At 44.0% G+C, this 144,179-nt stretch overlaps 2 protein-coding genes across 2 annotated transcripts in view; both read left to right on the plus strand.

Moving 5' to 3' along the window:
* Positions 1-50,645: 50,645 nt before the first annotated feature.
* Positions 50,646-108,561, plus strand: LOC120931428 (Golgi membrane protein 1-like). The gene is made up of 7 exons (XM_040342855.1): positions 50,646-50,749; positions 55,723-55,861; positions 75,643-75,822; positions 79,342-79,396; positions 90,144-90,246; positions 105,019-105,263; positions 107,769-108,561. The coding sequence occupies exons 2-7, from the start codon at positions 55,745-55,747 to the stop codon at positions 108,470-108,472; spliced, it is 1,404 nt and encodes a 467-aa protein (XP_040198789.1). The 5' UTR covers positions 50,646-50,749; positions 55,723-55,744; the 3' UTR covers positions 108,473-108,561.
* Positions 108,562-129,216: 20,655 nt separating this feature from the next.
* The window catches only part of MRPL18 (mitochondrial ribosomal protein L18), a 17,986-nt gene continuing 3,023 nt past the window's right edge, over positions 129,217-144,179 (plus strand). Inside the window, exons 1-3 of the mRNA XM_040342856.1 lie at positions 129,217-129,426; positions 132,207-132,393; positions 135,574-135,805. Coding sequence (XP_040198790.1) covers positions 129,390-129,426; positions 132,207-132,393; positions 135,574-135,805 — 456 coding nt within the window. The 5' untranslated portion in view covers positions 129,217-129,389. The remainder of the gene's footprint in view (positions 129,427-132,206; positions 132,394-135,573; positions 135,806-144,179) is intronic.

The following is a 144,179-nucleotide window of genomic DNA, read 5'->3' on the forward strand; positions in this document are numbered from 1 at the left end:
TATTTAGAAATAAAATCCAGTGATGAAAAAGGTGCAATATTACAAATTCTTGTGCAGTGCAATTACACTCCTATATGCACAATCCACCAGTGTGCACTCTAGCAGCTCACCTAAAAAAAAACCCATAAAGGTCTGACAGCGTTTGATGGTAACTTAATCCTCCACAGGAAATCGCTCAGAAGTAAGAACTCCTCTCCTTCGATCAACATTGACCATATGTAATGAGAAGAGTCACCATAGTTAAGTATTTCCACACAAAATGTTATTAAAACATAGTAACTTACATTAAAATTAGCAATGTTCCACATATAAAATCTCCGGAGAGAGCAAAACAACAGGGCTTCTGGTCTCGGCCACAACCGGAAGTGACGTCACCAGGCTCCTCCCCACGCGTTGTGTCACAATAACGTGACTTCCTCAGGGCACCCTGTGTTGCAAAAGCTATCAAAGAGTACTGCACTCACCTGTACTGAAAACCTGTTGTCAGTCTTTTTTTGTTTATAGAGCAAAAAATAAAAACCGCAGAGGTGATCAAATACCACCAAAAGAAAACTCCATTTGTGGAAAAAAAGGACACCAATTTTGTTTGGGTACATCGTCGCCCAACCATGCAATTGTCAGTTAAAGCGACGCAGTACCGCATCGCAAAAAATTGCCTGGTCATTGATGGGGTAAAACATTCCGGGGCTGAAGTGGTTAATGTTATGAAAAATTATTTTTTGCTATTTAAACAAAAAATGAAACCTAAAAATTGTCCCTTACAAAATCCCAACTTCTAAAAACCGAACCCATTAAAATTTGACAACAATGTCGCCTTATCGCAAACCTCTGTTTTTCTATGCAGGGCAATAAAACGGGTTCTATAAAAAACAAAGGGACGGGAAGGAGTATGCACCTAGTGCATTACCAAGTGAGGTTTTTATTCAATGTAAAAGCAGATCAAAATGGTAACTCACAAAGTTGCAATAGGCCACACAATGTCATGCAGTGTGAACAACAAATGTAAGCATCAAAAGGGGTGTACAGCTGATGCATTTCAATTTAATCCCCTCCCTCCTCATCCCCAGTAGCACATTTCTTTTTCTTCACTCCCTTGCTGTTCTCTAACCATTTACATTTTCCTGTAATGGCAAAGCATCCAATAGATATTATTATTGTGTGTGAAAAGTGCTCATGCGATTGCGCATGGGTGGTTTGGCTCGTACATGGCATTTTTGGGTGCAAGAGGTACAAGTGCAGTGCTCAATCCATGGCCAGCAGCCTGTCAAAATCAATAACAGGCTGAAATATGTGGAACTAAGCCTCTATGCAGATTGAAACTGAATTGGCTTTGTTTCTCCACTACCCACACAAGTAAAATGTGCAAACTGACATATCTGACAGTGTCCAAAGCTTGAATATAACCATATTTATATATCCATTCATACAGAACTGAAATATCAAGTTCTGTATGAATGGCTTGAGCTTGAGCCTGGTGAATTGAGAAGTAAGATGAGCTTGCCAAGGGGAAGAGCCGGGGCGGCTCACGGCCAAACAGGAAGTGGGTCCTGAGACCAGATTGGCCAGGAGTCCTAAGAGGCAGGGAGGAGAATCAGAAAGACAATAGTGAATATTAATTTGCTATTGTCACACAACTGGGTGGGCTCAGGGCGCAGTGCTCTGCGCCCTGAGCCCACCCTTTTTTTTAAGCCAATTAGACCCTCCCTCTGGGGGACAGACTGACCTGGGGGGATTACCCCGGGAGACAAACTGACCTGGGAAGGATTATACTGGGAGACAGACTGACCTGGGGGAATTATAGTGGGGGGCTGAAACTGGGAAACTGGGTGGAAGGGAGCCCCTTCTAATCACCCCCATGTGCCTCTAAAAAAATACTCAGCTCTCAGAATATTGCCCCTGGGCATAAGTCAGAGTCCTCCCTGCCCCTTTCACACCAACCTCTGTTAGCATTATCTGACTTGGGGGGGGATGTACCGGGGACAGACTGACCTGGGAAAGATTATACTGGGAGACACACTGACCTGGGGGGGGATTATACTGGGCACAGACTGACCGGGGGGGGGGGGGATTACACTGGGAGACAGACTGACCTGGGGGGGATTATACTGGACACAGACTGACCTGGGGTGGGATTACACTGGGAGACAGACTGACCTGGGGGGGATTATACTGGACACAGACTGACCTGGGGTGGGATTACACTGGGAGACAGACTGACCTGGGAAGGATTATATTGGGGCTCTTCTTGGGGCACCCAAAAGGTGTCCCAAGTCTATAGGGTAAACTGCAAAAAAAAAAAATTGCTGTGCTCCACTAAAGTGTTCAGGTTTGGCCTAATGAAAAGGTGGCAACCCTAGGAGAGGTATACACAGGGGTTATGAAAATGTTTATCTAATGCAGTTTTCATAACGTGTTACTGTGCACCGTCATGATGCCAGAGGTCATTTACAGTATTTTGTGCTGTCAGATCTATGTCATGTTTGAATAAGTGAAAGACTAAAAATGTTGGGGCAGATCCACAGAGATCTGCACCCGCACAGCCGTAACTTACCCGGCTTTGGTTCGAATCCATAAAGATTTTGCGCCGTAAGTTACGACGGCGTAGTCTATCTCTCACAGCGTAATGGCACGTAATTCAAATCGGCGAGTAGGGGGCGCGTTTTATTTAAATGAAACGCGTCCCCACGCCGAACGAACGGCGCATGCGCCGTCCCTAAATTTCCCGCCATGCATTGCGCTAAATGACGTCGCAAGGACGTAATTTTTTTTTGACATGCATATTAATTACGTCCACCCCGATTCACGTACGACTTACGCAAACGAAAAAAAAAATTCAAATTATAAGCGGGAACGACAGCCATACTTAACATTGCCACCAAATAACAGGTTTAACTATACGCCGAAAAAAGACAACTAGAGACGATGTAAAAAAATGTGACAGCCGCTCGGAAATAGCTAATTTGCATACTAGACACTAAAATTGACTTACACCGTCGGATCTTAGGATGCAATACCTCGGCCGCCGCTGGGTGGAGTTCGCGTCGTTTTCCAGCGTCGGGTATGCAAATTAGCTTTTACGGCAAACCACGAAGATACACGCGTTCGTTACGTCGTCGCTACACGTTTTTTCCCGTCGCAAAGTTAAGTCAGCTTTTTCATGGCTTAACTTTACACCAGCCATGTTAAAGTATGGGCGTCGTTCCCGCGTCGAATTACATTTTTTTTTTTTTCGGCGTAAGTACGTTACGCACGTCGCCGTAATTTCGTGCAGAGCATGGCGGGAAAATTGCGAACGGAGCATGCGCAGAACATCCAGCACGGGAGCGCGCCTAATTTAAATGGTACACGCCCCATCTGAATTGGGCTGGCTTGCGCCGGACGGGTTTACGTTACACCGCCGTTAGTTTACACGCAAGTGCTTGGTGAATCACGGCTGGGATTTTTTTTATACCCCGAAATTTGTATTTAGATTCCTTTTATTGTAACATGGAGCATTTGTAGATCCGGGTAAGTGGTACTTCACAGAACATAATAACTGAACACTGTGGCCCAGATTCAAGTAGAATCGCGCAATATTTGCGTGGGCAAAGAGCAAATTTTTTTCTCTGCGCCCACGCAAATATTGCGCTTTGCCCGCGATTCACGGAGCAGTTGCTCCGTAAATTGCGCGGGCAATATGCTAAGCAGCCGGGCGCAAGGCTGCCTAATGTAAATGATCCCGCCGGGGGCGGGAATCATTTAAATTAGGCGCGCTCCCGCGCCGAGCGAACAGCGCATGCTCCGTCGGGAAACTTTCCCGACGTGCATTGCGGCAAATGACGTCGCAAGGACGTCATTTGCTTGTAAGTGAACGTGAATGGCGTCCAGCGCCATTCACGGTTCACTTACGTAAACGACGTGAAATTTGAACGTCGCGAGCGGGAGGCGCAGCTATACTTTAGCATTGGCTGCGCCTGCTATTAGCAGGAGCAGCCTTATGCTAAAGGCGCCGTACGGAAACTCCGTACCTTGCGTGAGAAGGGCCCGCGCAACTTTTGTGAATCGGTGGTAGTATGCAATTTGCATACTATACGCCGATCACAATGGCCGCGCCCCCTAGCGGCCAACGCAAGAATGCAGCCTGGGATGTGAAGGCATAAGGAGGCTTATGTCTGTCACATCCTAGGCTGCAGTCGGTGTAACGAGGTTCCTGAATCAGGAGCACTCGTTACACCGGAGCAAGTAAGCCCTTGCGCCGCGCAACCAAGTGCTTCTTGAATCTGGGCCTGTGTCTGGAGATGTGTTTAAATTTATGAGATGGAAACAAACCCTAATCTGTAGGTTTAACCAGGGCTGAGGTATCATGTGAGGTGTGGGGCACCACAAGAAGAAAGGAGGCGTATATTTTGCATTGGGAGAGGGTGTGGCAGGGGTAAGAATTGGGAGTATGTTTGTGTTTTTATTGTTTTTATTTGGGGGGGGGCACTTGAGATATTCGCCCTGGGCTCTAGGTAACCTTGTCCTGGAACTGGGTTTAACATGTGTGGAACCAGTCATGCTTTTTTTAAATGTACTTCAGAACAAATGATTTCTGCACCTTATGAATACGGCAAACTGAATGTGCAAATAATGTTCATATATGTCACATTTCAAGCTAGAAAAAAGGGCAAAGGTAGCAGTAGAACAACCATTTAATTAGACCCTTGGATTTTCAGAAATAAGCAAAGCAGTTCTGCAGTTAAATTCTCAGTAGATCTTCTGAGCTAAGAAATAATGTATAGGAGCTGGTAATTAGTGCAATGAAGGAAGCATGCCCAAAGGTATATAATCATGTAAGCGTAATTTAAGTCAGGGGGCCGTATAATCACCAAAAACTGTTGAATAATTCATTTTCTTTGTTGCTTATTCACAAATGATGCATTTATCTCAAATGGAACATGTAGATGTTAATATACAGATTGCTAAAACTGTTAATCCTAATTATTAGGAGCAGGGATTTAATGAGTTTTTAAGCAGCTGCCTCCTGAGTTAAACATTTGGTTTTAATTACAGCAAACACCAATAAAGCAAATTATTCAATGCAAATGGAAAGCAAATTAGCATTTGTAGTTCAACAGGTAGCATCTTCATACTGACTCACACGCATACTACGCAACACCCTTATATGTTTCTAGTAAGCTTTTGCATAAAAACATGGATTTTATTCATTCAACATTTTCAACACCTCTATAGAAAATGGCTGCATGACCTAGTAGTGTCATAGAACATTGAATTTTGTATAATGCAGAAAGAGCGGTGCTCCATTCACTTTACCTGTTACGCTCGGTTCACATATATGCAAATTTAACTGCATCCGATTCACATGACGTTTGAATGAAACCAGCTTTCTATGAAGCGTGTTCACATACTGTATGTCTGGTACATCGGCAGTGCAAATTTAAAAAGAGTCCTGTGCGTTTTTTAAGCACTGCGGTGCAGGTTCACATGCAAATTCCAGGCTATTGCCTTCTATGGGAACGCATCTGAATCACACATTGGATCAGTTCTGAACACAAATTTAATTTGGGGGGGGGGAAGCAGTGTGCCCCCCCCCAGTCCTTACTAGGCCCTTTTTAGTCTGGTACGGATTTTAAGGAAACCCCACACCAAAATATCTCAAGATCCATACCAGACCCTTATCCGAGCATGCAGTCTGGCAGACCAGAAAAGGGCGGTAGCAGCAAATTGGGGGGGTTTTCCCTTGCGGGGCATGCTGGGGGAGAGTCTATCTGTGGCAGACGCCATATTTGTTGGTCCTTCGTGGGTTCCAGGTGCGGCACCCACCTTTAGGGTGTGCGCATCCAATGGACCCCGGCACTATGGCCTACAAGGCCAGGGTCGCATGCTACGCGGAGCTCCACATTGTGGTTAAGGGGCCCCAGTGATTTACTGGGTCCCCGCTTACTGAGAAGATCCCAGGCTGTATGCCGTTCGGTGGGGGATAGGCTTGAGGAGAACCCGGAGACAGGTTGTCCAAGAGGGCTTCAACTAACCATCGGGGATCTGGTGATCGGTATACTGACAGGTGCACTTTGACTGTCACCCGGTGACCCTAACTTAATCTACTGGGAGGATTTGCTCAATCCAATTTAGCTCATCCAAAAGTACTACGCCTGTGGCAGAGGCCCTAGAGCCAGGCCTGTGGCAGAGGCCTGTTCCTCCCAGCAACCTAAAGTAACATTTCGACCGCCAGGCTCGTGGCAGGAGCCTGTCCGGGGGCACTTCACCCACTCTGGCTAGAGTGGCGACGAACTGTATCTACTACTACTACTGTACTACGGAAAGCAGAATTGCTCTTTCTCATATCCCAGCCTGAGTTCTCTCTTGCTTCATCAACCTTTTCTCCCTATTTGATGTTGATGTTGGTCATGTTGGGCTGAGAATAAAGCATTCAGATGCAGCGCCCCCTTACTTTCAGTATGGGCACTACGCTAAAGTTAGTGGGGAATGGGAAAGTTATTTTGCTCCCATTCGCAATTTGTTAAATTTGGGCTGCTGTCATTCCTGAACTGTCCTGTAGGTCAGTCTGTGCTCCAGGGGTGTTGTTTCCACCCCTGGGCGACAGCTGGTGTTAGAGGGGTTCTGGCAGAGCCGATTTTCCCCAGCAGCCAATTAGAGGAGTTTTCCCTTGCGGAGCATGCTGGGGAGGAGTATATCTGTGGCAGATGCCATTTTTCTTGGTTCCTTTGCGGGTTCCAGGTTCCAGGTGCGGCACCCACCTTCAGGGTGTGCGCATCCAATGGACCCCGGTGATGGCCTACCAGGCCGGGGTCGCATTCTACGCGGAGTTCCATGTTCCTGATAGGGGCCCCAGTGACTTACTTGGTTCCCAATTCTGTTGAGGAGATCCCAGGCTGGGTATCGCTCGATTGGGGGGTCGGCTTGAGGAGAATCCGGAGGCAGGTTGTCCAACAGGGCTTGAACGAACCATCAGGGATCTGGTGACCGGAATGTTGACAGGTAAACTATTGCTGTCATCCGGTGACCTATGCTTAATCTACTGGGAGGATTCGCTCAATCTCAATCTGTTCATCTAGCTCATTTAAGTAATTGGCCTGTGGTAGAGGCCCAGAGTCAGGTCTGTGGTAGAGGCCTGTTCCTCCTAGAAAACCTAAAGTGACACTTCTGCTGCCAGGCTTATGACAGGAGTCTGTCTGGGGGCACTTCACCCACTCTGGCTAGAGTGGCGACGTATTGCAATTGATACTACTGAGAGCAGGATTGCTCGGTTCATATCCAGGCCTGATACTGCAACGTTCTCTCTCTTGCTTCATCAACCTTTTCTCCCTATTTGATGTTGATGTTGGCCATGTTGGGCCTGGAAATAAAGCTTTAAAAACCTTTATTCAATGACTGGACATTCGCTCACTACTCTTCTCATCAAATACACCCCTAGACAACACTGAGGTAACTTAATACGTCGATCCCAACAACCAGCGGCTCCTTCGGGGGTAGCGCTACACAGAAAACCTTTATTTGATGACTGGACATTTGCTTACTCATCAACTTCACCCCTAGACAAAGGTGAGAGGTAACTTAATACGCTGATCCCAAAACAACCAGCGGCTCCTGCGGGGGTAGGGCTACAGTAAAATTAGATACCATTGATTGGTTACTACGGTGTCTGCACTTGAAGCTTTACTTACTAATGCACTGTTTTTTTTCCAGTAATACTAAGAAAGTTTCCATAAGAACAATCTGATTTACATGCTGCTGGGACACAGATTGTCACGTACCTGGTTGGAGGCCGAAATGCTGAGAGGGCTCCCCTTGCGGCTGAGTGCAGTACACCTCTGAGGTTGGGTACAGAGGGTGTAGTGCCCAGAGAAGCACAGGTTGCCAGATGGATCTAGGAGAGAAGAGCTGGTGAGTGCCTGAAGAATACTGGAGAATACAGGAAACACCGCTGGGCTGCATTCTGTAGGAGTCCTCGGTAACACTTGGCAAGGTGTGCACAAGGAGCAACAGTGGAAGCCAGCTAGGGATCAAACACAAGCCAAAGGTCTGGTATTGGAAAACAGGCAGGAACAGAAAACTGAAGCAAAGTCTGTGAAACAAGCCAGGATCAGGTGCTGGAGAAGGTAACAAGTCAGTAAAGTAAGCCAGGGGATCAAACCAGGAGAGCGGCTCAGACAGGTCAGAAACAAGCCGGGTCATAACAGGAAATCCAAACAGCAGTAGTACAGAGGCTGAGGACAATCCAGCAATTTGGATCAGACAGTGGCAGCCTTTTATAGGCCAGAAGGAGGATCTACCTGTCACATGATGTGCCTATGGCTCCCATTTCTTCTACTGGCAAGATTACCAGTACTTCTTCTATGGCAATTTCCCTGACAATAGGCCAGCAGGAGGATCCACCTGTCACATGATGTGCCTATGGCGCCCATTTTTTCTACTGGCAAGATTGCCAGTACTTCTTCTACGGCCATTTCCCTGACATCGATTTACTGCCCCCCCTGCCATCCACTGGAATTCTAACAATACAACCTGACAGAGCTGTACATACATGCAGTTTGACAGGTGACAGAACCCTTCAAACTCAACCATGAAGATCAATGTAAAATTATAAAGTAAAAAAATTAAATTGTAAAAGTAAAAATAATAAAAAAAAAAACACAAGCTTCCGGAGGAGTGGCAGTGAACACCTGCCAACTGCTAGTTTAGCGAACAAATGCAAATCTGGGGACAGTTATTTAGTCTATACCAATATATGAGTAATGTGGCTCTATCTGATGGTCAAAAAGATTTAGATCCTTCTGGAAGTTTGACGTGAAAACACTTTATATCCAATTGCTTTAAATCCTCCTAAAATCATTATTTTAAATATTACAAGTTTTAGGATTGAATTGAATTAGTTAGCCCTGTTTGCTGTGTGGCAAATAGTGAATAGTTATAAACTATTATTCACCCCAATGGTGAGAATTTATATTTTAAAGCACTTTAAAACACACAACACATACAAGTGTGTATGCTGAATCCATGCGGCAACTGCAACGGTAAAACAATACGAAATTATTTGAACGATTATAAAAATGGGCACCAACAGATGGAGCTATAAATACATTGCTCTCTGGGTTTGTTTACATGGGCGTTTATAAATAGCATTTGAAGCACAATTTCTTTTGTGCTGAAAAACACACTATTGCTAATATAAATTGAATCTTAAAATGTACATTAGTGTTCAGGTTGCATTTGAATTTGCCTGACTTATTCAAGTATATTCTGTATTTGTTTGCAATAACATTGTTGGTAAAGTGGACCTGTGCTTTTTAACCTTCACTTAATTACCCCTCACACTCCACTGCTTATACTTACCTTTTACTCCCCTGTCACTTTATTCACCTATTCACCCGTTTTCATCGGACGAACCGATCGTGTGTGGGCCCCATAGTTTTTTTTTCAATCCGTGAAAAAACTTAGAACCTGTTTTAAAATGATCTGATGGTTAAAAAAACGATAGAAAAAAAAATTGTCGTCTGTGGGGAAATCCATCGGTCAAAAATCCATGCATGCTCAGAATCAAGTCGACGCATGCTCAGGAGCATTGAACTTAATTTTTCTCTGCACGTCGTTGTGTTTTACATCAACGCGTTGGACACGATCAGATTTTTAACTGATGGTGTGTAGGCAAGACTGATGAAAGTCAGCTTCATCGGATATCTGATGAAAAAATCCATCGGTCCGTTTTCATCGGATGAACCGATCGTGTGTACAGGGCATTAATGTCCAAACAAGAGAAATGTTTAGTGCAAACATTATTGCAAATGAATCTTGTGCCACACCTCATGTCCGTAAAAAAATAGTATGATTCCTGGGTGACCCCAACATCTACCCGCACTCACCAGATACTTTTCACCACTTGTGAAATTAAGTAGGTCAAAATTCAATTTGTAACACTCCTTAGATAAATACTCCAGGCACCACAGTTGGTCTCTCCAACTCCTATCTCCCTGAATACTCAATCATGAGGGGAGAAGTGCCTAAAACACAGAAAAAAAAAGAGAGCCTCCATAGTGTAATACTGTTTATTTAAAAGCATAAAATACAAACCAACTGTGACATCTTGGGTATCCATCTAAGGAGAGTTACAAAGCCAATGTTGACCGACTTACTTGTATAGAAGGTCAAACGGATCTGGTGAGTGTAGGTGGATGTGGGGGTCACCAAGACTCACGGACGTGAGGTGTGGCACAAGATTGATTTGCAGTGAAGTTTGCACAAAAGATTTCTATTGTTTGTACTTTCACAAAGCACTTTTCAAGCACTGTTGGATGTGGACTTGTAGGCAGGTGAAGTCTATTGTCTCCACTGCAGGTGGTGCTTGTCTGTAGTAGCACTGCAGATGGGAATGGTGGCCGAGAGGAACTTAGTTCCTCTATGGTTTTCTCAGTTACAGGGAGGTACATGACTTTGGTGGCCATCTTGGGTTGGGAAGAGTCTATTAAAGACCCTGGCCTCTGGGTTTGGTGCACATTTTGCGAGCGGTCAGAGGAGAGACAGGTCACTCATCTGTCAGGGACAGTGTTTAGCATCAGGGAAAGATTTCTGGAGGAGTATGGAAAATGCAGGGACACACCACCTTTCCTGGAAGCCTACCCATGTGGGTACAGACCAGCCAGGACGCATTCTGCTCCTCAATACAGATGCTGTTGCCATCTCTGAATAACCAGTCTGCTGTCACATTGCCATTACAACTTGTGAGTGCTTTCAGTCAGGTTGCCTCCCAGGTGGATCTGCGTGTATTGCTGGACACCTGTTTCAATATATTCCTTTTACTGTACTTGGACTCTGTGGCCCGGATTCAGAAAGAAGTTAGGCTGGCGTATCTATTGATACGACTCGTAACTTCTAGGATGCTCCGCCGTATCTTTTTTCTGTATTCAGAAAACAAGGTACGCCGGGATTTTGCTAAGATCCGACTGGCGTAAATCTCTTACGCCGTCGTATCTTAGTTGCATATTTACGCTGGCCGCTAGGTGGCGCTTCCGTCGATTTACAAAAGGAATATGCAAATTAGGTAGATACGCCGATTCAGAAACGTACGTCCGCCCGGCACATTTTTTTACGTCGTTAAAGTTACCCCTGGGTCTATGAGGCGTACGCAATGTTAAGTATGGACGTTGGGCCAGCGTCAAATTTTCCGTCGATTACGTCGTTTGCGTAAGGCCGGGTACACACGGACAAACATGTATGGTGAAAGCGGTCCGTCGGACCGTTTCCACCATACATGTCTGCCAGAGGGCTTCTGTACGATGGTTGTACACACCATCGTACAGAAGTCCGCGCGTAAACAATACGCGGGGCGTGTCCGCGGTGTCGCCGCGACAATGACGCGGCGACGTGGGCGGCCCGCCTTTAAAATGCTTCCACGCATGCGTCGAAGTCATTCGACGCATGCGAGGGACGGCGGGCGCCTGGACATGTACGGTAGGTCTGTACTGACGACCGTACATGTCCGAGCGGGCTGAATTCCAGCGGACTGTTTTAAAACAAGTCCAGGAATATTTGTCTGCTGGGAAAAGGCCCGGCGGGCAAATGTTTGCTGGAATTCGGCCCGCTCGCGCCCACACACGACCAAACATGTCTGCTGAAACTGGCCTGCGGGCCAGTTTCAGCAGACATGTTTGCTCGTGAGTATGGGGCCTTAGTCGTTCGCGAATAGGGCTGTACATAAGTTACGTTCACGTCGAAAGCATTGACAGTTTGCGGCGTAATTTGGAGCATGCGCACTTGGAAATGTTTGTAAAAAACGTCAAATACGTGGGGTCACAATTAATTTAAATAAAACACGCCCACATCATCCACAACTTAGATCGATCACTTGGTTTATTGATTTTACACTTGAGGTTCATAGACACAAGTTGAAATTTGACGAAAATAAAATAAAATGTATAGCTGATGGGTTTATTATAACTTTATTATAACTCAGGCCCCGTACACACGGTCGGACAAAACCGATGAGAATGGACCGAGGTTCAGTTTCATCGGTCCAAACCGACCGTGTGTATAGCCAATCGGTCTGTTTTCCTTCGGTCCAAAATTTTAAAACATGCTTCAAAACCGAACCGATGGACCGCTGCCCGATCGGTCCAAACCGATGGTTAGTACAGAAAAGCATCGGTTCAAAACCCGCGCATGCTCAGAATCAAGTCAACGCATGCTTGGAAGCATTGAACTTCGTTTTATTTAGCACGTCGTGTGTTTGATGTCACCGCGTTCTGACTCGATCGGTTTTTGGAACAATGATGCGCTCCAGGGGTGCCGATTCCACCCCTGGGCGACAGTTGGCGCTAGAGGGGTTCTGGCAGAGCCACTTTTCCCCAGCAGCCAATTAGAGGAGTTTTCCCTCGCGGGGCATGCTGGGGGAGAGTATATCTGTGGCGGACGCCATTTTCTTTGGTGCTTCGCGGGTTCCAGGTTCCAGGTGCGGCACCCACCTTTGGTGTATGCGCATCCAACGGACCCCCGGCAATATGCCCTACCAGGCCGGGGTTGCATGCTACGCGGAGCTCCATGTTGCTGAAAGGGGGGCCCAGTGACTTACTGGGTCCCCAGCTTTATTGAAGAGATCCCAAGCTATGTGCTGTGCGGTGGGGGATCGGCTCAAGGAAAAACCCAAAGGAAGGTTATCTGAGGGGCCTGAACGAACCATTGGGGATCTGGTGACCAGGACATTGACAGGTACATTTCAACTGTCACCCGGTGACCCCAACTTAACCTACTGGGAGGATTCGCTCAATCCATTTAGCTCATTCAAGTACTAGGCCTGTGGCAGAGGTCCCTAGAGCCAGGTCTGTGGCAGAGACCTCTTCCCAGCAACCATAAAGTGGCGCTCTGGCTGCCAGGTTCGTGGCAGGAGTCTGTCCGGAGGCACTTCACCCACTCTGGCTAGAGTGGCGACGAACTGTGTCTACTACTACTAAGAGCAGGATTGCTCTTTTCATATCCAGGCCTGATACTGCAAAGTTCTCTCTCGCTTCATCAACCTTTTCTCTCTACCTCATGTTGATGTTGGTCGTGTTGCGCCGAGAAATAAAGCATTCGGAAAATCTCATTCGCTGAGTGGACATTCGTTTACTACTCTACTCACTACAATCACCCTAGACAACGATAAGAGGTAACTTTATACGCCAATCCCAAAACAACCAGCGGCTCCTGAGGGGGTAGCGCTACATAGTTATTAGTTAGTAGGGGGTGGCTGTGTCCTCCATTTCATTCCGAGACATTGGATTGTCCCAGAATGAAGGTGCCCGGGACATAGGACAGACATGTCAATTGCAGGACAGTCCCAGCCAATCCGGAAAAACGTGGGCACCCTACACCATACGGCTTGATCAGACAACCTGGCTGGGTATTAGCCACAAGTATCTAAACTTGTCGAGCTGGTAAGCGTGCACTCTGTATGGTGGTGGATTCACTTGATTCGTTCCTTGCAAGTCACATCATTGTCACTGTACTGTTGGGATCTGTTTCACTCCCATTGGAGGAATTTAATATCTTCTAAAGACTCTTTATAAGTTTTATGTTTTAGGATTTGGAACTTATTTCAAAGTGACATCTTTTTCACTTATTCATTTTTTACGTTATTTATTTGGTCGATATGTCACTTTAAAAGCGCAGCTTACCATCTTTCTATGTAAGATTGCATGTATACCTCACTTAAGTTGCAGCTGACGTTTTTTAAACTTTCATCAAGCACAGTTTTTTCTTTTTTTGTACTAAAGTTGAAATTTGTTTAATATGACCTTTGCACATTTATTTTAATAGCAGTAGCGCTGCAATGTTAATTTCACTAAAAATTTTTATGTGCTTAGGCGTTAAACCAGATCCCAGTATTTGGAGTAATGTATGTGTCCTGCGCCAAGGGGTTGACTAATAGCATCTTCTGTGTCCTACTCCTGAAGAAGCATTAAGTGGAATGCATTGAGATTTGGCCTTATCCATAATTATTATACATACAAACTGTATTTCTAGTCACTAGGTGTGGTCTATGTTACTTTGCTCTTCGAAATGCAATCATGGATTAGCCATTAGGGATGAGCTGAACACCCCCAACCCCCCCTTTTGGTTCGCAGCAGAACAGGCAAAAAACTTGTGCGAACATTCGAATATCGTTAAAGTCTATGGGACGCGAATTTGAAAAACCAAAAGTGCACATTTTAAAGGCTTATGTGCAAGTTATTGCCATAAAAAGTTATTGGGGACCCGGGTCTTGCCTCAGGGGACATTCATTATTAATGCAAAAAAAAGTTTTAAAAACTGAAGTTTTTTGGGGAGCAGTGATTTAAATAATAAAAATAAAATATTCCTTTAAATATCGTGCCTGGGTGTCCTCTTAGTCTGCCTGTAAAGTTGTGCATTTTTCCCATTTTTATAACAGTACCACAGCAAAATTACATTTCCAAAGGAAAAAATTTAACCACTTGCCTATCTTGGCACTTCTCTCCTTCATGTAAAAACTACAATTTTTTGCTAGAAAATTAATCAGAACCCCCAAACATTATATATGTTTTTCTCGCATGGTATTTGCGCAGTAAGTTTTCAAATGCCTTCATGAATTAAAAAATAACAAAACAGTACAGTTAACCCATTTTTTTTGTATAATGTGAAAAGATGATGTTACGCCGAGTAAATAGATACCTAACATGTCACGCTTTAAAATTGCGCACACTCATGGAATGGCGCCAAACTTCTGTGCTTAAAAATCTCCACAGGCGACGCTTTCATTTTTTTTAAAGGTTACTATTTTCAAGTTACAGAGGAAGTCTAGTGCTAGAATTGTTGCATGCGACGATACCTCACATGTAGGGTTTGAACGGCGTTTACATATGTGGGCGGGACTTACATGCATGTTAACTTTTGAGCGCGAGCTACCGGGGACAGGGGCGTTTTAAAAAATGTTTTTATTTTATTTTACTTCATTTTTGATCACTTTTATTCCTATTAAAAGGAATGTAAACATCCCTTGTAATAGGAATCACTGTGACAGGTCCTCTTTATGGAGAGATGTGGGGTCATCTCTCCTCCAGGCTTACAAGCATGAGATAGTGAAAAACAATTCACTGATCTCATGCCGACAGCCGCGATTGCAGCTTTGTTTACTTCCGGGTACCCGGGCGTGACGTCATAACGGGCCTCCGACGGTCATAGAGATGACTGGTGACCATCTGGTCACCAGTCATCTCTATGCTGCCCAGCCAGAGCCGGCCGATTCATTCTCCGGGGCCCCGATGGCACGGGAGAAACCGGAGAAGCACCGGATGTCGGTGGGAGGGTGGGGGATGTCCCCTCCCACTGCCTATAAGAATGACCAAGTGGTGGAACTGCCGCTTTGATCATTCTCATCGCGCAGAGAATCGCCGGCTGAAGACGGTGATATCTGAATGATGCCTGTAGCTGCAGGCATCATTCAGATATCACCGCACAAAGTCGAGGATGTCATAAGACGTCCTCGGTTGTTAAGTGGTTAATTTAAAACTGCTCGTGGCTGTAATGTATTGTCGGATCTCGGCAATATAGATAAAAATCATTTTAAAAACGCACCACAAATACCCCAAAAAATGGTGTAGGGATCCCCCAGGCACTATACCGTATACTTTAAACAGCAGTATATATACTAAACGGCCTGCCCTATATACTCTGCAGAAAAATAGGCCTTAGGGGGTGGTGGTGCCAGAACACTGTAACCCCTCACAGTTATTCTTATTGGGAGCAGGAATGTGCCCTGCTGTGAAATATTATATCACAAATTGTAATTACAGGGGCAGAAAAATTGGGCCTTGGGTGGCGGTGGTGGTGCCCTAAACCAAAAATATTGTTAGAAGCTAGATCCCAGAGCCATAGCAAATTCAATAATTTACATCAGCATCAGGTGCTTGATAGCTGCTGATCCAAGATTAATTATTTTTTATGAATGTGAGGTAGCGGAGTCTGTGGACAGGTGCACTCTTTGATCCATTACAAACCCTCCAGCAAGCACTGAATGTGCGTTTAGAAAGCATGCTGGATGCAGGACAGGCCAGTAACTCAATTGCATATTGATCAAGTTCTGGCCAGTAGTCCATCCTCAAGACCCAGTAACCCAGGGAAAGCTCTGTTGGAAAGGTCTCCAAGTCTGCTCTTACCCCTAGATATTCCTGCACCATGTAATGCAGACGCTGGCGATGGTTGCTTGAACTGATCAGACCTTGGTGCTGAGGACTGAAAAATTGTTTAAAGGCATCGGTCAGCTGGCCACCTTCCCCACCGCTCTTCCTCTGACTGAACGAAGTCTCAGCAACATGTTGTCCTGCACCATCCCAGGGTCTGGAAATGCGTTACCCAACCCTTTATTCGAGACCTCCTGAAGATGTTTCATCCTCTGCTCCCTCTGCAAAGGCAGGATGAGTTCTGCAACCTTATCCTTGTAACATGGATCAAGAAGGGTTTCCAGCCAGTAATGATACCTCTCCTTGATACCAATGAATCCTAGAGTCGTTTTGTAGGCTTTGCAGAATCAGGGAGGCCATGCAGCGCAAGTTTGCAGAGGTATTCGATTCTGAGTCCTCTAAGGATCACTTTATCAGGAAGGCATTTTTTCCCCTGCTGTAGCAAATTGTATCATGCTCTGCTGTTTTTTTGCCTTCTTCTGGATCAACTGTGGGTATAGAATTGGGTATATTGGATTTTTTTTTTTTTATGGTTGAACTGGATGTACTTTCTTGCCTTTTTTCAACCTGTGTGACTAACTATGTAACTAACTATGTAACTATGTAATTATCCGTAACTACCTCCTCCCCGCCACGTACAACTTCTTGGGACTTCTGGGGACTGAAAACCATCCCTTGAAGACTGCTACTGAGTGTTATCCTCTACATCCATGCTGAAGCAATCCTTCTCCTCTTCTTCCTGTGTGTTTCATGGGGCCCCAGAAATGCTATCTGGATAAAGGGGGCCTTGAGAGGAAAGGAAGTCCTCCTCTTCCTCCCGCTGTTCTGCCTTAAAGCGGAGCTCCGGCATTATAAAAAATATTCAAAGCCAGCAGCTACAAATACTGCAGCTGCTGACTTTTAATATATGGACACTTACCTGTCCTGGAGTCCAGCGACGTCTGCAGCAGAAGACGAGCAATCACTCGTCTATCTGCTGCCCCCACCGCCATCCTTAATGAGGGAATCAGGAAGTGAAGCATTCCGGCTTCACTGCCCGATTCCCTATGGCGCATTTGCATGAGTCGCACAGTGCCGTCCTCACTGGTCCCTGCTGTGTTCTGGGAGCCGAGTGTTTCCCAGAACATAACAGGCGGGAAGTGATGAACTCCATTAGGACCGTATATGTCTGAACTGCGAGACTGGGAGTGACTACCTAATACATGCTGTTTATGATCCCCTGTCATAAGGGATCGTGGAAATCTGGTAAGGAGCCAATCCAAAGTCTGGTGGAGGATACATCACTGTTTTCTTTTGGACACACTTTTCAACTAATCTGAAATGTGGCACAAATACACGGGTGTTTTACATCTCATCTGTTAAATATTTATGGACTTTTATTGTCACAATTTTCAACTTTTAATTATTTTTATTTTTTATAATTATATTTTATTTTCAGTTATTGTATATATATATATATATATGTTTCTTAATCGAAATGTAATATGTTTTTTTCTTTTTGTATAAGTCACCATTATATCACTTTTTCATTATTACTGAGGAGTTTTGAGATTGTATAGTACACCCTAGTGGCCATCAAACTCCAATGTTTTTGATATAGCAGTGAGCTCCATATATATCACCATATATCACCCATTTGTAAATTCATAATTTTGTGTTTTCAATAAGTGCTTTCTGCTTTAGAGGTAGCGCGATTTATATTTTTCTCACATCTTTTTCTTGTATCTATTGTTTACATGGTAATCGCAGCTCTCTGAGTAAATAGACTGTGACTAAGTTGCAGGTCTTTTTCTCTATTCTTTTTCTGATATTTTAGCGCAGTTTCTTTCCATTTTTCCATATTTCGTAAATCACTGATGGCAATTTTCCCTGGAAGTAAAAGCGGGTACCTGTCAAAAGCAGGAACCCGCTCCCCCCTCCCCCTCAAAAAGCACCAACTGTGACAGTGGAGGGGTGCAAATAAGTGGAGCGTCCCCTTTTGGGTGGAGCTCTGCTTTAATTTAGCCTAGTGGTACAATTTACACTTAACCATTTAATTCAAACATAACAAGTAGGACTAATCGGGGGAAGGGGGAACCAAAATGGCACCCCATCACAATTATATACGTTTTCCACAATTTTCATTTTTGTTTTGGACATAACTATGTAATAACAATGTATTCTTATTTTACATATTGCAATATTAGTACACACAAATAATACATATAATATATTATATTCCCAAGAATAAAGGTAAATGAAGAACAAAGAGATTCAAAACATAAATAATCAGGCTGTGTGTGTGTTTTTTTTTTACAAAGCTACAGTAATTGCTATAATGAATACATTGAGATGCTTTCTGATTTACATCAATTAGCATTATACAAACTCTGTTTGACACACACACACTAAACCCTTTTGGCTATCCCCCCAAGGACAACACTGCTGCTGGCAAAGAGATATACTAATTTGTCACCAAGAGATTTATTAAATTATATGTCCTTTGAGTGAATCAAGATACACTGTAGAGCAATAACATCGCTGAAAACAACATGTCACAGACTAGATGTAACAAGGGTATTTTTACCAGCAAAGCTAATTTGATGATCGTTGACAAGAAACAGGATTTGCTAAATTACAGGTGGGGGAAGAATCCTTCATGAAGTATTCTGTTAAAAAGAAAATGGATAGTTTGCCAAACAAAGGCATATCATTTACAATTTGTCTGCTGTCATAAACAGCCGGAATTCTAGGTAATACTGTGCAATTACCTGTAGTCTGAAGCATAGTAACATTTTATGGTTCATCTGGACGTTGGTTCTTCTGAGAAAAGTTATAAAATATTCAGATCAGGTGCCACCAATGGGGGTGCAGCATATAAGGTGTCACATTATTTCTAATACCTTGGTCAATGTTCTCCAGCACCAGGTCAAAGATATGAACCTCTATAGTGAAGAGTAATGCCTCGTACACACGGCCGGGATTACCGGCCAAAACCTTTCCTCGCAGTTTTCCCGTCAGGAAACCCAACCGTGTGTACGAGGCATAATTTGCTCATGAGCATTAGAGGTTTAAGGGTGGACACAAAGCCTTATGGACTCCAGATCTATATTTTGGATTTGCAAACAATTGCATTTTATAAATATTATATATATATATATATATATACACACACACACATACACACACACAGTTGTGCTCATATGTTAACCACTTGCTGCCCACCAATGACAGATTGACGGCGGCAAAGTGGTTGTCTAATCCTGACTGGACGTCATATGACGTCCTCAGGATATTGAGCCGCTGCGCGCCCCCGGGGGCGCGCATCGCAGCGATCGTTGTTGCGGGGTGTCAGTCTGACACCCCGCAACACCGATCTAGGTAAAGTGTCTCTCACGGAGACACTTTACCACGTGATCAGCCGTGTCCAATCACGGCTGATCACGATGTAAACAGGAAGAGCCGTTGATGGCTCTTCCTCACTCGCGTCTGACAGACGCGAGTAGAAGAGATTCGATCGGCGGCTCTCCTGACAGGGGGGGTTCGCGCTGATTGTTTATCAGCGCAGCCCCCCCTCGGATCGCCCACTGGACCACCAGGGAATAAAAATAAAAATAAAATGGGCAAAAAAAAAGAAAATTGTAAAAAAAATAGAAATAAAGAAAAGACAGAAAAAAAAAGATGCCAATCAGTGCCCACAAATGGGCACTGATTGGCAACATGGATCCATCAGTGCCACCCCTCAGTGTCCATCAGTGCCACCCCACAGTGTCCATCAGTGCCACCCCACAGTGCCAATCCATGCCCAGCACCCACCTATCAGTGCCCATCTGTGCCACCCATAAGTACCCATCAGTGCCACCCATAAGTACCCATCAGTGCCACCCTTATGTGCCGCCCATGAGTGCCCTTCAGTGCCGCCTATGAGTGCCCATCAGTGCCGCCCATGAGTGCCCAGTGCCGCCTATGAGTGCCCATCAGTGCCGCCTATGAGTGCCCATCAGTGCCGCATACCAGCACCCATCAGTGCCGTATACCAGCACCCATCAGTGCCGCATACCAGCGCCGCCTATCAGTGCCACCTCATCGGTGCCCATCAGTACTACCTTATCGGAGCCCATCAGTGCTACCTCATCGGTGCCCATCAGTGCCGCCATATCAGTGCCCATAATTGAAAGAGAAAACTTACTTATTTACAAAAAAATTAACAGAAAAAAATAAAAACTTAATTTTTTAAAAAAAAAATCAGTCTTTTTTTAGTTGTTGCGCAAAAAAAAAAAAATCGCAGATGTGATCAAATACCACCAAAAGAAAGCTCTATTTGTGGGGGAAAAGGACGCCAATTTTGTTTGGGTACAGTGTAGCATGACCGTGCAATTGTCATTCAAAGTGCGACATGGCTGAAAGCTGAAAATTGGCTTGGGCGGGAAGGTGCGTAAGTGCCCTGTATGGAAGTGGTTAACATACCATGGCAGAATTTATGATTTCTTGCCCATTTTTTTGAGAATATGAATGATATTACAAAAACTTTTCTTTCACTCATGCTTAGTGTTTGGCTGAACCCATTTATTATCAATCAACTGTGTTTACTCATTTTAAATCAGGACAGCAGAAACTACCCAAATGACCCTGATCAAAAGTTTACATACCCTGGTGATTGTGGCCTGATAACATGCACACAATTTGACACAAAGAGGTTTGAATGGCTATTAAAGGTAACCATCCTCACCTGTGATCGGTTTGCTTGCAGTGTGTGTATATAAAAGATCAATGAGTTTCTGGACTTCTGACAGACCCTTGCATCTTTCATCTAGTGCTGCACTGACGTTTCTGGATTCTGAATCATGGGGAAAGCGAAAGAATTGTCAAAGGATCTGCAGGGAAAAGGTAGTTGAACTGTATAAAACTGTAGACCAAAACTGTTGAACTGTAGACCAACAAAAATTTCAGCCACAACTGCCATGAAAATTGTTTGAGATGCAAAGAAAAAAACTCACAAATAACTTCAGGTAAAATCCAGGACTCTCTGAAAACATGTGGTGTAGCGGTTTCAAGATGCACAATAAGGAGGCACTTGAAGAAAGATGGGCTCAATGGTCGAGTCACCAGAAGAAAGCCATTACTACGCAAATGCCACAAAGTATCCAGCTTACAATATGCCAAACAGCACAGAGACAAGCCTCAAACCTTCTGGCACAAAGTCATTTGGAGTGATGAGACGAAAATTTAGTTTTTTGGCCACAACTATAACTGCTACATTTGGAGAGTCAACAAGACCTATGATGACACCATTCCTACTGTGAAACATGGAGATGGATTGCTGATGTTTTGGAATGTGTGAGCTACAAAGGCACAGGAAATTTGGTCAAAATTGATGGCAAGATGAATGCCGTATGTTATCAAAAAATACTGGAGGAACATTTGCATTCATAAGCCAGGAAGCTGCGCATGAGACGTACTTGGACATTCCAACATGACAATGATCCAAAAACACAAGGCCAAGTCGACCCGTCATTGGCTACAGCAGAATAAAGTGAAAATTCTGGAGTGGCCATCTCAGTCTCTTGACCTCAATATCATTGAGCCATTCTGGGGAGATCTCAAACATGCAGTTCATGCAAAACAGCCCAAGAATTTACAGGAACTGGAGGCTTTTTTGCCAAGAGGAATGGGCAGCTTTACGATCTGAGAAGATAAAGAGCCTCATCCACAAATACCACAAAAGACTTCAAGCTGTCATTGATGTTAGAGGGGGCAATACACAGTATTAAGAACTGGGGTATGTAAACTTTTGATCAGGGTAATTTTGGTAGTTTCTGTTGTCATTGTGATTTAAAAAGAGTAAACACAGTTGATTAATAATAAATGGCTTCAGCCAAACACTAACCATGAGTGAAAGAAAGGTTTTTGTGTGATCATTCATATTCTCTGAAAAATGGCCAAGAAATCATAAATTCTGAAAGGGTATGTAAACTTATGTGCACAACTATAACATTATATATATATATATACAGTGATGAAAATAAGTATTTGAACACCCTGCTATTTTGCAAGTTCTCCCACTTGGAAATCATGGAGGGGTCTGAAATTGTTATCGTAGGTGCATGTCCACTGTGAGAGACATAATCAAAAAAAAAAAATCCAGAAATCACAATGTATGATTTTTTTAACTATTTATTTGTATGATACAGCTGCAAATAAGTATTTGAACACCTGAGAAAATCAATGTTAATATTTGGTACAGTAGCCTTTGTTTGCAATTACAGAGGTCAAACGTTTCTTGTAGTTTTTCACCAGGTTTGCACACACTGGAGGAGGGATTTTGGCCCACTCCTCCACACAGATCTTCTCTAGATCAGTCAGGTTTCTGGGCTGTCGCTGAGAAACACGGAGTTTGAGCTCCCTCCAAAGATTCTCTATTGGGTTTAGGTCTGGAGACTGGCTAGGCCACGCCAGAACCTTGATATGCTTCTTACAGAGCCACTCCTTGGTTATCCTGGCTGTGTGCTTCGGGTCATTGTCATGTTGGAAGACCCAGCCTCGACCCATCTTCAAAGCTCTAACTGAGGGAAGGAGGTTGTTGCCCAAAATCTCGCAATACATGGCCCCGGTCATCCTCTCCTTAATACAGTGCAGTCGCCTTGTCCCATGTGCAGAAAAACACCCCCAAAGCATGATGCTACCACCCCCATGCTTCACAGTAGGGATGGTGTTCTTGGGATGGTACTCATCATTCTTCTTCCTCCAAACACGGTTAGTGGAATTATGACCAAAAAGTTTGATTTTGGTCTCATCTGACCACATGAATTTCTCCCATGACTCCTCTGGATCATCCAAATGGTCATTGGAAAACTTAAGATGGGCCTTGACATGTGCTGGTTTAAGCAGGGGAACCTTCCGTGCCATGCATGATTTCAAACCATGTGTAACGCTATTAGCGTTAATTTGTGTACAAGGAGCGCAGCTTTACCTACTATGACAGCTGCGCTCCATTCACGAAGACATCCGCGTCACTTCCGGTACGCGGACGTCTGTGCTCCACGCTGGAACGCGGAAGTGCGTTCCAGTGTGTGGCGCTCGGCGTGCATGGGAGACCGGGCTATTTAAACCTCCAGCACTGGCGGCAGGTTGTTGGAATATTCCTGTTGGACCCTGCCGCCACCTGGAGACCCTCCACCAACCCACAGCAACCTTGAAGTTCACTTGTGAGACACTTGGATCCAGATCTCATTGCTATACTGATAGAAGGACCACCAGCTCTGCACCTGTGCTAACTTTCCCAGTCTGGACTACCTCCTAACCGCAAGTATATTCTGATCATATTACTGCATATTGGGATTACCATCTACTCCTGTGCAAACAGACTTGGTCCACACTACCTCTTAAGACTGCATAAGTATATAGAGCAAATTACTGCATATTTGGAAACACCATCTACTCCTGTGCAAACAGACCTGGTCCACACTACCTCTTAAACTGCATAAAGTATATAGAGCATATTACTGCATATTTGGAAACACCATCTACTCCTGTGCAAACAGACCTGGTCCACACTACCTCTTAAACTGCATAAGTATATAGAGTATATTACTGCATAATTGGAAATACCATCTACTCCTGTGCAAACAGACCTGGTCCACACTACCTCTTAAACTACTTGTGTTTAAAGACTATTTTGCCACACAGATAGTGTTGCTACCCATACTCTGGACTATCTCCTTCTCTGTCTCTCAGAAATGCATATTAACTGTTGAGATACTTGCTCTAATTATATTGGGGCCTCTTTCTATATGTTATTTCAAGAGTGCTAATTTTCTACATGACTCAAGTTCACTACCTATATATATTCAGAAAGCACCTACTAAAGACTTATCCTTGTTATTTTTCTAGATAAGGTTACAACATAGTTTAACAAGTATTAAACTATTACTACATGTTTTGCTCCAATCAGAGGATATGATGATATAGACCCCATACTCTTATAGTTCAGTGAGAGTGAGCTGGTGGTTAATTCTGATAGGCCTCTAAAGCTGGAGTCTAAACTTGAGACAGAGTGTTCTCAGAATCAGGGTCGTAACATAATATTCCAACCTATTTAAAAAAAAAAAAAAAAAAACATTCAAGATGGATCCAGCTGAACTTGCAAATCATTTAGTTACACTCTCTCAAAGAGTGGATAACCTGACTGCTAACATGAATGAATTGCGTGTTCAGAATGATACCTTACGCAATCTCAATCATGCACAAGCTAGAGACAGACCTGAAGCTAAGGTCTGCCCACCAGAACTTTTTTCTGGTGAAAGGAAGAATTATAGACAATTCATTAGTTCATGCCGTTTGATGTACGAATTACGTCCGCGCACTTATTACTCTGATAGAATAAAGATCCTCACTTTAATTACCTATCTCAGAGGTGAACCCAGAGTGTGGGCTGATACATACATAGAAGAACACGGAGATCTTTTGGGAGCTTTTGATACTTTCATTAATGAGATGTCTCTCTTATATGAAGATCCTAACAAACAGCTAACAGCTGAAAATTCAATCAGAACCCTCAAACAGGGAAAGAGGCCTGTGGAGGACTTTATTTCAGAATTTAAATGCTGGAGCAGGGAGACCCAATGGTCAGAGATTGCTCTTAGAAATCAATTTCGTTTGGGATTATCAGAGGCTATGAAGGATGAGCTTGCTCGCGTTGTGCTCCCTGAAACTCTAGAAGACCTCATGCACCTATCAGTGACTATCGATCGCCGCCTGCGTGAGAGAAAGGCGGAACGTGCAAACACATACCCAGTCACTTCCTTCAGGAGATTCAGATCGCCTTCAAAAGAGTCTCCAATGGAACTTGGAACTATAAGAGGACCTTTGACTCCAGCAGAAAAGCAACGTCGTAGAGCCAATAATCTATGTCTTTATTGTTCAGCTCCAGACCACATTGTCTCTACCTGTCCTCTACTTAAGAAAAACTCTGAAGGTAAATTTTCCCACATTAATAAATTAGACTCATCCCTTTCCACATCTAATCGATATATCTTTATCCTTCTTACTCTACAGTGGGATCAAGAAGAGATTTCCATTGAAGCAATGGTCGACAGCGGAGCCTGCGGCAACTTTATAGATTCAAGTATTGTAGAATCAAATAAAATTCCCTGTGTGTTTAAGCAAAATCCAGTGTCACTCACTTTTATTGATGGGTCCAGTTCAACTCATGGTCCTGTTATATCTCAGACATCTCCCCTAAAGGTTACATGTGCCACTGGTCATTCTGAGACCCTCAAATTTGATATTATTTCATCACCTGTCTTTCCCATTGTTCTAGGCCTTCCATGGTTGCTTCTCCATCAGCCTATTTTTTTATGGTCCACCAAATCAATTTCTTTGCAGTCTGATTATTGTAAAGAGTTCTGTTATTCCCCATGCATCATCTCTTTCTCTGACGCCATTCCACATGACCTACCTGAATATTTACATGACTTCCTTGATGTATTCAGTAAGACTAATGCAGATAAACTTCCTCCACATAGAATTTACGACTGTCCCATAGACCTCATCCCCGACAGTCCTATTCCTACTGCTCGAATCTACCCCCTCTCTCAACCAGAGCTTGTACATTTAAAAGAGTACCTCGATGAGAATCTCAAAAAGGGGTTTATTAGGAACTCCACCTCTTCAGCAAGTGCAGCTCTCTTTTTTGTAAAAAATAAAGATGGTTCACTCCGACCAATCATTGATTATCGTTCTCTCAATAATATCACTGTAAAAAATAGATACCCATTACCACTCATTCCAGAACTCATTGAGCGTCTACAGAACGCTAAGATCTATACAAAACTGGACCTCAGAGGTGCATATAATCTGATCAGAATCCGTTCGGGTGACGAATGGAAAACTGCCTTCAAAACCCGATATGGACTTTTTGAGTATTGTGTAATGCCTTTCGGTTTATGTAACGCTCCAGCAACTTTTCAGTGGTTCATTAATGATATTTTTCATGATCTACTTGATATTTGCGTTGTAATTTATTTGGACGACATCTTAATTTATTTTGAGAATCAGGATGAACATCACAAACATGTGCGCTGGGTTCTGGCTAGGCTTAGGACACACTCTTTGTATGCAAAACTTGAAAAGTGTGTATTCAATCAAACCACTATTTCCTTCCTGGGGTACCAGATTACTCCTAGTGGAGTTCAGATGGATCGATCTAAGGTAGATTGCATTCTGTCCTGGCCTTCACCACAAACTAGGAAAGCTCTTCAGAGATTTCTCGGCTTTTCAAATTACTACAGAAAGTTCATAAAAAACTTTTCAGCTATTGTGAGACCATTAACCAGCTTAACCAGTTCAAAGATACCTTTTGTTTGGAATGATGATGCACAGAAATCCTTTGACACACTCAAGAATAGTTACACTTCAGCTCCTATTCTTCAATTGCCAAATCCATCATACCATTTCACATTAGAAGTAAATGCTTCGCATTTTGCTCTCGGCGCTGTACTCTCCCAACAACCAACATTATCAGACCCACTACATCCAGTTGCCTTTTTTTCCAGGACACTCTCCTCAGCGGAAAAAAATTATCCTATTGGTGAGAAAGAATTACTAGCAATAAGAGATGCTCTCTCTAACTGGAGACATTTGCTGGAGGGTTCAACACATACTATCACCATCCTCACTGATCATCGAAATTTACAACACTTAAAATCTTGCAAAACTCTCTCTGCCCGTCAAGTCAGATGGAGTCTATTTTTCGATAGATTCAATTTTGTTATTTCCTACCTTCCTGGCACTCAAAATACTAAAGCAGACTCTTTGTCTCGTATGTATGAAGAACAAACATTGGAGATTCCACCACTTTCAATTATTCCATCCAATAGGATTCTGGGTACTACTATGACCTTTAATAAGTTGCTTATTCAAACCCTTACTAAAGAGAGATCTCATTCACCTATGGGTTTACAACAAGAGTCTAACGGACTATTAACTTTTAACAACAAGATATATGTTCCACCAAAATTGCAACTTATGTTACTAAAACAACTTCATGATGCTCCACTTGCAGGACATCCTGGAATTACTAAGACCCTTCATTTAGTCAAGAGAAATTACTGGTGGCCAAATCTCACAAAGACAGTTCAGGACTATGTTAATTCTTGTCAGACCTGTGCCACCAACAAACATTCTAGAAAACCTCCCTATGGTCTATTAACTTCTATCCCAGTACCAAATAGACCTTGGGACGTTATTTCTATGGATTTCATAGTTGACCTCCCAAGGTCAAATGGAACAAACACCATCATGGTCACAGTTGATGTTCTAACAAAGATGGCCCATTTTGTACCTTTGAAGAGGTTACCAACCTCTCAAGAGACTGCAAAGGCTTTCATATCCAATATTCTTAAACTTCATGGCTTACCATCTCAGATCATTTCAGATAGAGGCTCACAATTTATTTCTAGATTCTGGAAAGCTCTCTGTCAAACTCTACAAATAGATCATCGCATGTCTACCGCCTATCACCCCCAAACTAATGGGCAAACAGAACGGGTAAATCAAACACTGGAACAATATCTGCGCTGTTACTGCACTCATCTCCAAGACGACTGGTTTCATTTACTTCCACATGCAGAATTTGCTTACAACAACGCTTCCAGTTCATCCTCCCAGTTTTCACCTTTTTACGCAAATTATGGTTTTCATCCTAATAATTTACCGTCTACTTTTCCTTCAACTAATGTCCCTGCTGTTCAGAATCTTTTATCAACCATAAAGGATACTCTAGATACTCTCCGTTCTAATCTTGAAGATGCACAGATTAGACAAAAGAAGTACTATGATTCTCATAGAACAAAACCCCCATCATATAAGATTGGAGATTTGGTATGGTTATCTACTAGGAATTTACGACTCAAGATTCCTTCAAAGAAACTTGGCCGTCAGTACACGGGACCTTTTCCAATTTCCCACATCATCAATAATAATGCTGTCAGATTAATTTTACCCTCCGATTGGAAGATTCATCCATCCTTCCATGTTTCATTAATTAAACCTTACAAACCAAACCCTTTTCCAAACAGAGATCCACAACCTCCTCCACCAGTTCAAGTTTTTGGTGAGACTGAATATCAAGTAGAGAAGATTTTGGATTCTAGGAGGAGAGGTTCTTCCATTCAATACTTGATTCGTTGGAAAGGCTATTCTCCCACAGATGATTCCTGGGAATGCTCATCAGATATTCATGCCCCTAGACTTATTAAGCAGTTCCATCACAAATATCCTGATAAACCATCTCCTATTAGGCGCCCCGGATGGGCCCCCTTGAGGAGGGGAGTATGTAACGCTATTAGCGTTAATTTGTGTACAAGGAGCGCAGCTTTACCTACTATGACAGCTGCGCTCCATTCACGAAGACATCCGCGTCACTTCCGGTACGCGGACGTCTGCGCTCCACGCTGGAACGCGGAAGTGCGTTCCAGTGTGTGGCGCTCGGCGTGCATGGGAGACCGGGCTATTTAAACCTCCAGCACTGGCGGCAGGTTGTTGGAATATTCCTGTTGGACCCTGCCGCCACCTGGAGACCCTCCACCAACCCACAGCAACCTTGAAGTTCACTTGTGAGACACTTGGATCCAGATCTCATTGCTATACTGATAGAAGGACCACCAGCTCTGCACCTGTGCTAACTTTCCCAGTCTGGACTACCTCCTAACCACAAGTATATTCTGATCATATTACTGCATATTGGGATTACCATCTACTCCTGTGCAAACAGACTTGGTCCACACTACCTCTTAAGACTGCATAAGTATATAGAGCAAATTACTGCATATTTGGAAACACCATCTACTCCTGTGCAAACAGACCTGGTCCACACTACCTCTTAAACTGCATAAAGTATATAGAGCATATTACTGCATATTTGGAAACACCATCTACTCCTGTGCAAACAGACCTGGTCCACACTACCTCTTAAACTGCATAAGTATATAGAGTATATTACTGCATAATTGGAAATACCATCTACTCCTGTGCAAACAGACCTGGTCCACACTACCTCTTAAACTACTTGTGTTTAAAGACTATTTTGCCACACAGATAGTGTTGCTACCCATACTCTGGACTATCTCCTTCTCTGTCTCTCAGAAATGCATATTAACTGTTGAGATACTTGCTCTAATTATATTGGGGCCTCTTTCTATATGTTATTTCAAGAGTGCTAATTTTCTACATGACTCAAGTTCACTACCTATATATATTCAGAAAGCACCTACTAAAGACTTATCCTTGTTATTTTTCTAGATAAGGTTACAACATAGTTTAACAAGTATTAAACTATTACTACATGTTTTGCTCCAATCAGAGGATATGATGATATAGACCCCATACTCTTATAGTTCAGTGAGAGTGAGCTGGTGGTTAATTCTGATAGGCCTCTAAAGCTGGAGTCTAAACTTGAGACAGAGTGTTCTCAGAATCAGGGTCGTAACACCATGACGTCTTAGTGTATTACCTACAATAACCTTGGAAACTGTGGTCCCAGCTCTTTTCAGGTCATTGACCAGCTCCTCCCGTGTAGTCCTGGGCTGATTTCTCACCTTTCGTAGGATCATTGAGACCCCACGAGGTGAGATTTTGCATGGAGCCCAAGTCCGAGGGAGATTGACAGTCATGTTTGGCTTCTTCCATTTTCTAATGATTGCTCCAACAGTGGACCTTTTTTCACCAAGCTGCTTGGCAATTTCCCCATAGCCCTTTCCAGCCTTGTGGAGGTGTACAATTTTGTCTCTAGTGTCTTTGGACAGCTCTTTGGTCTTGGCCATGTTAGTAGTTGGATTCTTACTGATTGTATGGGGTGGACAGGTGTCTTTATGCAGCTAATGACCTCAAACAGGTGCATCTAATTTAGGATAATAAATGGAGTGGAGGTGGACATTTTAAAGGCAGACTAACAGGTCTTTGAGGGTCAGAATTCTAGCTGATAGACAGGTGTTCAAATACTTATTTGCAGCTGTATCATACAAATAAATAGTTAAAAAATCATAAATTGTGATTTCTGGAATTTTTTTTTGATTATGTCTCTCACAGTGGACATGCACCTACGATGACAATTTCAGACCCCTCCATGATTTCCAAGTGGGAGAACGTGCAAAATAGCAGGGTGTTCAAATACTTATTTTCATCACTGTATATATACACACACACACAATATTGTCAAAAGTATTGTAACACCTGCCCTTACACTCACATGAACTTTAATGCCATCCCAGACTTCATCCATAGGGTTCAATATTGAGTCGGCCCACCCTTTGCAGCTATAACAGCTTCAACTGTTCTGGGAAAGGCTGTCCACAACGTTTAGGAGTGTGTCTAAGGGAATGTTTCACCATTCTTCCAGAATCGCATTTATGAGGTCAGGCATGGATGTTGAACAAGAAGGCCCTGCTCGCAGTTTATGCTCTAATTCATCCAAAAGGTGTTCTGTCATGTTGAGGCCAGGACTCTGTGCAGGCCAGTCAAGTTCCTCCACCCCAAATTTGCTCATCTATGTCTTTATGGACCTTGCATTGTGCATGGGTCCTAATCATTTGGTGGAGGGGGGATTATGGTGTATAAACAAAAGACAATTTTGAAAAAAACACAATGGCCCGGATTCACATACATCAGGGCATATTTATGCCGGCGTATCTAATATACGCTACGCCGGCGCAGCGCACAGAGGCGAACACTTGATTCACAAAGCACTCGCTCCCACTCGCTGTTAAAGATACGTTGGGCTTCCTCGGCGTAAGCCAGCGTAGGTGGAAGTGGGCGTGAGCCATGCTAATGAAGTGTGACCCCATGTAAATGATGGACTGAGCATCATAAAGATACGAATAACGTACGGCGCATGCGCCGTCCTGTGGCCGCATCCAAGTGCGCATGCTCAGAATCACGTCGAAACAACTGCCTAAGATACGTCGAATCACTGCCTATGACGTGAACGTAACCTACGCCTAGTCATATTCACGTACAACGTAAACAACAAAAGATACGACGGCTTGTGTTCCCTGGTCCATACCTTTGCATGAGTTGCGCTTCCTATATGGGGGGAATAACTTTACGCGAGACGTACTACTTACGTAAACAGCATATATTATGCGCCGAGCGCAACTACGTTCGTGAATCGGCGTATCTAGCTCATTTGCATAGAAAATCAATGGGAGCGGCAAATGCGCCAGCGTAAATATGCGCCTACAATACGCTGGCGTAGGCGTATCTAGTTTTGTGAGCATGGCGCACAGATACGACGGCGCATATTAACACTTACGTGGCGTATCTCGAGATACGTCGGCATAAGTGCTTTGTGAATCCGGGCCAATATCTTTTACTTTTTGATTTAATAAATATCATAATTTAAAGAAATAAAAATACATTTTTCCTCAGTTTAGGCCGATACATATTCTTCTACATATTTTTGGCAAAAAAAAAAATTGCAATAAGCGTCTTTGATCGGTTTGCGCAAAAGTTCTAGCATCTACAAAATAGGGAATAGAATTATGGCATTTTTATTTTTTTACTAGTAATGGCAGCGATCTGTGATTTTTTTTATTGTGACCGTGACATTGTGGCGGACACATTAGACACGTTTTTGGGACCATTCACATTTACACAGCGATTAGTGCTATAAAACTGCACTGATTACTGTGTAAATGTGACTGGCAGGGAAGGGGTTAACACTAGGGGGGCGCTGAAGGGGTTAAATATGTTCCCTAAAGAGTGTTCTAACTGTAGGGGGATGGGACTCACAAGGGGAGGAGATCGATGTGTGTTCCTCTGTACTGGGAACACACATCGGTCTCCTCACCGCTGACAGGACATGGATCTGTGTGTACACACAGATCCATGGTCCTGCCGTGATTGCGGGCAATCGCGGGTGCCCGGCGGATCCCGAGCAATGCGCGCGCCCCCTAGCCGCCCGAGAAGGCTAGGACATCATATGATGTCCAGTCTGAGGGACGGAGGGTTCCCGCCGACGTCATTTTACTATGACTCAGTAGGGAACGGGTTAATGTATTAAGGCAGGGGTCTCAAAACTTTTCAAACAAAGGGCCACTTTATTGTTGTTCAGACTTTAGGAGAGCCGAATTGTACCCAGCAGGGGCAAAAAATGTCACGAGCCCAGCATCAGTGAGAATAAATGTGGCATCAGGGTTGGTGGTCAATAGGAGGAGGAGTATTCCCCCTATTAGAAGGAGGAATAGTATCCCATCATTGGTATTGGTGGAAGATAAAGTGCCCCATTGTTGGTGTCAGTGGGAGAAATAGTGCCTCATATCAGTGGGAGGAATTGTGCCCCAAGGGCCGGATAAAGGCTAGCAATGGGCCACATCTGGCCATCGGGCCGCAGTTTGGAGACCCCTGTATTAAAGGGTCACTAAAGGAAAACATTTTTTTAGCTGAAATTACTGTTTACAGGGTAAAGAGACATAATAGTTAACTGATTCCTTCAATCTTATAATGTACCTCCTAGTTTCAGTTTCGTTTTTGAATCTAGCTTAATTTTTGCATGTTATTTGATGCCTCTGTGCTGGACAGACCCATAGAGCAGTATTGGTTTGGAAAACGAAACTAGAATCTCCCAGTACTGTGGTGATCAGGAAACAGACAACCAGGAAGTGTCCAGAACAGAGAGGAATTACAGCAACATCAGAGCAAAAACGAACAATAAGGACATTAAACCAGGACTGCAGTAAGGTAAAGGAAGCTATTTAGCTAAAAAAAAATCCTTTAGTGACCCTTTAAGGGAAGGGTGTCTTTTAGATAAATAAAAGCTTTACAGTTTTACACTATGAGGCTTCCTTTTCCCTTTCTTTGCCCGAGTATAATGAAAAACGCTCAGCTGATTGGATCCTGGTAAATCAGAGGACACAAGTGTCTGTTTTCCTGCTGACTGATCATTTTCTGAGGGTTGGACGGATGTTCATTTGGCAGTGATCCCAGTCACCTCACACATATACAGAAGCTTTCATCATTGATCTGGAATCTGGTGAGTGCAATTAATCACTAGATGTGATAACGATCAAACATTCAACACAGCTTATGAATCACTCATGAACTGCTACATGCAAAGTTTTGTTTTGAACTTCGGTCCCATTTGGATTTACAGATCACTACTTTTTTTATGCAACAATTTTAAGCTTATAGCGCTGCTGAAGTTTGAAGGACAATTTTAATTTTAGTTTTGATTGCGTCCCCTTTTTGAAATGTCTTTTTAGACCGATTCTGAAAAGGATTGACTAATTCATTATGATCACCTGGTGCACTTTAAGTGCTTTAATGAGAAAAGGGGCAGGGTTTGCATTGCTTTAGAGGTAATTAGCCCTTGGGGGGTATCCCACCAATACTGCAGTTCCTGTTGCAAGGGGTGCCTAAAATCTGACTTGCATCTTAGTTCAAACCAGGGGCTGCCTTTCCATTGTGGGCGCATGGGTGCCGCCTCCCCTATCCACCGCCACCCTCCTTACCACCGCCACCACCCTCCTTATCCATGCGCCCCGGCCCCTTTTTAGTATGCAGGGGTGGCTCCTGGGGGGGGGGGGGGGTTTGAAGCACCTGATTAGAGCAAGAGGCTCTAATACACTTCAAAATATGGTGGGCTCGAGGCCCAGAGCATTGCTTCTGGAGCCCACCCAGTTGTGTTGCAACAACGAATGAATGTTCATTGTTGCAACACTGATCCTCCTCCTGGCCAATCGGGAAGCGTGTCTGATACCCATCACTCGATTGTCTGAAAGGACAGGCAATCCTATTGGATGCCTAGAAGGAGGGGAGATGACGCATGTCTTACTTCATGAGGTGAGAAGCTTGGGGAAATAGTGTGGCACATGCTGAATAGTGGAAACTACACCTGGAATTTGGCACCTGCACTTTAGCACTTGATGACTATTATTTGCACAAGTTTTGGATCCTTCATTCATCTGCATCTCTTTTGGCAAATTTTTGTCACATGTACTTTGGACTTTATATTATTGCACATTTTTTTTGCACTTCATTGCACAAATCTTATTGTCTTTTTGATATTTATAAAAAAAAAAATTATTTATTGTTGATAATTTTCACGGTCTTTGGATTCATCAGCTATCTGGATTTTTTTGAACATTCATAATATATTAATATTCTGTAAAAGACATCCAGGATTATCATCTCCTTGGCACTGTTTGGATTGTGGTTTTGCACATTCACATTGCAATATTACTGTTGTATGCAAATCATATATTTATATGGCATTGGTTTGATAATCAATTGCCATATAATTTCCTGATGAGAGAACAAATTGTTACCGGAATGCTTTAATTATCTGGATCTGTCCGTTTGTAATTTCCATGTAATTACTTCATTAGCGGCAATTTTTTGGATCAATTACCTTGTATTTCAAAGCGCCACAATACTTTTTTAAGAATATTAGTAATTTTATGTTATTTTTAATATTCTTCAATAAGCGCCACATCACGTTTAACAATATATATATTTCTGCTTTTAATAAGTCAGAATGGTATTATATAATATACATCAATACAGTGGTGTACCAACTGGGGGGGCGGTCCACTCCAGGTTCCACACACTGCAGAGGGTGTCAGGCCAGCACCCCCCGTGAGTGAAGCGGTGACAGTGGGGCGGGCTCAGGCAGTGCAGCGGTGTGGTGACAGAGCAGCCAGGGAGAGCCAGGAAAGCAGAGCTGTAACAGGGTGCGGGGGGGCCTGGGCCGCGCGTGGAACATACCACTACCTGGAGTGACATCCAGAGCCTCCAGAGCCGGCCAAGCAGTGCAGGAGAAAGAAGAAACTCTCGCTCCTCCTATACCGCAGGAGGAGAGAGAGAGGCAGTGAGCAGAGCAGCGCTGAATAGAGGAACTGCTCGAGTTAACTTTTTAAGTTAACCAGCAGGGGATTGGTTGATAGTTGGTCCTGGAAACCAATCATTAGCTTGTTAATATTAAAAATAACTCCGGCAGTTCCTCTGTTCTGTGTCTCTCCCTCTGGCTGCATGATTAAGGTAGAGGGGGCTGTCTATGTAACATGCAGGGGTCCAGAGGTGTGTGTGTGGGGGGGGTGTAACATGCAGAGGGAAAGAGGTGCAGGGTGCTGTGTGAAGGGGTCCAGAGGTACAGGGTGCTGTGTAAAGGGGTCCAGAGGTGCTGTGTAAAGGGGTCCAGAGGTGCAGGGTGCTGTGTGAAAGGGTCCAGAGGTGTGTGTGTGTGTGTGGGGGGGTGTAATATGCAGGGGGGCAGGGTGCTGTGTGAAGGGGTCCAGAGTGCTGTGTGAAGGGGTCCAGAGGTGTGTGGGGGGGCTGTGTAATATGCAGGGGTCCAAAGGTGCTGTGCAGAAAGGGCCCAGTGGTGCAGGGGTCCAGAGGCTGTGTAATGTAAAGGGGTCCAGAGGTGCAGGGCGCTGTGTAATGTAAAGGGGTCCAGAGATGCAGGATGCTGTGTAATGTGAAGGGGTCCAGAGGTGCAGGATGCTGTGTAATGTAAAGTGTGTTGGAGACTGAACATTGTTTCATGCTATGTTATACATTGCTTGGTTTATTTCCCTGTGTATTTGGAGTATGACCACTAGATGTCACTATACACAAATACTCTATCATAATGTTCCATGTGTTGACTATCTGTTACTGCAGTTTCCTGTTATCTGTTGTTGTTGGTTTTTTCTACATCTCGTGTGCTAACATGAGCACCATGCTCTCTGCTGTATGTTTTTCCAATACAAATGATTCCAAGTAAACTACAGCCATCCACATATGTCTGATTATTCCTTGCATCATCCGCACCAGCCAACAAAGGTTATGGGCCCAGACAACGTGAATCATCAGACAGACGGAACAGAGGCCTAGTCTTCATCTGCACACCATCTTTGATCAAGCTGCGGAGGAAATCTGCTCTGAGGTATCCAGGTGTTTGGAATACGAGCAAGGTACATTAATCATGGCTAGCAGCGGGGATCTTAAACTGGGGATCACTAAGCTAAATAGTGACAACTACCAGATGTGGAAGTTCAAGATGGAGATGTTGCTGAGCAAAGATGACACATGGGATGTTCTCACCACAGACAGGCCGGATGCAGACAACCAGGAGTGGGATAAGAAAAACAGACAGGCAAGAGCCACAATAGCCCTACTGGTAGAAGATGAACAGCTTATCCACATAAAAGGGGAAGATACTGCCAAAGGTATGTGGAATGCACTCCGTAGACTACATGAGAGCTCTAGCTTAAATAACAAGCTATATCTACTAAGGAAGCTGTATCAGTCAAAACTGACTCCAGAAGGGGATATGCAAGAACATATAAGAAGCGTGCTGGAGATTGTTGCACAACTCAGGGACCTCGGAGAGGAGATCAAAGATAACCATGTGACAGCAATACAACCCTCTGATTAATGCATTAGAGACAAGATCTGAAGCAGAACTCACATTACAGTTAGTGAAATCTCGACTCTCAGATGAATACAAGCGCAGAAAGGAGCAGACTTCTCACAGGCAAGAGAGCGATACAGGAGCAGCATTTAAAGCAACAGACACTAAGATGCCAAACTGGAAGGCCAAACTATGTTTCCGGTGTAACAGGGCTGGGCATTTCAAGCGCGACTGTCCATTGTGGAGGAATGAGCAGAGGGAAAAAGATCCCAATCAGGCACTCATAACCATGATGAAAAACAATGACCAAGCGGCGTGGCACGGAACTTTTAAAGTGACAGATGCTGTCACTAACCATAAATGGTATATAGATTCTGGAGCAACAAGTCACATGACTAACGATAGAGAATTCTTTGTAGAGCTCAATCCTGACAAGAAAGAAACCATATATCTTGCAGATGGGAGTTGCACAACTGCTGAAGGAACAGGACATGGAATAGTCACTTGCAAAAATGAGGATGGACAAGTGTTAAAAATACCAATGACAGATGTATTGTATGTTCCCGGACTCAATGGCGGCCTTATATCAGTCAGGCGACTGGCAAGCAAAGGACTAACCACAAAGTTTAAAGGTGACCAATGCACTATCCAAGATGGGGAAAGAGCGATAGCAACAGCTAAAGTGGGTAAGCACCTTTATGAACTCGATGTTGTTGAGCAAGAAACAAAGCTCTGCACACATAAACACAAGAACTGTATTCATTTATGGCACAGACGTCTGGGCCACAGGCACCCTGACAGCATACAGGAGCTGGCCAGATGGGATTTAACGAAAGGCTTCAAGTTAACAGGCTGCCCAAACACGCTAAGGTGTGAATGCTGCATCAAGGCCAAAGCCACCAGAGTAACCCCACCAAAGGCAAGTGAAAGCAGAGCAACAAGACCGATCGACCTAATACACACAGATGTATGCGGGCCTATGAGAACAACCACCCCAGGAGGAAATAAATACATATTAACTTTTATAGACGACTACTCAAGGTTCACAGTGACATACCTAATGAAGAATAAGTCAGAAGTATTCGACAAGCTGAAGGACTATGTTACCAAAGTAAGCAATAAATTTCACAGAAAACCATTAGTACTCAGAAGTGATAATGGTGGGGAGTACACCGGGTTTCAAGTAGAGAATACACTCAGGGAACTAGGAATAGAACATCAAAAGACTGTCCCATATACTCCAGAGCAGAACGGGGTAGCAGAGAGGAAAAACAGATCGCTGACTGAAATGATCAGATGCATGTTGACTGATTCTGGACTCCCTGAAAAATATTGGGGAGAAGCAGCACAAACGGCCACCTACTTACAAAACAGACTACACTCCAAGGCAACAACCAAAACTCCATACGAGCTATGGCACAGTCGAAAACCAAGCATAGGACACCTCAAGATATTTGGAAGCAAAGCTTTTGCTTACATTCCGGGAGAAAAGCGCAGCAAGCTCCAGAATCGAGCAATTGAAGGTGTCTTTGTTGGTTATGCCGACAACACCAAAGGATACAGAATTATAGACCCAAAGACTGATAAAGTGACAATCAGCAGCAGCGTAACATTTATCGAGGACCCGAGAAATGAAGTAACGGAGCCAGCCATGCCAAGAGCAGAAGAACCAAATAACGCTGAGCAGGTTTTTTTTTCTATGCTACAAACCCCCGAAAGTGATACTGTGTCACAGAAGAGACTGGAACAAACTGAACCAGCTAATGACGCTGAACCAAGACGCTCAATAAGGGAAAACAAAGGAAAACCCCCCAACAGACTCTCGTACAAAGTAGAAACATCCTGCGTAAGAGAACCCACTCGTTGGAAAGACATAACACAACTCCCGGAGAGGGAAGCCAAGAGATGGATAAAGGCAGCTGAGGAAGAAATCATCTCACTACAGGACACGCAGGCTTGGGTGCTAACGCAACTGCCGGCCAAAAAGAGGGCAATTGGGTGTAAATGGACTTTCAAGGTCAAGTACAACACTGATGGTACAGTTGAGAGATATAAAGCGAGACTCGTAGCCAAAGGATACTCTCAAAAATATGGAGAAGACTACGATGAGACATTTGCCCCAGTCGTCAAACATACCACAATCAGAGCTCTACTCACAGTTGCAACTACAAAACAAATACTAGTAAAGCACTTTGATGTAAAAACCGCTTTCCTACACAGTGACTTAACAGAAGACATCTACATGGAGCAACCAGAGGGCTTTGTAGACCCACAAAAGCCAGAACAGGTGTGTAAACTTAAGAAGGGGATCTACGGGCTCAAGCAAGCAGCCAGAGCATGGAACATGAAGATTAATGAGGCGCTTTTGAGAGAATCCTTTCAGAGGAGCAAGGCCGATCCCTGCCTATACACCAAGAAACTAAATGGTAGGTGGATCTTTGTACTCATTTATGTAGATGATCTGTTAGTATGTTATGAGCAAGAAGGGGATTGTTCCAGACTGCTGGAGGTCTTAAACATGGACTTTGAAACAAAAGATCTAGGTGATGTCAAACACTTCCTAGGCATGCAGATAGAAAGAGAAGAAGATGGTAGTTTTCTTATTAACCAGAGTCACAAAATACAGGAAGTAATTGAAACTTTTGGGCTCAATGATGCCAAACCAATCAACTCGCCTATGGAGACAAATTATCTTAAAGAATTAAACAACTCAATTAACCCCTTGCAAAATGACTCACAATTCAGAAGGGCAATGGGGAAGTTACTATACATTGCTACAGTGGCAAGGCCTGACATAGCTACAGCAGTGGGATTCTTATGCAGAAAAGTATCCCAGCCAACCCAGATGGACTGGAACGCAGCAAAAAGGATCATACGCTATTTGAAGGGAACAATAGACTTTAAACTGAAACTTTCATCAACAGGGAAGAGTGGTCTGACTGGATATGTGGATGCAGACTGGGCAGGTGACCCCAGTGATCGGAAATCCACCAGTGGACATCTGTTTCTATTTAAAGACGGCCTGATCAGCTGGACCACCAGAAAACAGTCCACAGTGACACTGTCATCCACCGAAGCAGAATATGTGGCCGCATCACAAGCAGGGCAAGAGGTAATCTGGTTGAGACAATTGCTGGAAGATCTAGATCAAAACCAGAAAGAGTCCACGCCCATCTATGAGGACAATCAAGGATGTATAGCACTCGCACAGACAGAGCGGATAAACCCGAGAACCAAACACATAGACGTGAGATATCACTTCTTAAGAGACTTGCAAGAGCAAGGACAGATGGATCTACGATACTGTCCCACTGAGGAAATGTTAGCAGACATCCTTACTAAGCCTTTGCCTGCAAAGAGACATATGGATCTAGCAAGAAGAATCGGTTTGTCTAATTAAGCACTTCACAGTGAGAAGGGGTGTTGGAGACTGAACATTGTTTCATGCTATGTTATACATTGCTTGGTTTATTTCCCTGTGTATTTGGAGTATGACCACTAGATGTCACTATACACAAATACTCTATCATAATGTTCCATGTGTTGACTATCTGTTACTGCAGTTTCCTGTTATCTGTTGTTGTTGGTTTTTTCTACATCTCGTGTGCTAACATGAGCACCATGCTCTCTGCTGTATGTTTTTCCAATACAAATGATTCCAAGTAAACTACAGCCATCCACATATGTCTGATTATTCCTTGCATCATCCGCACCAGCCAACAAAGTGGTCCAGAGGTGAAGGGTGCTGTGTAATGTAAAGGGGTCCAGAGGTGAAGGGTGCTGTGTAAAGGGGTCTAGAGGTGAAGGGTGCTGTGTACAGGGGTCAAAAGGTGCAGGGTGCTGTGTGACAGGGTCCAGAGGTGTGTGTGTGGGGGGCGGGGGTGTAATATGCAGGGGTCTAGAGGTGCAGGGTGCTGTGTGAAGGGGTCCAGAGGTGCAGAGTGCTGTATGAAGGGGTGCAGGGTGCTGTGTGAAGGGGTCCAGAGGTGCAGAGTGCTGAGTGAAGAGGCCTAGGGGTGCAGGGTGCTGTGTAATGTAAAAGAGTCCAGAGGTGCAGGGTGCTGTGTAATGTAAAGGGGTCCAGAGGTGAAGAGTACTGTGCGATGTAAAGGGGTCCAGAGGTGCAGGATGCTGTGTAATGTAAAGGGGTCCAGAGGTACAGGATGCTGTGTAATGTAAAGGGGTCCAGAGGTACAGGATGCTGTGTAATGTAAAGGGGTCCAGAGGTGAAGAGTACTGTGAAATGTAAAGGGGTCCAGAGGTGCAGGATGCTGTGTAATGTAAAGGGATCCAGAGGTGCAGTTGTGGAGAGGGGGTACACAATAGTGACAAAGAGATATTGGGGGATGCAGAGGTATGCAGGGGACACAGTGGGGTGTTTTTACATTTTAATGTGGGGGAGGGGTTGCCAGATAGAGGATTGGCCCCGGGTACCAAATGCTCTAGGTACGCCCCTGCATCAATATACAAATATTCACTGTCTGTGCTGACAGATATTACATCATCAGTGTCAGATTGCTGTTTTCATGTTTACAAGCCCGTCTGTATTTTTGGCATCACTGTTCCCTAATTAAGATATATCTAGGTCACTCCACCTGAAACAATTACAGAGCCGTCTCATCTTCAAAATATGTATCACCTATGCAACTTGTGTTTCCCTTACAGTTCCTCCTTACTTAAAGCTAATTGCATCTAAGTGTGTCAATATTTCAGTTATGTTGCAATCATGCTGAATCCTATATAAAGCCTACTAACTGAATATCCCTACCCACATTCCAAGTACTACAAAGCCTAAAATCTGTTTCTTCTGTATGATAGGGGAGAGGAAGATTAAAGTATAACTGAAGGCAAAACCTATTTATTTTTTTAGTTTTGTATAGAATGTAGAGGGATTAAAATGCTTGTATTTTTTTATTTATTTTTTTGCAGTCTGTGCCCCCATTAGGGAGATTCACCCTCTCCATTTGTTTTGTTTACCATTATCAGTGAAAGTAAAGAAAATCAAAAAATGTTGTATTGGCCCCAGAAAAGTAATAGAGGGGAAATGTTCGAATGTAATAATATCACTGCTCCCCAAAAAGTGTCATTTGGGGATAGAAATGTCCGCCACAATGTTGCAGCCCCCCCCCCCCCCCCCCCACAAAAAAAACGCAGATCGTCGCCATTACCAGTAAAAACAATAAAAAAATAAATAAGTCCCTAAAGCTATCCCATAGTTTGATAGTTTGTAGACGCGAAACTTTTGCGTAGACCAATCAATATACACTTATTGCGATTTTTTTTATCCAAAAATATGTAAAAGGCCTAAACTAATGAATTTGTTTTTTTACATATTTTTTGGGATATGTATTAAATAAATTGTTGGAAATTTTTGTTTATAGCGCAAAAAATAAAAACTGCAGAGGTGATCAAATACCACCAAAAGAAAGCTCTATTTGTGGGTAAAAAAAGGACGTAAAATTTTGGTACAGCGTCGCATGACTGCGCAATTGTCAGTAAAGCGACACAGTGCCGTATCGCAAAAAATGGCCGGGTCATTAAGGGGGAAAATTCTTCCAGGGCTGAAGTTGTTAAGGGACTTTCAATGTACCAAAGAAAAGTCAGAACATTAATCTAATTTATGATGTCTATAAAACCCATATGATTTTCTATTGTTTATTTTTTTCTTTTGCTTATTTTATGAAGGTTGTTTGGGTTTCTGATTGTGTTGTATTGGTATGATTACATTATAAATGAATAAAATAAATGTATGCGCCTACAGCTACATCACCCTGAACACAATCTCGTTTGATCTTGGAGGCTAACAGGGTCAGCCTGGTTAGTACTTAAGGGCCAGATCCACAAAGAACCGGTGTAACGTAAAAATTCCCATTTAAGTTACACTGCCTTAAAATTTCTACCTAAGTGCCCGATCCACAAAGCACTTACCTAGACATTTTCGGCTGTGTAACTTAAATTCCGCCGGCGCAAGGCGTTCCTCTTCAAATGGGGGCGATTCCCATTTAAATTAGGCGCGCTCCCGCGCCGGCCGTCCTGCGCATGCTCGTGACATCATTTTCCCGACGTGCATAGCGCGAAATTACGTTACGCCGAGCTTTGTGGATCGCGACGGGTCAATAAAGTTGCGTCGGAAAAAAAAAAGATACGGCAAAAAAAAAAAATTTAAAACAAAAAAAAAAACGCGTCGCTGGAAAGAAGGGTCTGCTTTTACAAGGTGTAAACAGTTTACACTTTGTAAAAGCAGCCCTAATTTTACGATTGCAAACTAAAACTTACGGAGAAAAAACGAAGCTGAAAAGCTTCGTGGATCTCCGTAAGTGCTAATTTGCATACCCGAGGCGGCATTTCGACGCAAAATGCCCCCAGCGGCGGATGCGGTACTGCATCCTAAGATCCGGCAGTGTAAGTCCCTTACACATGCCGGATCTTCTGTCTATCTATTGGAAATTGATTCTGTGGATCAGTTCCAAAGATAGAAACAGGGATACGACGGCGTATCAGTAGATACGCCGTCGTATCTCTTTTGAGGATATGGCCCAAAATGCCTGTAAGCTAAAAATACAAAATAAAACAAAAAAAAAAAAAAATAATCATAAAGCACATAGCTGCTGGTATTCTCCATTGCGCTGTATTATTGCTGGGATTTGTAGTTCCTCTATAACTGGTCAGTGGTAATCTGCATTGCGCAGTATAATCATTATACAGCGCAATGCAGAATACCAGCAGCTATAGAGGACTACAGATCCCAGCAATAGTACATTTATGGAACAACTGTTGATAAAATGCACTTTACAAAACCACAAATAGTTTGTTTGCTATCTTTCTCTGTAAAAGATAAATAAGTTAAACAAATCACTTTAAGCATCATAACCATTAAAGCTTAATGGAGCACAGATATAATGTATGGTGTGTGTGTGTGTGCGCGCGTGTGCGTGCATGCCGGGGGCGGCAAAATGCACCTTCGTCTGAGTTGGCAAAAATCCCTGAACAGAACATCTGATTTTCGAAAAAAATAAATAGAAAAATACAAACACACAGGATCGGAACCAAGAAACGACCCAGAAGAATTCGGTCAGGTAACATAGCAATTGTATTCAAGAACCTTCGTCTTGCAGGAAATGAAATTTTGAAATACAGTGCACATTATCATCTTGTTTAATGTAATAATAATAAAGCTGCTTCTGGCGTTGCTGATGTCTTTTTAAAAACGTACTTAAAAAGGCATGTGTTCTGTTGTGATGTGAATGATTTGGCCATTATGCATGTTGCATGATTGTTATTTGGAGTTACCACAACACCATTATCCGTGATTTAGATTTATTAACCACTTCATTATTGGGCACTTAAACCCCCTTCGTGCCCAGACCAATTTTTAGCTTTCAGCGCTGACGCATTTTGAATGACAATTGCGCGGTCATACAACACTGTACCCAAATTATATTTTTATCATTTTTTCCCCACAAATAGAGCTTTCTTTTGGTGGTATTTGATCACCTCTGTGGTTTTTATTTTTTGCGCTATAAACAAAAAGACAGAACATTTTGAAAAAAAAACAATATTTTTTTACTTTTTGCTATAATAATATCCCAATTTTTTATTTTTTTTATTATTTTTTTCCTCAGTTTAGGCCGATATGTATTCTTCTACATATTTTTGGTAAAAAATTAAAATAAAATCAATAAGCGTTTATTGATTGGTTTGTGCAAAATTTAGCGCCTACAAAATAGGGGATAGATTTATGTTTTGTTTTTTTTTCGTTTTTTTTAATAGTAATGGCCGCGATCTGCGATTTTTGTCAGGCCTTCGATATTGCGGCGGACCCATCGGACACTTTTGACACTATATGGGAACCATTCACTTAGCGAACAGAGCTATAGTAATGCACTGATTACTGTATAAATGTGACTGGCAGGGAAGGGGGCAAAAAGGGGTTAAATGTATTCCCTGTGAGTGATTCTTACTGTGGGGGGAGGGGACTGACTGGGGGAGGTGACCGATCTGTGTCCCTATGCTCTGTCACTGCCGATCGCGGGTACCTGGCGGACATCGCGGCCGCCAAGCGTGCTCATCGTCATCTCAGCGATGCGCCGGGCACAGTTTTTTCCCTGCTGCGCGCCCCCAGCGGAGCGTGCAGGGGAATGCAAATAAAAGGACGTCCAGGGACGTCCACTTGGCAGTTGAGAGCCGCGCTGTGGACTTCTTTTGTCTACAGCGTGGGTCTCAAGTGGTTAATAGAAAAAAGAAAACTATTTTGGTGTCCCTTCTTTTGTTTTTGTTTTCTTTTTCTCATACACTTATAACATCTATGTAGCTGCCTACTCCAAATATGCCATTTATAAAAAAAATACATAGGCAAGTATTTTGGTTAAAAATAAAAAGGAAAATAAATCAACTTATGCCGCCTACACACGATCGAAAATTCCGACAAGAAAACCGTGTTTTTTTTTTTTTCAGATTGAATTCTGGCTCAAACTTGTCTTGCATACACATGGTCACACCAAATTCCGGCCGTCAAGAACACGGTGACGTACAACACTACGACAAGCTGAGAAAATTGAAGTTAAATGCTTCCGAGCATGCGTCGACTTGATTCCGAGCATGCGTAGGATTTTTCTCTGTTGGAATTGCATACAGACGATCGGAATTTCCGACAAGAACTTTTCCCATCGGAAAATTTGAGAACCAGCTCTCAAAATTTTCTTAGTGGGAATTCCGACAGAAAAAGTCTGATGGAGCCTACACACTGTCGGAATTTCCGACCGAAAGCTGACATCGAACTTTTCTTGTCGAAAATTCTGACCGTGTGTGCATCAGGAATTTTGGGGCCCCTTACACAGCTTCAGGCATGGGCCCCCTGGAGCAGAGAACCGGGGGCCAGGGGGGGTGCTGCAGCCTGAAATTGAGAAGCGGGGGGCTGTCGCAAATTGAGAATCTGGGGGGGCCTTTACAAAAAATAAGAAATAAAGAAAAATATATAAAATTAATTATAAAAAAGGGGGGGTAGTCATCCGGGCCCTGGGGACCTCTTGGCCCTTTAATAAAAATCAAAAAGAAACCTCTGGGCCCTTTAATATAAAACAATTATAAAAAAATATATATAAAAAAAATAAACATTTATAAAAAATACATAAAAACAAGGGGACCGGGGGACCTCTGGGCCGTTTAATAAAAAAATTAAAATAAACATTTATAAAAAATAAATAAAAAAGGGGGGGTTGCCACATGGGGCCCTCTGAGCCCTTTAATAAAAAAAAAGAAAAAAAAAAAATATATATATATATATATATAAAACTCAACGTGTCTGTGTATGTATGTATGTATGTTCCAGCATCACGTCCAAACGGCTAAAGATATTAACATGAAACTTGGCACACATGTTACTTATATGTCAGCAACAAACATAGGATAGGTGGTTTAACCCTTACCCACCCCCATTTGCCATGGTCGGGGGTTTTTCTTTAAAGTCCCATTCAACTCTATGGGAAATGCATGTTACTTCATAACTTCCAAACGGCTGTACATATTTCGATAACACTTGGTCACATGTTACTTATATATCCACTTAAACTATAGGATAGTTCATTTATCCCTTAACTACCCCCATTTGTGAGGGTCCGGGTTTTTGTTTAAAGTCCCATGCAAATCAATGGGAAATGTATGTTCCCACATAACTTCTGTACGCCTGGAGATATTTCAATAATACCTGGTACACATATTACTTATATGCCAAATAAAAATATATGACAGTTACATTAACCCTTACCTACACCCTTATATAAAAGATGGGTATATTTATATTACTATGATTTTCCTCCCCAAAAGGTTAAGATAGGAAGACCGGGCAACGCCGGGTATTCAGCTAGTATATATATATATATATATATATATATATATATATATATATATATAAAAAACAAAGGGGCCCTGGGGACCTCCGTACCCCAAAAATAAATAAATAATAATAATAATTTTTTTTTTAAGTGGGTTGCCATCTGGGCCCCTGGGGACCTCCGGGCCCCTTACGGTGTACTGCCTGTACCCCCCTGATGGCGGCCCTGGTGCACGGCATTAGGCCCCTTTTTAGACTGGGGCGGGAGCCGCGGTGGCGGTAAAACGCCGCTAAAAATAGCGGCGCTATACCGCCGAGATTACCGTGGGAATCAGCCGCTAGCGGTGCGGTATTAACCCCCGCTAGCGGCCGATAAAGGGTTAATACCACCCGCAATGCGCCTCTATAGAGGCGCATTGCGGGCGGTATTGACGCGGCTTCCCATTGTTTTCAATGGGAAGGAGCGGTATACACGCCGCTCCTCTCACCGCTCCAAAGATGCTGCTGACAGGAGATTTTTTTGTCTCCCGCCAGCGCATCGCCTCAGTGTGAAAGCCCTCGGGCTTTCACATTGAGTCTGCAGTGAAGGAGTTTTTCAGGCGGGATAGCAGCGCTATTTTTATCGCTGTACCGCCTGAAAAACTCCTCAATGTGAAAGGGGTCTTAGAGTTCCACTATGTCAGCTGTCAAAACATATCTTGCTATAACAAAGAGTGCATTCCATGCTCAAATTTACAAACCAAAACATAATAAATTTAAAACGTAAAAAGAACACATCACAAAATAATATAATTTTAAAGAAAGGCATAGTGATAGTCTTGAGAGTTGAGACCATGCTGCTGTGGAGGTGGAGGCTGGTAGTCCGACAGGTGGATTTCCCCTTTGACCCCTTGTTTAGCACCGGTAGTAGGATGACCTCGGCCATGTGACGTTGGTCCTCTGACATCTGGTGCAATTTGTAGGCTGTTAGAATTGGTGTTAACAACGGTAAGCATGTCAATACTACAAAAACGTTTGTAATTTAAAAAAATAAGAGCCAGAGTTGGGCAGTGGGACAATGCAGACGTACTTTCCATCTATAGAACCCCCCACAGTTGAGAAAATCCCATTGTTGCAGAAACTGGCCAGCTACTTCCTGCCACTGCTCTGGGTTTGATGGGAACTGTGGGGGGAAAAAAATAAATTACAAATTAGTATTTGTGCACATAACATTGCAAACATACTTGTCGCACAAATACTTTTGCAACATAAGAAGACGCTAAAGTGGATCTCCACACAAAAGTGGAAGCTCCACTTATCTGCTCCACCCCCCCCCCCCCCACACACACACACACTGGTGTCGCATTTGGCACCTTTCAGGGGGGGAGGGGGGGTAACGGGTACCTGTTTTGGACAGGCACCAATCCCCACTTGCATGAGCTCTCGCAGGGGCAAGATTCCTCTGTAGTTTTGCCCCCCTCCTCCTTCCTAGTTCGCCAGGCCAGTGGACAGGTAAGTGTTAAAAATACTGTAGCTGCTGGCTTTTAATATTATATCTACTGATTTTTCATTTTTTTGGCCCTGAAACGGAGCCAAAGACGCACAGGACTCCTGTGCAAGCCACTCCGCACCCACAATGGAGAAATGTAAACCATAGAGAGCCGGTCACAATCTCATGTAATGCGAATTGGATGCAAGGAAACCCGCACTAGTGTGAACCCAGCCTTAAAGGGGTTGTAAAGGTAAAAAAAAATTCCTGAATAGCTTCCTTTACCTTAGTGCAGTCCTCCTTCACTTACCTCATCCTTCCATTTTGCTTTTAAATGTCCTTATTTCTTCTGAGAAATCCTCACTTCCTGTTCTTCTGTCTGTAACTACACACAGTAATGCAAGGCTTTCTCCCTGGTGTGGAGTGTCGTGCTCGCCATCTCCCTTGGACTACCGGAGAGTCAGGACGCCCACTAACACACAGCTCCTTTCTCTATCTGCAACCTAGAGAGGGTCCTGACTCTCCTGTAGTCCAAGGGAGGGAGCAAGCACGACACTCCACACCTCGTGAAATAGCGACAAACTATGGTACTTAAAAATCTCTATAGTTGACATTTTAAGTGCCTTTTACAGGCTACTCGTTTAGAGTTAGGCCCCTTTCAGACTGGGGCGGGAGCTGCGGTGGCGGTATAACGCCGCTAAAAATAGCGGCGCTATACCGCCGGAATTGCCGCGGGTATCAGCCGCTAGCGGTGCGGTATTAACCCCCGCTAGTGGCCGATAAAGAGTTAATACAGCCCGCAATGCGCCTCTATATTGTTTTCAATGGGAAGGAGCGGTGAAGGAGCGGTATACATGCCGCTCCTCTCACCGCTCCAAAGATGCTGCTGACAGGAGATTTTTTTGTCTCCCGCCAGCGCATCGCCTCAATGTGAAAGCCCTCGGGCTTTCACATTGAGTCTGCAGTGAAGGAGTTTTTTTTAGGCGCGATAGCAGCGCTATTTTTAGCGCTGTACCGCCTGAAAAACTCCTCAATGTGAAAGGGGCCTAACAGAGGAGGTCTAGTACTAGAATTATTGCTCACACTCTAACGCTCATGGCAATACCTCACATGTGTGGTGTCAGCATACCCGTGCGCAACTTATGTATGTGCTCGCTTAGGGATGGTGCGCTTTAAAAAAAAAAAAAAAAAATATATACATATATATATATATATATATATATATATATATATATATATATATATATATATATATATATATATTAGTGCAGTCAAACGATTAAAATTTTTAATCGCGATTAATCGCATTAATGTCATAGTTAACTCACGATTAATCTATCTAATTTATGACGAATTTCCCCACAAATATCGCACAATTCTGCAAGTGATTATAATTTATGATCGCTGTTTTCTAGCTGATCTAAAACCATTTTTGACATAAAGGGACACTTTTGGACAATCTACAGTTTTCAGGCAGAAAGAATAGTTTTTATTTTATAAAAGTACATGTAGGACACTGGGCAGACCACTAGGGACAAGGGGGGTGTGTATTTTTTACATACAGTACTGTAATCTATAAGATAAAAGTATACTGTATGTAATGTGTTTGTTGACTTTTTTGAATTTGGCGCCGTTCTCCGCTCCCGTGCGTCGTAACGTTGCAGGGAACGGAGATCGGCGGCACACAGACACTGTGAATCGAGCGAGGAGGACCCGCCGAGCGAGGAGGACCCGCTCGATCACACAGCGGGGTGGCATCGCCGATCACACAGCGGGGTGGCATCGCTGGATCCAGGGACAAGGTGAGTAACTTGCCTGTGAATCCAGCGAGAAGGTAAGCCGCGCCGCGCCGCTGCACACTCTGCACGTCCACCCCGAGCGCTCCCGCGTTAATCGCGCGATAAAAATATTGACGGCGTTAACATGGGTTTGCGTTAACGCCGTTAATATCGCGTTTAACGCACATCCCTAATATATATATATACATACATACATACATACATACATATATATATATCTATATATTTTATATATCACTTTTGATTTTAAACTTTTTGTCTTTAGTTGATTTTTTTTTTTTTTAATCACTTTTATTCCTATTAGAAGTAATTAGAAGTTCCTTAATAGAAACAAGTATGACAGGTCCTCTTTATTGAGAGATCTGGGATCAAAAAGACCCCAAACCTCTTCTTTACCTTTAAAAAAAAAAAATAAATTGTTTTAGGTTTTGGTAAAAAAAAGAAGGTTTACTTCCAGCCTGGACCGCAAGTGACATCATGACGTTGCTTCTATCCTTCAAGGCCAAAGTCGATCAAGGAGTATGTACTTTTTGATCGCCTATGGGAGCAGCTGGTCGCACTGTCGGATCATTTCTCGGGCGATCCGGTGAAAACGGTAAGCGGCAGGGGGGGGGTTATCCCCTACCGCCACTTCGAAAAGCATTCATAGGCTGCTTGAAATGCTTTCATGAGAAAGCCAGAGGCAAAAGAAGGTATGACCATAATCCAGGAAAATTTGCATTGTGTATATATACGCATTGCACCGGCAAGTGGTATTAGCTCTAATTATGGATTACATATAAAAAAACATACGACATAAAAATAAAAAGCAACTGGAATGTACTGTCAATGTCAACAGAACAATAGAAAGTAGGACAGCAAAAAAATAGAGATGTCCTTTGTGACCTTTCTTGTGTCAATCCTAAATCTTTATAAAAGACCGTGTTCCAAAAAAAGGTTCTACAACCTTCCTTTCTATTGTCTCTGCTGGCCTTTCTTGACAAATAAACTTGCTTAACCTGTACTATCATATTGTATTATGCTCAAACAGGTTCCACTGGTATTTACACTATAACAATTGTCAGAACCCATTTTACGGGACTAGTTGGAGAAGGACAAGCCAACCTGTAGAGCTTCATGGTATGTCTCAAAGTTTTCTATCATTTTATGCTATTTTTCTTCCTTTGGGGGAGATTTAATAAAACTGGAGAACTCGGGATCTGGCGCAGCTCTGCATGGCAGCCAATCAGCTTCTAATTCCAGCTTGTTCAATTAAGCTTTGATGATAAGCTAGAAGCTGATTGGTTTCTATGCAGAGCTGCTTTAGATTTTGCACAGAGCAGTTTTAGTAAATCACCCATACAAATAATAGCGTAGTAGCAATATTCTAACTACAAGGTGTGTATGTATATATATATATATATATATATATATATATATATATATATATATATATATATATATATATATATATATATATATATATAGCAGTTTCTCACATAAGTATACATTAGCTGCTTCAGTAACTTTTTTTTTTTTGTTTTTTGTAACCAAGAAAGTTTCATTGTTTAGAAATTACTGCAAAAAAACAGCAATATCGTTTTTTTAAATCAGGACTTTAGCCAAAGTTTTTTTTTTTCCTAATAGTTTTAGTCTGGCTTTACGTTGGAGCATTTTTGGGGGATTTTTGTTAATGCATTTTTAGGTTTGAGCGTTTTTTGTTTTAGCCAATGGAAAGCTGGTTACTAAGAGAAAAAAAGATGGCTGTTAACCACTTCATTACTGGGCACTTAAACCCCCTTCGTGCCTAGACCAATTTTTAGCTTTCAGCGCTGACGCATTTTGAATGACAATTGCGCGGTCATACAACACTGTACCCAAATTATATTTTTATCAGTTTTTTCCCACAAATAGAGCTTTCTTTTGGTGGTATTTGATCATCTCTGCGATTTTTATTTTTTGCGCTATAAACAAAAAAAGACAGAAAATTTTAAAAAAAAAACACAATATTTTTTACTTTTTGTTATAATAATATCCCAATTTATTTTTTAAAAAATTATCAGTTTAGGCCGATATGTATTCTTCTACATATTTTTGGTAAAAAAATAAAAAACATCAATAAGCGTTTATTGATTGGTTTGCACAAAATTTATAGCGCCTACAAAATAGGGGATAGATTTATGTTTTTTTTCCCCACAAATAGAGCTTTCTTTTGGTGGTATTTGATCATCTCTGTGATTTTTATTTTTTGCGCTATAAACAAAAAAAGACCGAAAATTTGGGGGAAAAAAACACAATATTTTTTACTTTTTGTTATAATAATATCCCATTTTTTTTTTTCTTTTAATATTTTTCTCCTCGGTTTAGGCCGATACGTATTCTTCTACATATTTTTGTTTAAAAAAAAACGCAATAAGCGTATTTGATCGGTTTGCGCAAAAGTTATAGCACCTACAAAATAGGGGATAGATTTATGATTTAGTTTTTATTTTTTTATTTTTTATTAGTAATGGCGGCGATCTGCGATTTTTTTTTTCAGGCCTGCGATATTGCGACGGACATATCGGACACTTTTGACACAAATTTGGGACCATTCACATTTACACAGCGATTAGTACTATAAAAATGCACTAATTACTGTATAAATGTGACTGGCAGGGAAGGGGTTAACACTAGGAGGTGAGGAAGGGGTTAAATGTATTCCCTGGGTGTGTTCTAACTGTGTGGGGGGAGGGGACTGACCGATGCTGTGTCCCTATGTACAAGGGACACAGATCGGTCTCCTCTCTCCCTGACAGGACGTGGAGCTCTGTGTTTACACACAGAGCTCCACGTCCCTGCTGTCACTGCCGATCGCGTGTACCCAGCGGACATCGCGGCAGCCAGGAACGCATCGGCTTCCCAGCGATGCGCCGGCACAGTGTTTACCCGCTGCGCGCCCGGGTAATGCACAGAAAAATACGTCCACTTGAGAGCCGCGCTGTGGACGTCTTTTGTCTATAGCGCGGATCTCAAGTGGTTAAACACAACATTGCACAAAAAAAATATATAGATGTCCATGTATGCCCTTCCAGCAAAGTAAGCCCATGCTGTAGCCATCTTTTGGCTATAGTGCGGGCAGAAATTGGTTAATTTGATTGAAAAAAAAGACACTAGTCCATCCAGTTCAATCAACACAAAAAAAACACACACAAATAGAAAACCTCCATATGTACTATCATATACCCACAGTTGATCCAGAGGAAGGCAAAAAAATAAAATAAAAGCACGATCCAATTTGCTCCAGTGAGGGGGAGAAAAATAAGCCACATCGATTGGTAAAAGCTGCATTTATTACACATTGTTAGGCACACAGTTAACCCCTTGATTGCCCCTAGACGTTAACCCCTTCACCAGCCAGTGTCTATAGTACAGTGTCAGTGCATAGTATTAGCACTGATCACTGTATTAGTGTCACTAGTGATGTCAGTGTCAGATTGAGCGCCCCACTAACACAGTCCCATTATAAGTCGCTGATCACCGTCATTACTAGTATAAAATAAATAAATAAAAAGTCCAGTACATATCCCATCATTTGTAGATGCTATAACTGTCACACAAATCAATCAATATGCACTTATTGGGATTTTTTTTAACCAATGACATGTAACAGAATAAATGGCCTAAAGTTCTGAAGAAATTCAATTTTTTAAAAAAAAACTTTTATTGGATGAGTTTTATAGCAGAAAGTAAAAAAATTTAGATTTTTTTCAACGTTTTCAGTCTGTTTTTGTTTGCATAACAAAACATAAACAATCCAATGGTGATCAAATACCACCAAAGGAAAGCTCTATTTGTGTGAAAAATAAATTGTATAAATGTAATTTGTGCGCAGTGTTGCATGACTGCGCAATTACCAGTTAAAGTAGTGCAGTTATGTATAGTAACAAACGCCCTGGTCATGAAGGGGTAAAATCTTCAGGAGGTCAAGTGGTTAATGATACATTATTGTCATTATTACATTGGGAGCTGTGCAAGGAGGGGCAATGTGCTTGGTTTATTTTGCTGTATATGATACTAAGCCACTAGTTCCTAGGTAAGGTAACCAACTGTTTATTTTTGGAGTAGTATATCTTCAGTTTTACCCAGACACAAAATATATCCTCATTGGGTCAATTATAGTCCCTAATGAGCCCTAATTAGCTAGTAGCTTTATATCCCACACTACCCCTTCTCTCACCGATTCATCTAGAGCAGTGGTTCTCAACACTGTCTTCAAGTACCCCCAACAGGCCATGTTTGCAGGTTTTCCTTTATCTTGCACAGGTGCTTTAAATCAGAGTCAATGGCTTGGTATTTTGGACAGCTAATTCCCAAAACATGGCCTGTTGGGGGTACTTGAAGACAGGGTTGAAAAACCACTGATCTAGAGTGCTTTGGCAAATTTATATCTTCTGAATCCATAATTGGGCTGATAGGTTTGGATAACATTGTCCTCTTTGGCTCGATTCACACCTATGCATGTTGCTTTTTAGCAGTGCTTGCTGCGTTTTTTGACGTGCGTTTTTACTTCGATTTGCGTTTTAAATTTTTTTTTTTACATCAATTTTAATTTTTTTACATTTACTTTAACAACCAGCTATAAACAGGTTAACAAAAAAAAAACGCAAATCGTGGCAAAATCGCGGTACTTGCGTTTTGGATGCGGGTCCATTGAATTATATTACATGCAAAACGCTGCTTTTTGCGGGGAAAAAAGGTCCCCGACCCTTTCCAAAAATGCAGAGGCACAAAAAGCATTGCTGTGAACATGTTCCATAGGAACCCATGTTAAAAAATGTCCTTGCTTTTCTGCAAAATGCAAAATTCACCAAAAAACGCATTAGTGTGAATCAAGCCTTAGAGGCCCCATTCGCACCTGAGTGTAGCGGGAACACGCTCCCACTCGCATTTTTTGTTCTGCATTAAACGTTCCTGCTCCAGGTGCAACAAACACCCCAAAGTAGATCCAGAACCTTTTCGGTCGTGGAGTGTTGCCTGTTTTTTCAGTGCATGTTTGGGCGCACTTTTCATATGACAATCACGTGTTTACTACCCTTGTTTGGGTGTCATTAACAATTTATGGCATGCAAGCACGACGTGCAGCAAAACGTGCATTTCTTTGTGTTTTGTCACGCATTAAGGCCCCTTTCACATTGAGGCGTTTTTCATGCGGTACAGCTCTAAAAATAGCGCTGCTATACCGCATGAAAAAATCATGCCCTGCAGGCTTCAATGTGAAAGCCCGAAGGCTTTCACACTGAAGCGGTGCGGTAGCAGGACCGCTCCAAAAGTCCTGCTAGCCGCATCTTTGGAGCGGTATAGGAGCGAGGTGTTTACCGCTCCTATACCGCGCCTTCCCATTGAAATCAATGGGAAACCGCGGTAATACCGCGCGGGCGGTATTAACCCTTTTTCGGCCGCTAGCGGGGGTTAAAACCACCGATAGCGCCTGAATATCGCGGTAAATACGACGGTATAGCGGCGCTAAAAATAGCACGGCTATACCGTCACCGCACCTCCGCTGCCCAATGTGAAAGCAGCCTTAGGAAAAGCGCAGGTGCGAATGCAGACTGAAGCAGCATATTATATGAAATAGGTGTTGCAGGCAGGAGAGTATAAGACTCACAGCTGACTGCTCTTAGCATTGGAACCAGTGACGTGAATATCACATTAATGTGCACATTAGCATATGCAATGCTACTCATTCGAGATTTCCAGTGTTATCCCGCTAAACATTTTGCAGACCTGATGTTTTTTTATATATTCATCCTGTCTGCTCTAGTGGAGCAGTACAGGGTCAGTAGCAAATAAAATGGGGGTCATAAGACATTGCATCCTAGTACACCGACGTCAGTGGTTCACATTTTATGATACAGTAGTAAAAACATTTTTTATATGAAAACAGTAATACAGCATTGTATATATATTCTGTCATTGCTATTACTACAGTTTGTACTATACGGTTCCCTTTAATTGATATGTGCTACGCACTCATAAAATAGCATAGAGAGCCTGGCAATGATGTTATATTGATGGTAATAAAAGCATGCAGTTCTTTGTATCTTGTTCAACTGATTTGTTCTCGCCTTCAGAGCACCTGCTGGAACAATCACAATGTTGGGGACGGACAACCTGAGATCTGGCCACATGCTCCTTTTGCTGCTTGTAGCCAGTTCAATATTACTGGGCATTAGCTATCTGAATGAGATGTATCAAAGGATCCAACTTCAGGTATGACTTTATAGAAATTATTATGTTTTGATCAATCTTAATAGTTTAAACCTTGGTAAGGCTTTGCTTACCTTTCAGCAGTTTCTGTTTCTATTATACATGATAGAAGACCTATTTCACCCTGCAGACTCCACATTCGATGCTCAGATGTAGAGATGAGCTCCGGTGTGTTCGCACAGTTCACATGCAGAGCCCGCCAGGAAGTCTGCACGGCGATGCATTAATCACAGGCAGGGAGACATTTCCCGATCTCTGCAGACGAGCATCGGGACAATGTCTCCCTGCCTGTGATTAGCGCAGTGCCGTGCAGGCTTCCTGGTGGGCTCTGCACGTGAATTGTGCGAACACGCCGCTGTATTGTCACAGTTTGCTGCCTATCCTAGAATGCTCCAGAAGTCACGTGGCGGTCAACTGCGCATGCGCGATGCGTTCCAAACGCAAATGCGATGCGTTCCAATGGATTCACGACAGTGCACACCAGTGAAACCTCGGTCGGCATCCTGGCTCTTTCCTTAACATCCCCGTTGATTGGAGGATGTTAAAAAAAGAGCCAGGAGGCGGAGCGAGCCGTCCGAGCGAAGTGAGGCCGACTGGCCACTTTCCTCTAAATCCACGTCGCCCTGAATGCCAGGTTCGCTGGTGTGTACTGTCGAAAATCCATTGGAACGCATCGCACTTGCGTTTGGAACGCATCGCGCATGCGCAGTTGGCCGCCACGTGACTTCCGCAGCATTCTACGATAGGCAGCAAACTGTGACACTACACCGCAGCTCATCTTTACGAGATGTTGTTTACTGTCGTCTTGCGCCCATTTTGGCTCTTGTCACTATGTATGGGTTGATGCAGTAGGGATAAGCTCCACATTCAAATCAATATATGTAAAGGCCAACTCCACTTTTCTGATCATGTTTCATGGTACATCCATATTTAGGGTGCAACATGAAATGGGATTAAAGTCCACAGCCCCCAACCTCAAACCTCTCCCCCACTTTTGGGGGGGGGGGGTATTTTCCCCATCATCTCCTAGCATTTGAAATTGTGACGTCCCCAGTTTTGTAGTTCATTGATAATTCCTCCAGCTCCGTAACTAAAGGTTGGTACCTCAATATGGACCTGAACTAGAGGAATAGTCTACAGAAGTCAGCATTGCACCTGTGATCCACTGATCGTGGTTGCAATGCTTTGCAGCCTCAAATGAAAAAAAATTATTAACACACATTTTTGCTTTTTGCAAAATCGTTTCATTTATTTTCAATATGTGGAATTCTGCATTACAGTGGAAGTGAATGCAAACAATTCAATTCACAGCTGAAATATGTAAGAAATGGATGTCTAAACTGACAAATATGCAGTTTGGTTCAGATCGCTTTCTAATCCAAACATCCCTGTCAATCGCTACCTTTTTCCTTTCTTATGCTGCCCTGCAGCTCAGTCCACTCGTAGGAACAAAGAGAAAACTCCCTGAGTAAGTTCCAAATCTTAGTTGGAGGTGGAAAACAAAACTAAAGTCGACCATACATGAGTTCAGTTCAGCAGGGATTGGACGAGTTTTGATCCATATATGGGCAGGGTGGTTGTACAGAAGTCGATCTACCGATCGATTTTTCTGTACAACTGCGCTGTTGGATATTTGTAGCTTGATCTGCACCTCCCAGCTATAGCTGGCAGCTTTAACTACATGCCGACCGGACCATAGCCGAAAGACGGCTACAGCCTGGTCTTCTTATTCTGGGAGGGCGTCCATTCTCCCAGAATCTTGCTCCCGCGTATCCCCCGGGGAGCGCACCCAGAAAAATACATGACCGCCAGGTCCGGAAAACCCGGCGGATTACAGTAAATGATCGCTGACAGCGGGTGTTTACCACGTGATCGCTCTGTCAAATGACATTGTGATCACAACAACAAACCGGTGTCATGTCTGCTTGTAGCAGCCCTGTGGGCTGGATCTGTAGTGCCCACAGCACTGTTCAGTGCCAATTCCAGCCATATCCATACTCTGCAATACTCATCCATCCATACTCTGCAATACTCAGCCATATCCATACTCTGCAATACTCCATCCATCCATACTCTGCAATACTCAGCCTTACCCAGCCATACTGAGCCATCCCATTCATACCCAGCCATCCACATTCATGGCTCAACCACCCCCATCCACGGCACTACAGTGCCTCAAAGTGTAATAGATAGTCAAATTAGACTTGAAATGTATGCCCTTAGAATGCCTGATGGTGCTCCCTGCTTGTTGGACCTCTGTATGTGGCCACGCTGTGTAAAAGTCTCACACATGTGGTATCCCCATACTAAGGAGGAGTAGAAGAATCTATTTTGGGGTGCAATTTGTGGTATGCATATGCTGTGTGTGAGAAATAACCTGATAATATGACAATTTTGTGAAAAGGAAACAAAAATCTTGATTTTGCAAAGAATTATGGGAAAAAAATGACCGCTTCAAAAACCTCACCATGCCTCTTACTAAATACCTTGGAATGTCTACTTTCCAAAAAGGGGTCATTTGGGGGGTATTTCTACTTTCCTGGCATGTTGGGGTCTCAAGAAATTAGATAGGCCATCAGTACTTCAGGTGTGATCAATCAGTGATTGGCACCATAGCACCATAGCTTGTGGTGCCAACTTTCACACCGACCAAATAATATACACCAATTTTTATTATTTTTACTAAAGATATGTAGCAATATAAACTGTGGCCAACATTTTATGAAGAGAAATTGGTAATTTGCAAAATTTTAACAGAAACAAAGACTTTTTTTTTCAGAATTTTCGTTATTTTTTTTTTATTTATAGCACAAAAAAAAAAAAAAAAAATGGTGGTAAATAAAAACCACCAAAAGAAAGCTCTATTTCTGTGAAAAAAAAGGACAAACACTTCATATGGGTACAGTGTTGCATGACTGAGTGTAATTCAAAGTGTGAGAGCACTGGAAGCTGAATATTGGTCTGGTTAGGAAGGGGGTTTAAGTGCCCAGTGGTCAAGTGGTTAAACAATGTTGGCAAGGAAAAAATTCAATGAATTCGCTATGGGCTGTCTTAAGACTCTCTCTCCACCCCCATTTGACGCCACTGAGTGCCTCAGCATCAATCGCCAAGTACTAACGCTATTATGTAGGAAGAATTGGAGGACATGTTCCCCTATACCCAGAAGTACTAGGTATGACATTCCTCCTGAACATGTTAGGAGGAGGGCAAAAAAAAGGTAACATAAGCATCTGCAGGGGAGATATGTATTTGTTCCTTTCCCCTGCATGGGCAAATCACAGATTTACCTTAAAATGAGATTACATAATCAGGTTACATAAATTACATATTGTTTATGACATGCGTTACCTTTTAATCGCTTGCTGACTGCCGCACGCAGATGTACGTTGGCAGAATGGCACGGGCAGGCAGATTGGCGTACAGGTACGTTCCTTTAAATCTGCCGCCCAGCCGCGTGCCTCGTGAGTGTGTTTGCGGATCCCGGGAACTCGATGTTCCCGGGGTGGCCCGAGATTGCGGTCGGCAAAGGCAGAACAGGGGGATGCCTTTGTAAACAAGGCATTCCCCTATTTTGCCTAGTGACACTGTCACTGATGACTGTTCCCCGTGATCGAGAACGGTCATCAGTGATGTGTTGCGTGTAGCCATGCCCCCTAACGGTAAGAATCACTCCCTAGGGAACACTTAACCCCTACAGCGCCATCTAGTGGTTAATCCCTTCCCTGCCAGTGTCATTTTTATAGCACTGATCGCTGTAAAAATGACAATGGTTCCAAAAATGTGTCAAAAGTGTCCGATGTGTCCGCCATAATGTCGCAGCCACGATAAAAATCGCTGATCGCCGCCATTACTAGTAAATAAAAAATATTAATAAAAATGCCATAGAACTATCCCCTATTTTGTAGATGCTATAACTTTTGTGCAAACTGATCAATAAACGCTTATTGCAATTTATTTTTTATTTTATCAAAAATATGTAGAAGAATCGGCCTAAACTGAGGGAAAAAAAAAATTCTTATATATTTTTGGGGGATATTTATTATAGCAAAAAGTAAAAAAAAAATATAGATTTTTTTTTTTTTTTTCAAAATTGTCGCTCTATTTTTGTTTATAGTGCAAAAAATAAAAATTGCAGAGGTGATCAAATACCACCAAAAGGAAGCTCTATTTGTGGGAAAAAAAGGAAGTCAATTTTGTTTGGGAGTCACGTTGCACGACCGTGCAATTGTCAGTTAAAGCGATGCAGTGCCGAATCGCAAAATGTTTATAAGATTGCAGAATATTGTTAGGATTAGAAAAACTGAAAAAAAACATTTATTGATGAATGTAAGATTATAGATGAATTCATAAATATTAGATTGTTCATTATAGTAAAGTCTGGAACAAAAAAAAATAGTTAAAGAACATGATCTCCCTAAAAAAAAAAAAAAAAAAAAAGACTTGTGATTATGTGTACAATTGCCATCATTCCTTTAAATATTGTACTGGGGTTAACCTCTAACTGGGATTTTTAAGGCAATTAATGATCTTCCTTGGGACTAACCAGATAAACAATCGTGCTGCTAGTGACCCTTTGTTTAGTTTTGCTGGCAGTTATTTCACAGGGCTTGGTTAAGCGGAGTAACCAGACAGCGAACTTTCACCACCTCTCATAATGTTAAGACCTAAACAAGGAAGTTTAAAGTTTAACCAGGAAAAAAACTAAATAAACAGGAAGTCAAATAAAAATTCAAGAACATACAGCATATTATTGAGGGGCGTAGTCACGGCAGACTATGCAGTTGTAAAGGGAGACTGGTCGTTTTTTTTTTTTTTATGTTTCTTACATGTACATATACAAAATAATTATTTACTTAAAATATACATTACATAAGGGTAGTTATGAAACTGTGTCTCCAGCACTTCTGGTAGCAGCCATTCTTGTACTCACTGACCAGTAATGGTGGGAAATTCTTCACCTGACTGACACTGATGCCGCGTAAAGTGAAGTAAAAAACGACGTTTTTGAAACTTCAATTTTCAAAAACGACGTTGCCTACACACCATCGTTTTTTCACAATGCTTTAGCAAAGCGAGGTTACGTTCACCACTCTTTTCCATTGAAGCTCGCTTCATAACTAGCTTCTGGGCATGCGCGGGTTTAAAAACGTCGTTTTAAACGTTTTTGCTTTGTGAAACAAAAAACGACGTTTTGAAAAACGACACAAAAAATGTAAGCATGCTTCAATTTTTTTTTTTGTTTTTCACAAGACATAAAACGACGTTTTCCCCCACACACGGTCATTTAAATTGACGTTTTTAAAAATTACATTTTTTTTCATCACATAAAGTGATGGTGTGTACGCGGCATTACACTCACTGACCAGTAATGGTGGGAAATTCTTCACCTGACTGACAATAATACCAGGTTCTCTTTTTCCAACTAACCACCAACGCCATGGCATGCTTTCCCTTGTTGACCACTGACTCTGGGGCATTTTTTCTCTTGCTGACCATAACCCTGGGGCTTTTTTCCTCCCCCTGATCACTGCTTCTGAGACATTTTTTTCTTACCACTTGTAGGCAGCTGTCAGTGATAGGGCAGTCTAGTGCTGCAAGAGCAAGTGGTAAAGTAATCGTATGTATTCACACTGCATTTGAGTTGTTATGTTTATGTATGTACTTATGTTAACACTATTGACCTCTAGAGTGTCTCCAACACCATTTTGGAGGAGCCCTGTGTCCTGATAGGCCGCACGAGATCTCGAGAGATTTGGGTGGCCATTTTGGGGTGGTTTCTTTATATAGGAAAGCTCTGAATGTGGTTGCAGACAGATTGAGACAGAGACCCTGCTGTGAGGATTAGTGCAGGGTTCCTACGTAAGGCCTGCGGTGTTAACCCTGTCAGGTGGAAGACGCCAGCTGCTACCGGCCCAAACCGGTGTCTCGCTGTGAGTGCGGGAGGTGTGTCATTAAGCGGGAAGTGCCTGGGGAGCTCAAAAATCCACGTAGCTGTGTACCACAGAATATGTACTGCATATGTGTGTCTCCAGGTCTGGAAAGGAACTATTTGCCGTTCGATTGCAATGACTGTTACTACTCCTGCTCCACGGTAATAAACGTTGTTTTTGTTCAGAGAACTTTACGTGTGTCTCCCTCTGTGAATCGCCGCACCCCATCCCCGCTTACACACTGACCACCAATGTAAGGAGCACTCAGGCAGTTGCACTCTGTATTCTGTGCTGTACTTTACAGTACATATCCTTGACCCTTACTCCACATACCCGGTTAGAGGTGGAAGTGAAAGGATGTTTCCCATACACCTCTGGTCCAAACGCCTTTGGAATGTTGACAATAAATGAAAGGGCACAGAGTGGTAAGGGTGCTAAGAGTTTAAACGGAGGTGCTCGCTTCTAGTAGATAATTTGCCAGGGAGGTGCTCAAGCAGACTGCAAGGCGATCACCAAGAATCCAGGGGAGGGTGCGACCAATGTGCAGACTAAAATAGCAGTTAGGCGTGCTGGAGACCAAGACAAGCTGGCAGCATGTTTTAAGACGGACCAGGGAATGAGGAAGCACACACAACTGACTTGCAAAAACCCTTTCTCTGAGAGTTCTTATGAAAGCACTTTATATGGTGGGTTGCATGATTACATACTTCTCAACACCAAAGTCCACAAACCCAGAGCTTTTTTTCCGCTGGAACTTGGTGGAACTCTGTTCCACCACCTCTGGTTCAGGCCTTCTGCTTCATGCTCACCACTGTTGCTTGTAAATACAGAAGTCCGGCTTCTGTGTTTACCAGTGATAGCTTGTCTCTCACAGATCTGATGCCCTGAGCAGCTCCCACTGAGAGCAGGATGGGAACAAGGGAGATGCAGGTGTCCAGCGTGCATTATGGATGCAGACACCCCCACTAGATGATCTCCCTGCAAGTGAGAGAGGAGGAATCATCTACATTGTGTAGGAAGGTACTAGAGCTGGCTGGGTGCTTTAGTTAATACAGCAACAAAAGTAAGATATGTGGAAGATGGTGCTTTTAAGGGGAGGGGATGGGTGAAGTGGAGGGGGAGTCACATGCAGAGGTAAGTGCTGAAGAGGAGTGAAAGTAAAGATGTGAATGGGAGATACAGTGGTAAGCAGCTGTGGAAGAAGGCTGAACTCTGCACTCTGTGTGTAGCGCACCCCTAAATTCTGCGCTCTATATGCAGCTCATACCCTGAACTCTGCACTATGTACATAACACACCCCTAAACTCTGCATGTTGTGTATCCCTAAAATTCTGTACTGTGTCCCAAGTGCACCCCGGAACTCTGCACGTAACGCACCCCTGGGGTCAGGGAAGGACTTAGGGTGGTGGGGGCCCCTGGGCTTGAGTCACTTTCGGGCCCTGCCTTCTATACATTACTTTAAATAGAACAAAATGATACACAAGCTATATATTAGAGCTACACAATTCTGGATAAACTGAGAATACAAATAGAGATCACGATTCTGAAGTAAACCCCAGTCGATTTTTGCAGTTTTTCAATTATTAAAGGGGTTGTAAAGGTATATTTTCCCCCCTAAATAGCTTCCTTTACCTCAGTGCAGTCCTCCTTCACTTACCTCATCCTTCCATTTTGCTTTTAAATGTCCTTATTTCTTCTGAGAAATCCTCACTTCCTGTTCTTCAGTCTGTAACTACACACCGTAATGCGAGGCTTTCTCCCTGGTGTGGAGAAAGCCTCTTGAGGGGGGAGGTGGCGAGCAGGAGTGTCAGGACACTCTCTACTTTGCAGATAGAGAAAGGAGCTGTGTGTTAGTGGGCGTCATGACACTCCTGCTCGCCCCCTCAAGAGGCTTTCTCCTCAGAAGAAATAAGGACATTTAAAAGCAAAATCGAAGGATGAGGTAAGTGAAGGAGGACTGCACTAAGGTAAAGGAAGCTATTGAGGGATTTTTTTTTTTTTTTTTACCTTTACAACCCCTTTAAGTTATAACAGCTCATCGCAATGCAATACATATATATATATATATATATATATATATATATATATATATATATATATATCCTGCAAATACCTTTTTTTAGGATGGTTTCGTTCTCTGTATTTCCGGGTACCTCAAGCGCCATTCATACTGCTGTTAGGTGATTCAAATTATGACGTCGCTTCCGCCCTTACTACATTGTCCCTGTCGGTAGTCTCGCGCATGCGCCATTGCGCCGTAACCATTCGTTGCTGTGTCTGCGGCTGCTGTTTTCTTTCACTCCCCTTTTTTGACGTCTTCTTTAGTCACACGGGGGAGTATCAGGAAGAGTGGAAGGAGTTAAACACAGCAAGACTTCTCCTCTGTGCCGGACAGAGGGGAAGTTCTCGCAGACTGCGTTCAGGCAAGCTTTAAATGCTGGTTTAGAGGGGCTAATGTGCGTAAGCGCGGTGACGTCATGCAAATGATCATGTCACGTACCTGGTACAGGGCAGAGCCTGACGTGCAGGGAATGGCCTCTCTTGCTCCTCTGACCCCAGAACCCCTGGTAGGGTAGACAGGGAGCGCCGTGGTACAGAGTCGCACGAGCGCCTGGCAAGGATGCTGTGCAGGAACTGCGGGGGTCTCCTGTAGACTCCAGGAAGATGTCAACGGTGCTGGGACAGCAGGACAGCAGACAGCTGGAGCTTGGTGCAGGTAACCGGAAGCCGCAAGGTGGCAGGTAGCAGGAGCGTGGTGCAGGTAACTGGAAACAGTCAGCAGGAGGGAGGTGTACTGTAGTACCGGTACAGACAGGGTCAGACAGGCCGGTTCGGACACAGGCGAGCAGATCAGGTACAAGGCGGAGGCAGTAGCAGAGTCGTGGTTCAGGCCGGATCGGTAACAGGCGGGCAGCGACTAACTTGAAGGGTAAGGCAGGAGTAGCATCAGACAAGCCAGAGGTCAGGGCAGGCGGAGGTCAGGAGTATCAGAGACAAGCCGGGTTCACAGGAACAGAAGTCAATCAGGTAATGGGTAACAGAAGGGTAACAGGAACGCTGAAGACCGAGCAGCAAGAGGCTATGGGATGAGCCCCATTAAATAGCCTGAACTGGCGCCAAAATGGCGTCAGTACGTGCCCGCGTGCCGTTGCCGCTATTGCACGTGCCCGCCGATCTGCCGCAAACGCGCGCTCCCGTGCGTGCTGGTGCGCCATTGCGCACGCCCGTGCGTGCTGGTGCGCCATTGCGTGCGCCCGTGCGCGCCACTGCGCCGTTAGCGCCACCTAGTGGCCGGCCACGTCTATGACATTGCCCCCCTCCAATGGGCAGCCTCCGGATGCCCAACCGAGTCACCTTGAGTGGATGAGAGTTCTTGAAGGACCGAACCAATCTCTTAGCGTGGATGTTGCGTTCAGGTTCCCACGAATTTTCCTCAGGGCCATAGCCCTTCCATTTCACCAAGAACTGAACCTGATTGCGCCTCCGTCTACAGTCTAGGATGGACTCGATCTCAAATTCTTCCTCGCCGTTAACCAAGACCGGTTCGGGTGGATCAGTGCTTCGCCCCGGAAAGGGGTTAGCGACATCAGGCTTAAGGAGGGTGACATGAAAGACCGGATGGAATGCGAAATGAATCTGGCAATTCAAGTTCATAGGCCACACTATTGATCCTTCTTTTGATTGGGAACGGCCCCAAAAACTTGGGCCCCAATTTCCTGGACGGGCAGGCAAGTCTCAGGTTGACAGTAGACAACCACACCAGGTCTCCTGGTTCTAGATTGAGTTCTCCTCTCCGCTTCTTGTCAAAGACCTCCTTATTATGCTCCTGAGTCTTTGCCATGGTTTCTTGAAGTAGCTTGTTGTTAGCGCTGAAGAAGTTTAATGTGTCTTGGACAGCGGGCACCGTACATTCCGGGACACAATTAGGCAGGAAAAGCGGGTGATTGTTTGGTAGCAGAGTGAATTGAGTTATTGTATGCAAATTCAGCCAGTGGTAGTAGAGAGACCCAATCTTCCTGAGAGAACGACGAGAAGCAGCGTAGATACTGTTCCAAAGTTTGGTTTGTTCTCTCGGTTTGGCCATTTGACTGCGGATGGTAAGCAGAAGAAAACGACAGCTCGATCTTGAGAGACTCACAGAGCGCTTTCCAAAACCTGGAGGTGAATTGCACCCCACGATCGGATACGATATTTGCGGGGATGCCGTGGAGCCGCACGATCTCTTTAACAAAGATCTTGGCAGTTTCAGGTGCAGAGGGCGTACCCTTCATGGGTAAAAAGTGTGCCATCTTAGACAGTCTGTCCACTGTCACAAAAATGGTGGTGAAACCCTCAGAAGAAGGAAGCTCAACGATAAAATCCATAGAGATCATCTTCCATGGTCTCTCTGGAACGGGCAAAGGTTTCAACAGTCCCCAGGCTCTGGATCTGCTCCCCCTTATTTCGAATGCACGTGGTGCACGACTCCACGTAACTTTTACAGTCCCTCACAAGCCGGGGCCACCAAAACGTGCGTTGCAGAAGTTCCGAGGTCTTCTGTACCCCAAAATGACCAGCCAGTTCGTGATCGTGACAGAGACTCAAGACACTGACCCGTAAGTCTTCTGGCACAAAGATCCTGTTCTCATGCCACAACAGACCATCCCTAGGTTGTAAATCTGTATCCGGGGACGAGGAAATACCTGCAGAGGCTTGCTTGATCCGAGACAGTAGATCGTCTTGTAACAACAGAAAATTCCCAGCGGAAAGGATAGTGTCCGGTGGAGCAGGAGTTTCGGTATCGCAGAGAAAGGGCATCGGGTTTGACGTTCTTAGATCCTGGCCTGTATGTTATGTGGAAGGTGAACCTTGTAAAAAAAAGCGCCCATCTGGCCTGTCGTGGTCTCAATCTCTTGGCTATTTTCAGGTACTCTAAGTTCTTGTGATCTGTGTAGATCAAGATGGGGTGAGCTGCGCCTTCCAATAGGTAACGCCACTCCTCCAGTGCGGCCTTGATCGCTAAGAGTTCTCGGTCACCCACATCGTAATTCTTTTCCGCGTCAGATAGTTTACGGGAAAAGAAAGCAACCGGGTGCAGGAGAGCTTTCGGCCCTTGTCTCTGGGAGAGGACTGCTCCCACAGCCGTCTCTGAAGCGTCCACCTCCAGGATGTAGGGCAGGCTGGGGTCAGGGTGTTTAAGAACAGATGCCGATGTGAACAACTTTTTCAGGGCTTCGAAAGCTCCTTTGGCTTTGGTCGACCAATGGAACCGGACAGTCTGTTTGGTCAGGCTGGTTATGGGGGAGATGATGTTGGAGAACCCCCTGATGAACTTCCTGTAGAAATTAGCGAACCCTACAAAACGCTGCACGCCCTTTTTATCCATGGGCGCCGGCCAGTCAAGAATTGCCATAACCTTTTGTGGGTCCATCTCGATGCCGTTTACGGAAATAATAAGTCCCAGAAACTGTATGCTTTTGCGTTCAAATTCACACTTCTCAGGCTTGGCGTATAATCCGTGAATTCGGAGTCGTTTGAGCACGTTTTTGACGTGTTCCCGATGTTTGTCAATGGAGGAAGAAAAAATGAGGATGTCATCGAGATAAACCACAACAAAAAGGTCGAGATAGTCTTTGAAAATGTCATTCACAAAGTGCTGAAATGTGGCAGGGGCATTACAGAGCCGGAAGGGCATCACCAGATATTCGAAGTGGCCGAAGCGGGTGCGGAACGCCGTCTTCCACTCGTCGCCGTCCCGGATGCGCACCAAATTGTAAGCCCCCCGCAGGTCTAGTTTTGTGAAAATAACGGCTGCTCCGAGTCTTTGGAATAGTTCTGGCACTAGAGGAAGGGGATACCGATTCTTGATCGTCACCTTGTTAAGCGCGCGGTAATCCACGCAGGGGCGAAGAGTATGGTCCTTCTTTTCGACGAAGAAGATTCCTGCTCCTGCTGGCGAGGTGGAGGGGCGAATGAACCCCTTCCTGAGATTATCGTCGACATAGGTTTTCAAGTTCTCCAGCTCCAGTTCAGTTAAAGGGAAAATTCTGCCGAAGGGGATTTCAGCCCCAGGGAGGAGCTCGATCGGGCAGTCATACGGCCTGTGCGGAGGAAGGGTGTCAGCCCCCTTTTTGCTAAAGACATCCAGGAATTCATGGTACACCTCAGGGACGGATTGGCGAGTTTCAGTGTCAGTGTCCATGCACAGCAAAGAGGGGGGACATGAGATGACTTTCAGGCAGTGTTGTAGGCAGTAAGAAGAACAGAAGCGGATCTCACCGGTAGTCCAATTTATTTGAGGGTTGTGAGCCTGGAGCCAGGGTATGCCCAGGATTATAGGGAATAGAGGAGAGTCAATAACGTCCAGGCACAGGAGTTCTCGATGAATGTCTGAGATAGTGGCGGCAATGGGCAAGGTTTCTTGGGTAACTGGTCCAGACTTTAGAACAGACCCATCGGCCAAGTGCACAGACAGTCCAATAGCCCTCGGGCGTAACGGGATATGGTGTTGGATGGCAAAGGAAGAGTCCAGGAAGCAGCTGCAAGCCCCGGAATCAAGTATGGCACTGGTTCGGATAGCCCTTCCTGGAAGCTGCAACAAAACAGGAACAGCCAGATGAGTGGAATTGTTGAAGACAACGGGTGTATGGACAGAAGACAAGGAAGTGGACTTACGAGATTTCGCCGGGCAGGTCCTCACATAGTGGCCGGGCTCACCGCAGTAGAGGCACAGGTTGTTGGTTCGGCGGTGGAGTCGTTCCTCAGGCGTGAGGGAAGGGCGGATCAGACCCAGCTGCATGGGTTCTGGAATGTCTCTAGGGGTGGTAGTCGGAGTTGGGGGTGTCGGGCTATGATAGGTAGGTACCCGAGGCAGCATCCACGCTGGGCGAGTCGGGCCAGCGGCACGTTCAGTCCTGCGCTCTCTCAAACGTCTGTCAATTTGAATAGTCAGATTAATGAGCGCTTACAGAGTTTCGGGGACCCCCACTCGAGCAAGTTCGTCTTTAAGTGTCTCTGAGAGGCCTAAACGGAACTGGTAACAGAGGGCTGCATTATTCCAATTAGTGTCCGCACTCCACCTTCTAAACTCGGATACATAGTCCTCCGCGGGTCTACGACCTTGCTGGAGAGCATGCAAGGCGGCCTCTGCGGTAGCGGCCAGTTGGGGGTCCTCGTACAGCAAGGACATGGCCTGAAAGAAGGTGTCCAGCCGATCGAGGGATAAGTCCTTTTGCTCCATGAGGTGGTGGGCCCACGCCTGCGGTTCACCAGTTAGAAGGGAAATAACGAAGCCTACTTTGGTGGCCTCTAATGAAAAAGTCCGTGGCTGGAGTGCGAAATAGAGCTCACAAGCATTCCGGAACGCTCTATGCTTGCTTCGCTTCCCTGAGAATCTCTCTGGCATGGGCACCTTGGGTTCTGGTGGCAGCATGATGACTGAGGGTGAAGTGGCTGCGCCAAAGGCGGAAGAAGTGTATGGTGCGGACAAGGCCTGGACGCGGTTTTCAAGTCGGTTATAGCCTTCCTGCAGGTTTCTGACTGCTTGGGTTAGACCGTCCAGGTGGCGACAGAGTTCAGTCATTGGGTCCACTCCCTGCGCAGGCTCAGACATGGCTGCTCGGTACTGTCACGTACCTGGTACAGGGCAGAGCCTGACGTGCAGGGAATGGCCTCTCTTGCTTCTCTGACCCCAGAACCCCTGGTAGGGTAGACAGGGAGCGCCGTGGTACAGAGTCGCACGAGCGCCTGGCAAGGATGCTGTGCAGGAACTGCGGGGGTCTCCTGTAGACTCCAGGAAGATGTCAACGGTGCTGGGACAGCAGGACAGCAGACAGCTGGAGCTTGGTGCAGGTAACCGGAAGCCGCAAGGTGGCAGGTAGCAGGAGCGTGGTGCAGGTAACTGGAAACAGTCAGCAGGAGGGAGGTGTACTGTAGTACCGGTACAGACAGGGTCAGGCAGGCCAGTTCGGACACAGGCGAGCAGATCAGGTACAAGGCGGAGGCAGTAGCAGAGTCGTGGTTCAGGCCGGATCGGTAACAGGCGGGCAGCGACTAACTTGAAGGGTAAGGCAGGAGCAGCGTCAGACAAGCCAGAGGTCAGGGCAGGCGGAGGTCAGGAGTATCAGAGACAAGCCAGGTTCACAGGAACAGAAGTCAATCAGGTAATGGGTAACAGAAGGGTAACAGGAACGCTGAAGACCGAGCAGCAAGAGGCTATGGGATGAGCCCCATTAAATAGCCTGAACTGGCGCCAAAATGGCGTCAGTACGTGCCCGCGCGCCGTTGCCGCTATTGCGCGTGCCCGTGCGCGCCGATCTGCCACGAACGCGCGCTCCCGTGCGTGCTGGTGCGCCATTGCGCGCGCCCGTGCATGCTGGTGCGCCATTGCGCGCGCCCGTGCGCGCCACTGCGCCGTTAGCGCCACCTAGTGGCCGGCCACGTCTATGACAGATCAGCTGCCTGTGTTATGGGCTATTTTTTAAGACGATGTTGTGTCCGTGGGCTTATATTACAACCACTTTAAATGACTAGCATATTATTTAAAAAAATTAAACATAGGGGCCCCCTTCTCTGCAGCTGGGACTGGATGTTAGAAGATCCTCAAAAAAATAAAATCACAAGGGCTCCCATGGTGTAGTAAAAAATTGTTGAAGTGGTCTTTATTAAAAACAAAACAAAACAAAAATGCTGCCACAAAAGCGGCTGGCAGTTTAAAATTAGTGGGATAATTGCAGACGTAATCCACACTGGTAAGTATCCGAGCAGCAGTGGTAGTGGCGTGCGCACCACCTGCGTTCCACTGTTAGCTCGGGAGTTCCGTTTTTTTAACATTGACCTATTTTAATAGGTGGTTTATCGTTTACAGCACCTATATTTATTTTTGCACATTCTATATTTATTTTGCACGTTCTATTTTGCATTCTTTATATGGGCTACTTCAGACACTTAGTAGTGTCCTCATACTTTATATTACTGGCCCAAATTGCACCTAGATTTGCATATATTATTAGGTGTTTTTGACACCTATCAGTGTTCACTGACCTTCACAATTGGGAGGCCAGCTTGTAAGCGGGGTCAGGATGTGGCGATTTACAGAGGGAGACACATGTACAAGTTCTCTGAACAAAACAACGTTTATTACCGTGGGGCGGTAGTAGTGACAGTCATTACAATCGAACGGCAAAAGGTTCCTCTCCAGGCCGGGAGACACAAATATGCAGTACAGATACTGTTGTTCTAAGTGATGGGGATTTCTGAGATTCACAGGCACTCCCCATTTAATGGCACCCTATATACCCCATCGTTCACTGCGTAGTGGAGCAGGCGGGAAACACGTTACCCGTGGAAACAGTAGTCAGACGGTGCAGAGAGAGATAGGATTCCGGCTCGCATTTCCCGTACTCATACCGAGACACCAGTTTGGCCAGTAGCAGCTAGGCATCTTCCACCTGACCAGGGTAACACTGCAGGACTCCGTAGGGCCCCCGAACTATGCCTCACAGCAGGGACACTGTCTCAATCTGTCTACACCCGAGTTCTCCCAAAAAAACGTGCCAGAGCTCTCCTATATATCGAAACCATCCCCAAAATGGCCGCCCAGATCTCTCGAGATCTCGTGTGGTGTATCAGGACACCGGGCTCCTCCAAAATGGTGTTGGAGGCACTTCCACGGTCAGTAGTGTTAAACATAAGTGCATACATAAACATAACAACTCGACTACAGTGTGAATACATACTATTACTCAACCACTTGCTCTTGCAGCCAACTAGGCTGCCCTATCACTGGCAACTGCCTACAAGCTGCCATTTTATATACACATACACTTATCGCAGGTGAGAGTCTTTGAGTTTTGTACCTATTCTCTGTTTATACACACACTTATTTACTGTTGAGTTTATTTTAGGTAGCGCCACTACCCCTTTTTATGTTTATTTTATTTTTATCGTACCTTATATTTTATGATGCTGTGCCCCCTATTCTACCTAAAATCTGATAGCTGCATGTGGCTCTTACTGCTATGCTGGCACTAACACACCTGTCTTATTTATTTATTGAGTGGAGTTGTGCACATGCATGGTTGCCCACATCCTGTCTGTTCCAAAAAAAAAAGCACATTGTCAGATTGCTGTCATGAGGATGTGCTTCTATGTGATCCCTGTTATCCTGCTCTTTTTGCTGTCCTGTTCCGCTTAGCCTGTCATTGCCAAGTTGCTGCTCTCGTGTTCCTGTATTGGTCTACTACATCTGTATCTGACTTCTGTTTCCTGCCTACCATCTGATTTGATCTTTGTATAATTTCTAAGCATGATCTCTCTGATCCTGTTCGTTACGGCCTTTGATTTCCTGGACTCTGTGGATCTAACAGCTTGCTTGTCCTGACCTCACTGATGCAACACCTGCCATGTTCCTGACAACATCTTACTGCTCATTACTTTAGATTTGATGCTCTGCTCTGGTCAGAAAGAACCTTAGGCTTGCCATACACTGTTAGATTTTCAAATTATTGTTTAGGAAAGAGTATTGTATGTGCCTATCATTGGGGTTGATTTACTAAGGGCAAATCAACTGTTCATTTTGTAAGGGAAGTTGCATTTTGCAAGGAAAATATCCCAGAGCTTGGTGAATGAGGTGAAGCTCTGCTGACTTCCATTATCCAATCATATGCAAGCAAAATTGCTCTTCTTTTTATTTTTATTTTTAGGGGATGATTTAGACCCCTTTCACACTGAGGCGGTTTTCAGGCATTTTACAACCGCTTTAGGGTACTGTTCCTGGGGTAAAGCAGGACATTTAACTGATGGGTGTAAAATTATTTTATTTAAAGAGTAACTCTTTTGTTAAGAAAATAAAAGCATTTATGTGCATTTCAAGGATTTTAACAAACTTTGTTGCAGATTCCTACCTTGTTTTTATAATTATCAGTCAGCATTTTCAACTGCAGGGCTGTTATGAGGAAATTGTCAAGATCTACATTCCTTTAGATGTGATGTGAGAGAATGTCACCAAAAATTGCATTTTTGTTACAGTAAATGCTTGTAACCTGATTTGCATTAGTGCAGACTAATTCAGTAAGCCAATCACACAAGCAGGAAATAAAATTTCTGGGGGGTGTTGTGTATTCCAACTGTGTACAGAATGCCTCCAGATAGCCATATTGCATTGCATTTTACAGAAAATGACAGTGCTGCAGATTGAAAAGGACAGGTAATTTTTAATAACATTAAATTACAATATGACATGTGTTGCAATAGTTTTGTGTGTGTGTGTGTGTGTGTGTGTGTGTGTGTGTTGAGTATATATATATATATATATATATATATATATATATATATATATATAATTATTTTTCCCACGAAAGTAGAATTACCCTTTAAGCTTGGGATGTCAAACTCAATTCCATTGTGGACCACATCCGCAGTATGGTTGTCCTCAAAGGGCAGGTTGTATCGGCCCTTCGAATTCAGAGTTCAGGAGTACCCTATGTACAGAGTACAAAGTTCAGGACTGCGCTATGTACTGGGTGCAGAGTTCAGGGGTGCGCTATGTACAAAGTGCAGGGTTCAGGAGTGAGATACATGCACAGGTCATAAGTACGCTGCAGAGTGTAGGAGTACACTATGTACAGAGTGCAGAGTTCAGGGGTGCACTGTGTATGGAGTGCAGAGTTTAGAGATGCGCTATGCACAGTGCACAACCCCAACACTTCTTCACAGCCCTACTCTCTCCTACCTGGCTCGGCTCGAGTTCCTCCCTGTGTAGGCAGCTCTGCCTCACCTTACAGGGAGATCGTTCTCCTCTCTTTCTGGAGATCTGTCCCCAGTGTGCCCAGCTGTGAGTGAGTGCAGGGATTTGTCACATCTAGGAGTCACTGAGACCCGTCCCTTGTAAACACATGTAGCACCGGCCCCCTTGGGGACTGCTTGGAACTACCTGCTCATCTGCTTCACCATGACCCTGTGAACATTCCAACCCATCTGACACTTTGGGTTCAGACATCATTGCAACACCTTTAAGTAATAAGACAAAACTCAATAAGTTTATATTCTTTTAACGTTTACTGGAATACTTCAGTGAAGTTATGGTTGTACAAAGGAGGTAATTGTTCAATTGAACTTGGGATAACAGCACAAACTCGGTTGAGTGACTCATCAGGAAAATGCCAGTTGACAACCACAGATTATTATATACACATATGTACATTAGAGTACCACTTGAACATAATTTGTAAGGTTAAGTATCAATTCTAACTGTACTTCTAAAAAGAGAAACCAAGGCCGGCCTAACATTTAATCCTGATGGGAGATGAAACTAAACATGGATGGTGTGAGGGCCCTTTAAGTAGCAATCACGGAATGTCCCAGTTGCAGATTTGAAGGTCTTCACCGGCAGTTGAAGCTCATTAATTGTATCCAATAAGGTGTAGTAACAGAGTGGTAGTATATCTGCTCATGACTGTAGCTAAAGATGCTTATGTACGGTGTTCAAATAAAGGTGCAGTGAAGTATTCCCAAAGTAAAGCTGTCTGTGCACAGTGTCCCAGTGAAACAACAAAGGAAAGGTTTGCAAATATGGGCAGTGGCCCTCTCACTAACGACCAGACTGATTTGATATCTTCCAGCTAGCGAATTCCAGATTGATGTCCTGGCTGCGGACTTTTTGTGACTATCACCTATTGCAGAGCACAAAGCGCGGGTTGCTGCACTGTAGGAGGTTGTGCTGGTCAGATGACCGATAAACAGCAGGCAACGCTGGACCCTTTCTCGGCCAGGTCGGATGACTGTGGACCACGTGCTAGGCCGCAGCCTCACTTTCCCTGCACGGAGAGATCCTTCACACACGAGGCCCAAGAGGAAGAGAGGGTGGGCCGATCTCTGGTCTCCTTTATAGTTATTCCCAGCAATCTCTCTGGTGGTAGCAAAGATCTCTGGGATATGTAGTTCAAAAGAAATAGGGGAAGGGGAAGACATAAAGGCACTCACATTTGCCAACATCCGAAATATTGATTCAAGAGAAAAGTACTACACAAGGTAGTGACAGGGCAGACTTTTTCAGGCAATCACAGGGACATAGGGTTTTTAGAAAAATATAAATTTAATTACAAAAATACATACAATAAATTTCAATAAAATATGATGAAAAAGTACAAAAAATACATTCACAAGCAATATTTTCTTTCGTCTCGCCTACGCGTTTCGCCTAGCGGCTTCTTCAGGACGAGTTTGAGAGAGAGTTTGACAATAGAGTATTGCTAATTTCATAGATCAATTGAATTGATAGCCATCCACGTGCATCGAGGACCAATTGAAGTCACAGATGTACAGGTGATATAATAATTTGTGGAAAAGCCCACTAGAAGGAGAGAAGAAGATCTCCTATAATTAGCAGCAAGCCGTAATGTATCCAAATACATAAATAAATACGGGTTCTGACAAAAAACAAGAACCAAAGCAGACCGGGACCAATAAGGCAGGGAGCAGGTGGAAGGAGCCTGGAGGGAAATTAGATCCGTACACAAGGCAGCCACACTGCAATGTCTATTAACGGACAAGCCAAAAAATTGGAGGCCTCGATAAAGAAAAATCCTTGTGTGTCCCGGTGGGGTAGCCTGTGCTGCACACCGTGTACGGATCTAATTTCCCTCCAGGCTCCTTCCACCTGCTCCCTGCCTTATTGGTCCCGGTATTAGGACTAGGTACTGTGAACTTGTGAAGTGCAAATTTAATCCGTCCATGGCAGCCAGGACTTGTGAGTGCATTTTAATTTTTTTATTATCTCAGTAAAATTACTACACAGTATTTCTATGTTTTGGAACACTTTTTTTTTTTTTTTTTTTTTTTTTTATTATTACGGTACTTTTATTTTCTCTTTTTCAGACAGACTTGGCCATTGTGGAAAGACAAGCACACCATTCTGTATCGGAGAAATCAATTATTCACCATAGGGCAGCCCAATTAGAGTTGAAACTAGAAGGTGTCATCCAAGAAAAGAAGAGGTTAGAAGGTATTCATGAATTTCAATCGCAGCAGCAAAATTCTAATTTTGAAAGGGAAAAGGTAAATATTTGGGGGACCACAGTCTTGTTAGCCATTTGATTGAGATCAGCTTTAAATAAATCTGTCATAATGGGTTCCATGGCTATTGCTTCTGAAAATGCTTGTTAAAAATAAGTTATGATAAATGTATAATTTGTAGGCATTGGGGGTAATTTACTAAAGGCAAATCCACTTTGCACTAATAGGTAGATTCAGGTACAATGACCTAACTTTCCGGCGGCGTAGCTTAAGGAATTTAAGCTACGCCGCCGAAAGTTAGCGAGGCAAGTACATGATTCTCAATATACTTGCCTGCTAATATACCCCGGTGTAGCTTAAAGCGGGCGGGCGGCGGATTCAAATGTCTTGGAGGGGGGCCTGTTGTATGGTAATGAGGCTTGACCTCACGTTTTTGAAGTTTTTTTGGTACTGCGCATGCGCCGGGCGCCTACATTTCCCAGTGTGCATTGCGGTTACGTACGCCGCACGGGCCTATTGATTTAGACGTGGATGTAAACTACATAAATCCCGATTCGCGGACGACTTACGCAAACGACGTTAAAAATTCGAACCTTGAGGCGGGAACGGCGGCCATACTTTAACATTGTTATTCCACCTAATAGGTGGAATAACTTTAGGCCACCTAAGGCCTTACGGAAACGGCGTAAATCGACTGCGGCGGCCGGGCGTACATTCGTGAATCGGCGTACAAACTCATTTACATATTCTATGCCGACCGCAATGGAAGCGCCATCTAGCGGCCAATCCGAAAAATTGCAATCTAAGAAAGGACGGCGCAAGCTGTCGTATCTTAGATATGTTTAAGCGTATCTGTGTTTGAGCATACGCTTAAACATACGTCGGCGTAGATTCTGAGTTAGGCCGGCTTATCTACTGATAAGTCAGCCTAACTCTTACTGAATCTACTTATAAAAGTGCAAAGTACACTTGAAATTGCACTGAAAGTGCACTTGGAAGTGCAGTCCCTGTAGATCCGATGGGGACACACAAGGAAAATAAAAAACAGCATTTTAGCTTGCACATGATTGGATGATAAAATCAGCAGAGCTTCCCCTCATTTCAGATCTACCCCTCAGATTTACAGCAACTGCATTTCCAAGTGCACTTTGCATTGGATTTGCCTTTTGTAAATAACTCCCATTGTGTCTTTTTTGATTAGTCAGTTTTCATTCTTCACTTTCTATATCCTATTAGGGGTCTGTGGGAGGAGATCATTTTGTGTTCATGTTGTGCTGTAGGACCAAAGGCACTGAATTCAAGCAAAGTTGTTTATACCTACCTTGTTGTATTCCTGTAAAATTACAGTAGTCTGTAAAAAAAAGAAAAAAAAGAATTGTAGATAAACATTAAACTGTATGTAAAACCAAATGTCTAAAATGTTAACATTGCAGCTTTCCCAGTCCTTGGATATGGTGGTTGTCCTGGCTTTCTTTTTTCACATCTTTTTCTCTTTAGTGTAACCTGGTAATTCTACCATTAGGGATGCGCCGAAACCAAGCATTTGCATGAGTATCGGTACTCGCTCAAATACTCCCGATACTCAAACCTGATACTTTGCATCAATACAAAAGTTATAGGCGCAAATCGCACTGTAAAGAATCGCATGCGATTGGAACAGGAAGGTGGTGTGATTCCTGTCCGAATTGCATGCAATTTCCCTCACCGCTCCTGTGTGTGTGTATAGAAAGGGATTAAAGCGCCATCTAGTGGGCAGTTTAAAAAATGTTAGAACTCACAGTACATAGAGCCTGCATGCACAGGCCGCTGGAGGTGTTCACAGGGCTGGAGGAGAGCTGGTCCGCCTCCAAGCTGACATAATTTCTGCCCTATACCCACAAGGTCCCGGAACTTTTCCTCCAATCATGTGAGCACCTCCAGCGGCCTCAATCTGCTACAATCGATGGACCGGGACACCTACAGTATGTAGATTACATGTGGCCAGATGTATTGTGAGTTCTAACATTTTTTAAACTGCCCACTAGATGAGGCTTTTCCCTTTTTATACACACACGAGCAGTGAGGAAAATCGCATTTGATTCGGAGAAGAATTGCACTGCATTCCTGTTCAAATCACATGCGACTCTTTGCGCCAATTCTTTTTGTATTGATGCAAATATCGGTAGTCGATATCAGTGAGTACTTGACTAAAAGTATCGGTACTCGGATTCACTGATTAAAATACTGGTATGGTTGCAACCCTAGTGACAATCATACTGAGGAATGTGGTCACCCTAGGATAGGGAATGTGGTACTACTACAATGCTACAACCACACCTCCCTCTCTTCTCTATAATAAAGTGAGATGTTTTGCAAGGTACAGTGTTAATTGAGTACAGTTCTGAGGCAGTGAGCAAGATTTCTAGCAGGATTAGAAGCTGTTTTTTTATATTTTTGCACTTATCAAACAGATATAATTAAAGCCTTTCAATAATATATTTAACAGACCAAGAGGGAGGAAATTGGAGAATTTTATGCTTATAATTTACATGCACTTTAAATATTAAAAGGGAGTTCCAGGCATTTTTAATGTTTATTAAAAGTCATCAGCTACAAAAAGTGTAGCTGCTGACTTTTAATAAACATGCACTCACCTGCTCCACGGTCCAGCGACGCGCCGGCCGGAGCTCCGCTTCTCTCCCCCTCTCCGGCCGGCATCCTCATTGTTACTGTGGGCACCCAGCCATGACAGCTTTCAGCTTCATGTCCGGGCACTCACTGCGCATGCGCGACGTTGCTATGCTATCCAATTGGACAGGCGATCGCCTGGGACCTGTCACGTGTCCCAGGCGATCGCCTACAGGGAGGGTCCGCCAAAAGGCGATATGACGTATCGCCTTAGCGGCCCCTGGGGGGAAGGAGGAAGTGGGACAGGATGTCCCACTCCTCCTGAAGCTCCCCCCAAACAAAATTACATGCCAAATGTGGCATGTAAGGGGGCAAGGAGTGGATTAAGCGGCACTTTTGGGTGGAACTCCGCTTTAATTGTCAAAAAATACAGTAAAACCTTGGCTTGAGTGTAACTTGGTTTGAGAGCGTTTTGCAAGACAAGCTAAATGTTTTAAAAATGTTTGCCCTGATATACAAGCGATGTCTTGATATAAGAGTAGCGTCATGTCACAACTGAGCAATATGGTTATATTTAATGAAGGTACAACATTTAGCAACTTATTGCTACACTTAGAGGTGCCTCTCTCCTTTTTTTTTACCCTGTAAAAAAAAGCTTTGATATACAAGCATGTTTCTGGAACAAATTATGCATGCAAACCAAGGTTTTACTGTATTACTCAATATTCAGGCCACTAGCCACTATCCATATAACAATTAAAACATTGACACCTGCTGGTTGTAAGAAAACTGCACTCTAAAATATTTGTAACATTTTATTTTTCATAATGCATGTTCAATTCATTGTTATAGCCTTTTAAATTAAAAGCAGGAATCAGTGAGTACTACTATTTTGAATGGTAAAAATAATTCTATGAAAGAATATTAGTTTAATACATGTATGTATTCTTGTAGCAAGACCTTCTAAAGACGATATCCTTAAAAGAGGAGAAGATGGCAGAACTAAAAGGTAAGGAAAAAATAATTATATATAAAATCTATATATAATATTTTTTTTTTTTTTTTTTTTATTTCATGTATACTTAAGAGCTTTATTTAATTAAAAAGGTGTGTATTCTAATGTGCCAATGTCAACAGTCGAAAGAAACCAAATTAAGTGTTGTCACCTGCCACAAGTTGTGGATTGTCCACTTGCCACATCATCTGCCACAGGTTACGGATTGTCCACTTGCCACAAGTTGCAGATTGTCACTTGCCACGTCACCTGCCACACATTGTGAATTGTCCACTTGCCACGTCACTTGCCACAAGTTGCGGTTTGTTCACTTGCCACGTCACCTGCCACACATTGCGGATTGTCCACTTGCCACGTCACCTGCCACACATTGCGGATTGTCCACTTGCCATGTCACCTGCCACACATTGCGGATTGTCCACTTGCCACGTCACCTGCCACACATTGCGGATTGTCCACTTGCCACGTCACGTGCCACACATTGCGGATTGTCCACTTGCCACGTCACCTGCCACACATTGCAGATTGTCACTTTCCTGCTTAGGTGGAGAATGGGGATTGTCACTTCCTGTGTCCCGTAGTCCACCCATCAAGCCTCCCAGCTTCCTGTCTCTCACTCGCCCACCAAGCCGCGTAGTTGCATCCACTGGCACAGTCAGTGTGAGTGCCAACCGCACGAGCAGCTCAGCGGCTCATCCACCGCGCTGCCCACACAGTCACTTGCACGCCGGCTCGTCTGCCGGCACACTCGCTGTGACACACCGCCCTGTTTCCCCCCCCCCTGCAGCCGCGGCCAGCCACATCATCAAGGTTGGCTCTGAGACTGAGTCCGACGTGACTCACTGACCGTGACATCACTCGTTGATAGACGCCACGCGGCCCAGGAAGGGAAGAGGCTCCACCCACCTCCTCCTCCGCTCCTGGTATCATTGACGAGTCTCTCTCTCTCTGCGGTGGCACCGCTGATCGGGTGATGTGAGAGAGAGAGACGCGGCAGCCAGCCGCAGGCACAGCAAAAAAAGCCTGAAAAAAAACAGAACAAGCAAGTGTGACATGATTGTCTCGGGGGGGGGGGGCTTCATTTCCCTGTTGCCCCCCCCCCCTGGATCCGCCACTGACTTCAATGATATTCAATGGGCTGAAGTAGGATCAATGTCAGACCAAAGTAGTACAGGGAGCATTTTTAAAGTCGGACCGACTTGTGTCGGATCAGTTAAGACGGCTCCCATAGGGAAACATTGATTTTTCACACATCATGCGACATGAGCTCCCAATGTCGGAGCGTTTGTCGGATAAGTGTGAACCCGGCCTGAGGCAATGCGATTTCAGCAATTCAGGCTGAATTTGCATCACACAGACATCACATGTGTTTTTATACAGCAATGCGGTGCAAATCGCATGCCATGTCTGTGATCGCACAAGTGTGAACCCAGCCTTGGACTCGGGTGACAGTTCTGATTGACTGATAATGCAGTTATATGGAGATATTACACCAGATATTACTGAGTAACCTGTCTTACATTTTATTTTTTATTTTTGCTTCAGTCATGTTTATATACTGTAAAGTTTAAACCGTAACTCCACTTTTGCTGAGAAAAATACATTCCTCTCTGGGTGATCTATGTACATTACAAGGATTATAACAAACTTTGTTGCGTATTCCTGCAGATTGAAAGGGAAAGGTAATTTTTAATAACATTAAATTAAAATATGACGTGTCGTAATTTTATATGCTATATTATTTTTTCTTTTATTTGCTATTTTATTTCCACACGAAAGTGGAGTTACCCTTTAAAACAGAAGGGTACACAAAGTAAAAACGGATTATTATTATATAGGATTTATATAGCACCAACAGTTTGCACAGCGCTTGTTTAATATCTATGTAAGATTTCATTTCTCATGGGGAAAAAAAATACAGAAAAAAACAGGATGCACAAGCAAGATTAATTAAAATGTTGACACACATCTGTTGTGAATTTCTTCTGATCCGCAGTAAAACAGAAGCCCTTTAGTGTATGCAGTGACAAATGGCCTGGTTTGGGGCACATTTATAAATTGCTGCCAAGCTTGTGCTTGAATAATTCAAACTATTTGAATTATAGGGCCATGTGTATGCTAGATGATCATTATGTCCCGGATGAGCTTCCTAAATTTAAAGGTAGATTGTTTACCAGTTCTTATTACACTGGACACTAGCCAATGCTGTGCTCTGTTATATGCTTTCTGTTTAGCCTGAAGGCTGAATTAAAATATATATATGTGTATGGCCAGCTTAAAGTGTTATTAACCACTTAAGCCCCGGACCTTTAGGCAGCTAAATGCCCAGGCCAGGTTTTGCGATTCGGCACTGCGTCGCTTTAACGGACAATTGCGCGGTTGTGCGACGTGGCTCCCAAACAAAATTGGTGTCCTTTTTTCCCCACAAATAGAGCTTTCTTTTGGTGGTATTTGATCACCTCTGCGGTTTTTATTTTTTGCGCTATAAACAAAAATGGAGCGACAATTTTGAAAAAAATTCAATATTTTTTACTTTTTGCTATAATAAATATCCCCCAAAAACATATATACATTTTTTTTCCTCAGTTTAGGCCGATATGTATTCTTCTACCTATTTTTGGTAAAAAAAATCGCAATAAGCGTTTATCGATTGGCTTGCGCAAAGTTTATAGCATTTACAAAATAGGGGATAGTTTTATTGCATTTTTATGATTTTTTTTTTTTTTTACTACTATTGGCGGCGATCAGCGATTTTTTTTTTTTTTTTTTTTTTTTCGTGACTGCGACATTATGGCGGACACTTCTGACAATTTTGACAAATTTTTGGGACCATTGTCATTTTTCACAGCAAAAAAATCATTTAAATTGCATTGTTTATTGTGAAAATGACAGTTGCAGTTTGGGAGTTAACCACAGGGGGTGCTGTATGAGTTAGGGTTCACCTAGTGTGTGTTTACAACTGTAGGGGGGTGTGGCTGTAGGACTGACGTCATCGATCGAGTCTCCCTTATAAAAAGGATCACTCGATTGATACGCCGCCACAGTGAAGCACGGGGAAGCCGTGTTTTCATACGGCTCTCCCCATTCTTCAGCTCCGGGGAGCGATCGCGACGGAGCGGCTATAAACGAATAGCCGCGCCGTCGTCCCGGATCGCTCCCCGAGGGAATCCGCCCGCTGCATGCAGCGGAGGGGGTCCCGATCGGACCCCCCACCCGCTAGAAGGCAGGGACGTATATATACGTCCTTCTGCCTGTACGTGCCATTCTGTGGACGTAAATAGTCGTGCGGCGGGCGTTAAGGGGTTAAACACACACACAATTTAATTTACATTGTCCCCTCTATTCCTGTATATCAGGGGTCGTCAAACTTTTTAAACAAAGGGCCAGTCTACTGTCCTTCAGACCTTAGGAGGGTCGAATTGTGGCCAGTGGGGGTAGAAAATGTCCCGAGCCCCGCATCAGTGAGAATAAATATGGTCCCAGGGTTGGTGGTCAGTATAAGGAGAAGTGCATCATCATTGTTATTAGTAGGAGGAATAGTATCCCATCATTGGTATCAGTGGAAGCCATAGTGCCCCTCAGTTTGGAGACCCCTGCTGTATATGGATGATGGCACTGTAATTATTTTAACTAAAAACATCTAAGTATCTTTTTCCTAATCGATATGCAGCTGTCGCACGACCCAGATCTTTTCCAGCCTGTCCCCAGGGAAACATAAGCAGGAGGAGCTTCTTTTTAGTCCTCTGGTGCTGGTCACATATTCAAGAAAAATCAGCCTTAGGAATACAGAGTAAAAATAAATAATATCAATAAACTGTTTTAAGTTGGTATACAAATATATATTTGAAAATAAATATATATTTGAAAATAAATCTATGATTTTGTGGAAATAATGTGATGCGGGCGGATTGCTGCCAGTCACAGTCTGTGTCTCGTCCCTCTAGCCTGTGTCTTTGAATAAGAAGAAGGTGAAGCCTCCACTAATCTACATGTAATATCCCGTCCCCATTGTGTTTGGCTAGTTAGTGGGAATGGAGGAGGAGGGAGGGCATGGGCTGTCTTTTTTATCACTGTGTATATGTCCACATGTGTCACTGTGTCACTCTATAGCAGTGTTTCTCAATTCCAGTCCTCAGGCCCCCCCCCAACAGGTCAGGTTTTCAGGATTTCCATTATTTTGCACAGGTGATTTGATCAGTTTCACTGCCTTAGTAATCACCACAGCCTTTTCATCTGAGGGAAATCCTGAAAACCTGACCTGTTGGGGGGGCCTGAGGACTGGAATTGAGAAACACTGCTCTATAGTCACATTGGCTGCTCAGAAGTGATGGGGAGGAAATGCCATTGGCTCCCGCTGCTGTCAATCACAGCCAGTGAGCCAATCTGGAGATGTGGGGGTGGGGCCGAGCTGTGGCTTTGTATGTGAATGGACATGGGAGCGTGCCTGCTAGAGTACCCAGCAGGAGGGAGGAGCCAGGAGCGCCAGTGTAAGGAAGAAGATCCGGACTGCTCTGTGCAAAATCACTGCACAGAGCAGGTAAGTATAACATGTTTGTTATGTAAAAAAAAAAGACTTTAATATCGCTTTATGACTGTCTACTATCTATCTATCGCCACTACAGTGACATGGCAGTGTGGCTCCTGAAGCTCTTTACTCCTGGGACACTATTACTACAGTCCATTCACATGAATGTTATGGCTGTCTGCTGTAGAAGGAGCAGAAAAACTGGTGGGGTCAGTATTTTCTTGACCTCCTCTGGAACAAGAAGCAGGCTTATATCAACATCTGTAGGTTAAAAAAAGAAGTTGGCAAGAAATATAGAAAAAATATTTACAGTGTGTGGAAAATCAAAGCTAAATTGTGGTGCTTTTGTGAGATAATACCATCATTTTATTGAAATAGTTAAGAAAATAATAAGCATATTATTAAAAAGTATGGGGACATTGTAGAGGAAGAAACAAAAAAACTAAACTAAAAACGAAAAATTTTCATATTTAACCCAGAGCCAGCTAAATCGTTTGAGTCCAATTAACATTTCTGGGTGTGTAAATACATGTTCTCCCCACTGCACACAATGGTTCTCCTTGATGGCTAGCATTTGCTATTGTAGCGGTCTCCCCGACTTCCAAGGGCCTGGCGGTGACCCCTAGAGTCAGGGAGAACTGACATTCCTCCTCAGGGTGCGAGTTACTAGGCATAGTGGGTATAGTGCAAGGTGAAAAAATTGGGATCTTCCAGTTTAACTCACAGTAACCCACTGTAGATCCTTAAGCTCAGCTTGCCGTCTCTCTCACACTAGACTTCTTGGACTCTCATCCACCCGCTGGATTCCTGAGCTTCACCCACAACTAACTGCTGTACTTTATCTTCAAGCTTTACTTACAGCTACCCACCGTACTCCTTCAAGCTTTACTCGCAGCCACCCGCTGCATTCCCGTATAAGTCTCTACTGAAGCTTTCCCACTTACTTCACTGTACCCGGCCAGTGAAGCGTCTGCTCTGGTACTCCTTCAGAATTTCACCCCTTCCAAACTTGCCTCCGGTAACAGGAGTGTTCGTCCCTTTTGTGGCAACTGCTTCTCCTTTACCTCTGGCAAGGGTCAGGGTCCCCTCAGGCCGAGCCTCCTAACACATGTGGTTCCGCCCCAGGCTTCGGGCTTAACCTTAGCTGCTCCTCCTTTGCGGAACCCTGAACTGCTGGAACAGCCATAAGTGGACCTAGTAGCCAACATGCCTCCTGGATAGGCCTCAGGCTTCGGGGCTAGCAACCAGGAGCTTCTCAACACACACACCCAGGCCGCAGCCCCGGGCGGGAAGAACCCAGATTACCTGACTCCTCTCAAATAGCCTATCCCAGCATACAAAGTGGTCAAAGAAACTCCTGCTGATTGGATGAGACAACCTAGTTACCCATTATCTGATGCCATTCTAGCGCCAAAAGCAACGGTGCCACCTATTTATAGAAGAGACCCCAAATTTAGACTTGGGACAGGAATCCGTGGCTAAACCTACCAATTATTCAGGCTAGTTACCACCTAGCACAACTAGATTTATTAGCAGCCCTGTTTAGGACCAGGGTGCTACACTAAAGTCACATATGAGGTGGTGGGATGAACCAAAGTATGTGGCACGGGAGCGAATAATCTCGCACCTGAAAGTGAGAAATACCTGCCGAGGAGCAGCAACAGTGTGGCATTTAAGCATAAAGGCCACTGGAAAGGTGACTATATAGCTGCTTCTTATTTTGGATGTACTTTTTTTTTACTTTCGATCCTATAGTGAAAGGGACAATTTAATGTGTAGTTATCCTTCATAACAAAATTTTCCACCTGTAACATATTTTCCGGTAATTGCGGTCGTGGCTTTGTGGCCTTCTGCAGGCCTAAGCTTCCTTCTGTGATCTGGCGCCATCTTGTGGTGGCCCGTTGGCATGACAAGTAAACCAGCAATTCTAATGGAGCTTCCACAGTGTTTTCACTGCCATCTCATTCCCTCAAATTAGAACCCCCAAACATTATATATATTTTTTATTCTAACACCCTAGAGAATATAATGGCGGTTGTTGCAATACTTTCTGTCACACCGTATATGCACAGCGGCCTTACAAGCGCACTTTTTTGGGAAAAAATACACTTTTTTAAATTAAATAAGACAACAGTAAAGTTAGCCCAATTTTTTTTTTGTATTGTGAAAGATAATGTTACACCAAGTAAATTGATACCCAATATGTCAGGCTTCAAAATTGCGTCTGCGCGTGGAATGGCGACAAACTTTTACCCTTTAAAATCTCCATAGGCGACATTTAAAAGATTCTACAGGTTGCATTTTTTGAGTTACAGAGGAGGTCTCGGGCTAGAATTATTGCTCTCGCTCTTCCAATCGCGGCTATACCTCACATGTGTGGTTTGAATACCGTTTACATATGCGGGCGCTACTCACATATTCATTCGCTTCTGCGCGCAAGCTCGGCGGGACGGGCGCATTTTCCGGCTCCTAACTTTTTTAGCTGGCTCCTAGATTCCAAGCAAATTTGTCAAACCCTGCAATATGACATGTATTTAGTCAATTGTATAGTCAGCCATATTGTCCCCAGTAATCCTAAAAACTATTAATTTGAGTTCATCTTGCCTGCATTGTCACTTTTGTGGCATATGGATATTGTCAGTAATTAGAGGATAGCAAAGAGTATCAAATTATTAAAAACTTTAAAAATGCCATTAGCAGTTTATAATGGTCGTACAAGTCAAGTAAATCATGGCTATAGTTCCATTGTAAGAAGTAAATCATCTAAACGGCAAAGGTTGTTTTCATGATGGGTGACGCTTGTTTCTATTCTAGTAACTATATTTATGCTTGAGTGCAAATTATGTCTATTAAATTAACGGGTATGATCGACCCATCTCTATATTTACACAGCTGCTTTAGTTGTGCTTTTAGCCCATAAATAGACAATATCAGTGTTTATAATTTAACTCTTAATGACCTGCTAGGAAATCCAGCCTGCATCCACTTCCAGTGTACTGCTGACCGCACAGCCTTGCCTTGCTGCAAATCCAACTTACAGTAAAAAAAAACATGAGTCCATTCAGCATCTCTACATTGCTTAAAGGGTTGTAAAGGTAAAAGTTTTTTCACTTTAATGCATTCTATTAATGCAATACCGGCCCCCCCCAGCCCCCCGTTTATACTTACCTGACCCCTCGAAAGTCCCATGCTCGCCCCCGACATCCTCTTCGCCTTTGAGCCTGGCTGTTGATTGGCTACAGTGGATGGATTGAAAGCAGCGCAGCCATTGGCTGGCGCTGCTGTCGATTACATCCAATGACGCGGCGCGTCGGGGGGCGGGGCTGAGTGATAGTCGGTGGCAAGCACTCAACACCATGCGGGGGGGAGCCGAGACAGCCGCGGAGGGACCCCAGAAGGCCACTCTGTGCAAAATGAGCTGCACAGTGGAGGCAAGTATAACATTTTTGTTATTTAAAAAAAAAAAAACAATTATCGTTAGTGATCCTTTAATCATAAGAGTTATGATAATGACTAAACACTTTGGTACAAAACGCTTCAGTCCATTCTTGGACTGCTTGGTCTTTGGAAGTGTTGTGTTTTATACTTGATTTTCTGCATGTTGTATAAATTAACTTGAGAAGAGAAAATTACCTGTGCTGCTCAAAGCAATCAAAAAGAGTTTTAATTTTCAAATTTTACAAAATCCAACTAAGGCTGTTTCCGAAACGCATCAGGTGTTTTGCTTGTCACTCCATGCTACCAACCATTAAAATCGCTATATGGACTACATAGTTGCCAGCTCAATCCTTTTACTTGTTTACACTAAAAAATCCAACCTAAAATCTGGTTGGCTTACTCTAGGGCATAGGTGTCAAACACAAGGCCCGCGGGCAAAATCTGGCCCTCCAGGCCATTTCATGTGGCCCTTGCACCTCTCCTGCAGCTGCAGGAGAGCTCCAACCCTCCTCTGGTCCTACTCCAGACCCTTACTTTCTGCTTTCAAGAAATGCATCCAGCTTCTTCCCAGCAGCAGCATAAGGAAAGGGGATGGGAGACTGGGGGACTCAACTTCTGATGGTGGGGTGGCTCTTGACATCTAATGTAAAGGGGATGTGCTGGACATCTAATCTTACAGATACAACCGGCCCTTTTGAGGGAAATCATAATGCTGATGCGGCCTACGATTAAATTGAGTTTGACACCCCTGCTCCTATGCAAAATGTCAATTTGAACTGGGATTCAGTGGTCAGCCCCTACAGCGTACATTTGTTAGGTTTTGTGTAACTAGCTACCTAAATGATAACCTGAATAACTACTTATATACACTGCTCAAAACAATTAAAGGAACACTTTTGAATCAGAACTCCTGGGATATTGATCTGGTCAGTTAAGTTGCAGAGGGGTAGGGGTGTATACAGAGGGGGTTGTTGTTAATCAGTTTTGGCTGCTTTGCTGTTAATTGAAATTAACAACAGGTGCACTAGATGGGCAACAATGAGATGGCCTCCAAAACAGGAATGGTTTTTCAGGTGGTGGTGTCTGACATTTTTGTTTCCCTACACATTTTTTCTGAATGTTTTTCACTAGTTTTGCCTTTGACTAGGGTCAGTGTCACTACTGGTAGCACGAGGCAATACTTGGACCATATAAAAGGTTACACAGGCAGTCCAACTCCTCCAGGATGGCACATCAATACGTGTCATTGCCAGCAGGTTTGCCGTGTCTCCTAGCACAGTCTCAAGAGCATGGAGGAGATTCCAGGAGACAGGCAGTTACTCTAGGAGAGCTGGACAGAGCCGTTGAAGGTCCTTAACCCATCAGCAGGACCGGTATCTGCTCCTTTGTGCATGGAGGAACAGGATGAGCACTGCCAGAGCCCTTCAAATTGACCTCCAGCAGGCCACTGGTGTGAATGTCTCTGACCAAACAATCAGAAACAGACTTCATGGGGGTGGCCTGAGGGCCCGACGTTCTCTAGTGTGCTCTGTGTTCACTCCCGGACACTGTGGAGCTCGATTGGCATTTTCCATTTAACACCAGAATTGTCAGGTCCGCCACTGGTGCCCCATGCTTTTCACAGATGAGAGCAGGTTCACCCTGAGCATATGTGACAGACGTGAAAGGGTCTGGAGAAGCCGCGTAGAACTTTATGCTGCCTGTAACATTGTTCAGCATGATTGGTTTGGTGGTGGGTCAGTGATGGTCTAGGGAGGCATATTTATGACTGCCATTAGGTATCTGGATGAAATCCTTGGACCCATTGTCAGACCCTACGCTGGTGTAGTGGGTCCTGGGTTTCTCCTGGTGCACGACATTGCCCGGCCTCATGTGGCGAAAGCATGCAGCCAGTTCCTGGAGAATGAAGAAATTGATATCATTGAATGGCCACCACGCTCACCTGACCTAAATCCAAAAGAACACCTCTGGGACATTATGTTTCAGCCCATCCTGTGCCGCCAGGTTGCACCTCAGTCTGTTCAGGAGCTCAGTGATGCTCTGGTCCAGATCTGGGAGAAAATACCCCAGGACACCATTTGTTCACTTTGATTTTCGCGGTGTCTATGAATTCAGCCCTCTGAAAGGTTCTCATTAGAAATGTAATACTAATAAGCTTAAAGGGGTTGTAAAGGTTCCGCTATTATTTAGAAACAAAAAACAAACATATCATACTTGCCTCCACTGTGCAGTTCATTTTGTGTGGCCCCGATCATCCTCTTCTGGGATCCCACGGCGGCTCCTCCCCGCAAGAGCTAACCCCCTCTGGGAAGCTGTCTCCCGAGGGGGTTACCTTGCGGGTGCTCTTCCGTGTCATACAATCGCCAATTGTATGACTCGGCCCCGCCCCCCCCCCCGGGGCCGCTTTATTGGATTTGATTGTCAGCAGCGGGAGCCAATGGCTGCGCTGCTATCAATCATCCAATGAAGAGCCGACAAGACCTGGGGGAAAGCCCACGGAAATTTGGGGCTCGGTAAAGTAAAATTGTGTTATCGGGGGGGGGGTGACTGCAAGGTGTTTTTTCACCTTAATGCAGGTATAAGGTGAACAAGAAGGTTGAAGGTTTACAACCCCTTTAATTTAGGAAGCTGAAACACAAATGAGATTTGAAACTCGCACAAGGCTAAAATAAAGATCCTTATCCTTGCGCTAAAGTTTTGTAAATTGCATTTCATTCTTTGGTTACTAAAATTGTGTTCTCTTTTTTTTTTTTTTTTTTTTTTTTTTTATGACTACAGATAAATATGAAAGCCTGAAATTACGTTTTGACAATCTTCACTCAGTAATGGAACAAGTTGAAAAAAATCAGTCAAGACTTCTGGAAAAATTTGCCACCCAGTCGTAAGTTTAAACTGACCTCCTAAAATTGCCGCTGGAGATGAAGTTACAATCGAACAATAGAACTGCATTTGATACAAATGATTTTCACTGTTTAAAATTGTAGTCATCAGTTATTATCTTTGAAAGTTCAATTTTTTTCCCCTTACAGGACAACTCAACTTAAATTGTCCTTTTAATTCCTTCCCACCCACCATCTTTATTTAAGCATTAGTAAACCGCCACTAAAATTAAAATAAAGTGGGTCTCCCTTTAAAAGTGTTACTAAAACCCACAACAGTAAAATCAGTCTGTATATGCAATAAAGCATGCTTGTTATACTCACTGTGCAATCTAAGGGTTTAATTCTCTGCATTGTGTAAAAAGGCTGTTTGATGCTATCTTCTCTGATCCTCCCCTTCTTTTACTGTCCTCAATCCATCTGCTGATAGAACAGAGCATTGGGAGCACTCTGCACATGCTCAGTTTGGTGTGTATTGCTAGATTTTTTTATTTTTTTTGGAGAGGTGCATGTGGTCAGCACTTGGCCAATCGGCACTGTCCAGACAGAGGGTCACGTATCCTGTTGCCTCATAGGAGAATGAAAACTCCTACAAGCTTTAACCAGACACTGATAGAAGTCACAAGACTGCCATATACTGCTGATGAGAAAAGGTATTTAGCAGTTGCCATCTTCACCCAGTCTTATTTCCAGGTTCGCAGGCTTTGGCTGTATAAATGGTCGGGGCCATGGCGACTTCACTCCTGCCCATGCATGTGGGAGCCCGCAGCTCTGGCACAGAGCTCTGAAGGAACGGCATGGGGATGCCATCCCTTCAGAGCACATGTACCGGTGACATCACTGGCAGCATCCCTTGTAAATATCTCCTAAACAGTGCAAGTTTAGGAAATATTCACTGTGCCTATAGGTAAGCCTTATTATATATAGGCTTACCTGCAGGTACAAGTTCAAAGGTGGAGTTTACCTTCACTTTAACCACTTCAGTTCTGGAGGATTTGGCTGCCCAATGACCAGGCCAATTTTTGCGATTCGGCACTGCGTCGATTTAACTGACAATTGCGAAGTCGTGCGACGTTGCACTCAAACAAAATTGGCGTCCTTTTTTTCCCACAAATAGACCTTTTTTTGGTGGTATTTGATCACCTCTGCGTTTTTTTTTTTTGTTTGTTTTTTTTGTGCTATAAACAAAAAAAGAGTGACACTTTTGAAAAAAAAGCAATATTTTTTTACTTTTTGCTATAATAAATATCCCCCCAAAATATATAAAAAAATTAATTTCTTTCTCAGTTTAGGCCGATATGTATTCTTCTACATATTTTTGGTAAAAAAAAAAAAAAAAAATCGCAATAAGCGTATATTGATTTGTTTGTGCAAAATTTATAGCGTCTACAAAATGGATAGATTTATGGCATTTTTAATAATATTATATTTTTTTTACTAGTAATGGCGGTGATCTGCAATTTTTTATCGTGACTGCGACATTATGGCAGACACGTTTGACGCTATTTTGGGACCATTGTCTTATTATACAGCGATCAGTGCTATAAAAATGCACTGTTTACTGTGTAAATGACATTGGCAGGGAAGGGGTTAACCACTAGGGGGCGAGGAAGGGGTTGAGTGTGTCCTAGTGAGTGATTCTAACTGTGGGGGGCTGGGCTACAAGTGACACGACAGTGATCCCTGCTCCTGATGACAGGGCAGAACAGGGAAATGTCTTGTTTACACAGGCATCTCCCTGTTCTGGAGCTCCGTGACATGATTGCGGGACACCGGCGGACATTGAGTTTGCGGGTCCCGCCTGCATGGTCACGGAGCTCGTGGCAAAGGGCATGGTGGCAAATTCATTGCAACGTACAGGTACGTTGCTTTGCGCAGCCGTGCCATTCTGCCAACGTATATTTACAGGAGGCGGTCGGCAAGCGGTTAAGAACAGAACAAAAGATTACAGCGTACACATACAAAAATTACATTCAAATCCTGCAAGGCTATTTAAAACACCTGAACATATTAAAAAATATGGGGAATTGGTCACACCATATGGCCATTTAGTGCTTAAGCCCACTACTGTGTCAAAGTACCTCATTATCACTGGGTCCTACACTAATCATAGAATGAAAGATCCCACTCTCAACCATTGGAGAAATCCACTCCTCTTTATGGGAGAACTGAAGGACGACTCTATAAGGTGTGTATGGTGTGACCAAAACCCCATGTATTTGAATATGTTCAGGTGGCCTTGCAGGATTTAAAAGTGATTCTTGTATGTGCGCGCTGTAATCTTTTGTTCTGTTTGTATGGTCTTAGGTCTCGTACACACGACCGAGTTTCTCGGCAAAAACCAGCAAGAAACTTGCTGGGAGATATTTTTTTTGCCGAGGAAACCAGTCGTGTGTACATTTTCGTAGAGGAAACTGTCGAGAAACTCGTACACACGACCGAGGAAATCGACGGGCGAAACACATCGTTTTGCTCGTCGAGTTCCTTGTGAAGCCGGCGAGAAACTCGACAAGCCAATTTTCTCCATTCCCATCAAGGAAATAGAGAACTTGCTCTCTTTTTGGCTCGTCGAGTTTCTCAACAGTTTCCTTGACGAAAATGTACACACGACCGGTTTCCTCTGCAAAAAAATATCTCCCAGCAAGTTTCTTGCTGGTTTTTGCCGAGAAACTCGGTCATGTGTACGAGGCCTTATAGTAGCACCATTTTTAATGTAATGTATTTTTAGGGTGTGCCCCCCAAGTATTTGTTTACCTTCACTTTAAAAAAAACTCCTCAAAACAATGCTGCAAGTTCACAAAACTGACAAAAAAAAAGTGTTTTTTCTGACACGTCACCACAATGCACAACAATGTTGGGGTGCCATTGTTTACAAACAAGCCGGCATGAGCTGGTTGAAGTGTCAATTTGTCTCTTAACCAATTCAGCCCCTACCATTTTGCTGGTCAAAGACCAGGCCACTTTTTGCGATTCAGCACTGCCGCTTTAACTGACAATTGTGCAGTCGTGCGAGGTGGCTCCCAAACAAAATGCAATATCTTTTACTTTTTGCTATAATAAATATCCCCCAAAAATATTTTGGAGTCACGGAGATTGCGGCCCACAATGTCGCTTCTTAAAAGGGACGTATATATACGTCCTTGTGCCTGCCCGTGCCATTCTGCCGACGTATATCTGCGTGCGGCGGTCGGCATGTGGTTAAAGTTGTTGTATACCTTTTGATTGCCACTTTTACGTATAGGTAAGCCTAGAATAAGGCTTGCCTATAAGTAATGGAAATATCTCCCAAACGTGTGCCGTTTAGGAGATATGATGGCTCCCACGCGCTTAATATTTGAATATTAATATTTAAGAACATTCCTTTGATTTTTGTATTAGTTAGTTGACATTTGTTTTCAACTATAATGATGAGAAAATTTGAAGACGCAGTATAGAATTTTTAATTTTTTTTCTAAAAAAAAAAAAAAAATTCTAACAGTGAATGCTGTTTTTGTTCAGGAAAGTATATTCCTCCAAAATCAAATGTTAAAAGCAAGCATTTTTTTTTTAAAGTAAATTATAATGACATTCATCAAGTCATCGAATGTACTGATAGAATTTTGTACTGAATTTTGAATTGTACTGAAGAATTTTCATACATAATCTACTAGTGTGTGTGTGGCCAGCTTTAGAGAGAGACACTTTAATGGAAGCCGTTGGCAAACTCAAGCTATTAAAAGGAAACACACACACAATAAAATGGAATATGTGTAAAAAGTTTACAAAAATATATTATAGGTAGGTGAAGTGGCAAATATTTTTTTCCCCACCGGTATCCGTTTGTAGCTTACGATAAAAAAGTTTGATCAGGGAATCTATTCTAATAATGTACCAAATTATTGTAGCTGGTCAACCCCCTAATGTTTAACTTATAGGGTATACACCTAATTCTGTGGGGCCTAAACCCTTGTGACCCAGGGGTGTATGTACAAGGGTCGCCATTGTGACCTGGCTTCGTGCTCCAGGTGGCCCCCCTGTACGCCTGGATAGGAGGGCAGTGGGGGGCGACGGCATGTAGAGGAGCCAATCCCTCCATGCAGCTGCTTAACCTTCCTCTCCCTCCCGCAGACATTCAGCGGCTGCAGGAGGGAAACAGAGGGCATGGGCTCGTCCATGTGTTGCTTGTGCCGCCTCTCTCTGCCCCGGGGCTCTTGTGTCATTACCAGCCATACCCCCCCCCCCCCCCCCCCCGCAGTGCTGTCTGGTTTCCTCCTCCCGCCAGCTGCTGCGGGGGATACTGTCAGGATGGAGAGCGGGGAAGGAGCTGATAAATGTGTAATTTACCGGCCCCTTTCTTGTTTTATTGAACAGAGTTGGTGATCAGTAGAAATAATTTTTTTTTATTCATTCGTAGTTGGGGTATGCTTCAATTTTATAAATGAATGGAAAGCTCTGTACAGCGATATTCCTGTTCATACATTCTGTGCAGCTGAGGTTGCAGAGAAAGAGACTGATAGATCGGTCCTCAGTCCATTTCTGTCTGTTTAGTCCCCTATTTCACCAAAGCCTCCCCAACGGGGTCTTAAAAAATATGTAAAAAATAAATAAAATTTAAAAATTATAAAAAAAAATAAGACTACTGACCAGTGTCAGAACTACCAGGGTTGCACTTGCGACTAGGCTCTGGTGCTCCGCCTTTGTGGGGGGACCCCAAGATGGCAGGAAGGTGGCCACTGCAGGACCATAATAAAGGGTCCAACAATGGGAGTAGAGGGCCCCGGGATCAGTGGGAAAGGCCCCTGTCGGGGGCCAGGGTGACCCTTCATGATTTCTTGCACCAGGGGCCTCAAGGTTCTAGTTGCACCTCTGTTGTGACGCATGACAATTGGTATCGGATCCCATTCCCTCCCCACTTACCCCTACTCTTTCCACTCTCCCCTTACACTTTGGCTTTTTCTTCCTCGCTTCCATCTTTTCCTCCCTTCTTTCTACTAAAACAGTGTAAAAGTTTGAGAATTCATTGGTATTACTACGTTTTGTTTAGAAACGCTCGATTCATCTGCTTTGGCTATTGCACCAGCTTGGTATAATGGACATTATGACATTGTTATGTTTGAGATGAATCTTGTCTCTATTTTCAGACTCCTGGTAACGCAATGAGTCTTTGTACCTGTTGTCTCTCTGCATTTAATTAAAATTTTTAGTAAACGGATAATAAACAAAAAAATTATGTACCAAATAAAATAAATATATATTCTTTTTAAAGTGCAATTTTTTTTTTTTGGTAGGGAATTAAGTTAACCTATGTATAAGGACACTCAACGATTTTACTTAAAGCGGGGGTTCACCCTATAAACAAAAAAAAAAAACATTTTTTTTTCTTCTAGCATAAAATTAGGCATAGTAGTGCGAGCTACAGTATGCCTGTCTTGGTTTTTTTTAGCCCGGTACTCACAGTGCAATCGTACATTGAAGATACCGACTCCCCGCAGGGAATGGGTGTTCCTATCCAGACGGAGTATGATTGACGGCCGGCTCTGGCACGTCACGCTTCTCCGGAAATAGCCGAAATAGGCTTGGCTCTTCACGGCGCCTGCGCATAGTCTGTGCGCAGGCACCGTATAGCGCCGTGAAGAGCCGAGACCTACTCCGGCTGTCTTCGGGGAGCGTGACGTGCCAGAGCCGGCCGTCAATCATCCTCCGTCTGGATAGGAATGCCCATTCCCCGCGGGGAGTCGGAATCTTCAATGTACGATTGCACTGTGAGTACCGGGCTAAAAAAATCAAGACAGGCATACTGTAGCTCGCGCTACTATGCCTAATTTTATGCTAAAATGTTGCTATGGAGGTTGAACCACTGCTTTAAGCATTGATAACATCCAGTTACCAAAGATAAGCAAATAGTATTAAGCCCCCCCCACCAGCTATATTTCACCCCCAACATAGACTAAGTCAGCTCCTCTTCATTCTGCATGTGCGCACAGCAGTCTCAGTTATTTCTATTGGCAGTTGTAATCATGGCAGCCAGGGTTGCCAACCTCCCGCAGCATTTTTTTACTGACAAAACATGGAAAATTTACTGGCGGAGCACATTTTTTACTGACAACCTGAGACATTACATAATTCCTATTGAAAACTAACACAGTGAATATTTGAACAGTACAGTATAAACATGATATGGAAAACACTGACAATACCTATAACAAAGTAATTTGATTTACACTTAAAAAGTCAACAGAGCATAAAATTATCAGCCCCTGATATTTACAGTACTGGCAGCTATAAAAAAAATCACAGATTTTTACAAACTTTCAGTAAATTTACTGTCGGTTGACAACCCTTATGGCAGCCTCTAGCATTCAGTCAAGATAACAGCTCTTCCCATAGCAAGGAATAAGCCTAAAGCTTCGTACACACGGCGGGTTTTTCCGGCGGGAAAACTGCTAGGAGAGCTTTTGGCCGGGAATCCTGGCCGTGTGTATGCTCCTCGCAGTTTTTCCGACTGGAAAACTGGCCAAAAACTGCCAACCAGATTTTTTTTTTGCCGGGAAAATGTCTTTATTTTTCACTTTTTCATTTATACAGGAAACCAAATCTCTTTAACATACAAAAAAAAGAGTCGATAGATCACCCTCGTACAAACTAAATATATCATCCTGTTCTTCATTCATATTACAAATAATAAATTGATACATTCAGTTTCTACCCTTCAGACCAACTCCCTCCCCCCAGGGTAATATCTCCTCAGGGCCAGGGGGGGCTAGTGCGGCTCCTAATCTGGATCACAGTAATCATCCAGATGGTTGTGAGAAGGGAAGCAAAATATATATTTTTTATATAATAATAATAATAATAATAATAACAGAACTACTAAAAGTACTGCTTCCTCCTCTACTCCCCACCTCACAAATCTTCTCCTATTATTAAGCCTGGCGGGGGCGCAACCCCATAGCTCTTCCTACTCAGCTTCTGTCCCAAAGTATTCCATCTACTCCTTCCTATTTGCAGTCCACTTTCGCTCTCCTTCCCTTTAACCCCCCCCCCCCAAACAAGCAAAAAAAAAAGGGAACCCCCCCAAACATCTCCTCCTCTCTCCCGAGGTAATGGAATCATTCCATAGTGACCACATTTTTAAATAGATTAGATTTCTCTCTTTTTCCTACTTGTCCATACTAGGTCTTCCATCCTGTTCACTTCCTCCACTTTTTGATACCACATGCTCAAAGTAGGAGGTTGTCTCTGTTTCCATTTAAGTGGTATACATGCTTTAGCGGCATTCACTAATTGACACAGAATGGAATTCCTGTATGTATCCCCCGGACTCTCCGACAGATGCAAAAGAAAAAATGCTGGATCCTCTGGTATTTCTGCTTCACTAAATCTTTGAATAGTCTCTCGGACCTCCTTCAAAAATCCCCTAATTCTAGAGCAGGACCAGAAAATATGTAGCATACTACCCTGTTCTGTCTGGCATCTCCAGCATTCCCCTGTCACCTTTGGGAAAAATCGATGGAGTCTTTTCAGGGTTCTGTACCACCGTGAGATGATTTTGTAATTTGTTTCATGCATTTTTGTACATGTTGCTGTCTTAAATATTGCATGTATCATTTAAATTTTTTGAGATTCCCGAAAAATCCTCCCCAGATCTAATTCCCATCTATGAAAAAAGGGCAACTGAAAATTCTCCAATGGTTTAGTCAATAACCCATACATTCTAGATACTGCATGCGTTATTGTTTCTCAAATGGTGTTCGACTTCGGTCCAACCTACTTGGTGCCCCTACCGTACTTAAGAAATGTCTTATTTGTGCTGTTTGCCAAAAATCTAGTTGAAAAGGGCCATTCTTCTGCATCAGCTCCTGCATTGTTGGCCAATTACCTGAGACCATAAAATGTGAGGCCTGAAACAGTCCTCGTTCCATTAATAAAGCAAAGGGTGCGTTTTGTATACCCGGTATAAATTGGGGATTACCTAATATAGGCATCAATGGTGAATTACATGTCGATATTTTATCCCCAGAAAAAAGATTTTGACATACTCGTAATGTGGGCCCTATTATTGGATGCAACTTATTTGTAATATTTTTATAACACCTGCTTAATAATTCCCTACATTAGGCTTGTTCTAATTTGGCCAGATTTTCATATCCCTATGCCGGCACCAGTCCAGTACTCGTCCTAGATGCACTGCTTCATAATACTTGTATACATTAGGGACAGCCAACCCTCCATACTGTAAAGATAACAATGTCCTCTTAATCCTCTGTTGTTTTCCTGCCCAGATACATTTCATGAATAATGTTTGGATATGTCTAAAAAATATTCTTTGTATTGCAATTGGGACTGCTTCTAGAAGGTACAGGATCTTTGGTAGGATATTCATCCTAATTATATTGCTTCTTCCAAACCATGAAAACATTCCCCTGTGCCATTTCTCCAGTAATCCATTCACTTAACTTAATATTGGTAAAAAATGTAATTCATAGATTCTAGACCTATCTACTGCAATTACAGTCCCTAAATACTTCAACCCTTGATCTGACCGTTTAAATTTATAGCATTGCCTTATTGATTCCATCATCTTCTTTGGGATTGCTACCATCAAGGCTTCCGACTTTGTGCAATTTATTTTGAAATACGAAAGGCGACCATATAGCTCAATTTCCTTAAGCAAATTTGGAAGTGAAACAATTGGATTTGTCATTGCAAACAGCATATGCTGCGACTTTATGCTGTAATCCCCCTATTTTAAATCCCCTAATATCTTTATTTAACCGTATTTTACACAAAATGGGCTCCAAGCTTAATGCAAATATCAAAGGGGACAACAGGCATCCTTGTCTTGTGCCATTTGCTATTTCAAAACGGCGGGAGACAACTCCATTTATTTTCACTTGCGCTGTGGGTCCTTTATACATACTCGCAATCCAATGATTAATTTTCTCTCCAACTTTTATATATCGTAGAACTGAGAACATAAACCCCCATCCCACCCGATCAAAGGCCTTCTCTAAGGCTGTTCCAAGAAGGCGCAGGGGGTCTTAGTCGAGGCTATATGCATCAGATTTAGGGCCTTGATGGTATTATCCCTTGCTTCTTTTGTTGGTATAAATCCAACTTGGTCCTGATGAAAACAGATTTTTAACCTGGTTCATATATTAACCACTTCAGCCCCGGAAGATTTGGCTGCTCAATGACTGGGCCATTTTTTACGATATGGCACTGCGTCGCTTTAACTGACAATTGCGCGGTCGTGTGGCGTTGTACCCAATTGAAATTTGTGTCCTTTTTTTTCCCCCCCCCACAAATAGAGATTTATTTTGGTGGTATTTGATCACATCTGCGGTATTTAATTTTTTGCGCTATAAACGAAAAAAGAGCAATTTTGAAAAAACTCTATTTTGTACTTTTTTTGCTATTATAAATATCCACAATTTTTTTTTTTTTTTTTTAAGCAATTTTTTTGCTCGGTTTAGGCCGATATGTATTCTTCTACATATTTTTGGTAATAAGAATAGCAATAAGTGTATATTGATTGGTTTGCGCAAAAGTTAATAGGGGATAGATTTATGGCATTTTTATAATATTTATTTTTTACTAGTAATGGTGGCGATCTTCAATTTTTATTGGGACTGTGACATTATGGCGGACAGATCGGACACTTTTGACACATTTTTGGGACCATTGACAATTATACAGCGATCAGCTCTATAAAATGCACTGTATAAATGTCACTGGCAAGGAAGGGGGCAATCAAGGGGTTAACTGTGTTCCCTAGTGTGTTTTCTAACTGTCTGGGGATGGGAATGACTGGAGGAAATGACAGATCGTGGTTCCTAGCTAGCAGGAACTCACGATCTGCCTCTCCTCAAAGAACTGGCATGTGTGTGTTAACACACACACACATCCCTGTTCTGCCTCTCATGCCCGCGATCGCGCATGGCCAGAGGTCACTGTGACCGCGCTCATCGGCACCCCAACAGTGCAGCGCGTGTGTGCCTGCTATCCCACTTAAAGGGAGCGACGTACGTGCCGACCTGCCGCAGTATAATGACGACGGCTGGTCAGAAAATGGTTAAAATGAGCTTACAGTTACATATGTTGCTGGAAATAATGCATAGGTAAATGTGAAATACTGCAAAAGAACATTTCATAACAAAAACAATTTTTTGTACCGCAATTAAAAAAATATTATATACGGTATATTACACATACACACATATATATGCAAAAATACTATACTTTTTTACTTTACTGTGTTTACCACCACAGAAGCCCCTTGATATGATGGGTTCCCTGTTCTGCCATGACTCGTTAAGCTTCTCATTCCCCGCTGACACACCTGTGTAACTTAAACGTTAGTATGCTACCACTGTAATAATGCACAGAGAATAGGCCACAAGCAACTGGATGGTAGATTGAAAGGATGTATTATGGCAATGCAGTTAAACAATGCATGAATCCATGAACAGGCAATTGATAAAGTGAACACTGACCCATAAGCTGGCAGTCAACTGAACCATAGTCATGCTAAACCAAATGTTAATGTTGCAAAACAGGGTTAATGCGGTATTAACTAACAAAAAAATAAAGAGCCTATGCATACAGCCCCAATAGTGGGTGGGTACAGGGCTGGTAGTACCACTAGGCAACCGCCTAGGGCGCACTGCTGACTGTCACTGATGTGCAGCTCTGCAACATGTAACTAACTCAGTCTCAGGCAGCTGCTCCATCCCACCGGTAATTTAATTAGAGGCACAGTGCAGCACTGGAGCCAGCTCTAGAGGAAGCAGAGCCAATGCTTCCTGTATAGTGCCACCTCCTGTCACATGGGCAGGACAAAAGGGGTGGAGTCAGCGGTGGAGCCAATGGGGGCGGCAAAATTAGGTTTCGCCTAGGGTGTCAAAAATCCTTGCACTAACCCTGGGTGGGTATATGTGTTCCTGACAAAGGGTTACTCCTAAAGGTGACTTTAAAGTACAAGGTGCCAAACTGTCAACGTTAGCCACATATCGTTGGATCCTTTCTGTAAGGTGGTGTACATGTAGCTGTCCCTTTAAGAGTGTACAATTGATGGCCAATTGGCTGCCAAGTAAGCAGCAGTCTCTAGCGCATTAACTGTGTTAGTGTTGAGATAAGCAAAGATGGTTCAGCTTACCATTCCTGGTAAGAAATCTCTGTCCAGATCACTTGGCAATCTGCTGTCCTCAGGTGACTCAGTCCTCCTTAACAGGTCCTCATAAGGCCCAGTTTCTGAACTCTGATCCTCCCTGGTTCTTCCATGCTGCAGACATTCATGGCAATGGGTCCTTCCAGCTCCGTTTCCAGCTCAGCAATCAATCCCTTTGCAGATCAATCCTCTTACGGACAGAGCAAGGGCAACGGATCGCTGATCAGGCTCAGCTAAGGTAACAAGTCTGCACTCTGTACAGTCTCATCCAAGGCCACAGGTCTGTATGGCTTGGCTTTCTCCAGCAAAATGCTTAGATCTCATCAGAATTGCCCAAGGTCTGTTTTTCCTCCTCTGTAGCACAGGGAATACTGGGTAGTGAAGTCCTTAGCCCAATGGCATCCATTTACTCATATTGTGAATTCAAGCGGAGAGTTGGGACTTTAAATGAGGCCATAGTGCATATTTATTGATCATAAAATTGTAAAAAACATATCAATAACAAAGACCACATAGAAAAGGACATTATAATAAACATAACTCCATAATTGTTCACACAGCCATATGTATGTGTGAGTGCACTATGGGCACCAAGAGTACATAAGTATATAACAACTTGTGCCACGTAGTGGTCTTGATTTGATTAGTAGATACATTCAATGATACATCTATGTACATGAAACATCAAAGCATCATATGCGGGAAAAATGAATAAAAAATATAAATTGAAATTTTGTATAAAAGTAATAACATCATAAATGGTGGGTAGAAAGATTTCTGAATTGATGGTGTAGTGTAGACATATCTGCATCCCAAAATAACTGACGCGTTTCGTGTAAGAAGAACACTCATCAGGGGCGGTTGTTCAGAGATATCTACAAAATATGTAAATATAATTGTAGCTCATGGTGGCAGGGAAAGGCACTACGGCCCGACCCAAATACATAGGGTCACAGAAATGAGGATTGGTGGATACAAAACCAAGGTCAGGGTGATGGTCTGTCCCAGGAGCTGAGGTGATGAAACCGCGTGCCAAAGGGGTACATATACAGAAACCCCCCCACCCTGCACAGAAGCAGAGTTGCTGGAAAGCATGATGGCACCAAATGCTACGCCAGTAGGGATATTACTCATATTGTGCAGCACTCCTTCAAGGACTAGACATCCCAGCGACTGCATAGCCGCTGTTGCCAGGATGTAGGAGGATGTCACACAGCAGGGGAGTGAGGGGTGAGCGGAAAGCCCACAGCCTGCAGCCACACAGCCAATCGGTTTTACATGGCAGCCCAGCCAGGGAGGGAGAGAGAAACAGAAGAAGGGAGCGGAGTCCCACATGGCCCACTCTTCACACACAGCCAGCAGCAGCACCCGGCTACACACAAAACTCCTGTTGTTTATTCTAGGTCTCCTTTTTGTAAGCACTAATTTGGGTTTCTTTTGATGTTATATTAGTATATGAGCCACATTTGTTTTCAGATATGATTACATTGTTAAAGAATACCAATTTTGTTTTTAATATAAAAGGCATAACTATCTCTGATAGGGAATGTAAAGGACATTCATTTTAACATAAACCTGGAGTAAGTTTGTATAATACAAAGAAATGCTGGAGTTGTATAGCAGGCATCTAGCAGTCAGGTCCATAAATGTTGGGACATCGACACAATTCTAATCTTTTTGGCTCCATACACCACCACAGTGGATTTGAAATGAAACGAATAAGATGTGCTTTAACTGCAGACTTTCAGCTTTAATTTGAGGGCTTTTATGTCTAAATCAGGTGAACGGTGTAGGAATTACCACAGTTTGTATATGTGACTCCCACTTTTTAAGGGACCAAAAGTAATCGGGCAGATTAACAATCGTAAATCAAACTTTTACGTTTTAATACTCGGTTGCAAGTCTGGAACGCATAGACCTCACCAGATGCTGGGTTTCATCCCTGGTGATGCTCTGCCAGGCCTCTACTGCAACTGTCTTCAGTTCCTGCTTGTTCTTGGGGCATTTTCCCTTCAATTTTGTCTTCAGCAAGTGAAATGCATGCTCAATTGGATTCAGGTCAGGTGATTGACTTGGCCATTGCATAACATTCCACTTCTTTCCCTTAAACTCTTTGGTTGCTTTCGCAGTATGCTTCGGATCATTGTCCATCTGCACTGTGAAGCACCGTCCAATGAGTTCTGAAGCATTTGGCTGAATATGAGCAGATGATAATATTGCCTGAAACACCTCAGAATTAATCCTGCTGCTTTTGGCAGCAGTCACATCATCAATAAATACAAGAGAACCAGTTCCATTGGCAGCCATACATGCCCACGCCATGACACTACCACCACCATGCTTCACTGATGAGGTGGTATGCTTTGGATCATGAGCAGTTCCTTTCCTTCTCCATACTCTTCTCTTCCCATCACTCTGGTACAAGTTGATCTTGGTCTCATCTGTCCATAGGATGTTGTTCCAGAACTGTGAAGACTTTTTTAGATGTTGTTTGACAAACTCTAATCTGGCCTTCCTGTTTTTGAGGCTCACCAATGGTTTACATCTTGTGGTGAACCCTCTGTATTCACTGGTGAAGTCTTCTGTTGATTTTGACACACATACACCTACCTCCTGGAGAGTGTTCTTGATCTGGCCAACTGTTGTGAAGGGTGTTTTCTTCACCAGGGAAAGAACTCTTCGGTCATCCACCACAATTGTTTTCCATGGTCTTCCGGGGTCTTTTGGTGTTGCTGAGCTCATCGGTGAGTTCTTTCTTTTTAAGGATGTTCCAAAGAGTTGATTTGGCCACACCTAATGTTTTTGCTATCTCTCTGATAGTTTTTTTTTGTTTTTTCAGCCTAATGATGGCTTGCTTCACTGATGGTGACAGCTCTTTGGATCTCCATATTGAGAGTTGACAGCAACAGATTCCAAATGCAAATAGCACACTTGACATGAACTCTGGACCTTTTATCTGCTCCTTGTAAATGGGATAATGAGGGGATAACACACACCTGGCCATGGAACAGCTGAGCAGCCAATTGTCCCATAAAAAGTGGGAGGCACATATACAAACTGTTGTAATTCCTACACTGTTCACCTGATTTGGATGTAAATACCCTCAAATTAAAGCTGCAGTTAAAGCAAATCTACACTGTTTCATTTCAAATCCATTGTGGTGGTGTATAGAGCCAAAAAGATTAGAATTGTGTTGATGTCCCAATATTTATGGACCTGACTGTAGATGTCATATGTCACTTAGCTGGACAGATTATCATGGTAAAGGGAACCCCTCCTTGATCTGGTGGTCCCATATTTATACAAGGATGTCCCATCAACTTTCTACAAATAAAAGAAAATACAACTCCTCTTCTCGGCTTTTTGAAGTCCAACCAGATGAAACCCCACACCCTCTTAGAGACCTCATTCAGGCCAGTCTACAGCCTCAGCTTAGGTCACAACACATCATAAATTGGAGTGTGTGGTCAAAATGAATAGGCTTATTTAGCTACATGTTTAGCTTTTTGAGCATTTGTGATACTATACAGGTAGCATATTCATTTTGTGTGTGGCATAGACATTTTGATGTGCGCTTCAGCAATTTACCAGAATGTTAATGTTTTTGTTTTTTTTTCTTTTGCAGGACTCAGTGCATGAATGTCATTGGTATGATGAGTAAATTATGTAGTATGGGTAAAAACAAAATACAAAAAATACTACCATTTATCAAAGAAAAAGATACTTTCATGACTGCAGTCACCAGCCAATCACCCGCTGTAACATACAAACTTAAAAACATTTCAGAGGCACCAAATCCAGAAGGTGGCTTCACGAAAGCTCAAACGCCTCTGATGCAAGCTATAACAGACATCTCCTTATCATCGTCAGGTGAGAGCTATGTTTTTGTAGTCGGGTCTTTTTTTTCCAGTTTTGGATACAGTGTAGAGATATTAGAACACCTGTCACTTTTTATTGCTGTCTGTTCCCCCCATTAGAGAGATTAACCCTCTCTATGTGTCCGGTTTACCATTATTGCCAAAAGTGAAAGAGTCCTAAACTTTGGGTTGTTGTTAGAACAGGAATAGAGGGCATAATCTTCAACTGGGGCACTAGTTTTGGTGGATTTCTGTTTACTCCTGGTTTTGGCTATGGGACAGGAAGTGAGGGGGAATCTCCCAACGGGACACAGATTGAAAAAAACTGGCAGGAGTTATAACCCTCCGAACTGAAAAAAAGGTTTTCCTTTCCTCTTGCATAACATTAACCACTTCAGCCCCGGACCATTTCGCTGGCCAAAGACCAGAGCATTTTTTGCAATTCGGCACTGCAACGCTTTAACTGACAATCGCACGGTCGTGCGACTTGGCTCCCAAATAAAATTGACGGCCTTTTTTTCCCACAAATGGAGCTTTCTTTTGGTGGTATTTGATCACCTCTGTGGTTTTTATTTTTTGCGCTGTAAGCAAAAATAGAGCGACAATTTGGAAAAAAAACAAACCATTTTTTTTTACTTTTTGCTATAATAAATATCTCCCAAAAAATCTATAAAAAAAAACAAAATGTTTCCACAGTTTAGGTCAATACGTATTCTACATATTTTTGGTAAAAAAATCACAATAAGCGTATATTGATTGGTTTCCGCAAAAGTTATTGCGTCTGAAAACTAGGGGATAATTTTATGGCATTTTTATTATTATTATTTTTTTACTAGTAATAGTGGCGATCAGCGATTTTTATCGTGACTGCGACTTTATGGCGGACACATCGGACACTTTTGACAATTTGTTGGGACCATTGTCATTTTTACAGCGATCAGTGCTATAAATATGCACTGATAACTGTGAAAATGACACTGGCAGTGGCGCTGAAGGGGTTAGGTGTAACCTAGGGAGTGAGTCTTACTGTTAGGGGGCGTGGCTACGAGTGACACGTCACTGATCGCTGTTCCAGATGAGAGGGAACAGACAATCATTGACCGTGTCACTAGGCAGAACAGGGAGATGCATGTTTGCACTTGCCTCTCCCCGTTTTGCAGCTTTGCAAACTGATCGCGGGACACTGGCAGACATAGAGTCCGCGGGTCCTGCGAGCACGGTCACGGAGCTTGCGGCAGGGGCGTAAGAATTTCAAAGTGACGTGTGTGTGTGTGTGTATATATACAGTAAAACCTTGGTTTGAGAGCGTTTTGCAAGACAAGCTAATTTTTTTTATAAAATTTGACTTGATATACAAGCGATGTCTTGATATTAGAGAAGCGTCATGTCACAACTGAGTATAAATGAGAAGAGCGGTGCCTCTAAGTGTAGCAATATGGTTACATTTAATGAAGGTACAACAATTAGAAACTTACATGGATGATGATTAAAACAGGCACATCTAAGTATACAGGCATCCGGGGTAAAGGAGTGCAGGAAAATAATGGTGGCCACACACAATATTGACACTTTGGGCCCAATTTGGACATTTTCAGTTAGGGGTGTACTCAACTTTCTTCCCAGTGGTTTAGACATTATTGACTGTGTGTTGAATTATTTTGAGGGGACAGCAAATTGACACTGTTATACAAGCTGTACACTCACTACTTTACATTGTAGCAAAGTGTAATTTCTTCAGTGTTGTCGCATGAAAAGATATAATAAAATATTTACAAAAATGTGAGGGGTGTACTCACTTCTGTGAGATACTGTAAATGACCCCCCCAAGTGTTATTGCTGGTAATTGTCATTGTTCAGGTTCATACATGCCCTAGAAACTGATCTTAAATCTCAGAATTTCTCAGTCTCATCCCAGGTATACGGGAAAAATCTGATATTGGCACCAACACAGTTACCGTATATATCTGCCTATAGCGCGCATCGGCGTATAGCGCGCACCCCTAATGTAGAAGGGAAATTCCTGGGAAAAAAAATTGAATTACTTACAGTTTTGGTGTCTTGTCCGGCATCCATCGGCGGCCTTCTCCGGTCCGGCGTCCGTCTACGGCCCTGGTGGTGTCCTCCCCGCTTCTCCCGCACTGTTGTTGAGCCGATCCACGCTCCCCGCGCTGTGTTTGAACGCCGCCGCCGACATGTACCGAGCGCAGTACACTCGGGCACGCTCGGCTCCTCTCACATAAAGGCTAGGAGGCGGCACAGGGCGTGACGGCGAGCGGAGCCGAGCCTGGCCGAGTGTACTGTGCTCGATATATGTTGGATGGCTGGTTCAAACCCAGCGCGTGAAGCGGGTATCGGCGTATATCGTGCACCCACAATTTTTCCCTGATTTAAGGGGAAAAAAGTGCGCAGTATATGCCGATAAAGGCCCAGTGAGTCATTAAACTATATTACAGCAATTACTCAGCATTTCAGAAAACATTAACTTGTTCTAACCTTGAATTATGTTATATTATTTTAGATGGCAAGCGAAGGCATTTGACTGTTGGTCCTGGAGTAAATAATGTGAGCTCAGAACCAGAAAATACTACAAGCCCGAAGAAAGACCAATATAATGCATTGGCCCCTAAAAACACACTACAAGGACGCTATCTAAATGGAACAACACAGGAGAAAAAGACCAGTAAAGCTGAGAAGATGCTGCTTACCCAACAAAATGACACTTTTCTTAATGAGACACTCATCAAAAATGATGTGAATGAAAACTCCACCAGGCGACAAAGGACCAAAGAAAAACTGCTTTCAGATTCACGTACAGATCCCCAAAATCTGTTTAGAGATGTCAGTTATTATAAACGTGTCAGTGAAATGAAGAGAAACACACTGAAAAATCTACAGTTACAGCTGACTAATTCAAGTAATCTGGCGATACGCGGAGCGCAAATCAATGTAACAGAAAGTGATGGAGAGGAAAAACGTAATCTCACATTATTAGAAGACAGAACACCAGAAACTATTATCAGAAAAAAAGCCACAGAGGAAACGACAAAGGTTACCTCGGAGAATGAATTAAGTTCACTTCTGGATGTTTACAACACAGAGGAAAAAGATAAAGATGGAGACATTATAAAAGAGAAGATAAAAGATGACGAAACACATTTGGCAGTCACTAACAAGAAAAATTCTAAGAAATTACAGACTCCGAGAATAGAATATATTGAATAAGAGACTCATTAAATCTAATTAAATAAACATAATACAAATCTATGAACTGTCTTTATAAATAAAAAAATATTATTTAAAGCTGTAAACGATCTGATGGCAGAAATTAGTCTATTATTTTCAATTTTTAAGAACGCAATAAGGAGAACATACTTCTAAATCTGCCCAATGTCATTAGTGGAAGGCGTACAAACCATACTTAAGGCTGGCCATACATGGTTGAATTTCGAACGAATTTCCTTTTCAAAATCAGAATTTTTTTTTTTTTTTGGATCCAATGACGCCACCATTGATTTTAGAAATTCAGCCAACCAAGCCTTCAATTTCACCTCATGTTGCTACAGAAAATAATTTTTGTGGCTGGGAATCCTCTTTTCTCTTTCCAGGAATTTTCTTTTCTTGCACATGATCATTCCTTTTTTCCTATCACATTCCTCGCAAGATTCTCCCATCATTGATTAGAAAGTTGTTTTGTTTTTCAAAAAATTTCCAACATGTCCGATTACTCAAATTAGATTGCCGCACCAAAATCGTCTGTTGCTGCGAAATTCGAACGAAAATTCTTAGAGACGATTTTCGAAAGAAAATTATTTTGAAATTCGACCTGTGTATTAGTTCCACACAGAGCTTTTTTTCTCAGAAAATAGGTGAAGGAACTCAACCACGACCTGTTCAGATTTCACAAACAGTAGAAGGGTCTTAAAGGGGCATTAAATACCAGGATTGCATTACATACAGAGTGCAGAGTTCAGGGGGGGTTACACACAGAGTGCAGAGCTGTCACTTGTAAACACAGAAACCAGACTTCTGTGTTTACAAGTGATTGTGGTGAGCAGGCACCAAAGGGTCTGAGCCAAAGGTGGTGGAACTGAGTTCCCCCAAGTTCCCCCTGAAAAAAAGCCCTGGTTCCACATAAAGTTTGCATAGAGCTCTAACAGAAGCTGACAGAGTACCAGAAGATTTGTTATGGGCATTCCCTACAGCTTTAGTCACATCACTTACTTGTAATGGAGAATGTCCCAGTTTGTGTAGGCAGCTGGAGAGCCCTTGGAGAGGCCTTCACTGCATGGTTCCCCTATCCTCTTCCTGTATCTAAACTTCCCAAGCTGCTGCTTTAACAGCTTTGGGTCTTCAGGCAGAACAGCAGTACACAGTGGTGTCGCCCCTAGGTTATTTCTTGCTCCCCCCGCTAAATTAGGCTGCCGGGCAGGGCAGCAGCAGTAGGCCCTGCAGGTGAGAGACCAAACCCTGATTACTGTCCACATGTTGGTGATCTCCAGCATCACCCCATGTATCTGTACTGAGAGCACCGAATTTCATTGAGACCTCTACCTGCACTCAGAGCTCCTTGTTGCACTAACACTTCTACCTGCACTGACAGTTCCCCATGGCACTGATGCTTCTACCTGCACTGACAGTTCCCCATGGCACTGATGCTTCTACCTGCACTGACATTTCCCAATGGCACTAATACTTCTATCTGCACTGACATTTCCCCATGGCACTGATACTTCTACCTGCACTGACAGTTCCCCATGGCACTAATACTTCTACCTGCACTGACAGCTTGATTGGACTAACACTTGTACCTGCACTGACAATTCCTGAAGGAACCGATACTTCTACTATTAGTCCATTAGGGGCGCAGCCCCCCCCCCCCCCATCCATGCGTCTGGCCCCCTAATCTATATGTGGGGCGCCGGACGCATGAATTCCAATTGGGTTTATTTATTTTTTGAAGCATGTGATTAAAGCCAAAGGCTTTAATAGTCTCCCTCATTCACCTCCCAGCCAATTAGAAAGCCCCTATTGTCTCAGGACACACTTCCTGATCTCTCTGTGTGCTCCCTGGCAGAATCGGTCAGAGCGGCCTTGGCTCTTTCTTCCCGCTGCCCTCATAAGGTAAGGCATCCACCTTCGGTCTCCTGTGGGGGGGGGGGGGGGGGTTTGATGTTAGTTTGTCCCGCCCCCCAAAAATTTGGAGCACCAGCCACCACTGGTACGGAATATACGTAAGTGGCTCCACCGGGGTAGCGCTACATGTATATATACTTTTATTTAATTTTTTTTTCGGTGGTATGGTCTAGTAGTGAAAATTATTAGTGAGCCCCGACCCCCGCCCCCAGTTTTGACTGTTATCTTATGTGCTTCCCCCATGTATTATTCTAGAGTTGCCACTGGCAGTACAGGTGGTCCCCTCCTTCCTCCTCCTCCACTGATACAAGTTCTATCATTGATTACACTACTTGTATTGCCGCGTACACACCATCACTTTATGTGATGAAAAAAAACGACATTTAAATCATGAAATAAAACAACGTTTTTGAAACTTCATTTTCAAAAACGACGTTGCCTACACACCATCGTTTTTTCAAAATGCTCTAGCAAAGCGCGGTTACATTCAGCACTCTTTTACATTGAAGCTAGCTTCATAACTTGCTTCTGAGCATGCGCTGGTTTAAAAACGTCGTTTTGCCCACACACTATCATTTTAATTGACACAAAAAACGACGTTTTGAAAAACGACACAAAAAATTGAAGCATGCTTCAATTTTTTTTTGTCGTTTTTCACAAGACATAAAACAACGTTTTCCCCCACACACGGTCATTTTTTTTTCATCACATAAAGTGATGGTGTGTACGCGGCATTAGTGTAACATATCTGTAAATAGCAGATAGCATGACCAGTCCCAAGATTCTCTCCCTCATTCATAGGTAGTATTACAGGCATGGTAGTCAATGAACGAGGAGGGAGGGGGCGTGTCGCCGTTGGACATTCTGTACTGCTGTTCTGTCTAAAAACCTAAGCTATTAACCACTGCAGTGCTGGAAGTTCAGGGATGCCAAATCTCTTCCTGTCACACCGGGTACGATTTAAAGTAGTGCGATTTACAGCCCGGCTTCAACACTACTTCAGCGAGCTTTGTAACAATTTGATATGACTTCAGTGCTAATTCAGTGAAAGGGGCTGTCCATGTCACGAGTAACAGCGATGTTATGAACAAAAGTTTAACTAGCAAAGGGTTAATATTTAACTAGGAATGCATTAATATTTAACTTCTTTCAGGGCTCAAGTAGTGCTGATATAGACACAGGTACAAATTGCAACACGATTTACATTATAGGCAGTGAAATCGTACTGAAGTCCTGAAAAATGAATACATAAACTACTTCCTAAATCACACTACTTGAAATTGTACTTAAGACACTGCCATAGAAACACATAAGATGCTACTTCAGTTATGATTTGTAAATTGCATGTCGTACCTGAAGTTGTATCGCTGTAACCCGAGGCTAGGCTGTAGGGATTTATTTTTTCTTTTAAAACGGAGTTCCACTTCCGGTTCCGGCGCCACATGAGGAAGAGGTAGATTCCCTCAGCTCCCGCCGCGCTCCTCTCAAACCCGGCCGATTCACCCAGCTACAGCTTCGGGGAGACCCCCCCTCCGCCCCCGCCACATCCTGGGCTCAGATGGATCGCTTTGTGGAGCGATCGTATGCTCGAGTGGCGGCCGCCGCGATCCACACAGCGGGAGAGCCGACGGCTGATACAGGCAAGATGGCCGCCACTCGCACGCAGGCAGAGCTGCTATCAGCGCCTGATCAGACACAGCCACAACTGCAGCCCCTCACGGCTCCTATGCCACCAGCAGCTATAGACCCTGCTTCCCCTGCTGGTATAGCGCAAGCAGTGGTGGCTTTGCTGGGCCCCACGCTCACTGCCACTGTGGATGCTGCAGTACACAGAGGGCTGGAACAGCTCCATATTGAAGTGCAGGCACAGGCACAGAGACTCACACATGCAGAAGACAGGATCTCCTCGCTAGAGGATGACTCCTCAGCTGCCTCAGCTATGCTGGCACGCATTGATGTCGCACATAGGGACATCTGGCGCAAACTCGATGATTTGGAAAATCGCTCGAGAAGGAATAATTTGCGCATTATTGGACTCCCTGAGTCGGTTTCCGCCACTCAACTCACGAATATTTGCGCGAAAATAATTCCTGAGCAATTAGGTCTCCGCATACCCTGCACCATTGAAAGGGCGCATCGCATCGGGCAATACTCTGAAAGTCATGTCAAACCACGCCACGTCATAGTAAAATACCTCAATTATGCTGACAAGGCGGCCATTATGCAGAAGTTTCGCCGCACACGCACGCTGTCTGTAGATGGAGCGCGACTACTGCTTTTTGCGGACTACTCTGTGGAGGTAATGAAACAGCGCAAGGCCTTCTCTGCGATCTGTACCACTCTTCACAATGCCCAAATCCGGTTCTCGTTGGCTTACCCGGCACTCCTTCGTGTCCAAACGCAAGACGGGGAACAACTCACCTTTGCCACACCTGACGAAGCAGAAAGTTACGTCAACACCCTGGGAACGGATATGGATCTCGCCAACTCTGCAGAAAACTCATCCTCTCCGCAGGCTCCTTCTTCATCTACACTGCCTAAACAAAGTAGCCCGACTAAGCCCCCTTACAAACGCATCCGCGTCACGCAGAAGGAGGACAGATCTGGCGGTCGCTGACAGCCCACGATGAAACCCTTTTTTTTTTTTTTTTTTTTTTTTTTTTTTTTTTTTTTTTTTTCTCTATCGGACTCGCACTGGAAACGGGTAATATGGTCCCCCTTTCCTTTCTTTAGTCCTCTTATTCCTGGTCTAGTCAGCCCTTGTTTTTTTTTTTTTTTTTTATTACTATTATTTTGGCTTTCGGTCCGACTGGACTCTATGTTGCGATGGAGGACCTTGAAAATATTTGACCTCTGTGCCTGATCCTGTTTAGTGGATATCTGACTATGTTCCTGTTATAATGGCATTGTTCTTTAGCTCTCACAAAAAAAAAAAAAAAAAAAAAAGTGCGCTGTAGAGGCTCCAGCTACTGATCGGTCCATTTCTGCTCACACACAAGGGCTGACCATTCGTCCGCTAATACATGCGCCTCTGTCTGGAGTCGCTATGCCCGCTTCATAGACCCCCGTATACTTGGCCTACATGGTGCCCTCCCCCTCCCTGTAGCTTATTTACCGACATCAGAGGAGGTGCTGATGAGTAGCGGGAGCCTAACTAGGTAGTGGAACCTCATGTGGAAAAAAGTGAAGTGTTTATCGTGTGATGGGTGTTCGTTACACCTAAATGTTGCTCTGTTATTTCTTTTTTTAGGTACTTATGATGACTGTTTATTGTTTATTCCTATTTGTATTGCGTTTCTACCCTCAGGAGACCTGAAACACTTGGGTGACTCTCGTGCTGAAGATGCCCTGCCTTCAGGGGTGCCTCTTGGCAAGCCCACACCTCAATATACCATTTTACCTCAGACATGGCCTCGTCAGCCAGTGGGAGTCACCTGAGGTTTGTCTCATGGAATGTTAAGGGGCTTCGTTCTCCGTGCAAACGTATGTCCATCCTTAGGCATTTGAAGCGTCTCCGGGCGGACGTGGCTCTGTTACAGGAGACACACCTATCCGCGAATGATCTAACACGTCTCCGTAAACTATGGGTAGGCTCGGTGTATGCCTCACCGGCTATAGGCCGTAAGGCTGGAGTGGCTATTTTGCTGCACAAGAATCTGCGACACACTGTTAGGGAGGTCAGAGCAGACTCGACAGGCCGCAAGCTGACTGTACACTTGACTTTAGGAACCAAACAAGTTGCCATCACCAATATTTATGCCCCTAACGCCCCGGACTCCTCCTTTTTCCAGGATATGGTACAATGGATACTTACAGCCCCTGAAACCCTTCACCTGGTAGGAGGGGACTTCAATTCCGTCATGTCCACACTGGCCGACCGCACGAGTAAAGTGGCACACGGACCGCACGATTCCTCCTCCCCGATGACCGACTCGACTCCACTAGCGCGATCTATTGCCTCCATGCGGTATGTAGATATGTGGCGTCTGATGCACCCGACGGATCAGGAGTATACCTTCTTTTCGCCCCCGCACAACTCGTTTTCCCGCATCGATTACTTTTTTGCCTCCCCTGCATTAACGACTACTTTGTGCGATTCGGAGATTGCGGATGCCAGAATTTCGGATCACAGCCCCATTATTATACATATGGCACAGGCTACACCCTCTTCCCCCTCGCCCACATGGCGATTTCCTTCATATCTAGCTGACAATGATGACTTCGGCCACATGCTTCGTGAAGCATGGAACGAATACACCTCAACTAACGGGGAACACATCACCAATCCGAACCTCTTCTGGGAAGCTGGCAAAGCTTTCCTGAGAGGGAAAATTATCTCATATACCACTCAATTTAAAAGACATGCCAGGCAGCAATATGAACGGGCGAGTGAGGCTCTACGTTTGACACACGAACGCCTAACTCTAAGTCGCACTCCCAATAATATACAAGAGTGGCGTCAGGCTAAGCGTACGTTTGACCTTTGGGCGGAACAGCAAGAAGCTGCTAAAATGTCATACGTTAATCTGCATTATCACAGATACGGCAACAAAGCGGGCAAGTTACTAGCCAAGTTGTGCTCGGGGCCAAGAAGACCTACTCATATTTCCTCCCTGAAAGATACGACTGGCTCTCTGGTCACCTCGCCTGCTGAAATTAGTAACTTGCTTGAGGATTACTACACAAAACTCTATGCAGCTGACCAGACGGACAATGTTGCTGCGGAAGCTCTCCTTGCCAAGATCCGTCTGCCCAAGCTTAAAATTGCACAACTAGAGGAGCTTAACGCCCCTATCACCTCTGATGATATCCGGCGCACAATCAAAAACATGGCATCTGCTAAGGCCCCAGGCCCAGACGGCTACACAGCTGAATTTTTTAAATTGACTAAGGACTTTGTTCCGGACACCCTACAACGGGTATATGCAGCCATGTGGGAGGGGGGCCCCTACCTTCCTACTGGTACGCAGGCGCACATAAAACTGCTATCTAAGAAGGGGAAGGATCCCTTACTGCCAGGCTCCTACCGCCCAATTTCCCTAATTAACGTGGACGTCAAAATTCTTTCCAAAATTATTGCGTCACGCTTGGCTCCGCTGCTCCCTTCCTTGTTACACTCGGCTCAATCTGGCTTTGTCCCAGGACGCTCGGCGACTCTAAACATCCGTAAGGTTTTGCTGGCACTGGAATACGCTAAAACGCACCCCGATCACGACGTCGCTATTATTTCATTAGATGCCGAAAAAGCCTTTGACAACGTTAGTCTGTCTTGGTTGTTCAAAGTAATGGAACGGTTCGGTTTTTCGGGCCCGATCATGCGATTTTTGCAACAAATGTACGCATCACCAACTGCGCGTCTTGTTACCCCTGATTTTGTCTCGAACTCGATACCCCTAACAAAAGGGACAAGGCAGGGATGCCCCCTGTCCCCCCTACTTTTTAATTTTGCCATTGAGCCCCTGTCGAGATTACTTAACTCCCATGAAGGGATTAGTGGCGTCCCCGTGGGTAACCAAGTTCTTCGCTCTGCCCTATTTGCAGATGACATACTCCTATTCTCCACCGACCCCCTCGCAGACTTTGACAGACTCCGAGACCACTTTGCGGCCTTCCGACTATGCTCTGGCTTTCGTATAAATTTTGACAAAAGCGAAATTCTGGCACTCAACCCACGATTATCTCCTAAATGGAGACCTCTATCTCCATTTACTATGGCAACTCAACACATTACATACCTAGGCATACGCATAGGCCGTGACCCATCTTCTTTGTATGTCCTTAATTACCCTCCGTTAATTTCAAAAATTGTCAAGGAGCTAGAGGCATGGGCGGCCCTCCCCCTCTCACTCTTTGGGAGATGCCACCTTTTTAAAATGGTGTCATTTGCACGCTTACTTTATCCGATGCAGACCATACCTTTATTATTGAAACACTCTGATGTGCAAAAAATCCATAGGGCTCTGTCTACTTTTATATGGTCCCGCAAAAAGCCACGCATTGCGCTGCAAAAACTATGCCTCCCAAAGTCTGAGGGTGGGGCGGGTCTACCCAATATTCGGTTTTATAATCTTTCATGCTTACTTAGACAGGGAATGGACTGGCTGAGTGGAAAGTCAAAATATTGCAATATCCTACTTGAAGGTGCTCTGACTGCCCCACATACCCTTTCAGCCATCCTTCACTCCAATAATAATGCTCTACCATCCCACCTCAAGTCAAGTATACTTATTAGAGATACAGTCATCGCTTGGAGGGAGGTACGGAAATTGTTGGGCCTTCCATCTAGTATCTCACGCTATCTACCAATCCAAGGCAACCCTATGTTTCTTCCATCCACTCTTCACAAAGCATTTGATCACTGGCAAATCAAAGGGCTAACGAAAATAACCTCTGTCTACCATGGTGAACCTGCTAAGTTTAAGTCCTTCGGGGCCCTGTCGAGTGAATTCTCATTACCACCGTCGCACTCCTTCTTTTACCATCAACTAATTGACTATCTGAAGTCTTGTCATGGACCTAATTCTGATCCTTTCCAGCAGTCCTTCATTGATGTTGTACTAAAGAGAAACGACTACTCCATCTCCAGTCTTTACTCCTACCTTATTCAACACCAAACGGAGAAATACCACCTTGCGCCATTCCGAAAATGGTCCACCCTATTTGACGATGATGATCTACCGGAAAAAATCCTTGAGGGATACAGACATGTTCGCAAACTAACTATATCGGAAACATGGCGTGAAACACAATTTAAGATTATACACAGAGCGTATTTCCCGTTTCGCTTCAATAAAGCGGACCCAACTCAAGCGCAATGCTCCTGGTGCTCCCAGCCTCGCCCCACGTTGATACACCGTCTTTGGGACTGTACAGCCATCTCCAAATTCTGGGACTCTGTCATTGCCCACATATGCACAGTCCATGATACTAGGATCCCGAAGGAACGGTTATTATGCCTGTTTGACTACACGCCACTAGCATCTTCTACAACGGCACTGGCGCCCCTCATTATTCCGCAATGGGCTCATCTCTGCCTTCTAGTAGCTCGCAGGACTATTATGTCCCATTGGATTTCACCAACACCACCCTCGCTGGAAGCAGTGAAAAGGACCATGCTCTCACTCTTTTACTTGGAGAGGCTGGACACGATTACGCTAAACTTTCGCTCTACTTCCCGTTTTTTTTGCGAGATGGCGTACCTATATTGTGGCCACATTAACTCGGACAGTCTTACAAGAAGTCATGCGACCATTTCGCTATACCGACTGGTACTTGAAAAGAGACCTCACCAACTCGTTAGGCCACCTTAAGGTCTCTGATCTATCTGACCCCTCTACTTCTTGAACACCGTAATACGACCATGGCTTTGTGGAGCTCCTTGACTTCCATGACTCTTTTATACCTACAGCCATTAAGTCCCGTAGCTATGCTAGCTATGGATGTGGTTAGGCTGATACATACTGTATAACATTCAGTGTTGGGTATTTGCTTCATGCCTCTACTCCTGAGGGTTCTACTTTTGTTTTGTTTTTTTTTTTTTTTGTTTTTTTTTCTCATTGTTGCTACTGTATAAGTCATCACTTTTGTTTGTTTATGTTGTACTGCTCTGGTATACTGCATATTGACTACTGTTTTGGGGTTGTTTTTACCCTTCCTATCTGTAAGATGGAAATCCAAATAAAGATATTTGCAAAAAAAAAAAAAAAAAAAACGGAGTTCCACCCAAAAATGAAACTTCTGCTTTAAGTGTAGGTGACCCCCCTCACATGCCACATTTGGCATATCATTATTTGGGGGGGGTGGGGGGGGGGGCGGGTACCCTGTTTTTTACAGGCACCCAGCTTCCACTTCCTCCCTGGTGCCTGAAGGAAGATCACCTCTCCCCCCCCCTCCCTGCAATCCCAGATGATTGCCCGGCCAATCATAGCATGCAGCGTGGCTCGCCTGGCTCTGAAGCCACGCTGGGGCGCCCACAGTAACAATGCCGGTGCCATGGAAAGGAGGGGGAGAGAAGCGGGCTTTGTGCGCAAGTATCGCTGGACTGTGGGACAGGGGATTGTCTGATTATTAAAAGTCGGCAGCTACACTTTTTGTAGCTGCTGACTTTTAAATGGGTGGAACTCCACTTTATAGGGTCACTAAAGGAAAAAAAATTTTTTAGCTAAATAGCTTCCTTTACCTTACTGCAGTACTGGTTTCATGTCCTCATTGTTCGTTTTTGCTTTGAAGTTGCTGTAATTCTGCTGTGATCTCCACACTTCCTGGTTGCCTGTTTCCTTATAACCATCATACTGGGAGATTTTCACTGTGGTCTAAGCTGTCATTACTGTGTGTCTAAAACTCCTCAGAACCAATCAGATTCATTTTAAAAACAAAACACTGCCCTGGATTTGTTTGTTTTTGTTCTGTGAGTCTTCCCGACTCACCTCTCACCCGGAACTTCATGTATGTACTTTTAAAACCGAAAGTGAAACTAGACTAGAGGCACATTATATGATAGATTAAATTCAATTTGTAATCATTTTTAAAAGGAATCAGTTAACTTTTATGTCTCTATACCCAATAAACAGTAATTTCAGCAAAAAAATGTTTTTCCTTTAGTGACCCTTTAAGTTAAACTTCAGTTTTAACCACATGCTGACCTGCTGCCGTCGTAGGTGTACGTCGGCTCCTTTTAATGAGTCGTAGAAGGCCCGTGCGCGCACGTGCTGTATGGCAGGGGATCCGATGAGTGTGGCTGGCGGCCACGATGTCCGCCAGCCACCCACGATCGTGGGAGGGATGTCAATGTAAACAGACAGATCCACGTTCTGACAGGGGAGTTAGAGACAAAGCTGCTGTTCCTAGTAATTAGGAACAGTGATCCCTCTGATCCAGTGAGCCCAGCCCCCATATAGTTAGAAACACCTCCCAGGAAACGCACTTAACCCCTTGATCGCCCCCTAGTGTTAACCCCTTCCCTGCCAGTGACATTTAAACAGTAATCAGTAGCTATTTTTAGCTCTGACTACCGTATAAATGTCAGAGGTCCCAAAAAAGTGTCAAATGTCTGCGCAATACCGCTAAAAATTGCAGATTACTAGTAAAAAAAAAAAAAAAGTAACCAAAAATATGTAGAAGACTATATATTGGCCTAAACTGATGAAGAAATTTGTTTTGTTTTTTTCTGGGATATTTATTATAGCAAAAAGTAAAATATATAATTTTTTTTTTTCAAATTTGGCGTTTTTTTATAGCGCAAAAAAAAAGCAGGGGTTATGAAATACCACCAATTGACAGTGTAATCAAATGAAAAAGTCCATTTATGCACTTTGGATACGGCCTGATCCTTTGAGAATTACCTCCAAGTTGCTGCCATTCCCCCCTGTGCTGGTTTACGTGATGTCTTCAGGGTATCCTCCCAATCGTATATCCAGATCCGGTTGATGTGGTCTTCACCAACTTACATTCAGCTTGTATTAACCCTTTAAGCGTATGCTTATTTGGGTTCAATACCTCTGGTAAGCCTCTGCTTCTGGTGGTGGTCATTTTCACAAATAATTTACTTTGATTCACCGTGGTGTTTGGAACCATTCACTTGATTACTCATCCATCAAAAGTTTATTTTTAACTATCTACTGTTATTGATTTATTATATATGGACTTTTTCATTTGATTACACTGTCAATTAGTGTTAACACAGACTATTAGTACCATATCATTATTATTATTTTTAGCGCCACAAAATTGTTTTCTGTTTTTTCACTGCTTTCTTGTTTCACTGGATTGTTTGTGGCTGCTAAGTATTTGGATTTATTTTTGTTTTTGTATGAAATACCACCAAAAGATCTATTTGTGGGGAAAAAAAAGGATGTAATTTTTGTTTGGATATAGCGTTGCACGACCGCGCAATTGCCAGTTAAAGCGGTGCAGTGCCGTATCACAAAAAATGGCCTGGTCATTAAGGGGGAAAACATTCCAGTCTGTAAGTAGTTAAAGAGGAACTTCACCGAACACAAATCCTCTCCTGTCAATCCTCTTCCATCTAGAACTATAATGTTACCATGTGGACATGCTGCAAGTCTGCCAGTTCCCAAATACCAGAGGCTAACATTATGTCTGCACATTGAGCAGATATTGTGACACAAATGCACCCCTCGCTAAAACAGCATCGCTTCGCCTAGTTGACGTAAAGGAGCTCTGCTGCCTTCTGAGATGTCCACTTCACACGTTCCAGGAGGCAGCAGGGGTCTCTAAGGCCCCTTTCACATGGGGCGGATCAGTAATGATCCGCCTCCGTATGCTCCGTTTGCTCAGAGGCGATCGATCCGTTGATCCCCGCTGAGCTGGCGGATGACAGGGCGGTCCCCACACACTGTGTAGGGACCGTCCCCTGTCTTTTCTCTGCTCTCCCCTATGGGGGGATCGGATGAACATGGACCGTCTGTTTGTGTTCATCCGATCCGATCCGTAGACGGAAGGAAAAATAGGGTTTTCTTCCGTCTGCAAAATCGGATCTTTGCGGAGGCGGACAAGATCGGGTGTCAGCGGATGTTCATCCGCTGACCTCCGCGATCTCATAGGGACCAATGTATGTCCCTTTTTCATCCGCAAACGGATGGATGAAAAAGCGGACATACGGTCCGCACGTGGGAAAGGGGCCTAAGTAATTATTGCCTAAAAGAAGAAGCAGGATGTGTTGGGCGGCAGAACAAAAAAAAGCTACAGAATGTTTGTGAAAATAATGAAACGTTTTGTTGTTGTGTAAGAGGGAGGGGGGGAACAGGAGAGAAAACTTTCTTTTAATGAGTAAGGGTCCATGGTATGGGCGTAGGTATACAAGAGAACAATGGTCTGAACACTATTGGGTCCCACCACAGGAGTCTTAATAATAAAAGGTGCATTTTGTATATAGTCTACAGCAATATTTGGTTTGGTGCAATGAGAAGCTGCACACACTAAACACAGCTATATGTAAGCTGAGTAAATCTTCCAACCTGGCACCTGGGGGCACTGGAGGGACACGAGAAAGCTGGTAAGCCTTCATGTATGAGCCTTGATATAATAAGAGCAGATGCAGCAGGATTCATAGGAGTAAGTGCCCAATACAAGAACTTTGGGACCTTCATGCCTCGTACACACGCTCAGACTTTTGACCGTGCAAAAGTCCGCCGTGAGTCCGTCGGAATTCCAACGGAAAGAAAGAGAACAGGTTCTCTTTATCTAAGGTCCATCGGACTTCCGACAAAAAAAGTCTGATGGAGGCTACACACGGCCGGACTTTCTGAGAAAAAAAGCCCGTCAGACTTTTTTTCTCAGAAAGTCCGGGTGTGAATAAGAGGCATTAGGCGTCATTCACACATGTTGATCAATATAAACCCAAGGTAAGGAAACTGAGAAAACAAAAGCCTTGTACAACCAATTGCCTTGGTTTGCATTTCATAAAAATGCATTTTTCCGCCGCGCAATGTACAAAAATGTGTTGCAATCAATGCATGGCAGTGAGTTGCATTGTGCTATTGTGCTTGAATGAAGTTTTTAACTTTAACCACTACAGTACCAAACCTATTTCTGAGATTTGTTGTTTACAAGTTAAAAACATTTTTTTTTGCTAGAAAATTACTTAGAACCCCCAAACATTATAAATATTTTTTTTTCTAACACCCTAAAGAATAAAATAGCGGTCGTTGCAATACTTTGTCACACCGTATTTGCGCAGCGATCTTACAAGCGCACTTTTTTTGGAAAAAATACACTTTTTGAATAAAAAAATAAGACAACAGTAAAGTTAGCCCAATTTGTTTTATATTGTGAAAGATAATGTTACGCCGAGTAAATTGATACCCAACACGCTTTAAAATTGCGCCCGCTCGTGGAGTGGCGACAAACTTTTACCCTTTAAAATCTCCATAGGCGACATTTAAAAAATTCTACAGGTTGCATGTTTTGAGTTACAGAGGAGGTCTAGGGCTAGAATTATTGCTCTCGCTCTATTGATCGCGGCGATACCTCACATGTGTGGTTTGAACACCGTTTTTATATGCAGGCGCTACGTACATATGCGTTTGCTTCTGCACGCAAGCTTGGCGGAACAGGGCGTGTTTAAAAAAATTATTAATTTTTTTTCTTGTTTATTTTAATTTTTTTTACTGTTCTTTAAAAAAAAAATTGCGTCACTTTTATTCCTATTGCAAGAAATGTAAACTTGTAATAGAAAAAAGCATGACAGGTCCTCTTAAATATGAGATCTGGGGTAAAAAGACCTCAGATCTCATATTTACACTAAAATCCATAAAAAAAAAAAAAAAAATTGTCATTTGAAAAAATAAATTCAAATAAAATGTTCCTTTAAGAGCTATGGGCGGAAGTGACGTTTTGACGTTGCTTCCGCCCTGCAATGACTTCTTCATCTTCCCCTCACTCGTATCCATGTCAGGCTAGGGATAAGTCCGGATCGCCTACCGCCGATACTGACGGCCACGGTAAGCGGCGAGGGCACCGGAGTGTGGCGGGAGGGGGGGGGGCTCTCCCATCGCCGATAAAAGTAATCTTGCGGCGAATCCGCCGCAGAGACCACTTTTATCTGAAGGAGAACCGCCGGCTCTTGAAGAGGATACAGGGGTTATGGTAGCTACAGTAGCTGCTACCATAACAACGGTATTCCTCTTCAAGACAGGGCGTTTATAGTCGTCCTATGGTGGGGAAAAGGTGGGGGTCCTAAAAGGAAAACATTGTGACGTCCTGTAACCATGCTTCCCAACGCACATTATAATAATTTTTTTATTTTTTTTTTATTATTATTAATCCTAGCATTAGTACTAATTTAATACAATGACTATTAGACAAAGTTCATTATGTATTTATTAAAAATATATATTACTTACTCAATATATTTATTCTCCCTCCTGTTGTGGCCGTTTCCATCATTATTGTGAAGCCCAATCGATATCTCTTCCTGGTTTGCTTTGGAGAGGTGCATGCTGGGTAACCAGCATGTACCTCTCGATCTCACACATGTGCGATTCACCGGCAGGCCGTAGCGGGGATTGTTTCTAACGTTGCCATAACAATGGGCGGCGGCGGAGGAAGATCCCGCCCCATTTTTATGGCAACATAGATAAACACATCTCGGCGCTGTGATCCGCCTTAAAATCGCATCATTTCTTGTCAGGAAAAAACGTGATTTTTGATCACAATACTGTCCACAGACTATCATTTCCCAGGAGCACAGGCGAGGGAGGAAGTGACCTAGGAGCGCCGTGAACCAGTAAGTGGCAGATTAGCAACATAGCAACAGGGCGATTCTGGTAACTAAAAAAAAAAATTCATCCAATTTTTTTTTTTATAGGACTCCTGGTCTGATAATGGAAAAAAAGAGACTACATTTGGACGTCTCATTGGATTAATATGTTGATGTATGTTGCTGGCAGACCTTAAGCGCGCCTAATTCAAATGAGTATAAGGGGGGCGTGTTTTATGTAAATGGTTGGTGACCCGACGTGATTGACGTTTTTCCCGAATGGCGCATACGCCGTCCATGGAATTTCCCAGTGTGCATTGCTCCAAAGTACGCCGCAAGGACGTCATTGGTTTCGACGTGAACGTAAATTACGTCCAGCCCTATTCGCGAACGACTTACGCAAACAACGTAAAAAATTCAAAAAAAAAATCAATATTTGACGCGCGAACGACGTCCATACTTAACATTGCGTACGCCTCATAATAACAGGAGCAACCTTATGCCGAAAAAGCCTAACGCAAACGACGTAAAAAAATAGCGCCGGGCGTACGTAAATTTGTGAATCGGCGTATCTAGGTCATTTGCATATTCTACGCCGAAAACGATGGAAGCGCCTCCTAGTGGCCAGCGTAAATATGCACCCTAAGATACGACGGTGTAAGAGACTTACGCCAGTCGGATCTTAGGCTAATGTTGGCGTATCTTGCTTTCTGAATACAGAAAGAAGATACGCCGGCGTAGCTTTGAATTTACGCAGCGTATCTACAGATACGCCGGCGTAAATCAATGCTGAATCTAGCCCATAAACTTTAATGACATTTCAGCCTTTGTCTGTAGGGCTCAATATTCAGTTGGCCCACCCTTTGCAGCGATAACAGCTTCAACTCTTCTGGGAAGGCTGTCCACAAGGTTTAGGAGTGTGTCTATCTGAAAGTTTGATCATTCTTCCAGATAGCATTTGTGAGGTCAGGCACTGATGTGGTTGAGAAGGCCTGGCTCGCAGTCTCTGCTCTAATTCACCTCAGATGCACTCGGAAACACTCAGAAACACACAGCCCCATAGCCTAGGATGGCTAGGCACTCCCCTGCCCCTCCCCCTCCCTTCGCTAAACTTCTCTAAACTCTGGTTCAAGACTACACTCTTATCATTTCCCTGTGAAGACCAGAGGTTCAGGGAAGCAGCACAGAGAGAAGGAGCGAGCAGCAGTAAAAAGTAATGCTAGTATTAGAATTTTGAAAAATTGTTTATTTTATTGCGTTCAATGTGTTAAATGGAAAAAAACATGAGGGTTTATCACTACTTTAACCGCTTAAGCCCCGGACCATTATGCAGGTTAATGACCTTGCCCCTTTTTGCGATCCGGCACAGCGTCGTTTTAACTGACAATTGCGCGGTCGTGCGACGTGGCTCCCAAACAAAATTGACGTCCTTTTTTCCTCACAAATAGAGCTTTCTTTTGGTGCGTTTTTTATTTTTTGCGCTATAAACAAAAATAGAGCGACAATTTTAAAAAAAATGCAATATTTTTTACTTTTTGCTATAATAAATATCCCCAAAAAATATATAAAAGAACATTTTTTTCCTCAGTTTAGGCCGATACGTATTCTACATATTTTGGTAAAACAAATTGCAATAAGCGTTTATTGATTGGTTTGCGCAAAAGTTATAGCGTTTACAAAATAGGGGATAGTTTTATGGCATTTTTATTAATATTTTTTTTTTTACTAGTAACGGCGGCGATCAGTGATTTTTTTCGTGACTGTGACATTATGGCGGACACATCGGACACTTTTGACACATTTATGGGACCATTGTAATTTTCACAGCTAAAAGTGCTATAAAAATGCACTGATTACTGTGAAAATTACACTGGCAGTGATGGGGTTAATCTGTAGTGGGCGCTAAAGGGGTTAAGTGTGAACTAATTTGTGTTTCTTACTGTAGGGGGGGTGTGGCTGGGTAGGTGTGACGTCATTGATCGTCGTTCCCTATGACAGGGAACAGACGATCAGTGACATGCTCACTAGGAAGCACGGGGAGAGGTTTGTTTACACTTACCTCTGCCCGTTCTTTCTCTCTGTGACCCGATCATGGGACACCAGCGGCGATCGGGTCCGTGGGTCCCGCGGGCGCAGTCATGGAGCACAGGACCAGGTCGCGAGCAGTCGCCCACCCACGGCTGGGCTTCTTAAAGGGGACGTACCTGTATGCCCATGTGCCCAGCCGTGCCATTCTGCCAACGTAAATAGTCGTGCGGCGGTCCTTAAGGGGTTAAAGAGGTTGTAAAGTCAGGAGGTTTTTTATCTTAATGCATTTTATGCATTAGGATAAAAAGCCTTCTGTGTGCAGCAGCCCCCCTCAGCCCCCATAATACTTAGCTGATCCCTATCTCTAGCCAATGATGTCCACTAGTGTCTTGACCGTCCGAAACCCTCCCTCCTGATTGGCTGAGACACAGCAGCAGTGCCATTGGCTCCAATCAAAGTCCGTTAGCCAATCAGGAGAGAGAGGGGGTAGGGCCAGGCCATGGCTCCATGTCGGGAGCTGTGTGTCTCGGCTCAGGTGCCCCCATAGCAAGCTGCTTGCTGTGGGGGCACTCAACAGGAGGGAGGGGCCAGGAAAGCTGAAGAGGACCCAGAAGAGGAGTGTCTGGACTGCTCTGTGCAAATCCACTACAGTATAAAATGTTTGTTACCGTATTTATCGGCGTATACCGCGCACTTTTTTGCCCTGAAAATCAGGGCAAAATCGTGGGTGCGCGATATACGCCGATACCCGCTTTCCCGTGCCGAGTTTGAACACTGCGCCGGCATATACCGAGCGCAGTACACTCGTGTATAGTCGGGCAGGCTTGGCTCCTCTCGCGCTCACATCCTGGACGTACAGGACGTGAGCGCGAGAGTAGCCGAGCCTGCCCGACCATACACGAGTGTACTGCGCTCAGTATATGCTGGCGCAGTGTTCAAACTCGGCACGGGGATCGAGCGGGGAGGACACCGCAGAAGGACGCCGGACCCGATGAAGAGGACACCCGAAGCCGCAGACGGACGCCGGACCCGACGAAGAGGACACCCGAAGCCGCAGACGGACGCCGGACCTGACGAGGCCGCTGATGGACGTCGCGCAAGACACCAAAACTGTAAGTACTAAAAAAAATTTTTCTTACAGGAATTGCGGGTTCACTTTAGGGGTGCGCGCTATACGCCGGAGCGTGCAATACCCCGATAAATACGGCATGTTATAGAAAAAAAAACAAGACTTTACAATCACTTACTGGATATATATATTAATGTACATTAGTAATATAAAAATAGTCCAAGCCACATGAATTGTAAAACATGAGCAGGCCTATGGCTCTTAAGGGGTTAATCTTTGTACACCAATAGGGTTACTAATATTTCAGTTGCAACATGTTTGTGCAAGACCGGCATTCCTGCATCTGACAACATAAGCTTACACTGGTGAGAGTCACTGAACGACGTGTCTGACAACATCGTATGCAGCCAAGGTATACAAACAGTATCGCTGGAGATGTGAAAACAGTTTATTCAGTAATACAGTCAGAGGACTAATCATGATGGAAAGAAAACAGTAACCCATAGCAACCAATTCATTACAGTTTACAGATCAGTAAAAAAATCATTTCTAGTTGGCGGATACGTATAAAGTCACTTAAAGGATCACTAAAGGAATTTTTTTTTTTAGCTAAATAGCTTGCTTTACCTTACTGCAGTCCTGGTTTCATGTCCTCATTGTTCGTTTTTGCTTTGAAGTAGCTGTAATCTGCTGTGATCTCCACATTTCCTGCTTGTCTGGCTCCTTATGAAAAATCTCATGGCAGCTTTTCACTGTGGTCCAAGCTGTGTGTCTAAAACTCCTCAGAACCAATCAGATTCATTTTAAAAACAAAACACTGCCCTGGAGTTGTTTGTTTTTGTTATGTGGGTCTCTTTACTTCACAGAAACATGAAACCAGTTTAAAAATGAAAGTGAAACTGCAGGTACATTATATGATTGAATTTAATCTATTTTTAAAAGGAATCAGTTAACTTTTATGTCTCTATACCCTGTAAACAGTCATTTCAGCAACAATTTTTTTTTTCCTTTAGTGACCCTTTAACTACAGTAGTGCTATGTTTTATGCTTTCTTACCCAAAAACGAGAGACAGGATTGATTTACTAAAACTGGAGAGTGAAAAATCTGGTGCAGCTCTGCAGAGAAACCAATCGGCTTCTAGGTTTTTTTGTCAAAGATTAATGCAGAACTCCAGGATTTTCAAAAAATCCCCCTTTAGTACCCCCCCCCCCCCCCCAACAAAACACTAAACAGTCATCACATTTGTGACATTTGTTACCGTTTAGGAGAAATGTCTGATTGAATTTTCAGGAAGTCAGATCTGTGAATCAAAAAATGGATTTTAATTCTTTGCTAAACAAACTAAAAAAAAAATATTTTCTTTGTTTCTGTTTACTGACGGGCACTGATGAGCTGGCACTGATATATAGAATTGATGGGCACTGATAGGCGGTACAGATATGCAGCACTGGTGGGCACTGATAGGCGGCACTAAGAGGTAGCACTTATGGGCACCGATAGGCAGCACTGATAGGTGGCACTGACAGGCGGCACTTATGAGCACTGACAGGGGGCACTGACAGGCGGAACCGATGGGCACTGATGGGCAGCACATGATGAGGTACTGACAGGTTTCCTGATGGGCACTGTGTGGCGGGCACTGACAGGCGTTTCTGATGGGCACTGTTGGTGGTACATCTGATAATCAATGTGCTGATTATCAGAACAGACCCCCCTCTGACAGAGAGAGCCGCCAATCAGCTCTCCCTGTCAGCGCAAATCCCGTTCTGCCTCTCTGTGTCACTATCGTGGGCCGCCGGCGAACATCGAGTTTGCGGGGCCCGCGGGCACACTCACGGAGGACACTGCAAATTAAAGGGGACGTACCTGTACGCCCATTTGCCCACTGCTGCCATTGTGCCAACGTATATCGGCGTGCATCGGTCGGCAAGTGGTTAACCACTACTATTGCTTTATACTGGCTTTAGAAATTTACAAATGCAGCAATTTAGAATGGGCATGAAAGGTTTAGCACTGGGGAACTACAAAGCATTTTAATATAAATGCATTTTAATATAATAATAATTTAATAAATGAATACATTTAATGGATGTAATATGAATGCAAACCAGTGTAGTTTATCAGTGTCCACCAGTGCCGAATGTCAGGGACCACCAGCGCTGCTTGTCAGGGTCCACCTTTGTCGCTTTTCAGGGACCACCATATCAGGGACCACCAGGCAGTGCCGCTTGCCAGGGACCACCATGTCAGGAACCAGCACGATTACAGCGCCGGTTCCTGCATTGCTCCTCTCCCACAGGCAGTTCACACTGCCTTCTGCTAACCACTGCGGGTGTCATTACATTTATTCTATGTGTATTATTATTATTACAGCCGCACTTGTACTGTTCTGCAAGCTCCTATGTATCAGCACAGCACATTGTTTTGTTTAGCTAAGCTCACTGCTCAGATAGCTAATAACAGCGTGCAGCGCATTTCATAAAACGCGCATGTACGGAAGCCGGCAGGCGCCCTCAACAAAGATGGCCGCTCGCTGAACGGACATTGTAAGGTTACCGGAAGTGCTCTGTGTGAAGCATGTCAGCGCCCTGAACTGTCCCAGTGTCCGGTGTATTACACATCTAACCGGAGAACGTCTATTAGCGCAGCTGCATGTCCGGGTAACGATCGGGAGGCGATCCCCACAGCAATGTCCGTTCTTCTACGAGGCAGATTGCTCATCCAGGGTAAGGGGCTGTGTGTCATCAGAGGACTATGGAGCCTTCCACTGCTGTCCTCTGTGTCAGGAAATGCTACTTTCCTGGATGTCATGCTGATCCTCTGGCTTCACTTTACCAAGTCCCTGTCCCAGAACAGGTATGAAGACGTGTGACTTCCCTGAGCTACATACCTGTCCTGGGTCACTGCCAGAGACAGCCAGGTGACTGGTATTTTCTGAGATGAGTCCTTACAGTTTTCACATTCATTGTGTTGAGTGGTGGAATGGATGACTGTGCGCTCTGCGCCTGTAAAGTTATACTTTATATAGCGGAGATGTTTGTTGGGGTCGGTGCACATTGCAGTACGGTGAGGCAAACCTGCGTGCTCCGTACTTGTTTTTTGCAATGCATTTAAAATGCATCAAAGTTCTGTCATCGGCGACCTGTCAGATTAGGTAACGGAAATGACAATCCGTCAGCTGCGCATGCGTTCCAGCGCTTCCAGGTTTGCTAATCTGACAGAACACCTGCAATCAGAAGAAGGCAGCAGACATCTTACGACACCCAGCTACGTCTTGAATTTCACTGTCATTTTATCAATAAAGTGAGTGGATATAAATAAATCTAGTATATTGGGAAATAGCGTATCATTCTTCTATTAAACGTCCTTAACCCCCTTGGCGCTGGCTCCCATTGGCCAGGGGTTTGGAATGGAGGGGCTTTTGGCCATGTGTCCACCGTGATTGGCGGTCAAATGATTAAAAAACTCTGCTTGCGATCAGGAGCTTTTCATGAGCTGCCGGTCACTGTGTCAGCTGTGCGCTCTCGGCACAGCTCCGTTGGCGCTATTGCACACAGATATGCGATTGCTCGGCTCCAAGGCACGGCAGCCGAGAGACCACATATTTGCGTGCGCTCCGCGCCAGCAGGTTAATACTACCAATAAAGCTGTGTATATATTATTAGTCAAAATGTTTCAAAATTAATAAATACAATTTTTGCAGTGCCAAAAGTCCCCTATATTTCCGTGAGATCCCAATCAAAAAAAAAATATCCATACCGGGATGATGCCTGTAGGTGCGGGCACCATTCTGGTATAACCACTGAAACCCGAGGACATCCTATGGGCGGTAGGAAGAACAACCTGAATTTGCCACACATGTCAGTAATGTTACATATTAAGGACAGCTCTGATCTGACATACAGAGGAGTGCCAGTACTCGGAGCGGGGCATGCCTATCCTGGGAAGCTGGCATGTCTTGGATAGCTTCCCACACAATGCTCTATCCCTGGCCTTAGTTAGTCGTCAGCCTGAGATTTCCCCAGCCGAAAGCTAATGAATGTAAACAAAAGGAATTTGTCTGAATTTTGTGTATGTAACACAAGTTTGAGCCAACATTCCGTCGGGGGGAAAAATTCTTTGCTTTGTTTTCTTGCCGGAATTTCTGATCGTGGGTACACGGCATTAGGGATTGATTCACTAAAGGTAAATAAACTGCGCACTTACAAACGGGGGCGCACGCATAATTTGTTATATGTCTTCAGTCTGTGATGTTTCCTCAATCAACGATTCCTTAACCACTTCCATACCAGGCACTTACGCACCTTCCCGCCCAAGCCAATTTTCAGCTTTCAGCACTGTCGCACTTTGAATGGCAATTGCGCGGTCATGCTACACTGTACCCAAACAAAATTGGCGTCCTTTTTTCCCCACAAATAGAGCTTTCTTTTAGTGGTATTTGATCACCTCTGCGATTTTTTTTTTTTTTTTTTTTTTTTTTTTTTTTTTTCTTGGCGCAACAACTAAAAAAAGACTGAAAATTTTGAAAAAAAAATACGTTTTTATTTTTTTCTGTTAATTTTTTTGTAAAAGACGTTTTTCTCTTTCAATTACGGGCACTGATGGACATCGATGAGGTAGTACTGACGGGCACAGATGAGGTGGCACTGATTGGTGGCGCTGGTATGCGGCACTGATGGGCACACATAGGCGGCACTGATGGACACACATAGGCGGCACTGATGGGCACTCATGGGCGGCACTGGGCACTCATGGGCGGCACTTATGGGTGGCATTGATGGATACTTATGGGTGGCACTGATAGGTGGCCACTGGGCATGGATGGGCACTGTGGGGTGGCACTGATGGACACTGTGGGGTGGCACTGATGGACACTGGGGTGGCACTGATGGACACTGTGGGGCAGCACTGATTTTCCCAGGTTGCCAGTCAGTGCCCATTTGTGGGCACTGATTGGCATCCTTTTTTTTTTTTTTTTTTTAATGCTTTTTTTTCAGACCTTTTTTTTTTGTCCACCCTGGTGGTCCAGTGTGGCGATCCGAGGGGGGGCTGCGCTGATAAACAATCCGCGCGAACCCCCCCCTCCCTGTCAGGAGAGCCGCCGATCGGCTCTCCTATACTCGCGTCTGTCAGCCATCAACGGCTCTTCCTGTTTACATCGTGATCAGCCGTGATTGGACACGGCTGATCACGTGGTAAAGGAGGCTCTTTACCGAGATCGGAGATGCAGGGTGTCAGACTGACACCCCGGATCGCCACGGGCGCACGCGGCATGAAATCCTGCAGGACGTCCAGGAACGTCCAGTCAGGATTTCAAAACCACTTCCCGGACGTAAATCGGCCATAGGCCGGGCTGGAAGTGGTTAAATATAATTACATTTTTTTTCTGAAAAAAAAATATATATATTTTATTTTTTGCATGTTACTGTAAAATTTGTACACTGATTGCTCAGCTTTGAAATCTCACTGAGGATCTAATTCTTTTTTTTTTTTCTTTTCGTTTTAGCTATCCGTCCAGCCAGCAGTACTGCCAGTGTTCATGTCTCTCCAGCAGTTGAGGTGGACACGCATGAAAATGAAATTGTAAACCCTGAATTCACCAATCGGAATCCTCGTAACTTGGAACGTCTATCTCTTGCGGTTAAGGATCGTGGCTGGGGCACAGTGTGGCCGACCAGGGCATACTGGCATAGGTAACAACATCTGGCGCAACCAAATGGTCTTCCTTTAATAATAATAATAAGCCAAGAGGTGGAGGCAAGCATTCGGGTTAGGGGTGCACTGATTGGAAATTTCGGAACCAAAACCGAAAATGCAGGATGCATGTGGCTGAAAACCGAAAATTACATGTATAAAAATATAAATATTTTTTTTTAAAACGAATTGTAATATATTAAACTTTTTAATTAATATCATTAATTTAAATTAATATGAATTTATTGTTGGCCATTATTGGCACCTTAAGACCTCTTTCACATTGAGGCGTGGAGCCGCGGTGACGGTATAGCCACGCTATTTATAGCGCTACTATACCGTCGTATTTACCGCGATATTCGGGCGCTAGCGGTGAGGTTTTAACCCCCGCTAGCGGCCGAAAAAAGGGTTAATACTGCCCGCGTTGCGGGCGCTATTACCGCGGTTTCCCATTGATTTCAATGGGAAGGCGCGGTAAAGGAGCGGTGAACACACCGCTCCTATACCGCAGTAAAGATGCGGCTAGCAGGACTTTTGGAGCCCTCCTGCTAGTGCACCGCTTCAGTGTGAAAGCCTTCAGGCTTTCACATTGAACACTACAGGGCATGATTTTTTCATGCGGTATAGCAGCGCTATTTTTAGCGCTGTACCGCATGAAAAACGCCTCAATGTGAAAGGGGCCTTGGTGCAAGAAAGGCTCAAGAAAAATGCAGTTTCCCGTTTCCGATCATCTCTTGTATCATGTCTGCAATCTCTTACTTAAACGCACTGCTAATAGTATTAGCAAGATTTCGATTTGGTGCACCTCTAGCAGACATGATGCCGGAGATGGTCAGAGACTGCAGACGTGATGCAAGAGATCAATGCAGCCTCACAGTGCCTAGATCAGAGCGGCAATCTCCCGCTGTGTCAAGGAGCTGGATTTGAATTGCCCGGGCCGCAATAACAATTTCCTGCCTCCTGTGATAGCGCCGCACTGATTCAATGTCCCGGCATAAGATCAGTGTGCCATCTATCACAGGAGACGGGACATTGTTACTGTGGCCTGGGGCAATTCAGCTCCGTGACACACGGAGATCGTGGCTGTGAGAGGGAGGGGAGGACTCTGAGCCGCCAGTATGACAATGGGTGGCACCTGCCCCCTTTTCTGCTCCATTATCGGCACATTTTCTCTTTTGGCCCGATGCTGAAAACACAGTTTTTGGCCGATATGTTTCGATGCACCACTAATTCGGATCATGTAACCACTGTGATTGGCTGTCACAGCGGTTACATGAACGAAAAGCTCCCGATCGCTCGTATGCATTGGGAGAGTGCCGTCAGCACGGTTAGTTGTTTTAATGGGGCATAATAATTTATTATACAAGGGAACATTTTAGTACTTCTGGTTTTATATGTGGATAAGTATGCATAAGTTCTTGGCTAGATACAAAAAGGAACAGTCTATGTAAGCAAGCTTATTCGGTTCATTTAAAAACTGACATACAAGGGGAGGTGTGTGTGCGTGTTTTTTTTTTTTTATTTTATCAATCTGGTGATAATTTACTTATGCTCCCGTGTAAACAATGAACTGTTACATATAGTTACATAGTAGGTAAGGTTGAATAAAGACACTAGTTCATCCAGTTCAACCTGTGTGGGTGTGTCTGTTGATAATCATTTCCCATATCCCTGTATATTGCCTTCACTAAGATGCTCATCCAAGAGTCTTTTAAAACCATTAATACTCCATGCTGACACCACTGATTGTGGAAGAGAGTTCCACATCCATATTGCCCTGACAGTGAAAACCCCCTGCACAGCTTAAGCTTAAATCGCTTCTTCTCTTGTCTCATTGTCTGGCCCCCTGTCCTCTTGGACTCCCTGAGACTGAATCGTTTCCTACCTACACTGGGATCACCGGTGAGATATTTGTATATTGCTATCATATCTCCTCTCAAACGTCTCTTCTCCAGGGAGAATTAATTTGGTGCTTGTAGTCGTTCCTCGTAATTGAGGTCCTCCATGCAGCATTACATAGCTGCATTTAGATCAGTGCAGTGAAAAAAAAATAACATTTAAAAACTGGTGTGATTGGCACCCTGTGCTAGAGCCCATACTCAATCCAATGATCGATTCACTGTATGTCCAGCAGTGTTAATTTAGTTGACTAAAACCGACTAAATCATTTTAGTCTACTAACTTTAATACCATTTTAGTCAACTAAAATAGGACTAAAACAATTGAGATGACTAGGACTAATGCCGCGTACAAACGATCATTTTTCGGCATGTCCAAAAAACGACGTTTTTCCAACTTCGTCATTAAAAACGACGTTGCCCACACACCATCGTTTTTGAAAAATGATGAAAAAAGCGCGGTGACTTTTCTGTCTGTTACAGCGTGATGAATGTGCTTACTCCATTATGAACGGTAGTTTTACCAGAACGAGCGCTCCCATCTTATAACTTGCTTCTGGGCATGTGCGGGTTTAAAACGTTGTTTTTGCCCACACACGATCATTTTTAACAACACGAAAAACTACATTTTAAAAAACAATGTGAAAAAATGCAGCATGTTCAAATTTTTTTTTGTCGTTTTACAGAAGCCGAAAAACAATGTGAAGTCCACACATAATCATTTCAAATTACGTTTTTAAAAACTTATTTTTTTCATGCCGAAAAATGATTGTGTGTACACGGCATAAGACTAAAATGGCATTTTAGTCAAAAGACTAAGACTAAAATTAAACTGAAATTTGATGTCAAAATTAACACTGGTCTGTAGAGCATGTTCATACCTCAATACCATAAATAATAACATATTTGATTTTTACTCCAGCAGTATATAAAGAGTTTGGAAATTGTAGAGAAATGCTTAAATAATGCTGACAGCTGATCACGTAGCAAGGGGCCGGGACCGGCCCCTTACTCGGATCTGTGATCACCCGAGTCTGTGACTCGGTGATCACTGCACGCCCCCTGCAGGGGACACGTGCAAAGGGGAGGACGTCTATTGATGGCCTCCCGGAAATTCAGATCAGCGCTGTAGCCGTCATTTGGCTCTAGCGTGGACAACTAGTGGTTCATAAACTTTACTTTCTGATTTAAAATAAATAGCAACAGTAGATGGCTATTAGCTGATTACGATTTGATTTGCAATAACTTCATCTTACATTTCTTCCTTTTTGTGTTTTTCAGGTTACGTTTGGAACGCACTGGACACCATGTTAACGCATTGGTGGAGCATGCAGATGGCAGAATTGTGCTCTCTGCCTCTACCAGAGAATGGTGTGTGAAAAAACATCTCTATAGCACCGTAGACTCAATGGCTTGTGAAAATGTAGGCAGAGTTTTGGCTCAGCGCTGTCTGGAAGCGGGAATACACTTTATGCTCTATCGGGACGTTCCTTGGGTCTTTCGATCTGAATCGGTAAGATAAATGCTCACCCAATCCTGTGTGTAAGAGTAAACAAATTGTAAAGCTGGTTTCATAAATGGATATCTTCATTAGTGAACTCTGCCACAAGACATTGTTGTGCAAATGTTGTATTTTTATGCCAACTGGTCTTCCAGCAGGCTTAGAATCTCGGGTAGTTCAGCAGGAAGTGGCCAGGATTCAAACCGTGTATGGACAGGCTGAATGTACACGGTGGGGCAGGTACCACTTGGCACACAAACATACCAAGTTGATTGATCACCAGCCATGTCTGCCTCAATAAAGATTAGTAAGCCCCCTTCCACAATGAGGTGCTTTACAGGCGCTATAGCCCTAAAAATAGCGCCTCTCCTTTTACTCCAATGTGAAAGCCTGATGCCTCGTACACATGTTTTTCCTGATGTAATTCCTCTCAAGCCTGCCGTTCATGCCAAATCCCGCCCGTCCAAAGCGCGGTGACGTACAACACGTACGACGGCACTATAAAGGGGAAGTTCCATTTAAATGGCGCCACCCTTTGGACTGCTTTTGCTGATCTTCGTGTTAGTAAAAGTTTAAGAGACGATTCACGGTTTTCAGCCTCGTGCTTTTCAGCCCGTTACAGGGTGACAAATGTGCGATCTCCATTACGAACGCTAGTTTTACCAGAACGAGCGCTCCTGTCTCATACTTGATTCTGAGCATGCACGTTTTTTTTCCCCTCGGGCAGTTTTCTCGTCGGGAAAACTGCTATGGAGCATATACACGGCCGTTTTTTTTCCGTCGGGAAAACCGGCCGCGTGTAGGAGGCATCAGGGTTTTTACACTGGAGCGGTGCGCTGGCAGGACGCTCCAAAAAGTCCTGCAAGCAGCATCTTTGAGGCGCTGTAGGAGCAGTGTATACACCAGCGGTTTTAACCCTTTTTCGGCCATTAGTGGGGTTAAAAGCGTCCCGCTAGTGGCCGAAAAGTGCAGCAAAAATAGCGGCGCTTTACCGCCAACTCCCGGGCGCTGCCAGTGTGAAAGTGACCATAATAATAACCTAATAACCAGAATGTTAAAGCGCTAGCAAAAAAATCCTCCTGCAAGATAATGTCATAATGTGAATGGGGTCTTGGACTGCTGGTTAGGCCTGGATAGCCACATGCATCTTGGATTTTTATGTAGATTCTGATATGTAATGCTTCTGATGAAGCGGCTCAAACTGTGAAATGTGTAGAGCTCATTGACCCTCTTATCCTCCCTCCTTTGTATAGAATGAATATATGAATTATTGTACATGGTCCATTTTTTTGACAGAGCCGTTGGTTATTTTCACTAAGGCCCCTTTCACACTGGGCAGGGGATGTGCGGTGGCGGTATAACGGCGCGTTTTCTAGTGCCGATATATCATCGTATTTAGCGCGATATTCGACTGCTAGTGGTGCAGTTTTAAAAAGGATTAATATCGCCGGCAATGCGGTATTACCGTGGTTTCCTATTGATTTCAATGGGGAGGAGCGGTAAACACCCCGCTCCTATATCGCTCCAAAGATGCTGCTTGCAGGAGATTTTTCTTCTTCCCGCCAGTGCATCGCCTCAGTGTGTGAGCCCTCAGGCTTTCACATTGAGAATGCTGGGGCAGGATTATTTCAGGCGTTATTTATGCGCTATTTTTAGCGCTAAAACACCTGAAATACGCCTCAGTGTGAAAGGGGCCTTACAATTGTAATAAGCTTGTAGAGGGCTGGATATTTGTTTTGGGTACACCTATACTAATGATTCAAAATCTTTTCCCCTCATTTTTAATTTTTTTTTATGTACACTGCTCAAAAAAATTAAAAGTAACACTTTGAAAACACATCAGATCTCAATGGGGAAAAATATTATACTGGGTATACTGATATGGACTGGGTAATGTGTTAGAAATGAAATTATGCCACATCGTTTGATGAAAATTATCAACCTACAGAGGGCTGAATTCAAAGACACCAGAAAATCAAAGTGAAAAAATGATGCAGCAGGCTGGTTCATTTTGCTGAAATTTAATTGCAGCCACTCAGAATGGTTCTCAGTAGTTTGTATGGCCCCCACATACTTGTATGTATGCCTGACAACGTCGGGGCATGCTCCTAATAAAAGCGATGGATGGTGACCTGGGATATTTTCTCCCAAATCTGGAACAGGGTATCACTGAGCTCCTGAACAGACTGAGGTACAACCTGGCGGAGATGGACTGAAGCATAATGTCCCAGAGGTGTTCTATTGAATTTAGGTCAGGAGAGCGTGGGGGCCATTCAATGGTGTCAATTTCTTCATCCTCCAGGAACTGGCTGCATGAGGAAGTCTGTTTCTGATTGTTTGGTCATTTTGTAAGGCTCTGGCAGTGCTCATCCTGTTCTTCCTTGCACAAAGGAGCAGATACCGGTCCTGCTGATGGGTTGAGGACCTTCTACGGCCCTCTTCAGCTCTCTTAGAGTAACTGTCTACTGGCGGTTTACGTGGGGTGTGCACGCAGCTCCCGCTGTGGCTGGGCACAGTGGGAGCCAATTGTTGGGACCCACTGATCGTTCATAGGGGAGAGGGAACAGCCATCAGCCTGTGTAAACAAGGCAAACGCGCGGATCTGTCAGGAAGCGAAAGAAAACTAAGCTGAATCACGGATCTCTTTTCCTTCAGTGTGACACTGCCCCCCCCCCCCCCCCACACACACAGTTGGTAAGCACCTCCACAAGGGAACATTTAACCATTTGATCGCACCTGGTGTTAGCCCCTTTCCCCCCAGTGACATTTATACAGTAATCAGTGAATTTTTATAGCACTGATCACTGTTGGTGTCACTGGTCCCAAAAAGTGTCTCTCAGTGTCAATTTGTCTGCCGCAATGTCGCAGTCCTGCTAAAAACCGCAGATCGCCACCATTACTAGTAAAAACAATAAAAAAAGTCCCTAAATCTATCCCCTATTTTATAGACACTACAACTTTTGCACAAACCAATCAATATTCGCTTATTGGGATTTTTGTTTACAAAAAATATGTAGCAGAATACATATATGCAGCTACAGGCATCATTCAGATATCATATTTCTTTGTCCGGCGATTCTGTGCACCGTATAGCGGCAGTTCTTGCAGGCGTTCTTACTCCCCACCTGCCGCCCTCCAGTGCTTCTACCGGCTCTCCTGTGCGATCTGCGACCTGGAGAAATGATCGCCACCGGAAGTTGATCATGGAGATTTCTGGTAACCAGATGGTCCCCAGTCATCTCTATGATCCTGAGAGGCCTGGGCGTGAATTTATGACATCACGTCCGGGCCGGCGGATGTAAACAATGCTGGGGACTCGGTTGGAAAGGCAGAGACAGTTCATATTTTTTTTAATTTTATTTTTTTATCTTGGCCTTTCCAGCCTGGAGGACCTGTCGCACACTATTCCTATTACAAGGGATGTTTACATTCCTTGTAATAGGAATAAAAGTGATAAAAAAACGTTCGTAAAATTCTAGCCCAAGACCTCCTCTAAACCGTCAACCTGTAAAAAAAATTAAAGCGTCTCCTATAGAGATTTTTAAGTACCAAAGTTTTGCACCTTTCCATGAGTGTGCGCAATTTTAAAGCATGACATGCTAGGTATCCATTTACTTGGCGTAACATTTTTTCACATTATACAAAAAAATTGGGCTAACTTTACTGTTTCTTTTTTTTTTTTTTTATTATTCCTTTTTAATTTGTATTAATTTTGTTTCCAAAAAATTCCTGTGCAAATACCATGTGACGTAAAGCGTTGCAAAGATTGCTCTTTTATTCCCTAGATATACTCTACTAAAAAAGCATATATAATGTTTGGCAGTTCTGAGTAATTTTCAAAAAAATGATGTACCAGAATAGGCCCAGTATGGAAGTGGTTAAGTTCCAGTTTAATAACTGTGCTGGTATGTCAAAGGGGAAGGCGAGAGCACATTTCTGGATCACCGACAGTGTATTTTTGGCTCTGCATTCTAAAGTATGTGGTGTCAGCCCTGCCTACTTGATTCTGATGCATTACAAAGATCATCTCCGTAACCCCTCCTTGTGTATATACAGAGCACAGGAAGTTATCGGCTCACAAGATTTCTTGCAAAATCGACAGGCATTTATTTATTTTGCACAAAGACCCCTTTCACACTGGGTCGTTTTGCAGGCGCTATTGCGCTAAATATAGCGCCTGCAAAGCGACCTGAAACAGCTGCTGCTGTCTCTCCATTGTGACACTGGAGCGGTGCGCTAGCAGGGAGGTAAAAACGTCCTGATAGCCACATCTTTGGAGCGGTGACGGAGCGGTGTGTATACCGCTCCTGCCCATTGAAATCATTGAGACACCGCGGCTATACCACCGGCAATGCGCCTCTCAAAAACCGCCAGCGGCCGAACGGCACCGCAAAAAATGGCGGCGCTTTACCGCCGACGCCGCTCCCGCCCCAGTGTGAAAGGGGCCTTTTCGAACAAATGCAATGAAAAAACCTTCCGTGTTATAGTTAGCAGATCAAATGGAGCAAATAGGAGAGAAGTTAATTGTTGGGGTTTGCACACACGTGAAGTCTCAAGCCTAGGAAAGCAGAGATCTGTGAACCTATTGATCTTCCACGGCTCTGTATTGTGGATCTCTCTGCCATGATCCTTGGAGCACAGGGTGTACCGCTTTCATGGTATAAAGGGTTTACAGTACCTGCCGCCGAGAATGTGTTTTTAGCATGACAGCATCGCGCTGATTCTCGGCGACAGGGTGCCGACATCTCACACTCGCTGGAATAGTAAAAGCACATTCCAACGAGCGCGTCATAGAAGCGACAGGGATCCGACTTGGATTCCCGCCAATTCTACACGTGGGCGGCGTTTGTTATGAATCCTGAGGGGGAACTCCCCGCCGGATTTTAAATAAAAATCCGGCATGGGTTCCCCCCCTCGGGGGCATACCGGGCCCTTAGGTCTGGTATGGGTTGCAAGGAGACCCCCCCCTACGCCGAAGAACCAACGTAGGGGGTCCCCCCACAATCCATACCAGACCCGTATCCAAAGCACGCCGCCCGGACGGTCAGGAAAGGAGTGGGGGCGAGCGCCCCCCCCCCCTTCTGAGCCGTACCAGGCAGCATGCCCTCAACATGGGGGGGTCAGGTGCTCTGGGGCAGGGGGGCGCACTGCAGCCCCCCCACCCCAGAACACCCTGTCCCCATGTTGATGAGGACAGGGCCCCTTCCCGACAACCCTGCCCATTGGTTGTCGGAGTATGTGAGCGGGAGGCTTATCGGAATCTGGGAGCCCCCAGATACCGGCCCCCCACCCTAAGTGAATGAGTATGGGGTACATCGTACCCCTACCCATTCACCTGCAAGCAAAGTGTAAACACAAATAAACAACACAGGGTATTAAAATATTTTATTAGTCTGCTCCGGGGCCCCCCTCTCTTCTTTAGGTCTTTCACGAGGGGGGGCTTGCTTCTTTGGGTGGGGGCCGCTCTTCTTCCCGCCATCTGGTTCTCTTCCGCCGCCGGGGGGGTCGCTTTTATAAAAGTGCCCCGCCCCGGCGGGCTTCCTCCGACGTCTTCCGCGCGGGGGGTGGGTGCCGCTCTTCTTCGCCGCCGTCTGGTTCTCTTCCGCCGCCGGGGGGCGTCACTTTTATAAAAGCGCCCACCCCCGGCGGGCTTCCTCCGACGTTTTCGGCGGGGGGTGGTGTGCTTCTGTCGGCTTCTGTCTTCTTGCTTCTTCTTCTTGCTTCTTCTTCTTCTGTCTTCTTGCTTCTTCTGTCGCCTTTAGGTGTTGACACGTCGCTTCCTCCCGCTGCAATGCCGGGTGCGGCGGCTCGCACCGACTTATATAGGCCACCTACGACGTCACAGTCCCATCATGCTCCGGTACCTACCCACGTGATACCTACCCACGTGGGTAGGTACCGGAGCATGATGGGACTGTGACGTCGTAGGTGGCCTATATAAGTCGGTGCCAGCCGCCGCACCCGGCATTGCAGCGGGAGGAAGCGACGTGTCAACACCTAAAGGAACGAAGACAGAAGCCGACAGAAGCACACCACCCCCCGCCGAAAACGTCGGAGGAAGCCCGCAGGGGGGTGGGTGCTTTTATAAAAGTGACCCCCCGGCGGCGGAAGAGAACCAGACGGCGGCGAAGAAGAGCGGCAACCACTCCCCCCACCCCCCCGCGGAAGACGTCGGAGGAAGCCCGCCGGGGCGGGGCGCTTTTATAAAAGCGACCCCCCCCGGTGGCGGAAGAGAACCTGTGTTGTTTATTTGTGTTTACACTTTGCTTGCAGGTGAATAGGTAGGGGTACGATGTACCCCATACTCATTTACTTAGGGTGGGGGGTCGGTATCTGGGGGCCCCCTTATTAAAGGGGGCTCCCAGATTCCGATAAGCCTCCCGCCCACATACCCCGACAACCAACAGCAAGGGTTGTCGGGAAGGGGCCCTGTCCTCATCAACATGGGGACAGGGTGTTCTGGGGTGGGAGGGGGGGGCTGCAGTGCGCCCCCCTGCCCCAGAGCACCTGACTCCCCCCCCCCCCCCATGTTGAGGGCATGCTGCCTGGTACGGCTCAGGAGGGGGGGCGCTCGCTCGCCCCCACTCCTTTCCTGACCAGCCGGGCGGCGTGCTTTGGATACGGGTCTGGTATGGATTGTGGGGGGACCCCCTATGTCGGTTTTTCGGCGTGGGGGGGGGGGGGTGGGTCTTGCAACCCATACCAGACCTAAGGGCCCGGTATGCCCCCCGAGGGGGGAACCCATGCCGGATTTGTATTTAAAATCCGGCGGGGAATTCCCCCTCAGGATTCATACCAAACGCCGCACCTAGAATTGGTGGGAATCCAAGTCGGATCTCCCGTCGCTTCTATGACGGCTTTGTCTCCATCGCGGCAAGCCAGCTCGGCACTGGCTCCCGCGATGGGGCTCGTAGGTGGTCAATCTCGCCGAGAAAGGAAGCGAGATTGACACAATATCGTGGTCACCCACTGTATGCCCTTTCCTTTCCGTGTGTATTGTTTTTCTTGGCTGCTGAATATAGAATGCTATAATTATTTGGTGTTTTTTTTTTCTTTCTCATGAAAACAACACTTGATTTAAATGAAGAACAATTTTCTGATTGCACTCTGTGTGCAGCTTTTGTATTTACTGAGAAAATGGAAACCCTTGAAATGAATAACCATAGATCATTATGGCAAAGTTTATTAAATTGCACAGTCTAAGCCACAATGGTGTGTATGTATTTTATATGGAATAATAAACCTCATTAATCTCATGGTTGCTCACATGTAAACTCCTGTGGTTGACACTCGGTTCAGCGGGTGAAAAAACAAGCCGCGCATATTGCCATGTCAATATAGACACAGGAGTGCCCTTTATTGTTTTATCATGTTACTGTACACTTGTATGTCTCTGTATTTGTTCTGTTTGAGCTTAAAAGCATCCTTATTTATCTTGGATGTAAAAAGTAGCAGTTCATAAATGTATTCATCAGTCTGTCTGGCTTAGTTTGTACTGATGATGAAGGATATCTAAACATTGAAAGCTCATCAGTGCATTTGGCACTCACATTGCCTGTGACGGTTCCCAGCTGATTAAGTAATTGTGGGAGGGAATGTGTCGGGAACAGTGGCTGAATCTGAATTTTGTTAAAGACCAATGTAGCACTACCCCCGAAGGAGCTGCTGGTTTAGATTTGGGCCTGCACTCTGCTTGTCAACCCCTGAAGTTTGGCTCGATCACCCACCTTGGCACAACTGGACAATAATATGATTGTGGAACCCAAATGCCAATGAGGGACTTCAATGACACCACACAATAATAAATGTAGTTAATTGTCACCTTGATGTTGGTCACCTGCCACTCAGCTGCAATAGACGGATTCCCACACAGATATAGCTTAACCCAGGGCTCGAAAAAATCTGGGCGCCCGATCACAATTGCGACAAGAAATTGTGACCTCGCGCCCGCCTGTAATTGAGGCGTGGCTTTGCGGCCTTCACAGAAGGAAGCTTAGGCCTCAAAGCCGCGGCCTCAATTACTGGCCGGCGCGGGCCCACCGCGATCGCGCAGGGCGGGGGAGGTGGGGGCGCACGGAGACACAGGATCCTGTGTCTCCGTGTGCATTGAGGCCGTGGCCTTCTGCAGGCCTTCTGTGATCTGGCGCCATCTTGTGGTGGCAGTTTGGCATTACAAGTAAAACCGTTCTAGCAGTTCTAATGTGTTTTTTCACTGTTTTCACTGCCATCTCCTTCCCTCTACTTTAGAACCCCCAAACATTATATATATATTTTATTATTCTAACACCCTAGAGAATAAAATGGCGGTCATTGCAATACTTTCTGTCACACCGTATTTGCGCAGCGGTCTTACAAGCGCACTTTTTTGGGAAAAAAATACACCTTT

The sequence above is a fragment of the Rana temporaria genome, chromosome 3 (assembly GCF_905171775.1).
Source record: "Rana temporaria chromosome 3, aRanTem1.1, whole genome shotgun sequence".
Classification (NCBI taxonomy): Eukaryota; Metazoa; Chordata; class Amphibia; order Anura; family Ranidae; genus Rana; species Rana temporaria.

Coding starts and splice junctions, on each gene's coding strand:
- LOC120931428 (XM_040342855.1), top strand. CDS start 55,745: ATGTTGGGGACGGACAACCTGAGATCTGGCCACATGCTCCTTTTGCTG. Junction 79,397..90,143: donor GAAGATGGCAGAACTAAAAG/GTAAGGAAAAAA, acceptor TTATGACTACAG/ATAAATATGAAAGCCTGAAA. Junction 90,247..105,018: donor GAAAAATTTGCCACCCAGTC/GTAAGTTTAAAC, acceptor TTTCTTTTGCAG/GACTCAGTGCATGAATGTCA.